General features: G+C 44.6%; 1 protein-coding gene and 1 pseudogene across 2 annotated transcripts; one reads left to right on the top strand and one right to left on the bottom strand.

Moving 5' to 3' along the window:
- Nucleotides 1-45,955: 45,955 nt before the first annotated feature.
- Nucleotides 45,956-47,700, bottom strand: LOC134350646 (calsyntenin-1-like; annotated as a pseudogene).
- Nucleotides 47,701-51,508: 3,808 nt separating this feature from the next.
- On the top strand, nt 51,509-127,511 carry LOC134350031 (uncharacterized). Of its 2 annotated transcripts, none has more exons than XM_063054939.1 (9): nt 51,509-51,716; nt 90,323-90,670; nt 97,613-97,957; nt 99,720-100,067; nt 106,371-106,715; nt 109,883-110,024; nt 121,402-121,445; nt 123,628-123,671; nt 125,656-127,511. In XM_063054939.1, the coding sequence occupies exons 1-9, from the start codon at nt 51,668-51,670 to the stop codon at nt 125,767-125,769; spliced, it is 1,779 nt and encodes a 592-aa protein (XP_062911009.1). In that variant the 5' UTR covers nt 51,509-51,667; the 3' UTR covers nt 125,770-127,511. The 2 variants fall into 2 exon arrangements, with proteins under 2 accessions (XP_062911009.1, XP_062911008.1); XM_063054938.1 differs by having other exon boundaries at nt 109,880-110,024.
- The last annotated feature ends 16,668 nt before the right edge of the window (nt 127,512-144,179 follow it).

The following is a 144,179-nucleotide window of genomic DNA, read 5'->3' as shown; positions in this document are numbered from 1 at the left end:
CGCCTACGTGCAGGACAGAGGGGTGGACACCTGCCTGGTCAGCTTGGACCAGGAGAAAGACTCCGACAGGATATCGGAACTGTAGGTTATTGACGTACTCTCCAAAATGGGAATCGGGGAGGGAATCAGGAATTGGATCCAACTGCTACACACCGACATCTGTAGTGCAGTCCAAGTCAACGGGTGGGAAACTGATAGCTTCCCAATCAAGTCTGGAGTCAGGCAGGGCTGCCCTCTCTCCCCTGTCTTGTTTGTGTGACAAGCAAACTCCTCAAAGACTCTCAGATGATATGTTGCCTCCAGATGCCAGACATTTCGGATCAGGTCCACAACATTCTAAAGGGGAAGTGTGAACAGACACAAATTGTGCTATATATTAATACCAACATAGTTGTGAAACAGGATCAGTCCAGACAAAGACAAGCTGGACCAGGACCATCAATCTACAGACTATGCCACTCAGGGACTTGGGCTATATTGGACTGTATGTTGTTCTGCTACCATGATTATATGTGCTGTGTGCTGTTGGTACTGTGTTCTGAGCCTTGGCTCCAGAGGAACACTGTTTCATTTGGCTGTTTTCATGTGTGTGAGTGAACGACAATTAAACTTGAACTTGAACTGAACAGCCAATATCGGGAGTTCGGAAGGAAACTGAAAATATTTCTCCATTCCCGGGGCGGTAATGTTATTGGCATTGCTGACAATTATTCTCCAGGGAGTGAGGAAGGAAACTGTAAAGCAGGATCTCAGGGGTAGTAATCTCTGGATTGCTGTCTGTGGGCCGGTGAGGGTAGGTATAGGATGATATGGCAGTTGAACACTGAACATCTACAACCATTTCTGTGACACCAGGGACACGTGGCACATGGCAGAGCATTTAGTTCACAACGGGATATTAGACCACCCTGAATGTCAATGACTGTGATACCTCTCTGACAGTCTGAGCATCATCTATGTATAAACCTTTAATGCACCATGCAATGTGCCGGTGAGAAAGGCAGCCCCCTCTCCCCGAGGAGCAGGCACGGCTAATGTGAGGAAAACCCAAGCAAGGATCAACCCACGCAAACCTGCAGGGTCTGACAACATACCTGTCTGTGTGCCCAGAGACTGTGCAGCTCGATTGTGATTGAGCAGAATACCAAAGTTATGACGCTGCCAGGCAGCGGAGGGTCCCAAGTGAGAACCTCCCTGTACATGGACGACATCACCATCTTCTGCTTTGATCCGAGGTCAGTTCGCTGACTGATTAGCAGTGCCACCAGTCTGAGCCGGCATCAGGAGCCAGGGTCAATCGAGAGAAGCCATGCTCCTCGGCAACTGGCCCGACCGATCCAGTGTCCCCTTCACCATCAGGTCTGATCACGTGAGGGTTTTGGGGATCTGGTTTGGAGGGACTGAGGCGTGCACTAAGAATTGGCTGCAGCGGACTGCCAAAGTAAAACAGGAACTTGGACTGCTCGCTATCGATAACAGGGAAGAACCTGGTCATCAGCTGTGAGGTGCTCTCAGGGCTGCTTGTACTTCGCGCATGAGGGGCTCATCCCCATTCCTCCAGCTAGGTAATCACCCGAGCCGTCTTCAGGTTCATCTGGGGATCGAAGATGGAGCAGGTCAGTGGGGACACCATGCACGAGTCCCTGGGCAATCGGGGCAAAAACATTGCCAATGTCGCCCTCACCCTGATGGCCAGCTTCGTGTGTGGCTGCATCAGGTTATGTGTGGAACCCAGATATGTGGGCACCAAGTACCACTGTGTGCCCAGGTTCTACCTGTCGCCCTGGTACGAAGGATAGGTCTGGCTCCATTCCCGCTCAATGCCCCCGTCAGCTGGACGTTGCCTTACTACCCCTTCCTCAGCCCTATCACTCCGGTCCCCATCCCCCTGCCAAATTACTTTAAACCTTCCCTAACAGCTCTATTAAACCTGCCTGCTGGGATATTGGACCCCTTTGGGTTCAGGTGTAACCCGTCCTTTTTGTACCTCCCCCAGAAGAAGCCCCAGTGATCCAGGAATCTGAAGCCATGCCCACTACACCAGTCTCTCAGCCACACATTAATATGCCTGATCATGCTATTTTTGCACTCGTTAGCACGTGGCACAGGCAGCAATCCCGAGATTACTTCCCTGGAGGTCCTGTTTTTCAGCTTCCTACCCAACTCCCTGAATTTTCTCTTCAGGACCTTCTCCCTTTTTCTACCTATGTCATTGGTACCAATGTGTACCAAACTAATGGTTGGTCACTGTTTCAATTCAGAATATTCTGGACCCGATCTGAGACATCCTGTACCCTGGCACCTGGGAGGCAACACACCATGTAGGTATCTCTATCAGGCTGACAGAACCTCCCGTCTGTTCCACTTACTATGGAATCCCCTATGACTACCACATTCCCCATCTTCCTCTTTCCTTTCTGCACCATGGATCCAGGCTCAGTGCCAGAGACCCGATCGACGTGGTCGTCCTCTGTCAGGTCATCCCCCCTCAACAGCATCCAAAACAAGATAACGATTACTGAGGGGGATGGCCACAGGAGTGCTTTCTACTATCTGAGCTCTTCCCTTCTCTTCCCTGACAGTCACCCACTTATCTAACTCCTGCAGCCCTGAGATGACTAAGTCCCTGTAGCTCCTATCTATCTCTGCTCACTCTTCCTGATAAGCTGTAGGCTGCATCTTGGTGAACCTGGGGCAGATGTGGCCATCTGGGAGACTGCAAGATTCCCAATATTCCCACATTCCCACTAACCCAACCAATATGCTCTCTATTCCTCAAAAAATACAAGGAACAAATGAAGTCCACTTACTCACTTACCTCGCCGAAGCCCACTTTTGCCGAAGCCTGAATGAGCCAAAGCCCTACCTCCCTGACTCAGACCACTCCAACGATAACCACTCTTACGTTTATATGACTTTGCTGATGAATCCCAAACTCCAATTTGCCACTGTCCAAGCTCTGAAAAAATAGCAACAAAGTACTTGTTTTTAAAGCTCCCTCCTCCACCTGGGTGAAGTCACCTTTACTTTTCACCTCAAAATTCCAATTGGCCGCTGTACAAGCTCTGTTTAATAACATCATTACTATAAGATGACCAAAGCTGTGAAAAATACTCTGGTTACATGCCCTACCAAACCTTGCACTCAATGTGTTTGGCGCAGTCTTCACTGTCCTGTCTAACTGTGTCACCAGTTTTAGGGAACTCGGTGCCTGAATACCGAGCTTTGTGGACTCAGGCACTCAATAGATTCAACGCAGACACTGAAATAGTTCTACATATGAAGCTGAAGAAGAGATGTAGGTAAAGTATAATGTGTTCAAACATCAGCCATGATGTTACAGAACGGCAGATTCAGCATGAGGGGCTGAATGGCCTCCAGCTGCTTTTTTTCCTCATGTTCCCCTGCATCTGTAGTACAAAGAGGGACCTGGACAGAAAAGCAGTTCACAGGAGGCCGTGTACAGGACACACGGTGTAGTGAGAGGTTTGGTTTTCTCTGTGGTTGAACATTGCTGTCTCAGGGTTTATCCTTTCACACCAGGTGGGGACAGATCTCACAGCCTCTTTGTCCAACACCTGCTTCCTACAGGACCGTGTGACCATGCCCTGCCTAAATGCTACACGCCCACACTACTCATCCCATTTTTCCTTACCTCCTTTCACAGACACCAACCAGCCCATTGTCTGACCTTCTGCTCAGAATTAATTCCACTTTCATTTCCAAGCAAACTCATCAAAGACTCTCAAATGATATGTTGTCTTCCAGATGCCAACATTTCGGATCAGGTCCACAACATTCTAAAGGGGAACTGTGAACAGACACAAATTGTGCTATATATTGATACCAAAATTATTGTGAGAAAGGATAGGTCCAGTGGAAGACAAGCTGGACCAGGACCATCAATCTACAGACTATGCCACTCAGGGACTTGGGCTATATTGGACTGTATGTTGTCCTGCTACCATGACTATATGTGCTGTGTGCTGTTGGTACTGTGTCCTGCGCCTTGGCCCCAGAGGAACACTGTTTCATTTAGCTGTTTTCATGTGTGTGAGTGAACGACAATTAAACTTGAACTTGAACTGAACAGCCAATATCGGGAGTTCGGAAGGAAACTGAAAAGTATTTCTCCATTCCCGGGGCAGTGATGTCATTGACATTGCTGATAATTATTCTCCAGGGAGTGAGGAAGGAAACTGTAAAGCAGGATCTCAGGGGTAGTAATCTCTGGATTGCTGTCTGTGGGCCGGTGAGGGTAGGTATAGGATGATATGGCAGTTGAACACTGAACATCTACAACCATTTCTGTGACACCAGGGACACGTGGCACATGGCAGAGCATTTAGTTCACAACGGGATATTAGAGCACCCTGAATGTCAATGACTGTGATACCTCTCTGACAGTCTGAGCATCATCTATGTATAAACCTTTAATGCACCATGCAATGTGCCGGCGAGAAAGGCAGGCCCCTCTCCCCGAGGAGCAGGCACGGCTAATGTGAGGAAAACCCAAGCAAGGATCAACCCACGCAAACCTGCAGGGTCTGACAACATACCTGACTGTGTGCCCAGAGACTGTGCAGCTCAATTGTGATTGTGCAGAATACCAAAATTATCTTCTGATACATAAAGTGTAAAAGAGAGGCCAGAGTAAATATCAGACCACTGGAAAATGATGCCGGAGAGGTAGCAATGGGAGACAATGAAATGGTGGACAAATTGAATAAATATTTTGCATCAGTCTTCACTATGGAAGAAACTAGCAGTATGGTGGAAGTTCCAGGTGTCAAGGGTCATGAAATGTGTGAAGTTACCGTAACTAGAGAGAAGGTTCTTGGGAACTGAAACCGCTGAAGCTAAATAAGTCACCCGGACCAGATGGTATACACACCAGAGTTCTGAAAGAGGTGGCTGAAGAGATCGTGGAGGTATTAGTAAAGATCTTTCAAGAATCACTAGATTCAGGGATGGTTCCAGATGACTGGAAAATTGCAAAAGTCAATCCACTCTTAAAGAAGGGAGAGAGGCAGAAGAAAGGAAACTTTTGGCCAGTTAGTCTAACCTCAGTGATTGCAAAGAAGTTGGAGTTGATTATTAAGGATGAGGTCTCAGGGTACTTGGAGGCACGTGATAAAATAGACCGTAGTCAGCATGGTTTCCTCAAAAGAAAATCTTGCCTGACAAATCTGTTGGAATTCTTTGAATAAATAACAAGCAGGATAAAAAAGGAGCGTCAGTTGATGTTGCGTAGTTGGATTTTCAGAAAGCCGTTGACAAGGTGTCATACATGAGGCTGCTTAGCAAGCTATGCCCATGGTACTACAGGAAAGATTCTAGAATGGATAAAACAGTGGCTGATTGGCAGGAGGCAAAGGGTGGGAATAAATATGCCTTTTCTGATTGGCTGCCAGTGATTAGCAGTGATCCATGAGGATCTGTGTTGAGACCAATTCTTTTTACATTATATGTCAATGATTTGGATGATGGAATTGATGGCTTTGTTGCAAAATTTGCAGATAGGTGGAGGGGTGCAGGTAGTTTTGAGGAAGTAGAGAGGCTGCAGGAGGACTTAGACAGATTAGGAAAATGGGAAAATAAAATGGCAAATAGATATTGTGCTGAGAAATGTATGGTCATACACTTTGGTAGAGGAAATGAAAGGGTTGACTATTTTCTAAATGGAAAGAAAATACAAAATACTGAGGTGCAAAGGGACGAGAGTCCTCGTGCAGGATTCCCAAAAAGGTTTATTTGCAAGTTGAGTCTATGGGGAGGAAGGCAAATGCAATATTACCATTCATTTCAAGAGGACTAGAATATGAAAGTAAGGATGTAATGTTGAAATTGTACCTGTACCTGTCCAATCTTCTCAAATGTTGCACTATGTTTACTGGCAGCTCATTCCACACTCTCACAACTCTGAGTGAAGATATTACACCTCATGTTCCTCTATGGGTAACCTTAGGTAATTTCTGAAGTACATGTTCGGCACAGCATTGTAGGCCAAGGGCCTGTATTGTGCAATAGAAAACCATAGAAACCATAGAAACTACAGCACAGAAACAGGCCTTTTGGCCCTTCTTGGCTGTGCCGAACCATTTTCTGCCTAGTCCCACTGACCTGCACACAGACCATATCCCTCCATACACCTCCCATCCATGTATCTGTCCAATTTATTCTTAAATGTTACAAAAGAACCCGCATTTACCACCTCGTCTGGCAGCTCATTCCATACTCCCACCACTCTCTGTGTGAAGAAACCCCCCCTAATGTTCCCTTTAAACTTTTCCCCCCTCACCCTTAACCCATGTCCTCTGGTTTTTTTCTCCCCTTGCCTCAGTGGAAAAAGCCTGCTTGCATTCACTCTATCTATACCCATCATAATTTTATATACCTCTATCAAATCTCCCCTCATTCTTCTACGGTCCAGGGAATAAAGTCCTAACCTATTCAACCTTTCTCTGTAACTGAGTTTCTCAAGTCCCAGCAACATCCTTGTATACCTTCTCTGCACTCTTTCAACCTTATTTATATCCTTCCTGTAATTTGGTAACCAAAACTGAACACAATACTCCAGATTCGGCCTCACCAATGCCTTATACAACCTCATCATAACATTCCAGCTCTTGCACTCAGTACTTTGATTAATAAAGGCCAATGTACCAAAAGCTCTCTTTATGACCCTATCTACCTGTGACGCCACTTTTAGGGAATTTTGTACCTGTATTCCCAGATCCCTCTGTTCTACTGAACTCCTCAATGCCTTATCATTAACCCTGTATGCTCTACCTTGGTTTGTCCTTCCAACGTGCAATACCTCACACTTGTCTGTATTAAACTCCATCTGCCATTTTTCAGCCCATTTTTCCAGCTGGTCCAAGTCCCTCTGCAGGCTCTGAAAACCTTCCTCACTGTTTAGTACACCTCCAATCTTTGTAACATCAGCAAACTTGCTGATCTAATTTACCACATTATCATCCAGATCATTGATATAGATGACAAATAACAATGGACACAGCACTGATCCCTGTGGCACACCACTAGTCACAGGCCTCCACTCGGAGAAGCAATTCTCTACTACCACTCTTTGGCTTCTTCCATTGAGCCAATGTCTAATCCAATCTACCACCTCTCCATGTATACCTGGCAACTGAATTTTCCTAATTAACCTCCCATGCGGACCTTGTCAAAGGCCTTACTGAAGTCCATGTAGACAATATCCACTGCCTTCCCTTCATCCACTTTCCTGGTAACCTCCTTGAAAAACTCCAGTAGATTGGGCAAACATGCCCTACCACGCACAAAGCCATGTTGACTCTCCCTAATAAGTTCCTGTCTATCCAAATGCTTGTAGATTCTGTCTCTTAGTACTCTCTCCAATAACTTACCTACTACCGATGTTAAACTTACCGGCCTATAATTTCCCGGATTACTTTTCGATCCTTTTTTAAACAACGGAAGAACATGAGCCACTCTCCAATCCCCTGGCACCTCACCTGTAGACAGCGACATTTTAAATATTTCTACCAGGGCCCCTGCAATTTCAGCACTAGTCTCCTTCAAGGTCCGAGGGAACACCCTGTCAGGTACCAGGGATTTATCCACTTTAATTTTTCTCAAGACAGCAAGCACCTCCTCTTTTTCAATCTGTACAGTTTCCATGATCTCACTACTTGTTTCCTTTAATTCCATAGACTTCATGCCAGTTTCCTTAGTAAATACAGATGTAAAAAACCTATTTAAGATCTCCCCCATTTCTTTTGGTTCTGCACATAGTTGACCACTCTGATCTTCAAGAGGACCAATTTTATCCCTTACAATCCTTTTGCTCTTAATATACCTGTAAAAGATCTTTGGATTATCCTTCACTTTGACTGCCAAGGCAACCTCATGTCCTCTTTTAGCCCTCCTGATTTCTTCCTTAAGTATTTTCTTGCACTTCTTATACTCCTCAAGCACCTTATTTACTCCCTGCTTCCTATACATGTCATACAACTCCCTCTTCTTCTTTATCAGAGTTGTAATATCCCTTGAGAACCAAGGTTCCTTATTCCTATTCATTTTGCCTTTAATCCTGACAGGAACATACAAATTCTGCACTCTCAAAATTTCTCCTTTGAAGGCTTCCCACCTACTGATCACATCTTTGCCGGAGAACAACCTGTCCCAATCGACGCTTTTTAGACCTTTTCTCATTTCTTCAAAGTTTGCCTTCTTCCTGTTCAGAACTTCAACCCTAGGACCAGATCTATCCTTGTCCATGATCAAGTTGAAACTAATGGTGTTATGATCACTGGAACCAAAGAGCTCCCCTACACACACTTCCGTCACTTGTCCTAACTCGTTTCCTAACAGGAGATCCAATATTGCATCCTCTCTAGTTGGTCCCTCTATATATTGATTTAGAGAACTTTCCTGAACACATTTTAGAAACTCTAAACCATCTAGACCCCTAACAGTATGGGAGTCCCAATCAATATATGGAAAATGAAAATCCCCTACCACCACAACTTTATGTTTCCTGCAGTTGTCTGCTATCTCTCTGCAGATTTGCTCTTCCAATTCTCGTTGACTATTGGGTGGTCTGTAATACAATCCCACTAATGTGGCCATACCTTTCCTGTTTCTCAGCTCCACCCATAAGGACTCAGTAGACAAGCCCTCTAATCTGTCCTGACTGAGCACTGCTGTAATATTTTCCCTAATAAGCAATGCTACTCCCCGACCTTTCATTCCTCTGTCTCGATCACATCTGAAACATCGGAACCCTGAAATATTAAGCTGTCAGTCCTGCCCCTCCTGTAGCCAAGTTTCACTAATTGTTATAACGTCATAATTCCACGTGTCAATCCACGCCCTCAACTCATCCGCCTTCCCCGCAATACTCCTAGCTTTGAAATACATACACCTCAGAAGATTTTTACCACCACTCACAACCTCTCTATTAGCAGATTTGCTTGAACTTTTAACATCATTTATTTTCACCCCAGCCACACTGTCAGCTCTGGCACTCTGGTTCCCATTCCCCTGAAAATCTAGTTTAAAGCCTCCCCAATAGCACTAACAAACCTCCCTGAAAGGATATTGGTCCCCCTGTAGTTCAAGTGTAACCCATCTCTCTTGTACAGGTCCCACCTGCCCCAGAAGAGGTTCCAATGATCCTGAAATCTGAAACCCTGCTCCCTACACCAGTTCCTCAGCCACTTGTTCATCCTCCAGAGCATCCTATTCCTACCCTCACTGGCACCTAGCACAGGTAGCAATCCTGAGATTACCACCCTTGAGGTCCTGCTTTTCAACTTCCTACCAAGCTCTGTATACTCACTCTCCAGAACCTCCTCACTCTTCCTTGCTATGTCGAATGGTGGCCGATTAGGAAAAGGGGAGGTGCAACGAGACCTGGGTGTCATTATACACCAGTCATTGAAAGTGGGCATGCAGGTACAGCAGGCGGTGAAAAAGGCGAACGGTATGCTGGCATTTATAGCGAGAGGATTCGAGTACAGGAGCAGGGAGGTACTACTGCAGTTGTACAAGGCCTTGGTGAGACCACACCTGGAGTATTGTGTGCAGTTTTGGTCCCCTAATCTGAGGAAAGACATCTTTGCCATAGAGGGAGTACAAAGAAGGTTCACCAGATTGATTCCTGGGATGGCAGGTCTTTCATATGAAGAAAGACTGGATGAACTGGGCTTGTACTCGTTGGAATTTAGAAGATTGAGGGGGGATCTGATTGAAACGTATAAGATCCTAAAGGGATTGGACAGGCTAGATGCAGGAAGATTGTTCCCGATGTTGGGGAGGTCTAGAACGAGGGGTCACAGTTTGAGGATAGAGGGGAAGCCTTTTAGGACCGAGGTTAGGAAAAACTTCTTCACACAGAGAGTGGTGAATCTGTGGAATTCTCTGCCACAGCAAACTGTTGAGGCCAGTTCATTAGCTATGTTTAAAAGGAAGTTAGATATGGCCCTTGTGGCTACAGGGGTCAGGGGGTATGGAGGGAAGGCTGGGTTCTGAGTTGGATGATCAGCCATGATCATAATAAATGGCGGTGCAGGCTCGAAGGGCCGAATGGCCTACTCCTGCACCTATTTTCTATGTTTCTATGTTTCTATGTTTCTATGTCATTGGTACCGATGTGCACCACGACATCTGGCTGATCACCCTCCCACTTCAGAATGTCATGCAATCGATCAGAGACATCCTTGACCCTGGCACCCGGGAGGCAACAAACCATCCTGGATTCTCTGTCACGACCACAGAACCTCCTATCTGCATCTCTAACTATCGAGTCCCCTATCACTACCGCTCTCCTCTTTTCTCCCCTCCCTTCTGCACTACAGAACCAGACTCAGTGCCAGAGATCCGGCTACTGCAGCTTGTCCCAGGTAAGTCATCCCCCCCCAACAGTATCCAATGCGGTATACTTGTTGTTGAGGGGAATGGCCACAGGGGAACCCTGCTCTGCCTGCCCTTTCCTCTTCCCTCGCCTGACAGTGACCCAATTTCCTGTCCTCTGCTCCTTTGGCATAACTACCTCCCTGTAGCTACTATCTATAATCTCCTCATTCTCCCGAATGATCTGCAGGTCATCCAGCTCCTGCTCCAGTTCCCTAACGCGGTTTGTTAGGAGCTGCAGCTGGATGCACTTCTTGCAGGTGTCGTTGTCAGGGACACCGGTGTGCTCCCTGACTTCCCACATCCTGCAAGAAGAGCATTCCAACATCCTGCCTGTCATTCTCTCTACTCTCAAAAATCTGAACAAAAAACTTACCGGAACCTACCCTGGCCTCTGCCTGTTCTCGCCGAAGCCCCTTGAGCCAAAGCCGTCCCACTCTGACTCAGTCCACTCCGACATTGGCCGCTGTATATGGTGGTCTGCTTTTAAACCTTGGCGCGCTACGTCACGCGCCTGCGCAGTGCAGACCCTTCTCCCCGAGCAGTGTTTAAAAAGAACAACTTTTTCTACCCGATTTTTGCACTCTCTTCTTCAGCTGCTTGCTTCGACTGAAACAAGAACCGTTGAAAATTTCTCTTTTTAAACCTTGGCGCGCTACGTCAACGCCTGTGCAGTGCAGACCCTTCTCCCCGGGCAGTGTTTTAAAAAAATGACTTTTTCTACCCAATTTCTTCACTTCCTTCTCCTCAGCTGCTTGCTTCGACTGAAATCTTCTCTATGAAGCAGCTCTTCAGACACAGGCAGAGTACTCGATCATTCGACTGAGTTCCAAACTGCACGTCAAGACTCCAGTCATTTCCCCAACACAATCAAGACAAAAAGAACAGACAGAAAGCATAAAAAAGTGAAATAATTAGAAACTGACCATCAGGAAGAGGTGACCCGAGGAACCGTTGCTCACTGTCACCATCCTGACTGGAGTTACCCTCTGCTGACTGGAGTTATCCCCTCTCGAGTTAAATATTCCTTTGAATATCACAGAATATGATATAGGACCTGAAATTCTTGTTCTTCGCAGACATCTGCAAAAACAGAAGAGTGTCCCAAAGAATGAGTGACAGTAGAAATGTTCGAACCCCAAAGCCACCCTGCTCCCCTCTCCCTCACACGAGCAGCAGCGAGGAAACAATCCTCCCCTCCCCCACCAACTTCAGCACCCTCCACCCACCAAGCAAGCAAAAGTCTGCTATGTCACTTTTTCCCCGAGTTCTCCAACTCGAGAATCAGCAACAAACACTTCCCCACCAACGAGAGAGAGAACCTCCATCAGCTGATCCACTGTTCCCAATATTTCACTTTCTCCCACAAAGTTTCAGTCGGAGGCACCGACATTGAATCAGCTCGTTCCCAGAGCCGCAAAGCCTAGGAATCCCAAAGGCATGCTCATCTTCTCATCTATGTCATTGAGATAGCGAAAAGTATTTACAAGGATTAAAAAGCTAACATCAAGCAGAGCCCTTGAGAATGATAAAAAAAAACAAGAGAACAATTCAGGATGGGGATTCGGAGAGCCAGGTGGAACCATGAAAACTATTTGGCAAGGAGGGAGGGCATAGAACATATAAATTTACTGCAGACAGAATCAGGTTTATTATCACTGGCATGTGATGTAAAATTTGTTAACTTAGCAGCAGCAGTTAAATGCAATACATAATGCAGAAGAGAAAAATATTAATAATAAATAAAATAATAATAATAAAAACAAATAAATCAATTACAGTACATACATATTGAATATGTCTTTAAAAATGTGCAAAAACCAGAAATACTGTATATTTAGAAAATGAGGAATCGGATGGCAGAGGGGAAGAAGCTGTTCCTGAATCGCTGAGTGTGTGCCTTCAGGCTTCTGTATCTCCTCCCTGATGGTAACGGTGAGAAAAGGGCATGCCCTGGGTGCTGGAGGTCCTTAATAATGGACGCTGCGAACACCGCTCCCTAAAGATGTCCTGGGTACTTTGTAGGCTAGTACCCAAGATGGAGCTGACTAGATTTACAACCCTCTGTAGCTTCTTTCAGTCCTGTGCAGTAGCCCCTCCATACCAGACAGTGATGCAGCTTGTGAGAATGCTCTCCATGGTACAACTACAGGGAAGTTTTTGAGTGAATTTGTCAACATGCCAAATCTCTTCAAGCTCTTAATTAGATTATGAAGGCACGTAGTCCTCTTTTATCAACACACATCAAAGTTGCTGGTGAACGCAGCAGGCCAGGCAGCAGTCCTCTTTTATTGTCATTTAGTAATGTATGCATTAAGAAATGATACAAAGTATAGCCGCTGCCATGCCTTCTTTATAACTACATCGCTATGTTGGGACCTTAGATCCTCAGAGATCTTGACACCCAGGAACTTGAAACTGCTCACTCTCTCCACTTCTGATCCCTCTGTGAGGATTGGCATGTGTTCTACCCTGACGGTGCATAGGAAACACGTCGATCTGAACCGCGGCATCTGGTGGGGAAGAGGTTAACCACGGTTCCGTGAAGGAAAGGACACACGCGGTCCTAATGTCCCTCTGGTTCTGCGCTCTGGCTCTGAGATCATCGATTTTATTCACCAGACTGCACGTTCGCAAGCAAGTAAGTTGGTATTTGCTGTTTAAAACCCCGTTTCTTTAAATGCACTTGTAACCTCGCTTTACGCCAGCGCTTACTCTAAGGTGGGCACTTCCGATCACAAGCGGTGTTGTTTCCGTCAGTTTTAATAGCAATAGTTCGTTTAAATGCATGAAGACATCTTTGTTGACTATACTGACCTTGGAAGCAGTTGTGCTTTTCAGCTGTATCGGGCTGAAACGGGAATATTTAATCGTATCCATTGAGAGTACTGCTGCTACTTCAGTTGCGCCTCGGCGCCCCAGAAGATATACCAGCACCACATTACAGGCCCTACGGCCCACAATGTTGTGACGACCATGTAACCTACTCTGGAGACTGCCTAGGATTTCCCTGGCGCATAGCCCTCTGCTTTTCTAAGCTCCTTGTACCTATCTAAGAGGCTCTTAAAGGGCCCTATTGTACCCGCTTCCACCACCACCGCCGGCAATATCCAAACGTTACTTAAAATGTTCTGATGCTATTGACTTATATAACTATATAATTACAGGACGGAAACAGGCCATCTCTGCCCTTCTAGTCCGTGTCGAACGCTACTCTCACCTAGTCCCACCGACCTGCACTCAGCCCATAACCCTCCATTCCTTTCCTGTCCATCTACCGATCCAATTTTTCTTTAAATGATAATATTGAACCTGCCTTTATCACTTCTACTGGAAGTTTGTTCAACACTTACTTCAGGCTCCCCTGTCCTCCCCTGATAATTGACTTCTTACTATACTCATGCGAGGAAAATATGTGCTGTGTGTTTAATATTAAATTCGTTAGATAAACCCTGTGAGACAAGGGATGAAGATTGCTGGGACCTTGACCATGATTCACTGGTGAGTAACTAATGTTATTCCATTGGTCAAGAACAGAAAGAAGAATAGTCCTGGAAACTACAAACAGGGGAGTCTCCTGTCACTGGTAAAGAAGCTATTGGAAAGAATAGCATTGGGATAGGATTTATCAGCATTTGGAAAACCATAGACTCCCTGGGGATAATCAGCAATGTTTTGTGTGGGACAAGACAGGTCTTGCTAACTACATAGGTTACAGAACAGTATAGTACAGCACAGGCCCTTCAGCCCAGAATGTTGAGCCAACCTTTTAATGATCAATCTTGTAAATGTCCCTAATGTATCTGCTTGTACCACAACCCATGGCAACACATTTCACCCACTCACCACTGAACCCGAGGGATACCAATATCCTTGCAGGCAGATTTGCTGGAGCTGTTAGGGAGGATTTAAATTAGTTTGTCTGGAGGGCAGGAACCGCAGTGATAGGTCAGATGATGAGGCAGTTGATATACAAGTGTATCCCCACTCCCTACTCTCTACAGCATGTAAATAGCCTGTGAGGAAGCACAGGCAGTTGATAGGGCAAATTGATGCTACTGGACAGAAACTGGGAAGCATAAATTGGGAACGGATGTGCTCAGGGAATGCACAATGAAACTGTGGACGTTGTTTAGGGAGTGTCTGCTGTGGCCTCTGGATAGGTTTGCTCCATTGAGGTATGGAAAGGATGGTAGGGTGAAGGAACCATGGTTGATGAGACAGGTGGAACATCTAGTCAAGAGGAAGAAAGAAGCTTACTTAAGGGTTTAGGGAGCAAGGATCAGACAGGTGTCTCGAGAGCTCGAAGGGAGCATGAGAAGGTCGTAGCAAGTGGGTTTAGGAAAACCCCCAAGTAATTCCACACATAGATGAATAACAGAGAGACAATCAGAGTGGAGATGGAACTGATTTGAGGGATAGTAGTGAAAATGAGCCTGTAGTTGGAGGACATAGGAGACGTTGTTAATGAATGCATTGCTTCAGTATTCATCAGAGAGAAGGAAATGACGTCCATGAGGACAGTGTAAAAAAGACTGATATACTTGAACAGGTCAACATTAAGGAAGAGGATCTGCTGGAACTTTTGAAAAACCTGAGGATTGATGAGTCCCCAGAGCCAGACAGGATATACCCCAGATTACCATAGGAAGTGAGCGAATAGATTGCTGCATCTTTGGTGATGATCTTTGCATCCTCACTGGCCACAAGATTTGTACCAGATGATTGTATGGTGGCAAATGTTATGCCTTTGTTTATGAAAGGGAGCTGGGATAACTCTGGGAATTATTGACCAGTGAATCTTACTTCAGTGGTGGGCAAATTATTGGAGAAGATTCTTAGAAACAGGGTGTCATGGTCCGGTCCATGAAATTCGCATTCCGGTTCATGGTCCGGTCCATGGACACAGGACTCCGGGTCTTCCAGCTGTTCCTTGTTTTGATTGGGTTAATCATAGGCACCTGATTCCCATTTTGGAGCTTGGAATATAAGTGGCCTTGGGGTCAAGTGTGAGCTGCTGGTTTGTCTTGTCAAGATCCCCTGGGAGCAACCTGTTGCTGGAAGGCTAGATTGGCCACTTGCCTTCTTTAGGCCGTGTTGTGGAACCATCCCCTCATGGAGCCTTGCTGTCAGTAGTCGGAGCTGTCTTTGTGGTATGGATTCGGCTGTTTCCTGGGCCAGCTGAGTGGCTGCCAACCACTCCAAGCTAGGTAGGGATCTGGCTGTTTCCATAGCCAGCTGAGGTTGCTGACTGAACTGAGACTCGGAGCAACCCCAATGCAGAGATGGAACTGTCTGTTGTTCTTTGATGTTTGTCTCTTCTTGTCCTGGCCTCTGTGGGGTAAGTATGATGTTGTGGGAATAACAGAGACATGGCTTCAAGTGGACAGGGCCTGGGAAATGAATATTCAAGGATATACGTCCTATCGAAAGGACAGACTGATGGGCAGAGGAGGTGGGGTGGCTCTGTTGGTGAGGAATGATATTCAGTCCCTTGTGACGGGGGGGACACAGAATCAGGAGACGTAGAGTCAGTATGGATAGAACTGAGAGATTCTAAGGGTAGAAAGACCCTAATGGGAGTTATCTACAGGCCCCCAAACAGTAGTGTGGATGTAGGGTGTAAGTTGAATCAAGAGTTAAAATTGGCATGTCGCAAAGGTAATGCTACAGTTGTTATGGGGGAGTTCAACATGCAGATAGACTGGAGGAATCAGGCTGGTACTGGACCCCAAGAAAGGGAGTTTGTGGAATCCCTCTGAGATGGATTCTTAGAGCAGCTTGTACTGAAGCCTACCAGAGAGAACGCAATTCTAGATTTAGTGTTGTTCAATGAACCAGATTCGATCAGGGACCTCGAGGTAAAGGAGCCATTTGGAGGTAGTGACCATAATATGATAAGTTTTAAAAACGCAAACAACAGGAATTCTGCAGATGCTGGAAATTCAAGCAACACACATAAAAGTTGCTGGTGAACGCAGCAGGCCAGGCAGCATCTCTAGGAAGAGGCGCAGTCGACGTTTCAGGCCGAGACCCTTCGTCAGGACTAACTGAAGGAAGAGTGAGTAAGAGATTTGAAAGTTGGAGGGGGAGATGCAAAATGATAGGAGAAGACAGGAGGGGGAGGGATGGAGCCAAGAGCTGGACAGGTGATAGGCAAAAGGGATACAAGAGGATCATGGGACAGGAGGTCCGGGAAGAAAGACAAGGGGGTGGGGACCCAGAGGATGGGCAAGGGGTATATTCAGAGGGACAAAGGGAGAAAAAGGAGAGTGAGAGAAAGAATGTGTGTATAAAAATAAGTAACAGATGAGGTACGAGGGGGAGGTGGGGCATTAGCGGAAGTTAGAGAAGTCGATGTTCATGCCATCAGGTTGGAGGCTACCCAGACGGAATATAAGGTGTTGTTCCTCCAACCTGAGTGTGGCTTCATCTTTACAGTAGAGGAGGCCGTGGATAGACATGTCAGAATGGGAATGGGATGTGGAATTAAAATGTGTGGCCACTGGGAGATCCTGCTCTCTGGCGGACAGAGCGTAGATGTTCAGCAAAGGTGTTCACAAGGTTAATTCTCAGGATGGTGGGACTGTCATATGTCAAAAGATTGGAGCAACTGGGCTTGTACACTCTGGAATTTAGAAGGCTCAGAGGGAATCTTATTGAAACATATAAGATTATTAAGGGATTGGACACGCTGGAGGCAGGACGCATGTTCCCGCTGATGGGTGAGTCCAGAACCAGAGGCCACAGTTTAAGAATTAGGGGTAGGCCATTTAGAACGGAGTTGAAGAAAAACTTTTTCACCCAGAGAGTGGTGGATATATGGAATGCTCTGCCCCAGAAGGCTGTGGAGGCCAAGTCTCTGGATGCTTTCAAGGAAGAGATGGATAGAGCTCTTAAAGATAGCGGAATCAAAGGTTATGGGGATAAGGCAGGAACTGGATACTGATTGGTTGATCAGCCATGATCACAGTGAATGGTGGTGCTGGCTCAAAGGGCCAAATGGCCTACTCCTGCACCTATTGTCTATTGTCTAAGTCAGGCCATTCTGCCGTTGCCCTGCGGGTGGATCTGTCTTGTCTCATCTTTGCCTCTGTTGAGTAAGTCCGGCCGTTCTGCCATTACCCGACGAAGGGACGTGTCCCACCTTGGTATGGAGATGAAGTTGAGTCCCGGCTTGTCCAAGGATAAGTCCCCGCTCTATATTGAAGTACAGTTCCCAGTCTATCTCTGAGCTCCAGCCTCTGAGTTATCAGCCTCCGCATTTCCAGACCCCAGACCCCAGACCCCAGCATCAAGCCTCAAGAGCCAAGACCCCTGCCTGTCTCCAAGCACAGGCCTCTAGACCCCAGCCACGTCCTGTCCTGAAGCCATATCATGTCCTTGCCTGGTTCTGGGGTCCAAGCCCGAGGGAAGACCCAGGTCCTGGGTCCTTGTCCAGTCTTTGGCTCAGAGTCCAAGCCTTGTCTCCTAGTCCATGGTTTCTATTCCTGGTCCCACTCTCCCTAGCCCAGGCTCCTAGTTCTTAGTTCCTTGTCCGGGTTCCCTGTCAAGTCCATGCCCTGGCCCTAGTCTGCGTTCTTGTCCCTGCTCCTTGTCTGTATCCTGTCACGTCCCTACTCTAGTCAAGTCCTGTTCCTTGTACTTCAGTGTCTGTGTCTTGCATTTGGGTCCATTCCCAAAGCCTCCCTTTGTGACACAGGGTTTATGAGCATTTGGAGCATAGTCTAATTTTGGATAGTCAGCATGGCTTTGTTAGGTGCCGATCAATCCTCACAAGCCTGATCGAATTCTTTGAGGATGTTTCAAAGCACATTGATGAAGCTCGATCAGTGGATGCAGTGTAGGTGGATTTTAATAAGATGCTTGATAGAGTTCATCAAGGTTGGTTCATTTAGAAAGTCAGGAGGCATGGCTGTGTGGATACAGAATTGGTTTCCCACAGAAGACAGAGGGTCCTTTATTTCTTCTACACAAAAAAATGACAAAGAACAGGGGTCTTAGAAGAGATCTCTATGGAGCGCTGCTAGTGACCGACCTCTGTAGATGGAGCATATTCTGCCTGGCTGTCGGTGACCAGTAGCGCTCTCTTCCAGGATTCTTGCTCTTTGTGATTTTTATAAAGGACTTGGATGAGGAAGTGGAAAGGTGAGTCAGTAATTGCAGAAGGTTGGTGGATCTGTTGGTAGTGTGGAGGATTGTCGAGTGTTTCAATGGGACACTGACAGGATCCAGAGATCAGCTCAGAAGTGACAGATAAAGTTCAGCCTGGAGAAGTGTGAAGTAAACCACTCAGCATTTTGTATACTTCAATGGGGTCACCTCTCATTTTTATACAGATTACATGCACAGACATTCCTTCAGGTTCTCAAGACCAGAAGAGGAGGCTGTAATGTCGATAAGCTCCCACTACCTATTAAATGCTTCCAATGGTGTGCCTCTCAGATAGACTCTGAAAATCAAGCCCAAGTCCTACTTTTACATGTGGCTTAGTTACTATGCCCAGCAAAACCAATTTGACTGCCAGGAGAAAGGGCAAAGGTACCTTAAAACCAGTCACTGTGGACAATGGGGCTCATCTGTCATTGTTGGCTGGTCATCCAGGAGAAGGAAAATTCTGATTTCAAACCTCCGTGCCTTGCAGCTATACCTACTCATGGGGAAAGCTTTTAAATAAACCCCAATGAAAAATCCAGAGCTGGAGTCAGTCCAAGGGAGTTCAATAATGACTGGCAACTGCTGCGATGCCACTGGTCCCTACTGTTCCTTTAGATTCATCAGCTGCATGGAGAGCTGGAGGCTGCTGCTAGGCCAGAAGCCTGCTCCAAATATTATACTGACCTGGCTTGTGTATCGTTGGCACGACACCAACAGCATAGACAGTTGGGACACAACATCCATGGTCGACCCTGACCAACGAAGGCCTCACGACAATCCCAGAGGGCAGCACGGTAGTGTAGTGGTCGGCTCAATGATTTACAGTGCCGGCTGTGAGATTGGGGTTCAGTTCCCAACACTGTCTGTGAGGAGTTTGTACGTTCTCCCCGTGACCGTGTGGCTTTCCTCCCACATACCGAAGACGTACAGTTAGGGTTAGTGAGCTGTGGGTGTGATATGTTGGTGACGGAAACATGGGACACTTGCCCAGCCCAATCCTCACCGATTTGATTTGATACAAACAATGTATTTCACTGCATGTTTCAATTTACATGTGACAAATAAAGTGAATCATTTTAATCAGAATGTTCAACTCCTCTCCTCACAGAGCCACCGTCCGGGGAACCAGTTCTGTGAAACTTCACTGCACTGTCTCCATAGCAACCATCTCCTTTGTTAGGTCAGGACCCCACAGGTCTGCTGTCACCATGGCTGTGTATCGTGGGAAGGTCTCTCGTACTCAGATTGCTTGCAATAAAGGCCAAAATGCCAACACTTTTAGCCAGAGAATGGTGAATCTGTGGAATTAACTGCCACAGGCGAATGTGGAGGCTAAGTCATGGGGTGTATTTAAGGCAGAGGTTCATAGATTCTTGATCTCAGTGAGAAAGCATTTTGGAGATAATGATCTATCTCCCATCTCCTTTACCATAGCATTGGAGAGGGATAGGATCAGACAAGTTAAAGTGTTTAATTGGAGTGAGGGGAAATATGAAACTCTCAGGCTGGAACTTGGAAGCATAAATTGCGAATAGATGTTCTCAGGGAAATGCACGGCAGAAATGTGGTGAGTGTTCAGGGGATATTTGCGTGATGTTCTTCTTTGGTAGGCTCCAATGAGACTGGGAAAGGATGGTAGGGTACAGTGTTATTTCCTCAACGGTTTGATCGGGGCAAGACTGCGCAAGCACGAGGACATCAGCCAGTGAGAACAGCGAGAAGAGTTTAAAAGGAGACAACTTTAGAGTGGTGACAGAGTAGGAAGACTTTTGACTCAACGGGGCTTAGGCGATAAGGGGTTGAGGCGAGGTATTTTACTGGTGTAGCTTACAAAGTATGTGTGTGAGGCCTGTGCTCTGTCCTCAGTGTCAGATGAGGGAAGTGCAGGAGACTCCCAGCCTCCAAGATGGCCACATCTGCACCAGGTGCGTCGAGCTGCAGCTCCTTGGGGACCGTGTTAGGGAATTGGAGATGCAGCTCGATGACCTTCGTCTGGTCAAGGAGAATGCAGAGGTGATAGATAGGAACGAGAGGCAGGTAATCATACCGGGGCCTCAGAAGACAGATAACTGGGTGACAGTCAGGAGAAGGAAGGGCAAGAGTCAGATACTAGAGAGCACCCCTGTGGCTGTCCCCCTTAACAATAAGTACTCCTGTTTGAGTACTGTTGGGGGAGACGGCCTACCTGAGGGAAGCAACAGTGGCCGTGCCTCTGGCACAGAGTCTGGCCCTGTGGCTCAGAAGGGTAGGGAAAGGAAGAGGATGGCTGCAGTGATAGGGGACTCTATAGTTAGGAGGTCAGACAGGTGATTCTGTGGACGCAGGAAAGAAACGCGGATGGTAGTTTGCCTCCCAGGTGCCAGGGTCTGGGATGTTTCTGATCACGTCCACGACATCCTGAAGTGGGAAGGAGAACAGCCAGAGGTTGTAGCAGATATTGGTACCAACGACATGGGTAGGAAAAGAGAGGACATCATGAAAACAGACTACAGGGAGTTAGGAAGTTGAGAAGCAGGACCTCAAAGGTAGTCATCTTGGGATTACTGCCCGTGCCATGTGGCAGTGACTATAGGAACAGAATGAGGTGAAGGATAAATGCGTGGCTGAGGGATTGGAGCAGAAAGGAGGGATTCAGATTTCTGAATCATTGGGACCTCTTTTGGGGCAGGTGAGACCTGTACAAAAAAGACCTGTACCAAGGGGATCAACATCCTAGTGGGGAGGTTTGCAAAGGCTACTGGGGAGAGTTTAAATTAGAATTGCTTGGGCATGGGAACCGAACTGAAGTGAAAGAGGAAGAGGTGGTTGGCTCACAAATAGAGAAAGCTTGTAGACAGTGTGAGAGGGAGGTGATAGAGAAGGGACGCGCTCAGACCGATGGTTTGAGATGTGTCTATTTTAATGCAAGGAGTGTTATAAGAAAAGCGGATGAGCTTAGAGCATGGATCAGTACTTAGTGCTATGATGTGGTGGCCATTACAGAGACTTGGATAGCTCAGGGGCAGGAATGGTTACTTTCTTGTGCCAGGTTTTAGGTGTTTCAGAAAGGATAGGGAGGGAGGCAAAAGAGGTGGGGGTGTGGCACTGTTGATCAGAGATGGTGACCACCCATCCCACAATCTCTTTGACTCACTACGGTCAGGAAGGAGGGACAGGAGCATCAGGACTGGGACTGTCAGACTGGGTAACAGCTTCTTCCCTCAGGCTGTGAGACTAATGGATACCCTGTCACCACTGAGGTCTCATCACCAGGACAGTGTACTGTTTACTGTTTACCTGTGCTGTGCTCTACATACATACAGAATGATATTTTATTAACATATTGATGGTAATATTTGGTTTTATCTGCTGTGTGAGACATGTTTTGTGGGTGCACCATGGTCCGGGGGAATGTTGTTTCATTTGGTTGTATACATCTACAGTCAGATGACAATAAAATTGAACTAGAATGAGCTGCCACAGGATGTGGTCGGGTCAGCTACAATTACAACATTCATCCATTCTGACAGGTGCTTGGATAGGAAGGGCACTGAGGGATCGGGGCCCAATGCATGGAAATATAATTGGCAAACACGCGGAAATCTGCAGATGCTGGAAATTCAAGCAACACACACAAGATGCTGGTGGAACGCAGCAGGCCAGGCAGCATCTCTAGGAATAGTCGAAGTTTCAAGCCGGGACCCTTCGTCAGGAATAACTGAAAGAGGAGATAGTAAGAGATTTGAATGTGGGGGGGGGGCATGGGGGGATCCGAAATGATAGGAGAAGACAGAAGGGGGAGGGATGTAATTGGTGTAGATTGGCAACATGGTCAGGATGGGAAAGTGGGCTGAATGGCCAGTTCTGTAACCCAGTGTTTTACTGTGAGTCCATAATCACACAGAAGATCATCAATATGTTCCTTACAGTATATCTGTAATGTTCTCTTGCCTTTACTTCTATTTCCCAATTTTACCACAAAGCAATGTGTGGAATCACCATGTTCTTACTTGCTTTCCTCTTCCTTGACCACATTTCTGCATTTACAGTCTCATCAACTCCCTTCTGCTACCTCAATGTGCAATATCTGCACACTTTCAGCAACCACTCCCTTCCTTCCTCACAGTAAGTTCTTGTAATTTACAGCCTGCAGTTCCCCTTAAACCAAAACCCAGAGGCTCTGTTGAATGGAGAGTGGTCAGGGGCCATTGACACTGATGTCAGGGCATCACCATACTCAGTGTCACGGACCAGACTGCTATTATCCACAGCACACGCACCCTGTCCAGTGGACCATGTAGTTATTTGGTCTCACATTCCCACATCTCCTGGAGGATCTCCCTCCACAGTAATTACCCTCATCTCTGTCCTCTGGTGTTGTAAGACTCCTTCAGTCTAATTCTGCACCACTTCCAGCTGCAGTAACATTGTGGTTGTTACTGGACGGGTATCCAGAGAGCTGATCCATTGATCCAGGAACATGGGACTTCCAGCCACTGTCTGTGAGGAGTTTATACATTCTCCCTGTGACCGTGTGAGGCTTCCTCCGGGTGCTCTGCTTTCCTCCCACATTCCAAAGACTGAAAGGCCAGTGAGTTGTGGACATGCTGTGTTGGTGCTGGAAACATGGTGACACTTGTGATCTGCCTCAGCACATCCCCACACTGTGTGGATTGTTGACACAAACAATGTATTTCACTATACTTCTCAACAAAGCCATCAATTCCATCATCTAAATCATTATATGGTAACTATAATGGTAACTTCACCCACTTCATGAACCCTGACATCTAGAACTTCTCTCATCCTGCTAGTGTTTTCCACAGTGAAAGCAGATGCAAAATACTTCCTCAGTTCGTCCACAAGTTCCTTGTCCCCTTCACTACCTCTCCAGCATTGGTTTCCAATGGCCCAATATCCACTCTCACCTCTCTTTACACTTTATGTATCTGAAGAAAATTTTGGTAACCTCTTTAATATTATTGGCTAGCTTACTTTTGTATTCCACCTTTGCCTTCTTAATATTGTTTTTTAAAAGCTCCCCAATCCACAAACTTCCAACTAATTTTTGCTCCTTTATATGCCCTCTGTCTTTGACTTCTCCTGTTAGCATCGGTTGTGTCATCTTTCCTTTGAAATGTTTCTTCCTCTTTGGAACGTATGGTATATATCCTGCATCTTCCAAGTTGCTTTCAGAAATTCCAGACATTGCTGCTCTGCCATCATCCCTGCCAGTGTTCTTTTCCAATCAATTCCAGCCAATTCCTCTCTCATGCCTCTGTAATTTCCTTTACTCCACTGTAATACTGATACATCTGACTTTAACTTCTCCTTCTCAAATTTCAGGATGAATATGATCATCTTATGATCACTTGTCCCTAAGGGTTCTTTTACCTTCAGCTCTCTAATCAATTTTGGTTCATTGTGCAACATCCAATCCAGATTAGCTGGTCCCTTAGATGGTTCAACCATGAGCTGCTCTAAAAAGTCATCTCTTAAACACCCTAGAGTGTCCCCCTCCTCGAATCCAGCACCAACTTGGTTTTCTCAATCTACCTGCATATTGAAGTCTCCCAAGAGTATTGTAACTTTGATCCTTTGGCATGTATTTTCTATCTCACTTTGTAATTTATAGAGCACATCCTCACTACTGTATGGAGGTCTGTATACAACTCCCATCAAGGTCTTTATACACTTGCCATTCCTTAGCTCTATCCACAGTGATTCAACACCTTTCAACTCTTTCTAATAATTTAATTTCATTTTTTTTTAACCAACAGCGCAACACCACCTCCTCTGCCTTCCTGCCTTCCTTTCGATACAATGTGTATCCCTGGACATTAAGCTTCCAGCTAAATTCTTCTTTCAGCCATGATTTCATAATGCCAGCAATCGATTTGGAATGGAAGGCACATGACATGCTTGCCGTTATTAGTCAAGGAACTGAGGTCAAGGGTCAGGAATTTATGTTGCTGCTTTATATAATTCTAGTGAGGCCGTATGTGGAGTACACGTTCTTCATTTCTGTCTCCATCTCTGGAAACAGATCATCTGCTGATATCTTTTATAAACCTACTGACTCTCACAGCTATCTTGACTTCGCGACCACCTACCCTGTCATTTGTAAAAATACAATTCCCTTCTCTCACTTCCTCTGCCTCCACTGATCTGTTCTCGGAATGAGATTTCTCATTGTAGAAAATCTGAGATTTATTCCTTCTTCAAAGAACGATGTTTATCTTCCTCTACCAACAATGCTGCCCTCACCTGGATCTCCTCCATTTCCTGCATATCTGCCCTCACCCCATTCTCCCACTGCCATAACAGGGATAGGGTTCCTCTTGTCCTTATCCACCAGATCACAAACCTCAGTATCTAGCTCATCATTCCCGATAGCTTTTACCATTTACAAAAGGATCCTAGCTAAACACATCTTTCCTTCCAAAACCCCCCACAATCCCCATTTTCAATAGGGATTGCTCTCTATGTGACTCCATTGTCCACTCGACCTTCCCCACCGATCTCTCTCCTGGCACTACTGTAGCTCTGAAAGCAAGACAAGTGCCTCACCTGCTCCTACACCTCCTCCCTTGCCACCATTCAGGGCCCCAAACAGTCCCTCCAGGTGATGTGGTATTTTACCTGTGAGTCTGACAGAGTTATCTACTGTGATCAGTGATCCTGGTGTGGCCAGGAGACCCAACACATATTGGAGGACCACTTTGTTGAGCACCTTTGCTCCATCCATCACAACCGGAGTGATTTCCTGTGGCCACCCTTCAATTCTCCTTCCCAATCTTCTTCCTGTTCTGACAGGTCGATCCATGTCCACTACTACTGTCATGATGTGATCACACTCAGGATGGAGGAGCAACTCTTCATGTTAAGTCTTGCTGTCCTCAAACTTGATAGCATGAACATCGATTTGTCTAGCTTCTGGTAATTTCATCCCCCTCCTCAATTCTCTCCTTTCCATTCCCCATACTGTTCCTTCTCTCATCCCTTACCTTCTCTTCACATGCCCAGCATTTCTCTCTTGTTCTCCACCTTCTCCTTCCCTTTACCTCTTCCACCAATCTTCGCATGAAGCTAACGAGTTTTTTCCCACTTTTCCATCCAGCTAAGGAATGTTTTTCCCACTTTTCCATCCAGCTAATGAGTGTTTATCCCACTTTTCCATCCAGCTAATGAGTGTTTATCCCACTTTTCCATCCAGCTAATGAGTGTTTTTTCCACTTTTCCATCTGGCTAACGAGTCATTTTTTCCACTTTACAGTCCCGGTTTCCTTGGGCTGCATAAGTCTTGGGAATTCACAGTCTGGCCCCACCAAATCTGAGATTGGGATGGCTCTCCCACCCTAAATCCCAGTTTGTGTGGATACTGTGTAATCTTTACCCTATTACAACTCAGTGCCAAGAAATAACAGACATGCACTGCATACGATTGAAGGAATTACATTCATGAACGTTAACTTAACTAAAGGGTTAGTATAGAAAAGAGAGAAACAAACAAAAAGGGCCCATTATAATTAAACAGTCAAATATGCACAAGTTGAAGCTCAACTCTTCCGAAAGCCGTATTCACCAATCCTCAGTAAACCTCCACACCTTGTTCCATCGAATCACGGCTCCCCACCGGGTCGAATCCTATGACCGGTTCTCTCCAGCATCTTCCCTCTTCATCTCCCGCTCAACCAAAACCTCAGGCACACAAAAAAAGCATGCTCACCTGATTGGATGGCTCACATTCCAAAGCACCCATTATCTCTGACCATAACTCAAATACTGCTTCCACAGAAAGATCATTACGTTAGCAGTGAAACCTTTACCAGGGCATTACGCTTCCCACCAATCAAAAGTAGTCATGTCCTTTTGACTTTGAGATAATTTATTACCCTTTCATAGAGAGCACAAAGCCTCACAGAAACTTTCTGCTATCGGGACCTCCAACCTAAGGCGTAAACGGCAGTGACATATCTCACCAAGGCTTTGGTGCCACACTCTGTTTCCCGAGTGCAACAAAGGCCTGTCAGTCTGGCGGTTTCCTGACTGAGACTTCCTTATCCCATCATCTACCTATTCAGCTTCAGACTCGCCCTGGGTTTTTCCCTGTCTACGTGGAGAAGCCCCTCCCTGTCCATTACTCATGCCACCCAATAACTCAGGTCCCCTTGGCACTTTGCTGAGCTTGGCTTCATGCCAGTTACTTCAGAATCCAGCCTCCTGTCGTTTTCTGACTGCAATCGCCTGTCCACTGCTAGTTCTCCCTGATGCCAGATGCCTCCGGTGTCCCTGACAATGACACCTGCAAGAAGTGCATCCAGCTGCAGCTCCTGACAAACCGCGTTAGGGAACTGGAGCAGGAGCTGGATGACCTGCGGATCATTCGGGAGAATGAGGAGATTATAGATAGTAGCTACAGGGAGGTAGTTACACCAAAGGAGCAGAGGACAGGAAATTGGGTCACTGTCAGGCGAGGGAAGAGGAAAGGGCAGGCAGAGCAGGGTTCCCCTGTGGCCATTCCCCTCAACAACAAGTATACCGCATTGGATACTGTTGAGGGGGATGACTTACCTGGGACAAGCTGCAGTAGCCGGATCTCTGGCACTGAGTCTGGCTCTGCAGTGCAGAAGGGAGGGGGGAAAAGAGGAGAGCGGTAGTGATAGGGGACTCGATAGTTAGAGATGCAGATAGGAGGTTCTGTGGTTATGACAGAGAATCCAGGATGGTTTGTTGCCTCCTGGGTGCCAGGGTCAAGGATGTCTCTGATCGATTGCGTGACATTATGAAGTGGGAGGGTGATCAGCCAGATGTTGTGGTGCACATCGGTACCAATGGGATAGCAAGGAAGAGTGAGGAGGTCCTGGACAGTGAGTATAGAGAGTTTGGTAGGAAGTTGAAAAGCAGGACCTCGAGGGTGGTAATCTCAAGGTTGCTACCTATGCTACGTGCCAGTGAGGGGAGGAATAGGATGCTCTGGAGGATGAACAAGTGGCTGAGGAACTGGTGTAGGGAGCAGGGTTTCAGATTTCAGGATCATTGGGACCTCTTCTGGGGCAGGTGGGACCTGTACAAGAGAGACAGGTTACACCTGAACTACAGGGGTTCCAATATCCTTTCAGGGAGGTTTGTTAATGCTATTGGGGAGGCTTTAAACTAGATTTGCAGGGGGATGGGAACCAGAGTGCCAGAGCTGACAGTGTGGCTGGGGTGAAAATAAATGATGTTAAAATTTCAAGCAAATCTACTAATAGAAAGGTTGTGAGTGGTTGTAAAAATCTTCTGAGGTGTATATATTTCAATGCTAGGAGTATTGCGGGGAAGGCGGATGAGTTGAGGGCGTGGATTGACGCGTGAAATTATAGCGTTATAGCAATTAGTGAAACTTGGCTACAGGAGGGGCAGGACTGGCAGCTTAATATTCCAGGGTTCCAATGTTTCAGATGTCATCGAGGCAGAGGAATGAAAGGTGGGGGAGTAGCATTGCTTGTTATGGAAAATATTACAGCAGTGCTCAGGCAGGACAGATTAGAGGGCTTGTCTACTGAGTCCTTGTGGGTGGAGCTGAGAAACAGGAAAGGTATGGCCACATTAGTGGGATTGTATTACAGACCACCCAATAGTCAACGAGAATTGGAAGAGCAAACCTGCAGAGAGATAGCAGGCAACTGCAGGAAACATAAAGTTGTGGTAGTAGGGGATTTTAATTTTCCATATATTCTTTGGGACTCCCATACTGTTAGAGGTTTAGATGGTTCACAGTTTGTAAAATGTGTTCGGGAAAGTTTTCTAAATCAATATATAAAGGGACCAACTAGAAGGGATGCAATATTGGATCTCCTGTTAGGAAACGAGTTAGGACAAGTGACAGAAGTCTGTGTAGGGGAGCACTTTGGTTCCAGTGATCATAACACCGTTAGTTTCAACTTGATCATGGACAAGGATAGATCTGGTCCTAGGGTTGAGGTTCTGAACTGGAAGAAGGCCAAATTTGAAGAAATGAGAAAGGATCTAAAAAGCGTGGATTGGGACAGGTTGTTTTCTGGCAAGGATGTGATCGGTAGGTGGGAAGCCTTCAAAGGAGAAATTTTGAGAGTGCAGAATTTGTATGTTCCTGTTAGGATTAAAGGCAAAGTGAAGAGGAATAAGGAATCTTGGTTCTCAAGGGATATTGCAACTCTGATAAAGAAGAAGAGGGAGTTGTATGACATGTATAGGAAGCAGGGAGTAAATAAGGTGCTTGAGGAGTATAAGAAGTGCAAGAAAATACTTAAGAAAGAAATCAGGAGGGCTAAAAGAAGACATGAGGTTGCCTTGGCAGTCAAAGTGTAGGATAATCCAAAGAGCTTGTACAGGTATATTAAGAGCAAAAGGATTGTAAGGGATGAAATTGGTCCTCTTGAAGATCAAAGTGGTCAGCTATGTACGGAACCAAAGGAAATGGGGGAGATCTTAAATAGGTTTTTTGCGTCTGTATTTAGTAAGGAAACTGGCATGAAGTCTATGGAATTAAGGGAAACAAGTAGTGAGATCATGGAAATTGTACAGATCGAAAAGGAGGAGGTTCTTGCTGTCTTGAGGAAAATTAAAGTGGATAAATCCCCAGGTCCTGACGGGGTATTCCCTCGGACCTTGGAGGAGACTAGTGTTGAAATTGCAGTGGCCCTGGCAGAAATATTTAAAATGTTGCTGTCTACAGGTGAGGTGCCGGAGGATTGGAGAGTGGCTCATGTTGTTCCGTTGTTTAAAAAAGGATCGAAAAGTAATCCGGGAAATTATAGGCCAGTAAGTTTAACGTCGGTAGTAGGTAAATTATTGGAGGGAGTACTAAGAGACAGAATCTACAAGCATTTGGATAGACAGGGGCTTATTAGGGAGAGTCAACATGGCTTTGTGCGTGGTAGGTCATGTTTGACCAATCTATTGGAGTTTTTCGAGGAGGTTACCAGGAAAGTGGATGAAGGGAAGGCAGTGGATATTGTCTACATGGACTTCAGTAAGGCCTTTGATAAGGTCTCGCATGGGAGGTTAGTTAGGAAAATTCAGTTGCTAGGTATACATGGAGAGGTGGTAAATTGGAAGAAGCCAAAGAGTGCTAGTAGGGAATTGCTGCTCCAAGTGGAGGCCTGTGAGTAGTGGTGTGCCACAGGGATCAGTGCTGGGTCCATTGTTATTTGTCATCTATATCAATGATCTGGATGATAATGTGGTAAATTGGATCAGCAAGTTTGCTGATGATACAAAGATTGGAGGTGTAGTAGACAGTGAGGAAGGTTTTCAGAGCCTGCAGAGGGACTTGGACCAGCTGGAAAAATGGGCTGAAAAATAGCAGATGGAGTTTAATACTGACAATGTGAGGTATTGCACGTTGGAAGGACAAACCAAGGTAGAACATACAGGGTTAATGGTAAGGCACTGAGGAGTGCAGTGGAACAGAGGGATCTGGGAATACAGATACAAAATTCCCTAAAACTGTCGTCACCGGTAGATAGGGTCGTAAAGAGAGCTTTTGGTACATTGGCCTTTATTAATTGAAGTATTGAGTATAACAGCTGGAATGTTATGATGAGGTTGTATAACGCATTGGTGAGGCCGAATCTGGAGTATTGTGTTCAGTTTTGGTCACCAAATTACAGGAAGGATATAAATAAGGTTGAAAGAGTGCAGAGAAGGTTTACAAGGATGTTGCCGGGACTTGAGAAACTCAGTTACAGAGAAAGGTTGAATAGGTTGGGACTTTATTCCCTGGAGCGTAGAAGAATGAGGGGAGATTTGATAGAGGTATATAAAATTATGATGGGTATAGATAGAGTGAATGCAAGCAGGCTTTTTCCACTGAGGCAAGGGGAGAAAAAAACCAGAGGACATGGGTTAAGGGTGAGGGGGGAAAAGTTTAAAGGGAACATTAGCGGGGGCTTCTTCACACAGAGAGTGGTGGGAGTATGGAATGAGCTGCCAGACGAGGTGGTAAATGCGGGTTCTTTTTTAACATTTAGGAATAAGTTGGACAGATACATGGATGGGAGGTGTACGGAGGGATATGGTCTGTGTGCAGGTCAGTGGGACTAGGCAGAAAATGGTTCGGCACAGCCAAGAAGGGCCAAAAGGCCTGTTTCTGTGCTGTAGTTTCTATGGTTTCTATGGTTTGAATTCTCTCCCAATTTAAATAATAGTCTGCCTGTTTATTTCTTCTGCCAAAGTGCGTAACCATACACTTTCCAACATTTTATTTCATTTGCCACTTCTTTGCCCATTCTCCCAATCTATCCAAGTCTCTGTTTCCTGCCAATCAGCCAACGCTCTATCCATGTATGTAACTTTCCTGTAATTCCATGGGCTCTTCTCTTGGTAAGCAGCCTCATGTGTGGCACCTTGTCAATGGCTTTCTGAAAATCCACTACAGCTCCATTGTCTAGCCTACTTGTAATTTCCTCAAGAAATTGCAATAGGTTTGTCAGGCAGGATTTTCCTTTAAGGAAACCATGCTGAGTTCTGCCTATCTTGTCATATGCCTCCAGGTACTCCATAACCTCATCCTTGACAATCGACTCTGTTACGTACCCTGTAACTGGGTTGCCAAACCAGCAGAAATGGATCACTCAGTTGGAGTCTGGATTACTAGAACTAAGAAAGTTTTATTAAAGAAACAAGCAACACAGTAATCGAAAGGATAATAAATGCAACAGTTCAGCAATGATAAACACACATGTGCACAGAATTAAGATAACAGGATCAATCAAACTCTATCGTTGTCTAGGGGTAAATGACCAATTTCAAAGTGACGCAAAGTTCAGTCCAATTTAGTTCAGTTCGCAGTAATTGTTGCCGTGGCGATGGACAATGTGGGGGGAAGGAGAGAGTGAACAAGAACGACTGATCATTCAAAACGGCTTCCACACACAGACCTGCGATATTGCTCACAAGCAGCTTTCGGGCGAGTCCTTTGTGATGTCACCTGAGGTCACCGACTGTGACCCCTCCTCCAGATGCGGTCAATCCTCTGCAGTGAACCCGGCACCCAAGCAAGGGTGGACACACACCGGGTTCCCGCTGATCGTACCTTTCCACCCTGTGCGTCTATGGCTTGGTTCCGCAACCAGCCTTCCAAACGACTCCCGCCGACTTGCGGGGGGGGCACCGCTTCCAGGGTCTCATTACCTCGTGGTGTCGTGTGTGTCCTGCCTTAGCGAACCTGTCCCTTTTTATCCCCCTGCTGGGGTATCGCCTGTCCATCACTTCAAACAGTTCAGGGTTCAAAGGGGGAGCCGCTCCAGACAGCTCTATCTCCCGTCCCATCATTACACATCTCCAAATGCTGCTCCATTGTCTTCCTTATCTCTCTCTCTCTCCCGAAGACAGGTGGCAGACCAACTGCTGATCACACAGGACAGCTAACATCTATGTGTATTCTTGTCACACTTCCCCCCCTTTAAGGATTTTTACCGGGGGGTAAAAATTACAAACATGAATACATTATTTGATACACACAAATATACATCTTTATTAACTATTTGGCTAACACAGTGAGTTTGAAGTTGTCAACACCTTGACAGACAGTCAGCAATAACATTTTCCATCCCTTTTATATGTTTTATTAATATCCCTTAGACCAGGCTCCAACTCAGCAAACTTCATAGTGGCCAAAAACACTGATGAATTGCGATCAATGTAACCTCTCATCTGGTTTTGTCCCGGACCACAATAACAAGGGTCGTCCCATTCCGACTTAGTTTTCTCTCACAAGGGCTTAGTAGGAGGGGAAGGGGTAGTGACTGCAGAGTTATTGCAAAACTTCCTACAGTACCCCACCATCTCCAAGAGCCTTCTGAGGGCCCTCTTGTCTGTCGGGGTTGGGAGGTCAGCGATAGCCTGCACTGTAGCTTGCGTCGCTGCCAGCTGCCCCTGTGTCACCACAATTCCCAGGTAAATGACCCTCGTGTGGCCGATTTCATTTTTTTCAAGGTTCACTATCAAGCTGGCTTCAGACAGCCGTATTAAATTGCCAATACACACCTCTGTGTTCGTCAGCCCTTTAGTCACTGAATTACTCATTTTATATGGCTGTTGTTTACTAGGCTACCCTATTGTCACAACAATCACCCAACGTCCGAGTTCTTTGCATTGCCTCGGGACAATCAAACACACGGGTGCGAGTCGTTTAATTACTTCTCCTAAAGAGTTGCTTTGTTCGGGGATTAAGGGAGAGACCTTATCAGCAGACCTGGCCAAAACAATAGCCTTCTCCCAGTTGATCGATACCATACTAATCTTTTCAAAATGGTTTTTTTCTCTTATTAGGGGGCCCCTAGCTTCATTGATTTCCGCGCTAACCCCGACTATGTTTGTTAGCATATCAAAAGCCTGTGACCATCCCAGTTTGCGTCGGCCATAATCAATAACATCCTTCCCCCTGGGCAGCCGGTAAATCTCTTTCATGATTCCACCAACTGTTTCCTCCAGCACTGCAAAATGTCCACCGGGGGGGGTACCTTGTGGGCCAGGTTAAAAACCTCATCCCCATAAATCTTTTGCACCACCCCCCATTCCTCATCTGCGGGTACTGTACTTGATTTCCCTTTCTTCCTTAGCACTTCCACCTCCGCACAATAGCCTACTAGTTCCCTTGGCAAGTCTATGTCAGAGAGAGCTGTCTCTGCCGAAACCCTCAGCCTCTCGTCTCGCTCCCGCGCCTGCACAAATTCTTTCCTGGCTAATGCTACGTCTGTCCCAGCTCCCTCACTACCTCTTGTCTCACTACACTCCTTCTTTTCATTTTCTACCCCCTTCTCGTACAAGACTGGCAGAAACGTCTCAGCTAAATTCACTACCGTGGTCCTGTGATGAACCTGTGAGTCCATGGGCGGGGCCTCAATGCTGGCAGGCTGACCTGTCAATCTCACGACTGGGAACACGATTCCCCCGGCGATGTCATTACCAAGCAAGACTTCCATGCCTTTCATCGGTAATTCGGACCTCACCCCGATCGTGACCAGTCCAGAGACCAGGTTGCTTTGTAAGTGTATCTGGTGCAAAGGGACTGACTCTGTCCATTCCCCAACACCTTTGACCTTTACCTCCCCAGTCTGGGTCTCTGAGCCAAACTCTAATACACTCTTCAGTATTAGTGACTGACACACTCCCGTGTCTCTCCAGATCTGCACTGGAACTGGTTTTAACCCCTCCTTCACTGACACCAATCCGGCCGAGATAAACTTCTCACGCCCTTCCTGAACTTTGGCAGACCTGTCCTTCCCTAGTGGTTCGTGTACCAGCTCGATACAGCCAGTCAAAATTGCCGTTTTTCCTTTTCCCGTCTCCTTTGGGGCAAAGCACCTGGACGCAAAGTGTCCGACTTCCTGCAATTATAGCAGACGATCCCAGGAGACTTCCTACCAGACTGCTCCCGGTCTACCTTATCCTTCTCACTAGTCCCCGGCTTACTTTCTGACTTTTCCGGCGGACTCTCCCCGCCGTCCTGACTACCCTTCTGGTAGCCTTTACTGGGGGCAAACTTCATTTTATGCGTCAACGCATACTCATCCGCTAACTTAGCAGTTGCGGCTAACGTGGCTGCCTCTTTCTCATCTAGGTAGAGTCTCATACCCTCGGAAACACAACCTTTAAACTGCTCAATCAGGATCAGCTGTGGCAGTCTGTCATAATCCCCCTCTACCCCCTTCGAGGCGCACCAACGCTCACAATATGTCTGCATCTCATGGGCAAACTCTAAATACGTGCGGTCCCACTGCTTCCTCACATTCCGGAACCTCTGCCGTTATGCCTCTGGGACCAACTCATAAATCCTGAGGATGGCCTCTTTCACCACCTCATACCTCTGGGCATCTTCCGCGGACAAAGCTGAGTAAGCTTGTTGGGCTTTCCCTTCCAGTACACTCTGAAGTAAAACAGCCCACTTATCCCTCGGCCATTCCTGACTTGTAGCCACTTTTTCGAAATGGAGGAAGTACCGATCCACGTCGGTATCGTCAAATGGGGGAACCAGCCTAACCTCCTGGGTCTCCCGGAACCCTCCACCTCAGTTCGGCACGAGCCCCTGCTCTGCCCTTATCCTTAACTTCTCCAGCTCAAATTCCCTTTCCCTCTGTTTCTCCTCTCGCTGCAACTGTCTCTCCCTCTCTTTCTCTTCTCTCTCCGACTGTCTGTCCCTCTCTTTCTCTTCCCGCTCCAACTGCCGTACCCAGAACTCGTGCTCGAGTCTCAGTTTTTCAAGCTGTACCTGTACCGCGTCTCCAGCAGGTTTTTCAATAGACACCACCTCCAGCTCGCCTTGGGGAAACACACCTTTAGATACATAGTGCTCTACAATAGCTCTGTGTATCTCCTCTCTCCTCATTGTCAACTTCCCCTTAGCAAGATTCAACCGTTTGGCCACAGCTACCAATTCCGATTTCCTAGCATTCTCTAATGCCTCCAAGGTCGGCGCCTTTATAAATTCCTCAGCCTCCATTTCTGCTGTTTGTCTTTTCTTTCTTTCGGGAATTTTGACCCAATCAATTTACTCCATCCCAAATTTAGCGTTCAAAATCGCGGACAAGAACCCCACTTATGTTACGTACCCCGTAACTGGGTTGCCAAACCAGCAGAAATGGATCACTCAGTTGGAGTCTGGATTACTAGAACTAAGAAAGTTTTATTAAAGAAACAAGCAACACAGTAATCGAAAGGATAATAAATGCAACAGTTCAGCAATGATAAACACACATGTGCACAGAATTAAGATAACAGGATCAATCAAGCTCTATCGTTGTCTAGGGGTAAATGACCAATTTCAAAGTGACGCAAAGTTCAGTCCAATTTAGTTCAGTTCGCAGTAATCATTGCCGTGGCGATGGACAATGTGGGGGGAAGGAGAGAGTGAACAAGAACGAATGATCATTCAAAACGGCTTCCACACACAAACCTGCGATATTGCTCACAAGCAGCTTTCGGGCAAGTCCTTTGTGATGTCACCTGAGGTCACCGACTGTGACCCCTCCTCCAGATGCGGTCAATCCTCTGCAGTGAACCCGGCACCCAGGCAAGGGTGGACACACATCGGGTTCCCGCTGATCGTACCTTTCCACCCTGTGCATCTATGGCTTGGTTCCGCAACCAGCCTTCCAAACGACTCCCGCCGACTTGCGGGGGGGCACCGCTTCCAAGGTCTCGTTACCTCGTGGTGTCGTGTGTGTCTTGCCTTAGCGAACCTGTCCCTTTTTATCCCCCTGCTGGGGTATCGCCTGTCCATCACTTCAAACAGTTCAGGGTTCAAAGGGGGAGCCGCTCTCGACAGCTCTCTCTCCCGTCCCATCATTACACATCTCCAAATGCTGCTCCATTGTCTTCCTTATCTCTCTCTCTCTTCTGAAGACAGGTGGCAGACTCACTGCTGATCACACAGGACAGCTAACATCTATGTGTATTCTTGTCACAACAACAACTTCCCAACCACCAATGTCAAGCTAACAGGTCTATAATTTCCTTGTTGCTTCCTTGCCCCCTTCTTAAATAGCAGATTGACATTTGTAATCTTCCAGTCCTCTGGAACCATGCCAGAATCTATTGACTTTTGAAAGATCATTGCTAATGCCTCCGCAATCTCCACAGCTACTTCCTTCAGAATACGGGGGTGCATTCCATCAGGTCTGGGAGATTTATCTACCTTTAGACTATTCAGCTTCCTGAGTACTTTCTCTGTCGTAATTGTGACTGTGCACACTTCTCTTCCCTGTCACCCTTGAGTGTCCCGTATACTGCTGATGTCTTCCTCAGTGAAGACTGATGCAAAATACTCATTCAGTTCCTCCACCATCTCCTTATCTCCCATTACAATTTCTCCAGCATCATTTTCTATCGGTCCTATATCTACTCTCACCTGTCTTTTACTCTTTATATACTTGAAAAAGCTTTTAGTATCCTCTTTGGTATTATTTGCTAGCTTCCTTTCATAGTTCATCTTTTCCCTCTTAATGACCTTCTTAGTTTCCTTTTGTAAGCTTTTGAAAACTTCACAATCCTCTGTCTTCCCACTAATTTTTGCTTCCTTGTATGCCCTCTCCTTTGCTTTAACTTTGGCTTTGACTTCTCTTGTCAGCCACGGTTGCACCCTTTTTCCATTCGAAAATTTCTTCTTTTTTGGAATATACCTGTCTTGCACCTTCCTTACTTCTCGCATAAACTCCAGTCACTGCTGCTCTGCCGTCCTTCCCACTAGTGTCCATTTCCAGTCAACTTTGGCCAGTTCCTCTCTCATGCCACTGTAATTTCCTTTACTCCACTGATATACCGACACATCAGATTTCAGCTTCTCTTTCTCAAATTTCACAGTGAACTCAATCATGTTATGATCACTGCCTCCTAGGTGTTCCTTCACATCGATCTCTCTAATCACCTCCGGTTCATTACACAATATCCAATCCAGTACAGCCGATCCCCTAGTGGGCTCAACAACAAGCTGTTCTAAAAAGCCATCTCACAGACATTCTACAAATTCTCTCTCGTGAGATCCAGTGCCGACCTGGTTTTTCCCAATCCACTCGCATGTTAAAATCCCCCACAATTATCATAACACTGCCCTTCTGGCAAACCTTTTCTATTTCCTGTTGTAATTTGTAGTCCACAGCACTGCAGCTATTAGGAGGCCTGTATATAACTGCTATCAGGGTCCTTTTACGGCTGCGATTTCTTAGCTTATCCCATAAAGATTCTGCACCTTCCGATTCTATGTCACCTGTTACTAATGATTTAATATCATTTCTTACCAATAAAGCCACGCCTCCCCCTCTGCCTACCTTCCTATCCTTCTGATACACCGTGTATCCTTGGATGTTCAGTTCCTCCTCAATTTCTCGACTCCAAGCATGCTCAGTAACTAATGTGTGAGCCTACTCTCAAACTCCTGTCCCTGTTCACTATGTATTCATCTGGGAAGGCCATAATAAATGAAATAATTCTCCCATAACATTTTGGCCACCGTGGACGCCCCCTAATCCTTGGTAGGGGAAGCTTGCGCATATCTGGTGTAGTGATCCTTGAAAACCAAGGTATTCGCCATGTTGCTGGCATCTGGCTCTATTGACAGGAAATCCATTCACACCAGGTCAAGTGGCCCCGCACTCTTTAAGTGGGACAACGGAGCGGCCCGCATAGGCAGCGTCTTCCGCCATATGCATCGAATGCACGACTTGCAGTATTCTTCGACCTCCAGCTTCATTCGGGGCCAGTGGAGCAGATCTCTGAGCAATCCATAGGTCTTTTCAACCCCCAGATGTCCAGAATCATCATGAAGTGACTTCAACACAATCCTCCGATACTGCCCAGGCAGAACCAGCTGGGAACACTGAGGCCGGTGTGGAGGAAACGCATCCCGGTATATGATCTGGTTCCTCAACTCCAATCTGGGCCATTCTCTCAGTAGTAGAGACACCACCGAGTGTTTCTTCTTGTCCGCTTGGGCCATGTCCCCTTTCGCAACTGCTGACCAAACAGTACTTGTGCACAGGTCATCTCGCTGAGCGGCGGCCACTTCCCGAGAACTCAATTCCGGCAACTGGTTTGTCTTCAGAGCAGTCAGGTTACAGTAAGCTTGTGGAATAGCACCATCAGAAGCTCCCAATTGATCTACTGCTTGATTCTGCCCTTGCCTTCCCTCTGCCTTCCCCGTGATGGAAAACTGGCACATAGCTTTGAGTCTAGGGGCAGGAATGCTCTCCCATTTTTCGTCCCGTCCAGCCCTTCATGCATATGTCAGGACAGTGCATCAGCATCAATGTTCATGCTTCCCGGCCAGTACTTCAGGCTGAAATAATCGGAGACAGACAATACCGCCAGCCATCGAAGGCCTGTGGCATTCATTTTCGCCAAGGTCAAGATATAAGTTAATGGGTTGTTGTCCGTCTTCACCTTGAACTTGGCACCATACAGATAGTCACTTAGCTTGTCCACCACAGCCCAATTGAATGTCAGGAACACCAATTTGTGTGCATGGTGGTTTTGCTCAGAGGGTGACAGACTCTGGCTGACAAACGCTACAGGTCTCAACCCGGTGCCCTGATCCTGATACAGTACAACCCCTAAGCTCTCTCTTCTGGCATCCGTGTGTAGCACATACAGCAACCGGGGGTCCACAACAGCCAGCACCGGCACCTGGGTCAGCATCTCCTTCAGCGACTGAAAGGCCTGTTCACATTTCACATCCCATCTCACTCCAAAAGGCTCTGAAGGGCTAAGATAATCTTTACCATCCTGTCCTTTCATCCTTGCTTTCTTTCCAAAAGGAGGGTAACGGCAGTAGCTGATTTAAAGAATGACTCACTTTAGAGTCGTCCTTCACAAACCTTCGATCGTACCCACAGAATCCAAGGAATGAGCACAAAGCACTCACAGTCTGGGTTCTTGGCTATGTGGTCACCGCCTCTATCTTAGACGGATCTTTAGCTACTCCAATTCGTGAGACTATGTGCCCAACATAGCTAACAGACGTCTTGCAGAACTGGCACTTGTCCAGGGAAAGTTTTAACTCTTCAGCTTTCAGGTGACCCCAGCAGCTTCAGTAGCCTTGCTGCATGTTTCTCCAAGGTGGACTCGAACACCGTGAGGTCATCCAGGTACACCAATACCACAAGCAAGTTCATGTCCCCTGTCATTTTCTCCATGACATGCTGGAAAGTTGCAGGGACCCCAGTATGCCCTTGGGCATCACTTCAAACTGGAAGAATCCCAATGGACATATAAATGCTATCTTCTCTTTGTCAGCCTTACGGGGATCTGATGGTACCCACTCCACAAGTCCAGCATACTGAATCATTTCGCACCACTCAGATGTCCAGCATGTCTTCGATCTTTGAGGCTGTATACTGATCGGGGACAGTATGCCTGTTCAGAGTCTGATAGTCCATACACATCCTTGCCTTCCCATTCTTCCAGGCCACCACTATTGGAGATGCATAGGGGCTTCTGGACTCGGTGATGATCCCAGCTTCCTTCAACTTCCACAGATGCCACCGAATGTCCTCCATCCCTGCAGGCACCAGTTGCTGTGACCTTTCTCTGAACAGGGTGTCCTCTGTCACCTGGATGGTGTGGCAAGTGCTCTTGGAACAACCCACATCAAACTCGTCAGTAGAAACAACATCTTCTACCTTCAGCATTTTCTCTATCAACGTCTTCTTCCAACCTCCAGGTACCAGGGAGTGCCCAGATTTGAATGACTTGGCAGTCAACTTTCCCTTTTTCAGAGAGAGTTTCTCCCCGGCTTGTCTCACAGGGACACTGATGCCGGAAGGAGGTGTACCATTGGCATACGCCACCTCAGAGTGACCTCCTGCTTCGAAGTGTTCCTGACAATCACTGCCATCCTGTTCACCTGTACAACCGAGGGCTTCTGCAGTTCAGGCCTCACCAGCAGCCCAACAGGTAAGCCTGACTCCCCTTCATGGTCTTCTGGACCATCCACCAAGAGTGCCTTAGCATCAGGCACTCTGGGAAGTTTGGGATCTCCCATCTGTGACGGGGTCCTGAATTACCCCTATGAACTGTGCCAGGAGGGAGATCAGTCTGGAGGGGCGAATGGTCAAGGGAGTCGCACAGTGAGCGATCCCTGTGGGAAGCGCAAAGTGGGAGAGGAGTGGAGGGACAGCTGTGCCTGATTTTGGAATCGCATTGGAGATGGCGGAAGTTACGGAGAATTATGTGCTGAACGTGGAGGCTGATGGCGTGGTAGTGAGGACAACAGGAACTGTACCCCTGGAGGGGAGACGGGAGGATGGGTGAAATGGATGAGATGTGGTTGAGGGCAGTGTTGATGGTGGAGGAAGGAAATCTCCTTTCTTTGAAGAAGGAGGACAACTCATTAGTGATGGAATAAAAAGCCTTATCCTGAGAGCAGCTGTGGCAGAGACTGAGAAACTGAAAGAAGAGTGATTGAGTGGGAGGAGGTACAGTCCAGGTAGCTGTGAGAATCAGTGAGGAAAAAACACAAAATGCTGGAGGAACTCAGCAGGCCTGGTACCATAAGACCATAAGATATGGGAGCAGAATTAGGCCATTTGGCCCATCAAATCTGCTCTGCAATTTCATCATGGCTGATCCAGTTTTCCTCTCAGCCCCAATCTCCTGCCTTCTCCAGGTATCCCTTCCTGCTCTGACCAATCAAGAATCTATCAATCTCTGCCTTAAATATACATAAAGACTTGACCTAAACAGCAAAGAATTGCACAGATTCACCACTCCCTGGCTAAAGAAATTCCTCCTCATCTCCGTTCATCCCTCTATTCTGAGCCTGTGTCTCCTAGTCTTAGACTCTCCTACCATAGGAAACATCCTCTCCACATCTACTCTCTCTTTTTTGTAATTTATTTTTTATTGAAGTTCATCATCAAACAAACATTTCCATAGGATGTATTTCAGATACTGTACATATACATCATATAATCATATTTGTCACAAATCTCCACATAATATTTATCTGAGGTATACACTTATAGAAAGGAGAGGAAAGAAAGAACAATCGATAGAAGAAAACTATGTACAAAGTAGGAAGTGATCTTGTTTTTTACAACATATGGATGGAAATTACAATGGACATTTACAAAATGAAGATCACAACTACTCTCTCAAAACCTTTCATTGTTCAATAAGCTTTTGGTCAGGGGACCACTTGTCATTGGCAGCCTCATGAACCCCTGGGCTGTAAACGATATGGCTCAGAAGACTTATTCACCCTCAAACCTTTCAGTTTCCCAAGAACTTTCTCTCCAGTTATGGTAATTTCACACTCTTCATGCTCCCTGACACCAGGAACTTTCATCATACTGCTCGTGTCTTCCACAGTGAAGACTGATGTGAGATATTTATTCAGTTCGTCCACTACTTTGTTGTTCCCCATGTGACAGGGTCCTGAATTACCCCTGTGAACTGTTCTTTTTGAAAAGAGAGAGAGAGTTATTCAACACAAACATCTTGTTTTTAAGAGAGAGAGGTGAAGTCTGCTCACAGTATGGTTACATTTCTACAAGGACGCTGCCTGCTTGGAAATTCTTACAGACAGAAGGGAGGAGCTGTTTGAGTGACAGTTGGTATTCAGCACGGGGAGATAAATAGAAGGTCAGATGATAAACGGACAGACACATGGTTTTGGACACTGAATGAGCTTTGTTGTGCCCACAGGAAAAAGTGGGTTTTGGAGGATCGATCAGGCGGATCGATCAGTGGTTCTCGCAGTGTGAACAGGGCGTGACTGATGGGGAGTTATTTGTTTTGTCCAACCCTCGCCTGGGTTGATAGCTCCACCACAGAAGAATGGTCCCCTTTGTTGTGGTCACAGTCGGTGACTTCTAAAGGATCTTGGAGGACAACGGGAAGATCAATGGCGTCATCTCACCTGAAGACTCAAATCTCTCCCTCTCTCTCCCCATCACTACTCAACTCAATACCATGAACTGAACTTTACTCATCTATTTACCCCTAAACTTGAAGAAGCTTGATTTTCACTTATTTCCACACATATATAAACGTGCCCACATAACCTGTTTTATATATCTGCATTTATATTACTGTATTGCGTAGTTACTAATAAATATTATTAGTTAATAGCCATACTGGACTCCAAAGTGTTTTCCATCTCTGCTGGTTCTTTAACCCGTCACGGGGTACGTGACAAAATTGGGGCCTGCGTCTGTGATATGAACAAATAGGTTGGTGGGGGCTGGTTTGAATTGAATGGGGAAAATCCCTTTTGATTTGCTTGTGTGGAATGTCAGCAGAAATGGAGTTTGAGATTCGTAAGTTTGTGGCGGAACCAGCCCCTGAGGTGTTGGATGATGCTAAAAGGGATGTGCAGTTGGCAATTGCTCATAAGTTGAAAGTTAATGTGACCACCGGAATGAGGAAGGTGTTAATACAGGCGTTAATAGCACAGCATTATATATCCAAAGGAACGTTTGAAGAGGATGTGTGGGAAGGAAACCTACTGAGGTTGAGGTTCAGTTGCAATTGAAATTGAAATTAAAACAGCTCGAGGCTGATGAAGTAGAAAAGCAGAGGGTTCATGAGGCTCGAGAGGCAGACAAACAGAGAAAAGAGGCAGAAAGACACAGTTCGAGAGGGGGATGTGACAGCTGAGAGGTCCAGTGTTGGCAACACTCACAACACGCTGGAGGAACCCTTCGTCAGGACTGAAGCGGGAAGGGGCAGAGGCCCTATAAAGAAGGTGGGAGGAGGGTGGGAAGGAGAAGGCTGGTAGGTTCCAGGTGAAAAACCAGTAAGGGGAAAGATAAAGGGGTGGGGGAGGGGAAACAGGGAGGGGATAGGCAGGAAAGGTGAAGGAGGAATAGGGGAAAACACAATGGGTAGTAGGAGGCGGAACCAAGAGGGAGGTGATAGGCAGCTGGGGGAGGGGCAGAGTGAAATAGGGATAGGGGAAGGGGAGGGAATTACCGGAAGTTGGAGAATTCTATGTTTATACCAAGGGGCTGGAGACTACGTAGACGGTATATGAGGTGTTGCTTCTCTTCCCTCTTCAGTCCTGACGAAGGGTTCCGGCCCGAAACATTGACTGATCATTTCCACGGTTGCTGCCCGACCTGCTGAGTTCCTCCAGCGTGTTGTGAGTGTTGCTTTGACCCCAGCATCTGCATAGTATTTTGTGTTTAAGGTCCGGTGTTGGACCCTGATGACTTTTACAGCTCAAAAGGGCTTGTGTTGTTTGATGAATTTAAAAGTTGTGTCCCCTATGATGTAAGGGCATACCTAGAGGAGAAGGATGCCGCCACCCTGCAGGGGTCTGCTAAGAAAACAGATGAAGTTGTTATAAACTACGAGGTTGATTACCTGAAGTGCTTGAAGTACCTGTGGAGTCACGGGGTACTGAACCTTGTGTTGAAACTCAGTTAAGGTCTGAGGTGTCTGACTTGGTTGGAAAGGAATGCAGTTCTTTTGTGTCAGCTGGTTTTGGTTCAGTGAATAAGGGGTTAACCTTGGTACCAGTGGAAATTGAGAATTCTCAGTCACTTGTATTAGACAGTGTTCTAAAAGTTAGTGATGAGATAAAAATTGAGAGGTAAGTGATACTGAAAATATTGAGAAAAGGGTTGTTTCTGGACTTTTGAATAAAGTATTTGTGAAGGTTGGATTGGTTTTGCGACCTTTGACCCTACTTGCAGGACAAGGTCCTGCTGAGGAAGTATGTCCCCCTCTGTTGAATTTTGTTTTGACATTTGGAGGTAAACACCTTCTAGGTTATGATAAGTTACTTCCAGTGCCTTAAAGTGACAGTCCAACAGTTAGTCTTCATCTCTCTCTCTCTCTCTCTTACAAACAAGTTGTTGGTATTAAATAACACACTCTCTCTCTTTTCAAAAGCACAGTTAATAGGGGTAAATGAGCACAGTTCATAGGGGTAATTCAGGATCCCGTCACACTCCTCACAGGAAGAGTATTTGTTCCCACAATAATTGAAGCTTCACGCTTCTTGACTGGTCCAAACAAACCAGCACGAATGTATGAAGGACCTCAGCTACTTCCATATCTGCTTCTGAAAACTCCTGCTTCAATGACAAGTAACCATCGTACAGATAGTCATCTGTACCAAGACCCCAGATCTCTAGCACATTGAGTGGCGTCAATGGTAAATGCATCAAATACTAGTTATAAAATGAACGATACAGCAGAGTAACCTGAGAGCCTATGTCAAGCAAGGCTCCAGCATAAATACCCTCGATCTGTAATGATTCACTGGAGCTTGGCCCAACTAAGCCTTCAGGAATAGGGTTCTTAGCTTTCGTGTGTTCCTTGATATATTGATTGGAAAGTGTTCCCCCCGAGACACTGGGCTGTTCCCTCAACTGGGACTTTTCCAAGTTTCCTGAAGTCTCTCTCTGCTTAGGTACCCGGGGGCTCACTCTCCGAAGGCTTTCACACTCCTGCCTGAAGTGTCCCTCTTCCCCACACTTTTAACAGACAATATCGGTCGATCCCATCCCACGGAACCCGGTTCACTAGCAGCCCTCTGCTTAGCCCCTTGCCTCAGTGGGTCCCACTTCCCCTCGGCTTAGTCATGCCTGGAGGCTGCACCCACCGATAACAAGCGGGACATCTCAGTTCTAAACTCTGCCACGAGCTCCTTTACCACCCCCCGGGTGTAGGCTATCAGGGTCACTTCAGCAACAGGGCCTACTGCTGAGGACGGTACCCTGCTGATAGAGGCCTCCATTGCATTCTCCTCCCTTACTTCACTGATCAGCTCGACAAATGAAGGAGGGGGGGTTCATGTCTTACGAGACATTTGGAGACCCCAAGCGATCATATCTTGTGAATGAGCATCTTTCACCACTTGGTCCATTCTTAACTGATTCACGTCAGCCGTTGGCATGGCCCCTCTACACTGCCAGCAACTCGGCTGTTTCTCTAGCTGAAAAATGTAGTCAGAAAGTTTCTCCAACTACTGAAACATGTTCCGAAACCCTGTCATAAGTTCTACTGGGTTTCCCGTTGCAACAAAAACATTTTCTAGTACTTGCATGTAGCCTGCGGAAGTAGCCAAAGGGTTCTGTGCCTTTAAGGATCTCACTACATCAGCGGCCAGACATCTCAGACTTTCTACCAGTCGCTGTCTTTTCACTTTATCAGAGCACTGCCACTCATCCAACAACTGAGGGGTCTGCTCCGCCCAAGTCTCAAACTCCTCTTCCCCTTTGGGGGTGGGTGTTATCCCTGAGAACATTCCGAGCCTACGATAAATAGGACTTTCGACCTGGGCACTTGGCCATTTATTCGCCAAGGAAGTAAGGACCAATACCAACTCAGAATGCTCACCTGTTGCAAGAGGACTCATTAAACCTTCCAAATCAGATCTCTCCTTCCCCTCATTCCGCAGAAACAAGAGCAACTTGTCTATAAAGTCTCCGCTCCCAGATACAGGAAGCTTGGTTTCCAATTCAGCACCCTCGCCTACACTCCCCTCCTCTTGGAAAGTATGGGCCGCCCATGGCCCCCCTCTCCCAGGGCCCCAGTAGTACCAAACAGTTCCACTGCTGTTACGTCAGCACCAGTCTGAACGAAAACAAAGTCTCTGCCCGTGAGTGACGGCCAATTCAGCTCGCTGCTCCGTGAGATTTGCTCATCTCTGCGCTGAACTGAGATTGTGTCCTGCAAGTAACGGGCTCCTGGATCGGCTGCAGTGGTGGCTGGCTTCGAGCCGCGGACTCCCTTCCGTCAACTTCAGTTGTGTGCTTGCTTTTGTTGTTTGTACAATTCGGTTCTTTTTCTGCACATTGAATGTTAGAGGGACTTTTATTTAATGGGTTCTATTGGATTTGTTTTGTGACTGTAAGGAGACAAATCTCAAGCTTGTATACATACTTTGATAGTAACTTTCTATCTCACATTTCTTCCCACAACCATATGCAGCCACTGCAAGCTTTCAGTTCACCTTCTCTGTGCTCTTAATAAACACATCTTTATCAATAGTGAATGGCACATTCAGAGTAACGATTTCATAACTGCAAATTTTGACAATATTAGGGTGAATAACATTGTCCCACACTCTCTGCACTTGTAGCGATGTGCTACACACAGAGCTAGAAATAACGACATGCAGTCTGTAAGTCGCACTTGAGACTCGTTTATTCAAACTTCGCGGCACTGGCTTTTAAAGCAGTTCCCTTCCAGCGCTCTCCGGGTGGAAATGGCGTCAGAGGTGCATTACAAAAGTCTCTCCCCACATGCGGGCTATTTTGTGAGCTGGTTAGCTTGTGTAGAAAGTGGGTCGCCACACACTGACGTTTAGGGTCTCTTCATCTCATGTTCTTGATAATGATTGCTTATTCGTTTATTATTATTTTTTTTTCTTTTTCTCTTTGCACATTTTGTAGTCTTTTGTACACTGGTTGAACGCCCCAGTTGGTGAGTCTTTCATTGATTCTATTATGGTTATTATTCTATTATGGAATTATTGAGTATGCCTGCAAAAAAATGAGTCTCAGGGTTGTATACGGTGACTTTGATAATAAATTTACTTTGAACTTTGAACTCTCCATACATGCTGCCTGACTTGCTAAGTTCCTCCAACATTTTGAGTGTTTTGCTCAAGATTTCAATGGTTCAATTTAGTATCAGAGGATGTATACAGGATACATCCTGAAATTCCTACTGTCCACAAGACAGGAAAAATCCCCAAAAAACGAATGACAGAAAAGTGTTAGCCCCTTCCCCCTCACCTACAAGCAGCAGCAAAAGTATCAATTTTCCCCGACACCCACCGTGCAAACAATTGCAAACCCCAGGAAGACCATGGTCCAGAGTCCATCAAAAACTACTGGCCATTGACACAGCCTGGTCTGCTGAGTTCCTCCAACATTCTGAGTGTGTTTCTCAAGGTTTCAACAGAATCCCAGAATACTGAGCTTCCTGTCCCAGCCCTCTTGCAACCAAGCCTCACTAATGGCTACAATAACATAATTCCATGTGTTGATCCATGCCCTAAGCTCATCTGAACTTTTAACTTCCACTCTCAAAATGTTGTCATATTTCTTTCCTTCAAAGCCTTGTAGGATTTATCCTTGAACACTGGGGGGTGCTCATTTACATGGGATTTTTTCATATTTTCTCCATCTGGACCCTCCCCACAGTCATAAGCCTGGATGGTAGATGCAAGCTCTTTCTGCAGCTCATAATCCATCACTTCCTTAGAACACAAGATAGCTTCACCAGTGGTTTTATCAACTATAATATGTTCAAAAGGAACGTTCTGCCCATGAATTCTAAATCCACTGATCTCACCTGCATAATGGATAGAAAGATAGAAACACAGAAAGCCTACAGCACGATACAGGCCCTTTGGCCCACAATGTTGTGCTGAGCATGTACTTACTTTAGGAATTACCTAGGATTACCCACAGGCTGCTATTTTTCTAAGCTCCGTGTGCCTATCCAATGCAGAGGTGCACCTGTATCCAAGGCAACCAATGGAGGGTCCAGAAGGACTGTGACATCATTCTCTGTTACAACACCATCAGTGGCTTGTGCTTGGTTACTTTACCAGACGAGGCCCCTACCGAAAAGCTCAGCAACAAGCGGGACAGCAAGGCGACGAGCTTACACCCGGTCACATCCATGTCCACGCTCCCACCATCCTTGCCGCTCCTTGCCCAGGTGTTGAGATAACATGGCAGCTGGCTGCCCGCCCACTGGACTACCAACGTCAGCTTTTCATGTATTGCGTTGTACTATGGCCACAAAAAATTAAATTTCACAACATACGTCAGCAATACCAAACTGTAAAACAGCAGAATGGTGCACAGTGCGTTCTGAAGTTCATTCCTTCGTCCATCATGCAACGATGAGAACTACTCTAGTCGCCCATGATTTCCAGTGCCTGGACTGGTCTGTGGCTACGAAGATGGCTGGAGAGACCAGTCCAAGCTCAAAAAGGTCTTTGGCAGTGTGGACAAAAGCAGCCAGCCATGTTGGGTTGGTGGTCGCAGGCCCGGGCTTCCCTGGCCAGCCTACGTCTCTCTGCTGTCTTTGTCCTTTCTGCCTTAGGTGTCACTGCACCCTCGTGGAGTGAGGAGTGCCACTCACCCCGAATCTGGGCGATATGTTCCTGTCTCCGGGTTAATGCCAAAGGCTTTTAGTGATGTTTTCAGGGTGTCTTTACAGTGTTTCCTTTGGCCTCCAGAGGAACACTTTCCTTTCTGTAATTCGTCATAAAGCAGTCTCTTTGGCAGTTGATGGTCTGGCATACGAGCTACATGGCCTGCCCAGTGTAATGGGAACTGCACCAGGATGGTGTAGGTACAGGGCAGGCCCACCTTGGTAAGTACCTCAGGGTCAGGGTTTCTGTCTTACCACTTCACGTTGAGGAGCTTTCTGAGGCAGACTGTGTAGAAATGATTCAGTTTCTCAACATGCCATTGGGACGCTGTCCATGTTTCACAGATGTAAAGCAGAGTGGGAAGTACTATGCCCTATACACTTTCAGCTTTCTCTGTAGACCTATGCCTCTCTGTTCCAGACGTTGGTATAAAGTCTGCCGAAGGCTTCACTTGCTTTGGTGATCCGGGCGATTACTTTAACGTCAATGACGATGTTCTGGGACAGTGTGCTGCCAAGATACGTGAGCCTGTTCACTGGGTTGAGTCTTTGACCATTGATTGTGATGTTTGGCTCGGTGTATGATTTCACTGGAAATGGCTGATGATTTACTTCAGTCTTCTTGGTAAGTCAAAGTTGGTAGACGCATCGGAAAACTTGTTAACACATCACTGCAAATCATCTATTGAACCAGCATTGAGGGCACAGTCATCAGCAGAAAGGAAGTTGCTGATGATATCTATTGTAACCTTAGTTTTTGCTTGGAGGTTGAACCGTATCCCATTAGTATGGATTCTGATGCTGACGTGTACATCACCGTTTCTGAATGGATCAGTCAGTATAGAACATAGAACATAGAAACTTATAGCACATTACAGAACCTACTCTAGAAACTGCCAAGAATTTCCCTAATGCATAGCCCTGTATTTTTCTAAGCTCCATGTACCTATCCAGGAGTCTCTTAAAAGACCTTATTGTATCCGCTTCCACCACTGCCGCAGGCAGTGCATTCCACACACCCACCACTGTCTGTGTGGAAAAACCTACCGCGACATCCCCTCAGTACCTATTTACCTTAAAACTATGCCCCCTGATGTTAGCCAATTCACCCCCAGGAAAAAGCCTCTGACTATCCACACGATCAATGTCCCTCATCATCTTGTATACCTCTGTCAGTTTGCCTCTCATCCTCTGGTTGCTCCAAGGAGAGAAGGCCAGTTTTACTCAGCCTATTCTCATAAGGTATGCCATCCAATCCTTGTTGATCTCCTCTGCACTCTCTCTGTAGCATCCACATCCTCCCTGTAGTGAGGTGACCAGAACTGAACACAGTGCTCCAAGTGGGGTCTGACCAAGGGCTTACAGTGCCATGAAAAAGTTTGGGCACCCCTGGTCAAAATTTCTGTTACTGTGAATAGTTAAGTGAGTAGAAGATGAACTGATCTCCAAAAGTCATAAAGTTAAAGATTCTTTTCATCATTTTAAGCAAGATTAGTGTATTATTTTTGTTTTGTACAACTTTAGAGTGAAGAAAAGGAAAGGAGCTCCATGCAAACGTTTGGGCACCCCAAGAGATTTGAGCTCTCAGATAACTTTTACCAAGGTCTCAGACCTTAATTAGCTTGTTAGGGCTATGGCTTGTTCACAATCATCGTTAGGAAAGGCCAGGTGATGCAAATTTCAAAGCTTTATAAGTACCCTGACTCCTCAAACCTTGTCCCAACAATCAGCAGCTCCTCTAGGCAGCTGCCTAGCACTCTTAAAATTAAAATAAATGATGCACACAAAGCAAGAGAAGGCTATAAGAAGACAGCAAAGCATTTTCAGGTAGCCGTTTCCTCAGTTCATAATGTAATCAAGAAATGGCAGTTAACAGGAACGGTGGAGGTCAAGTTGAGGTCTGGAAGACCAAGAAAACTTTCTGAGAGAACTGCTCATAGGATTGCTAGAAAGGCAAATCTAAACCCCCGTTTGACTGCAAAAGACCTTCAGGAGATTTAGCAGACTCTGGAGTGGTGGTGCGCTGTTCTACTGTGCAGCAACACCTGCACAAATATGACCTTCATGGAAGAGTCATCAGAAGAAAACCTTTCCTCCATCCTCACCACAAAATTCAGCATCATAAATTTGCAAAGCAACATCTAAACAAGCCTGATGCATTTTGGAAACAAGTCCTGTGGACTGATGAAGTTAAAATAGAACTTTTTGGCCACAATGAGCAAAGGTATGTTTGGAGAAAAAAAGGGTGCAGAATTTCATGAAAAGAACACCTCTCCAACTGTTAAGCACTGATCATGCTTTGGGCTTGTGTTGAACCAATGGCACGGGGAACATTTCACTGGTAGAGGGATGAATAAATTCAGTTAAATACTATCAAATTCTGGAAGCAAACTTCACACTGTCTGTAAAAAAGCTGAAGATGAAAAGAGGATGGCTTCTACAACAGGATAATGATCCTAAACACACCCGAAATTCCACAATGGACTACCTCAAGAGGCACAAGCTGAAGGTTTTGCCATGGCCCTCACAGTCCCCCAACCTAAACATCATCGACAATCTGTGGATAAACCTCAAGAGAGCAGTGCATGCAAGATGGCCCAAGAATCTCACAGAACTAGAAGCCTTCTGCAAGGAGGAATGGGTGAAAATCCCCCAAACATGAATTGAAAGACTCATAGCTGGCTACAGGAAGCGTTTACAAGCTGTGACACTTGCCAAAGGGGGTATTACTAAGTACTGCCATGCAGGGTGCCCAAACTTTTGCTTCAGGCCCTTTTCCTTTTTTGTTATTTTGAAACTGTAAAAGATGGAAATTAAAAAGTAATACTCACCACACGCTGGAGGAACTCAGCAGGTCAGGCAGCATCAGTGGAAAAGATCGGTCAACGTTTCGGGCCAGAACCATTCGTCAGGACCAAAGATCAATTAAAAAGTAATTTTGCTTAAAATATTAAAGGAATGTGTCATCTTTAACTTCATGCCTTTTGCAAATTAGGTGATCTTTTACTCGCTTGGCTATTCACAGTAACAAAAATTTTGACCGGGGGAGCCCAAACTTTTGCATGCCACTGTATATACATATGAGAGAGAGAGAGATATACACTTTGATAATAAATTTACTTTGAACTTTACAGTAAGTGTCATACTGTCATACAGATAAACGTCTGTTTTGCCTGGTGTTAGGCCAGTGTTTGTAGCCTTACCATGAGGAGCCTACTGTCAGGGAGGGGAAACTGTGTACTTGGCTTGTTTCTCACATTTCAATCTGATAATGGTACGTGGACATAAGGGATGAGTTTCTGTGACAGACATGTAAATGTAGATGAAACATTCAGCTACTCTGCAGTTTGTTACTATTTCTTCAGCAGTTTCCACAGGGCTGCCCACTCTCCCCCATCACTTCCTCTTCACACCCCATGCCTTTGTGCTGAAATAAGCATGTGGGGAAGTCAAAGGGGAATCACTCACTTGTGAAATACCAACGCGGAACATCGCATCCAAATGAGCAGAAATTCAGTTTTTGAAAAACAAGTGAGAAGAAATGTTTGCAGCGATAATCACAATCTTGACTCTGTCCGTCTGTACAGTGGGTAAGTAAATTCCCAGAGTGGGGTCACCCAGTCTGAGACTTGTTTCATCTGCCTTTGAGTTTATTTGACCAGTTGTGGGCCGTGGTACTGTGTACAGTTTTGGTCATCCTGTTATAGGAAGGCAGTTATTAAACTAGAAAGAGTGCAGAAACGATCCACCAGGATGTTGTCTGGTCCTAGGGGTCTGTGTTACAAGGACAGATTGTGTTACACTAGGACTTCATTCCCTGGAATTGAGGAGACTGGGGGGAGAAAGACCTGACAGAGGGGTATTAGATCATGAGGGGCATGGACAGGATGAAAGCACAGAGTCTATTCCCCAGGAAGAGGTTGACAAAAACAAGAGGACAGGTTAAAGATCAGAGTCGAAAGATTGAAATGGGACATTGGGGCAGCTTCTTCACACAAAGGGTGGTGCGTGTTTGGAATGAGCTGCTGGAAGTAGTGGTGTGGTTTAACATTAGCAACATGTAAAAGCTATAGAAACCATAGAAACGACAGCACAGAAACAGGCCTTTTGGCCCTTCTTGGCTGTGCCGAACCATTTTCTGCCTAGTCCCACTGACCTGCACACGGACCATATCCCTCCATACACCTCCCATCCATGTATCTGTCCAATTTATTCTTAAATGTTAAAAAAGAACCCGCATTTACCACCTCGTCTGGCAGCTCATTCCATACTCCCACCACTCTCTGTGTGAAGAAGCCCCCACTAATGTTCCTTTTAAACTTTTCCCCCCTCACCCTTAACCCATGTCCTCTGGTTTTTTTCTCCCCTTGCCTCAGTGGAAAAAGCCTGCTTGCATTCACTCTATCAATACCCATCATAATTTTATATACTCTATCAAATCTCCCGTCATTCTTCTACACTCCGGGGAATAAAATCCTAACCTATTCAACCTTTCTCTGTAACTGAGTTTCTCAAGTCCTGGCAACATCCTTGTAAACCTTCTCTGCACTCTTTCAACCTTATTTATATCCTTCCTGTAATTTGGTGACCAAAACTGAACACAATACTCCAGATTCGGCCTCACCAATGCCTTATACAACCTCATCTAGAGAAGTACGTGGATAGGAGAGGGGGTGAGCGGTCTGTGGGCCAAATGCATGCTGGGAAACACAGTCTGTGTGAACAAGTTGAGCCAAAGGTCTTGTTTCTGTGCTGAACGATATTTTGAATCATGTGAATCTGAGTTTGCGGTTTAAACATTGAGAGATGTTGGGTTTTTTTTGGTTCACACTGAGCTGAGACACTGAAGTATAATCTTCTACAGTTCCTATTCAGCATGAAAACCAGAAGTTTTACTCTTTGCCGAACTAGATTCAGAAGTGATTTGAGACATGCTGTGCCAGTTAATTGGGTGAACTTTCTGAAAATAGGAAGCACCTGGGCAATCACAACACAAATCTAAAAGAAGTGACTGATACAAATGCACAAACAGTTACTGATTAAGACAGGCAGAAGCAATGGAGGGGAAGAAAAGAAATGAGGTGAAAGAAATTTAAAAATTAGTGTGAGGAGAGCTAACACTAATGACCAAAGAATTTACAGAAAGAAAATGGATCCGGGCAATGTGGGCAGAGTGAAGAAACAGAGACAAAGTACCAGAGAGGCAGAAAGGAAAAGAACCCAAAATCTGGAAATTCTGAACAAGTCAGAGCACCGTGTGGAGAGAGAAGCAGCGTTTCAGGCTGATGAACTTTCATCACCGATCAGCAAGGCGAATTGCAGTGAAGATTATAAAATATCTTCAGGAAATGACAGATCACAGGTGAAAAATCTGCATTCTCAGACCATAAGAGCATAAAGCATAGGAGCAGAATTAGGCCATTCAGCCCATCAAGTCTGCTGTACCACTCAATCATGGCTGATTTATTTTCCCTCTCAACCCCATTCTCCTGCCTTCTTTCCATAACCTTTGGCACCCTGACTAATCGAGAACTTATTGACCTCCACTTTAATGACTTGGCTTCCACAGCCATCTGTGGCAATGAATTCCACAGATTCACCACCCTTGGTTAAAGAAATTCCTGCACATCCCTGTTCTAACTGGTTGTCCCGCTATTCTGAGGCTGTGCCCTCTGGTCCTGGACTCACTCACGACAAGAAACACCCTCTCTATATCCATTATTGTTCTTAATAACTTACCGAATTTAACATATGTAAATTAATGCAATAGAAAAACTTTGTGACTCCCATAATTAACCAAAACAGGATCTTTCAAATCCAGGATAATAACAGAGAAAAAGTGAGCAAACTGTCGATGCAGTTTATTTTTTTCAGCCTTCTCTGCTTTCAGAGATTATACTTGTGGGTTGGAAAACAAAAATGGGCAGGTACAATTGTTGCAAGACATCCTTGCTCCTGAACTTGAAACCTTTTGCAATGGGACCAGCAATGTATTTGCTTCCTTAACCGGTCACTGCACCTGTGTGCTTGCTTTCAGTAATTGGGGAATAGATACAGTGAATTCTGGTTCACTGGGACACATTGGGACCAACACATTTTGGCCCAATTAAACAGCTGTCCCAATCAGCTGAAGTTTCATGGAAATATTTACAAATCTATAAAAAAGGCAAACTAACATTCAACTGAGTAACAAATTCGGTATTTTGAAAATTTGATATAGAATGGTGCACTATTTCCAACTATTTAAGTACTCCCGAATGATGATTATCAGGGCCCAGGGGATTTGTCAGGTTTCAAGCTGAGTAATTTATCCAGAACTGTTCTTTCTGCGAATAATAACGAGTCACAGCATTTCTGGGGCAAGCTGTGTGTCCTCCTCAGAGATCAACAATTTCCTATCTGTTTTTTACACTTACAATCCTCATTCACGTCCCTCACCTATTTTATTCTCTGCTTTTCTTCTCTTTTTTTGGTGAATTTTGAGTTGCTCTCTATCCTCAGTTCTGACAACCTATGTGACTTCCCTGTTCCTAACTTCCCTTACCTGTTTTTGTCTGGGAAGGGATGTCGAACTGTATGTTCGGGTGTTCTACCCATTGTCATATTTTCCAATCTGTCAGAGTCAATTCATGCCTCATACCTTCACAATACCTTTGGCTAAATTTGGGGCCTGTGTTGTTGATTGAATAATCACATTTTCAATCTTAATGAAGAATTTTATCTTGTTCTGTGAAGGACACCCCAGTACCCACTGCTTTTAGTTGTGAATTATGAGGCAGCACAGTAGAGTAGTGGTTAGCACAATGCTTCACAGTTCCAGCGACCCAGGTTCAACTCCCGCAACTGCCTGTAAGGAATTTGGACATTCTCCCCATGATCTCTGGGTGCTCCATTTTCTCCCACAGTCCAAAGATATCCCGATTGGTAGATTAATTGCTCTTTGTAAACTGTCCCATGACTATGCTGGGATGAGATCAGTGGTTACTGTGCAGCACGGCCCAAAGGATCGGAAAGGCCTCTTCCACACTGTGTGTCAATGAGCAAATAAATAAACAAATATCCAAAGCAGGCTAAGCACTTTGGAGTCAACTGTTCACTGCTGGTCTATAAAACCATCTGATACTCACTCAGAAAATCATTTTCCACAGCGGAATTGATCATGTGTTTTGAACAGTCTGTATGTAGATTAAAGTCACCCATTATCACTGTAGTACCCTTTCACATTCTGTAGTTTCCTGTAGTTGCTCTCCCTGACTGTATCTCTATTGATTGGAGGCCTAAAGACGACGCCCACCAACATTCCCAGGAATTTTCAATGTTCACATCCTCCCTCTGTTTCCTCATTCTACACTTTGATCTAACAAACCGATATCCTTTCCCATAACTTCTGTGAGGAGCTGTCTTCAGCAATGTGACCATAGGACACAGAACACTACAGCACAGTACAGGCCCTTCGGCCCACAGCTGTAGATCTTTGCCAAAGAGGTGGAAGCTGGGGACCAGGGAAGCCCTATCCTTGTTGTGGGTAGAAGGAGAGGGGATGAGAGGGGATCTTCAGGGCAGATGTGATAGAGAGACTGGGAGAAGGGAATTGTGTCCCCACAAGAAGCAGAATGGGATGAGGAGTGGTCAGGTTAGCTGTGGGAGTCTTGTAGAACTGCTGACCCTCTCCTTGAAATGTGTGCAGGGGAATTGAGGAAGTGATTTACGTGTCGGAAATGGAGCAAGTGAACTTACGAGCAGGATTGAAATTGACAGTAAAGGTGATGAAATCTTTGCTGATATTGCCAGGAACCTGCAGGAAAGATTTCACCAGGTTCCACAGATGTGAACACATGAAATCTGAGGTAACTTTGAATGATGGGTAAAGAGAGAGAGAGAGAGAGAGTGTGTGTGTGTGTGTGTCTGATAGTGGCATTATGTGTCAGGAGCCTCAACCCTGGGGCCTCAACTTCTTTCATGTATTTTAGTGACCAGATGCAGGAATGAGGAATTGCATATAAAAGTAAAATACTGCAGCTGCTGCAAACCTGAAAGAAAAGCCAAAATGCGCCAAGCATTCAGCAGGTCAGAGAGCAACAGAGCAGAGAGAAACCGGGTTCATGGTTCACACAGAAAACCTGATGATGCTCACGCCGGTTTGCAAATACTACTGAGTAAGGAGGGAGCATTGGCAGTGCAGGTTACAATGATCAATCAAGTGGCCAAAACTGTGAAAAATGGAATTTATTGAAGAAAACTGTCTAAATATCCAATGAAGTCAAATCACTATTTCATTAATGTGGATGGTAAACAACAATAGACCCACGTCAATCACCGCAGCACACCATTAATCACAGGCCTCCAGTCTGAGAGACAGCCATCTATTACCACTCTCTGGCCTCTCCTGCTGAACGCCAAGCCACATTACCTTCTGGACCAGCCTTCCATGCAGGACTTTGTGGAAAACTTTGCTGAAGTTCATGTGCACAATATCCACCACCTGTCCTTCATACAATTCCCTGGCTAATTTATAGAGCATTTCTTGAACAATCTTTGGCATTCCTCAGGCCTCCAACAGTTCACCTATGGCTAAATATCTCTGCCAGGGCCCTTGCAGTTGCTGCGCTAGTCTACCACAAGGTCCAAGAGGCAGGATCTCTCAGGCGCCACCTATTTCAATACAACTCCCCATAATGACATGTCGGTCCATTCCCTCCTCTGCCATCAAAATGAGGCCAAACATTGGCATGAACAAGAGAAAATCTGGACATGCTGGAAATCAAAACAATACACACAAAATGCTGGAGGAACTCAGCAGACCAGGCAACATCTATGGAAAAGAGTCGAGTCAACATTTCAGGTCAAGAAACTTAATCAGGACTGAGAAAAGTGATGAGAAGGCAGAGTAAGAAGATGGGGGAGGAGAGGAAGACTTACAAAGTAGGAGGTCAGAGGTGAAATTGGGGGAGGACGACGGGTGAGCTGGGAAGTCAATTGGTCAAAGAGATAAAGGGCTGGAGAAGGGAAAATCTAATAAGAAACCATGGAAGGAAGGGAAGGGAGAGGAGCACCAGAGAGAGGTGATAGGTGAGGTGAGAGAGCGAAGTGGGAATCGAGAATGGTGAAGGAGAGAGAGGATGAAATTATCAGAAGTTCGAGAAATTGATGTTCATGCCAGCAGGTTGGAGGCTACCCAGACGGAATATAAGGTGTTGCTCCTTCTACCTGAATATGGCCTCATCGTGACATTAGAAGAAGCCATGTCAGAATGGGAATGGGAAGTAAAATTGAAATGGGTGGCCACCGGGAGATCCTGCTTTTTCTGGGAGACGGGTCATAGGTGGCCAGTGAAGCAGTCTCCCAATCTACGTCGGGTCTCACCGATATACAGGAGGCCACACTGGGAGCACCGGGTACAATAGATGACCCCAACAGACTCATAGGTGAAGTGCCAACTCACCTGGAAGGACTGTTTCAGGATCTGAGCAGTATTGAGAGAGGAGGTGTAGGGGCATGAACGTTGATTTCTCCAACATCTGGTAATTTCTTATCCCAGCTCCTTCTCATTCTTTCCATTCTACTCCTTCATCCATCCTAATCTCCTCGCCTGCCCATCACTTCCCACTGATGCCCCTCCTCCTTCCCTTTCTCTCACGGTCCCCTGTCTTTTCCTACCAGATCTGGTCCTATCCAACACTTTATTGTTACTACCTATCCCTTCCCAGCCTCTTACCTCATCCCCTTGAAACCCCTTTTTACTGAGCTCTTCTGAGAACGTGACTCATTTGCCCCTCACTTCGTGGAGAAGAACCCCCCCCCCCGCCGCCCTCTCTCAGGCTCTGTCATCCAGGGTGTATACAACTTTGATCCTGCCAAATCCGTGAGGTTGGGATGTCTCGCCCAAGTAAACCCAGGTTTGTGTGAATGTTGTGTGATTTCCTGCCCCCGGCAATAGTCCGTCAGTGAGAAATAACAGATCACACACTGCATACAATTTATAAAAGCGTATATTTATGAACGCTAACTTAACCAAAGTGTTATTAATGAAAAGAAAGAAAAAACAAAAAGGGGTCAATGTAATTAAATATTCAAATGTGCACGTAAGCTGGAGCTCATCTTGAAATTGTCTGTAACTCATGCGCTGGACCCACGGTCTGTGTGAAAGCACACACCACCTTCCGAATGTCACTTCAAATCCATTTTGAACAAATGGACTCTCCCACAGGAGTTTTGGGACTTCCTCCTTGAAGCCATTCATCTGCACAAACCTATAGCACAATACAGGCCCTTCGGCCCACAAAGTTGTGCCGAACATGTCACTACCTTAGAAATTACTCGGCTTACCCATAGCCCTCTATTTTTCTAAGCTCCATGTACCTATCAAAAAGTCTCTTAAAAGACCCTATTGTATCCGCCTCCACCACCGTTGCCGGCAGCCCATTCCACACACTCACCACTCTCTGAGTAAAAAACTTACCCCTGACATCTCCTCTGTACCTTCTCCCCAGCACCTTAAACCTGTGTCCTCTTGTGGTAACCATTTCAGCCCTGGGAAAAAGCCTCTGACTATCCACACAATCAATGCCTCTCATCATCTTGTACACCTCTATCAGGTCACCTCTCATCCTCCATCGCTCCAAGGAAAAAAGGCCGAGTTCACTCAACCTATTCTCATAAGGCATGCTCCCCAATCCAGGCAAAATCCTCGTAAATCTCCTCTGCAACCTTTCTGTGGCTTCCACATCCTTCCTGTAGTGAGGCGACCAGAACTGAGCACAGTACTCCAAGTGGGGTCTGACCAGGGTCCTATATAGCTGCAACATTACCTCTCGGTTCCTAAACTCAATCCCACGATTGATGAAGGCCAATAAACCGTACGCCTTCTTAACCACAGAGTCAACCTGCGCAGCAGCTTTGAGTGTCCTATGGACTCAGACCCCAAGATCACTCTGATCCTCCACACTGCCAAGAGTCTTACCATTAATACTATATTCTGCCATCATATTTGACCTACCAAAATGAACCACTTCACACTTATCTGGGTTGAACTCCGTCTGCCTCGTCTCAGCCCAATTTTGCATCCTATCAATGTCCCACTGTAACCTCTGACAGCCCTCCACACTATCCACAACACCTCCAACCTTTGTGTCATCAGCAAACTTACTAACCCATCCCTCCACTTCCTCATTCAGGTCATTTATAAAAATCACGAAGAGAAAGGGTCCCAGGACAGATCCCTGAGGCACTCCACTGGTGACAAATCTCCATGCAGAATATGAGCCATCTGCGACCACTCTTTGCCTTCTGTGGGCAAGCCATTTCTGGATCCACAAAGTAATGACCCCTTGGATCCCATGCCTACTTACTTTCTCAATAAGCCTTGCATGGAGTACCTTATCAAATGCCTTGCTGAAATCCATATACACTACATCTACTGCTCTACCTTCATCAATGTGTTTAGTCACATCCTCAAAAAATATAATCAGGCTCATAAGGCACGACCTGCCCTTGACAAAGCCATGCTGACTACTCCTAATCATAAATGTTCATAAATCCTGCCTCTCAGGATCTTCTCCATTAACTTACCAACCACTGAAGTAAGACTCACTGGTCTATAATTTCCTGGGCTATCTTTACTCACTTTCTTGAATAAAGAAACAATATCCACAACCCTCCAATTCTCTGGAACCTCTCCCACCCCATTGATGATTCAAAGATCATCGCCAGAGGCTCAGCAATCTCCTCTCTCGCCTCCCACAGTAGCTCGGGGTACATCTCACCTGGTCCCGGCGACTTATCCAGCTTGTTGCTTTCCAAAAGCTCCAGCACATCCTCTTCCTTAATATCTACATGCTCAAGCTTTTCAGTCTGCTGCAAGTCAACACTACAATCACCAAGATCCTTTTCCATAGTGAATACTGAAGAAAAGTATTCATTAAGTACCCCTGCTATTTCCTCCGGTTCCATACACACTTTCCCACTGTCACACTTGATAGGTCCTATTCTTTCACGTCTTATCCTCTTGCTCTTCACATACTTGTAGAATGCCTTGGGGTTTTCCTTAATCCTGCTCGCCAAGGCCTTCTCATGGCCCCTTCTGGCTCTCCTAATTTCCTTTTTAAGCTCCTTCCTGTTAGCCTTATAATCTTCTAGATCTCTAACATTACCTAGCTCTCTGAACCTTTTGTAAACTTTTCTTCTTGACTAGATTTATTATAGCCTTTGTACACCACTGTTTCTGTACCCTACCATAACTTCCTTGTCTCATTAGAACGTACCTATGCAGAACTCCACACAAATATCCCCTGAACATTTGCCACATTTCTTCTGTACTTTTCCCTGAGAACATCTGTTCCCAATTTCAGCTTCCAATTTCCTGCCTGATAGCCTCATAATTCCTCTTACTCCAATTAAATGCTTTTCTAAATTGTCTGTTCCTATTTCTCTCCAATGATATTATAAAGGAGATAGAATTAGAGTCATAGTCATAGTCATACTTTATTGATTCCGGGGGAAATTGGTTTTCATTACAGTTGCATCATAAATAATTAAATAGTAATAAAACCATAAATAGTTAAATAGTAATATGTAGATTATGCCAGGAAATAAGTCCAGGATCAGCCTATTGGCTCAGGGTGTCTGACCCTCCAGGGGAGGAGTTGTAAAGTTTGATGGCCACAGGCAGGAATGACTTCCTATGACACTCTGTGTTGCATCTCAGTGGAATGAGTCTCTGGCTGAATGTACTCCTGTGCCCTATCTCCATTATGATTATGATCACCATCTCCAAAATGCTTTCCCACTGAGAGATCTGACACCTGACCAGGTTCATTTCCCAATACCAAATCAAGTACAGTCTCTCCTTTTGTAGGCTTATCTACATATTGTGTCAAGAAACCTTCCTGAACACACCTAACAAACTCCATCCCATCTAAACCCCTCGTTCTAGGGAGATGCCAATCGGTATTTGGGAAATTAATATCTCCCATCACGACAACTCTGTTATTATTACACCTTTCCAGGATCTGTTTCCCTATCTGCTCCTTTGTATCCCTGTTACTATTGGGCAGCCTATAAAAAACACCCAGTAAAGTTATTGACCCCTCCCTGTTCCTAACCTCCACCCACAGAGACTCCGTGGACAATCCCTCCATGGTGTCCACCTTTTCTGCAGCCGTGACACTATCTCTGATCAACAGTGCCACGCCCCCACCTGTTTTGCCTCCCTCCCTGTCCTTTCAAAACATCTAAAACCCAGTAACAACAAAGTCTCTTATCTCAGCACAAACCCAGACAGGCTGAAAGCAGAACAGATTGTTCTTACAGAGCTGCTGAATGAATTACCTGCAGCATAGCAGTAAACATGTGAACCAGGGTGTTACACCCTTTCTCAGTCACCTACCTTCCCCCTTCACCTGGTCACACCCATCACCTGCCAGCTCATGCTCCTTCTTCCCTCCCCACCTTTTTATTCCAGTCCTGTTGAAAGGTGTATGCCTGAAATATTAACTGTTTATTTCCCTCCATAGATGCTGCCTGACTTGCTGAATTCCTCCAGCATTTAGTGTGTCATGGCCAATATTCTACCAATATTTCTTCTAAGTCTCTCCAACAACACAGAAAAGTACATTGCCCCAGTTGCCCAAATACAGAAAGTTCCCTTTTAACATCTATATTTCCTTAATGTAAAGGGGAAAAGCTCCCGCTGCTATTAAATGCTCCCAATGGCGTGTACCTCAAAGAACGTTTGACAACCATGTCTAGCTCCTGTCTTTCATGTGTGGTTTCGCGACTCAGCCTGGAGGATCTGTTTCTTGTGAGAGGAGAAGGGGGAAGATGGGTTATCAGTGCCTTAAAACCATCGCTTCGGGCAAATGGGGCTCGTCAGCCATGGTTGGCAGCTCATCTAGGAGAAGGAAAACTCTGATCTCAAACCTCCGCTGCCTTGCAGTTATACCTAGTCATGAGGAAGGCTTTAGGAGTAAACTCCAAAGAAAAATCCGGAGCTGGAGTATCTAAGGCAGGCCTACATTGACTTCAGTGCTGACTGGTGTCAAACTGTAGCAACCTCTGCCATTCCTTTGAGTTCATCAGATGCATGGAGAGGGGGAGCCTGCTGCCTGGGCAACAGCTTGCTCTCCATATTGTACTGCCCTGACCTGTGTATCCAGACAGCTACAACACAGTATCCATGGTCATCCCTGACAACGAGGACCTCTTTCTCTCATTTTCAAACCGGTTTAAAATGGTGTTCCTGACGGCTTGAATAAACCGTCAGTAATGGATGAGTATGAGTAACAGGTCCGAGAGAGCCTTGTTGGCAGGTGTAATGAGAACGGCCTTGTTCTGCCGAGACCAAATTGTGTTACTTTTACAACTCCATTTATACCCAATGAGTCTCCTTTCGGTGGGAAGAGGTGAATTAGGATAAATGTAGATGAAACCTTTTCCTGTTACTCAGTAGTAAATGTGAGCTGATAAATTGGAGCTGCCTAAATCTGTCAGCAGTTAGCAAGTATTGAATTGATATATTGGGAACTGCTGACACGATTGTCATTAGAGCAGCAAATGCCTGTATTTTATCAACAATCTGCTGGAGAAAGTCCATAAGACAACCTTTGACACCCTGACTAATCAAGAACCTATCACCCTCAGCTTTTAATGTACAATTGACCAATGACATGAGGACCATAAGACAAAGGAGCTGATTAGGCCATTCGGTCCAGTGAGTCGGCTCTGTCATTCCATTCTGGCTGATTTATTATCCCTCTCAACCCCATTCTCCTGCCTTCTCCCCGTATCCTTTGATGCCCTTATCAAAGAGCCTTTGAACCTCTGCTTTGATCTCTACAGCCATCTGTGGCAATGAATTTGACAGATTCACCACCCTCTGGCCAAAGAAATCCCTCCTCATGTCTGTTCTAAATTCACGTCTGACTCTTCTGAGGCTGTGCCCTCTGGTCCGAGACTTCCCCACTGTCGGATTCATTAGGAAAGGACAGACACCAGGTGCTGGTAATCTGCAGTGACAGAACAACTTTCTGGAGGAACTCAGTGATCAAGCAGCATCCGTGGGGAAATTGTCTACATTTCAGGTTGAAACCCTGCATCCGGACTCAGTTCTGTTGACTCTGGGGTAAATTCATCATCTACGTTTCCGATTGGTAAACTGCATCTAGACTGAGCTCCGTCGACATCTAGGAGCAGAGGGTGCAGCCTCAGAATAGAGGGATGTCCCTTTAGAACAGAGATGAGAAGAAACTTCTTCACCCAGAGGGTAGTGAATCTATGCGGAATAAGATTTTGGCGTGGGCTAGATGGGCTGAAAGGCCTGTTTCTGTGCTGTAGTTCTCTATGACCCTCAACATGGAACAGCTTCTCAATTTGGATGATCAGCCCTGACCTTTCTAAATGGCAGAGGAGACTCAACAGATTGAATGGCCCCCTGCAGTTCCTGGCTTTCATGCATTGTTACAGAGACAATAGACAATAGACAATAGGTGCAGGAGTAGGCCATTCAGCCCTTTGAGCCAGCACCACCATTCACTGTGATCATGGCTGATCATCCACAATCAGCACCCTTCTCCTGCCTTCTCCCCATATCCCTTTCACTCTGCTATCTTTAAGAGCTCTATCTAACTCTTTCTTGAAAGAATCCAAAGAATTGGCCCCTACTGCCTTCTGAGGCAGAGCATTCCACAGAACCACAACCCTCTGTGTGAAAAAGTTTTTCCTCAACCCCATTCTAAATTGTCTACCCCTTATTCTTAAACTGTGGCCTCTGGTTCTGGACTCCCCCAACATCGGGAACATGTTTCCTGCCTCTAGCATGTCCAATCCTTTAATAATCTTATATGTTTCAATCCGATCCCCTCTGATCCTTCTAAATTTCAGTGTATACAACCCCAGTCGCTCCAATCTTTCAACATAAGACAGTCCGTCCATCCTGGGAATTAACCTCGTGAACCTACGCTGCACTCTCTCAATAGCTAGAATGTCCTTCCTCAAATTTGGAGACCAAAACTGTACACAATATTCCAGGTGTGGTCTCACCAGGGCCCTGTACAACTGCAGAAGGATTTCTTTGCTCCTATACTCAATTCCCCTTCTTATGAAGGCCAGCATGCCATTAGCTTTCTTCACAGCCTGAGAGGTATTTTACCATCAGATTCTGACATGCCATAAGGAAGGTACAGAAAATGCACAGATACCTCTGTGACACCAGGGACATGTGGCGTATGTGACTCTGCTGACTCACGACTGCACTGCCAAATCCAGCTTAAGCCACATCATCAAGTTCAGTGATGATACTAAAGTGGTTGCCCTCATTAGCAACGATGATAAGTCGGCATACCAAGAAGAGCTAGAGAGACTTGTCAAATGGCGTGAGAACAACAACTTGAGTCTCAACGTGAACAAGACAAAAGAGAATACTGTGGACTTCAGGAAGGCACAGGGAGACCACTCTCCATTGCACATCAATGGCTTTATTGTTGAGAAGATGAAGAGCGGAGAGTTTCTTAATGCACACATGATGGACAATCTAACCTGGACCCACAGCACCTCCTCAATCGGTAAGAAGGCACAACGGTGTCTACACCTTCTAAGGGGATTGAGGCAGATAATTAGATGTGCTGATGGGTCCATTCAGACACCTTTAACTAAGCAACACATGCAAAATGCTGGAGGAACTCGGCAGGTCAGGCAGCATCTATAAAAATGAAGGTGATAAGTGAAGTTAAGTGGGTGAGAAAGGCATAGGGCTGGAGAAGAAGAAATCTAATATGAGAGGAGAGAGGACCACAGGAGAGAGGGAAGGAGGAGGGGACCCAGGGAGAAGTGATAGGCAGGTGAGAAGATGTAAGTGGCCAGAGTGGGGAATACAGGAAGAGGGGAGAGGGAGGGGAAAAAATTATCAGAAGGAGAAATCGATGTCCATACCATCAGGTTGGAGGCTACCCAGACAGAATATAGGGTGTGTCTCCTTCACCCTGAGGGTGGCCTCATCTTGGCAAAAGAGGAGGCCATGAACTGATATTGGAATGGGAATGGGAATCAGCATTAAAATGGGAAGTTCCACTATTGGTGGATGGAGCAGAAGTGTTTGACGAAGCGGTCCCCCAGTTGACGATGGGTCTCACCAATGTAGAGGAGGCAGCTTCGAGACACAACAGATATTTCCAGCAGATTTGTTTTACCTGGAGGAACTGATTGGGGTACGAAATGGAGATGAGGGAGCAGGTGAATGGGGAGGTGTGACATTTGGTCCTCTTGCAGGGATATCATCTTCCGACCTGCCTCTGTCACTGTTAAGGTGGTGGGAAGATGGGGTGAGCATGGATGAGGGCAGCATCGATGATGGAGGGAGGAAAATGCAGTTCTTTGAAGAAGGAGGACATCTCTAATGTCCTGAAACAGAAAACCACATCTTGGGAAAAGGGAACAGCATTTTGACGGGAGATAGTGCATTCAAGATAACCATAGAAATCGGTGGGTTTATCTCCAGAGATGTGGCAGAGAGATTGAGAAAGGGAGGGGAGGTGAACCAAGTGACTTTAAGGGCAAGATGGAAGTTAGAGGCAAAATTGATTTTTTAAAAATCGAATGGCTCGGCATGGGTGCATGAAGCAGCACCAATACATTTGTCACTGGAGTGTATTACCAGGGAGCGATCAGAATACGCACTGTTTTGTGGAACCAAAGAAGGCATACCTGAGGCCCATCCAGGTGCCCATTGATACCCTTCGAGTTTGGAGAAAGTGGGAGGAGCCGAAGGAAAAATTATTGAGGGTCAGAAACAGTTCTGCCAGATGGAGGAGGGTGGTTGTGGAGGGAAATTGATTGATTCATTTGTCAAGAAAGAAGCATAGAATTTGAGGCCTTCATGGTTAGGGATAGTAGTGTATAGGGACTGAACGTCCATGGTGAAAATGAGGCTGTCAAGGCCAGGGAATTGGAGGATGCTGATGATATCACAGGCATGACAAGTATTGCGGATGTAGACCATAAGACCGTAAGACATTGGAGCAGATTTAAGCCATTTCGCCCATTGAGTCTGCTCCGCTATTCAATCATGGCTGATCATTTTTTCCACCTCTTTATCCCCACTCCCCAGCCTTCTCCCTGTAACCTTTGATGCCATGGCCAATCAAAAACCTATCAATCTCTGCCTTAAATACACCCAACAACCTGGCCTCCACAGCTGCCTGTGGTAACAAATTTCACAAATACAACACTCTCTGACTGAGGAGGTGCTGGAGAGTGAGTATAGAGAGCTTGGTAGGAAATTGAAAAGCAGGACCTCGAGGGTGGTAATCTCAGGATTGCTACCTGTGCTACATGCCAGTGAGGGTAGGAATAGGATGCTCTGGAGGATGAACAAGAGGCTGAGGAACTGGTGTAGGGAGCAGGGTTTCAGATTTCAGGATCATTGGGACCTCTTCTGGGGCAGGTGGGACCTGTACAAGAGAGACAGGTTACACTTGAACTACAGGGGGACCAATATCCTTTCAGGGAGGTTTGTTAGTGCTATTGGGGGGGCTTTAAACTAGATTTGCAGGGGAATGGGAACCAGAGTGCCAGAGCTGACAGTGTGGCTGGGGTGAAAATAAATGATGTTAAAAGTTCAAGCAAATCCGCTAATAGAAAGGTTGTGAGTGGTGGTAAAAATCTTCTGAGGTGTATAAATTTCAATGCTGGGAGTATTGTGGGGAAGGTGGATGAGTTGAGGGCGTGGATTGACACATGGAATTATGACGTTGTAGCAATTAGTGAAACTTGGCTACAGGAGGGGCAGGACTGGCAGCTTAATATTCCGGGGTTCCGATGTTTCAGATGTGATCGAGGCAGAGGAATGAAAGGTGGGGGAGTAGCATTGCTTGTTAGGAAAAATATTACAGCAGTGCTCAGGCAGGACAGATTAGAGGGCTTGTCTACTGAGTCCTTATGGGTGGAGCTGAGAAACAGGAAAGGTATGGCCACATTAGTGGGATTGTATTACAGACCACCCAATAGTCAACGAGAATTGGAAGAGCAAATCTGCAGAGAGACAGCAGGCAACTGCAGGAAACATAAAGTTGTGGTAGTAGGGGATTTTAATTTTCCATATATTGATTGGGTCTCCCATACTGTTAGGGGTCTAGATGGTTTAGAGTTTGTAAAATATGTTCAGGAAGTTTTCTAAATCAATATATAGAGGGACCAACTAGAGGGGATGCAATATTGGATCTCCTGTTAGGAAACGAGTTAGGACAAGTGACAGAAGTCTGTGTAGGGGAGCACTTTGGTTCCAGTGATCATAACACCATTAGTTTCAACTTGATCATGGACAAGGATAGATCTGGTCCTGGGGTTGAGGTTCTGAACTGGAAGAAGGCCAAATTTGAAGAAATGAGAAAGGATCTAAAAAGCGTGGATTGGGACAGGTTGTTCTCTGGCAAGGATGTGATCGGTAGGTGGGAAGCCTTCAAAGGAGAAATTTTGAGAGTGCAGAATTTGTATGTTCCTGTCAGGATTAAAGGCAAAGTGAATAGGAATAAGGAACCTTGGTTCTCAAGGGATATTGCAACTCTGATAAAGAAGAAGAGGGAGTTGTATGACATGTATAGGAAGCAGGGAGTAAATAAGGTGCTTGAGGAGTATAAGAAGTGCAAGAAAATACTTAAGAAAGAAATCAGGAGGGCTAAAAGAAGACATGAGGTTGCCTTGGCAGTCAAAGTGAAGGATAATCCAAAGAGTTTTTACAGGTATATTAAGAGCAAAAAGATTGTAAGGGATAAAATTGGTCCTCTTGAAGATCAGAGTGCCTTAAATAAATAAGGCCATTCTACTCTATCAAAAGCTTTCTAGGCGTCTAAAGAAATAACACACTCAGGAACATTTTGTGAGGGAGTATAAACGATATTTAACAATGTACGAATATTATAAAAAGAGTAACGACCTTTAATAAAACCCGTTTGGTCTTCCGAAATAATAGAAGGAAGTACTTTTTCTAGTCTATTTGCTAATAACTTAGAAAAAACTTTAGAATCAACATTTAATAGAGATATTGGTCTATAAGATGCACATTGAGCAGGGTCTTTATCCTTCTTTAATATTAAAGAAATTGACGCTCTATTAAAAGATTCAGGAAGTTTACCAAGTTTCAGAGAAGCCTCAAAAACCCTACAGAGCCAAGGGATCAATAAAGAAGCAAAACATTTATAAAATTTAACAGTAAACCCATCCGGGCCAGGAGCTTTCCCCAAATTCATAGAAAGAATAACATTCTTAATCTCATCCATAGTAATGGAAGTATCTAATATAGAAGACATATCCTGTGAAATCTGAGGGAAGTCTAAATTATCTAAAAAATCATTCATATATTTAGAATCTCGAGGGGACTCTGATTGATATAAAGAAGAATAAAAATCACAAAAGGTTTGATTAATCCCCACATGATCCAGTATCAATCGATCATTTTGGTTATAAATCTGATTGATTTGAGATTTAACATAATTAGACTTCAATTGATTAGCCAGCAGCTTACCAATTTTATCACTGTGAACATAAAATTCACTTCTTGTTTTCTTTAATTGGTTTACAATCGAGGACGAGAGTAGTAAACTGTGTTCCATTTGAAGTCCAGTTCTTTGTTTGTATAACTCCTCAGAAGGAACCATAACATATTTCTTATCAATTTCTTTAATCTTGTCCACAATTACCATCTCCTCCTGCTTCTGCTTCTTCCTCAAAGCAGCAGAATACGAAATAATCTGACCACGAATATAGGCTTTAAAAGTGTCCCAAAGAGTGTTAACCGAAATATCCTCTGTATGATTAATTGTAAAAAAAAGCTCAATCTGTTCATTCATAAAGTTAACAAAGTCCAAGTCCTGAAGCAACAGCGAATTAAAACGCCATTGTCTATTATTTTGTATATTGGCCATAATTTTAATAGAAAGCTTAAGTGGAGCATGATCCGAAATGGTTATAGAATCATAATCACATTTAATCACTGAAGGAATAAGACGAGAATCAATAAAAAAAATAATCAATTCTTGAATAGGAATGATGAACATGTGAAAAGAAAGAAAAATCTTTTTCCTGAGGTTGCAGAAAACGCCAAATGTCCGTCGACCCAGAATCAGAAAGGAAAGAGTTAATCAAAGTTGCAGATTTATTAGGTAAGGTCCGTAAAGGAGCCGAACAGTCCAAAGCTGGAGACAAACAGGTATTAAGATCTCCGCCCCAGATCAATGTTTAATTTTAGCTTGAAATTTATATCCTGGATTAAACTGTTATATCATTCCCCTGTAGCCTCGGTCTGTACTAACTCTTTAAACTCACCTTTTTTTCCTCTTTTTCGAGGTACTCGACAAGGTTGTCCTCTTAGTCCCCTAGTATTTGATATTGCATTAGAACCTCTTGCAATTGCTATTCGAGACTCTTCAAATATTACTGGGATAACTCGGGGATTAAAGTCCCATAAATTATCACTCGATACTGATGATTTACTTTTATATATTTCTAATCCTGAGAAATCCATTCCTGCTGTTTTAGAGTTATTAGCACAATTTGGTTTTTTTTCAGGTTATAAATTAAATCTTAGTAAGAGTGAACTCTTTGAAGATCAGAGTGGTGGGCTATGTGCGGAACCAAAGGAAATGGGGGAGATCTTAAATAGGTTTTTTGTGTCTGTATTTACTAAGGAAACTGGCATGAAGTCTATGGAATTAAGGGAAACAAGTAGTGAGATCATGGAAACTGTACAGATCGAAAAGGAGGAGGTCCTTGCTGTCTTGAGGAAAATTAAAGTGGATATATCCCTGGGACCTGACAGAGTGTTCCCTCGGACCTTGAAGGAGACTAGTGTTCAAATTGCAGGGGCCCTGGCTGAAATATTTAAAATGCCGCTGTCTACAGGTGAGGTGCCGGAGGATTGGAGAGTGGCTCATGTTGTTCCATTGTTTAAAAAAGGATCGAAAAGTAATCCGGGAAATTATAGGCCAGTAAGTTTAACGTCGGTAGTAGGTAAGTTATTGGAGGGAGTACTAAGAGACAGAATCTACAAGCATTTGGATAGACAGGGACTTATTAGGGAGAGTCAACATGGCTTTGTGCGTGGTAGGTCATGTTTGACCAATCTATTGGAGTTTTTCGAGGAGGTTACCAGGAAAGTGGATGAAGGGAAGGCAGTGGATATTGTCTACATGGACTTCAATAAGGCCTTTGACAAGGTCCCTCATGGGAGGTTAGTTAGGAAAATTCAGTCGCTAGGTATACATGGAGAGGTGGTAAATTGGATTGGACATTGGCTCAATGGAAGAAGCCAAAGACTGGTAATAGAGAATTGCTTCTCCGAGTGGAGGCCTGTGACTAGTGGTGTGCCACAGGGATCAGTGCTGGGTCCATTGTTATTTGTCATCTATATCAATGATCTGGATGATAATGTGGTAAATTGGATCAGCAAATTTGCTGATGTTACAAAGACTGGAGGTGTAGTAGACAGTGAGGAAGGTTTTCAGAGCCTGCAGAGGGACTTGGACCAGCTGGAAAAATGGGCTGAAAAATGGCAGATGGAGTTTAATACAGACAAGTGTAAGGTATTGCACGTTGGAAGGACAAACCAAGGTAGAACATACAGGGTTAATGGTAAGGCACTGAGGAGTGCAGTAGAACAGAGGGATCTGGGAATACAGATACAAAATTCCCTAAAAGTAGCATCACAGGTAAATAGGGTTGTAAAGAGAGCTTTTGGTACATTGGCCTTTATTAATCAAAGTATTGAGTATAAAAGCTGGATGTTATGATGAGGTTGTATAAGGCATTGGTGAGGCCGAATCTGGAGTATTATGTTCAGTTTTGGTCACCAAATTACAGGAAGGATATAAATAAGGTTGAAAGAGTGCAGAGAAGGTTTACAAGGATGTTGCTGGGACTTGAGAAACTCAGTTACAGGGAAAGGTTGAATAGGTTAGGACTTTATTCCCTGGAGCGTAGAAGAATGAGGGGAGATTTGATAGAGGTATATAAAATTATGATGGGTATTGATAGAGTGAATGCAAGCAGGCTTTTTCCACTGAGACAAGGGGAGAAAAAAACCAGAGGACATGGGTTAAGGGTGAGGGGGGAAAAGTTTAAAGGGAACATTAGTGGGGGCTTCTTCACACAGAGAGTGGTGGGAGTATGGAATGAGCTGCCAGACGAGGTGGTAAATGCGGGTTCTTTTTTAACATTTAAGAATAAATTGGAGAGATACATGGATGGAATGTGTATGGAGGGATATGGTCCGTGTGCAGGTCAGTGGGACTAGGCAGAAAATGGTTCAGCACAGCCAAGAAGGGCCAAAAGGCCTGTTTCTGTGCTGTAGTTTCTATGGTTCTATGGTTCTATGGTATGGCTAAAGAAATTTCTCCGCATCTCTGTTTTAAATGGATGCCCCTCTATCCGGAGGCTGAGTCCTCTTCTCCTAGGCTCCCCCACCATGGGAAACATCCTTTGCACATCTACTCTGTCTAGGCCTTTCAACATTCAAAAGATTTCAATTAGATCCCCCCCCCATCCTTCTAAATTCCAATGAATACAGACCCAGAGCCATCAAATGTTACTCGTCTGATAACACTTTCATTTCCAGAATAACCCTTGTGAATCTCCTCTGAACCTTTTCTCAGATGAGGATCCCGAAACTGTTCACAATACTCAAGGTGAGGCCTCACCGGTGTCTTATAAAGCATCAGCATCACAACCCTGCCTTTGTATTCTAGACCTCTTGAAACGATTGCTCACATTCCATTCGCCTTCTTCACCGCTGACTCAACCTGCAAGTTAACCTTTAGGGTGTTCTGCGCAAGTCCCTTTGCATCTCAGTTTTCTGGATTTTCTTCCTGTTTTGAAAATAGTCCACATTTATTTATTCTACCAAAGTGCATTACCATATGTCTTCCTTTTTTTCTTTTTCAATATTTTTATTAATTACTTGCATAGACAAATACAAAATACATTATGATATTATGGAAACAGAAACAAGGTTGAAATGCCCCATAACTATGTATAGTAAATTAACCATAATATTGAAAAGGTATATTTTATTCTAATCTAAAGCAAAATCAAAACCCCCATAACAAAACAAAAAAAAAGAGGAAAAAAACAGCTGTTTGGTTAAAAGAAAAGAAAAAAATATCTTGGACATATAGTCATAACTTCAAACATATAATAGCATCCTCACTGCTGAACAAGTCGAAGATTGTGAAAGTAGTTCCCAAAAGGTCCCCATAATGTGAGAAAATCTTGTCTAGGTATAGAAATGGAACACCTAATCTTCTCTAGATCTAAACATGACATAACATCAATCAACCAATGGGCATGAGTAGGCGGAGCAGCATCTTTCCATTTAAGCAACAAAACTCTTCTGGCTAAAAGAGAAATAAAAGCCAAAATACGCAAATTATTCGGCTTAAGAGTAAAATCATTTCCTCCAACAATGCCAAACAAGGCAGTCAGACGGTTGGGTTTAAAGTTTACTTTAAAAAGCTCCGAGAAAGTTTGAAATACTTCTTTCCAAAATTTATCAAGCCGCGGGCAAGACCAGAACATGAATTAGTGAGGCCTCTTCGACATTACACCTATTACAGCATGGAGAAAAATCTGAGTAAAAACGAGAGAGCTTATCTTTAGTCATATAGGCTCTATGAACCACTTTAAATTGTAAAAGAGAGTGACGCGGACATAATGAAGAGGTGTGAACAAGTTTAAAATTTTCATTCCAAACATTCTCATCAATCGAAATCTGTAGGTCTTGTTCCCAGAGGTTTTAATTTTCTCTAACATTTCCCTTTGCCAACAACATACTATAAATATTAGAAATAGATCCATTATGAAATAGTTTCAGAGTAAAAATTGTATCAATTAAATTCTTATCTGGACATTTATGAAATGTATGAAGTTGAGAACGCAAGAAGTCTCTAATTTGTAAATATCTAAAAAAGTGAGCTTTAAGAAGATTATATTTAATAGATAATTGATAAAATGAGGAAAGACTATCTCCAACAAACAGATCCTGAAAACATTTACAGTAATACAATGGGACAAGAGAGTGAAAAACCAAATAACTCAAAGAATTTTCTAAATTGTAACCAACTCCTCAAAAAATGTTTAACTACATAGTCATCAGTTAAATTACTTAAGGATAGAGGAATTGAAGAACCAAGAAGAGAAATAATAGAAAATTGATTAACAGAATTAACTTCTGAAGAAACCCAAACCGGACAGTCTTCACGATTAATATTGTATAAGCAAAACATAAGGTAGCATATGTTGACTGCCCATTAGTAAAACCTAAAATTGGGTAGGGCTAATCCCCCATTTTTTCCAGTTTTCTGAAGATGAAATTGGTTTAATCAGGGGGTTTTATTCTTCCATAAGTAAGAAGGTATAATCGGTGGGAAAGTTGCTGGAGTCGATTATAAAAGATGAAATTACGACACATCTGGATAGTAGTAACAGAATTGGTCCGAGTCAGCATGGATTTACAAAGGGGAAATCGTGCTTGACTAATCTTCTGGAATGTTTTGAGGATGTAACTATGAAAATGGACAAGGGAGAGCCTGTAGATGTAGTGTACCTGGACTTTCAGAAAGCCTTTGATAAAGTCCCACATAGGAGATTAGTGGGCAAAATTAGGGCACTTGGTATTGGGGGCAGAGTACTGACATGGATTGAAAATTGGCTGGCTGACAGAAAACAAAGAGTAGCGATTAACGGGTCCCTTTCAGAATGGCAGGTGGTGACCAGTGGGGTACCACAGGGTTCAGTGCTGGGACCGCAGCTGTTTACAATATATATTAATGATTTAGTTGAGGGAATTAAAAGTAACATTAGCAAACTTGCCGATGACACAAAGCTGTGTTAAATGTGAGGAGGATGTTATCAGAATGCAGGGTGACTTGGACAGGGTGGGTGAGTGGGCAGATGCAACTTAATGTGGATAAATGTGAGGTTATCCACTTTGGTGGTAAGAAGAATGGGGAGGCAGATTATTATCTAAATGGAGTCAAGTTAGGAAAAGGGGAAGCACAACGAGATCTAGGTGTTCTTGTACATCAGTCACTGAAAGCAAGCATGCAAGTACAGCAGGCAGTGAAGAAAGCTAATGGCATGCTGGCCTTCATAACAAGGGGAATTGAGTATAAGAGCAAAGAGGTCCTTCTGCAGCTGTACAGGGCCCTGGTGAGACCACACCTGGAGTACCGTGTGCAGTTTTGGTCTCCAAATTTGAGGAAGGACATTCTTGCTATTGAGAGAGTGCAGCATAGGTTCACAAGGTTAATTCCCGGGATGGCGGGACTGTCATATGTCAAAAGATTGGAGTGACTGGGCTTGTATACTCTGGAATTTAGAAGGCTGAGAGGGGATCTTATTGAAACATAAAAGATTATTAAGGGATTGGGCACGCTGGAGGCAGGAAGCATTTTCCCGCCGATGGGTGAGTCCAGAAACAGAGGCCACAGTTTAAGAATAAGGGGTAGGCCATTTAGAACGAAGTTGAGGAAAAACTTTTTCACCCAGAGAGTGGTGGATATATGGAATGCTCTGCCCCAGAAGGCTGTGGAAGCCAAGTCTCTGGATGCTTTCAAGAAAGAGATGGATAGAGCTCTTAAAGATAGCGGAATCAAAAGTTATGGGGATAAGGCAGGAACTGGATACTGATAGTGGATGATCAGCCATGATCACAGTGAATGGCGGTGCTGGCTCGAAGGGCCGAACGGCCTACTCCTGCACCTATTGTTTATTGTCTATTGTCCATTGAGTCTAAAGAGTCAAAAAAGGATTTAGGAATAAAAACAGGTAGGGCTTGAAATAAATATAAAAACTTAGGCAAAATACTTATTTTAATAGAATTGTGTTACGTACCCTGTAACTGGGTTGCCAAACCAGCAGAAATGGATCACTCAGTTGGAGTCTGGATTACTAGAACTAAGAAAGTTTTATTAAAGAAACAAGCAACACAGTAATCGAAAGGATAATAAATGCAACAGTTCAGCAATGATAAACACACATGTGCACAGAATTAAGATAACAGCATCAATCAAGCTCTATCGTTGTCTAGGGATAAATGACCAATTTCAAAGTGACACAAAGTTCAGTCCAATTTAGTTCAGTTCGCAGTAATAGTTGTCATGGCGATGGACAACGTGGGGGGAGAGAGAGAGAGAGAGAGAGAGAACAGGAACGACTGATTAGTCAGAAACGGCATCCACTCACAGACTGGCCATATTGCTCACAAGCAACTTTTGGGCAGGTCCTTGGTGATGTCACCTGAGGTCACCGACTGTGACCCCTCCTCCAGATGCGGTCGATCCTCTGCAGTGAACCCGGCACCCAGGCAAGGGCGGACACACACCAGGTTCCCGCTGATCGTACCTTTCCACCCTGGCCGTTGTCTGGTACTTCCCACCGACTCGTGAGAAGCGTACCGCTTCCAGGGTCTCGTTACCTCGGGTGGCGTGTGTGTGTCCTGCCTTAGCGAACCTGCCCCTTTTTATCCCCCTGCTGGGGTATCGCCTGTCCATCACTTCAAACAGTTCAGGGTTCAAAGGGGGAGCCGCTCCAGACAGCTCTCTCTCCCGTCCCTTCATTACACATCTCCAGATGCTGTTTCATTGTGTTCCTTATCTCTCTCTTGAAGACAGGTGGCAGACCAACTGCTGATCACACAGGACAGCTAACATCTTACCTATGTGTATTCTCGTCACAATTGATACATCCAATCAGCGATAAAGAAAGGGGAGACCAATTTGATAGTACCTTCTTAACATACTCCAAAAGAGTGATAAAGCTTTCTTCAAAAAGAAATTTATAATTCCCAGTAATTGTTATACTTAAATAAGTAAACTGATTTCTTACAATTTTAAAAGGAAGGTCAGAGTTGACTGATACCAAATTATTTATTCAAAGGAAAAAGTTCACTCTTATGAAGATTAGGTTTATACCCTGAGAACTGACTAAATTCAGAAAGTAAAGAGAGTTTTGAGGGTAGAGAGGACTCCACATTAGAGATGTAGAGCAAAAGGTCATCAGCATAAAGCGACAGCTTATGAGTGATACCCCTTCTTAAAATACCCGAGATGTCAACAGATTCACGAAACATGATGGCTAAAGGCTCTAAAGCCAAATCAGAAAGCAAAGGACTCAGAGGACATCCTTGTCTGGTTCCACATTGGAGATTAAATGGTTTGGAACTCTGAGAGTTAGTAAGAACCTGTGCAGTGGGAGATGAATAAAGTAATTTAATCCATCGAATAAAATTGGAGCCAAAGTTAAATGTTTCTAATATTTTAAATAAATAATTCCATTCAACCTGGTCAAAAGCTTTCTCAGCACCTGAAGAAATCACGCATTCTGAAGTTTCTTTAGAGGGAGAATAAATAACATTCAGTAAACGACGAATGTTAAAATGAGAATAACAATTTTTAATAAATCTGGTCTGGTCACCAGAGATAATAGAAGGCAAAATGTTTTCCATCCTATGAGCCAAAAGTTTAAATAAAATTTTAGCGTCAACATTAAGTAAAGAAAGAGGTCTGTAGGAAGAGCAATCAGTTGGATCTTTATTCTTTTTGAGAATAAGTGAAATAGAGGCGTCATAAAAAGTTTGTGGCAACCTGCCTAATTTAAAAGAGTCAGAAAGGACAGAAGGTAAGTGAGGAATAAGCAAAGGAGCAAAATCCTTATAGAACTCTCCAGAAAATCCATCAGGACCGGGAGCCTTCCCCGAACTCAGAGAATAGACAACCCGGGCAATTTCCTCAGAAAAAAATGTTGATCTAACCATTTTTGGTTAACCTCAGAAAGTGAGGGAATGTTTAAATGATCTAGAATATTATTCATAGCAAATTTGGCTTTAGGGGAATCGGAGATATACAGTTTAGAGTAAAAGTATCATTTATTTCTAATTGATCAGAGGTTATATCACAATTCGCTTTGGAGATTTCCTTAATTTGACGTTTAACTATTAAAGTTTTAAGTTGATTAGCCAAAAATTTGCCTGTTTTATCACCACGAACATAAAATTGACTTTTATCTTTTAAAAGTTGAGTGTCAGCAGAGTAAGTTAAGAACAGATCATATATAGTTTTAACTTCCACACATCTTTTATATAAGACGGAATCCAGATCAGAAGCATATTTTTGATCTGAATGTTTCAGCTGATTGGCTAAATCAGTTCTCTCCTTATTAGCTTTTTTCTTAATACTTGCTGTATAGGAAATAATTTGGCCTCTAATGTAAGCCTTGAAAGCATCCCAAATAATAAGGCTAGAAGTGCCATCTAGCGTATTCTCTTCAAAGAAAAATGTAATTTGACTCTCTAAAAATTTTTTAAAAGCCTTATCTGATAGTAAAATTGGATTAAAACACCAAAATCTGTTTGATCGAGAGACACCCGGAAGATTTAAAAATAAAAAACAGGGGCATGATCTGAAACAGCAATTTCTTTCTAATCACAGGATCGAACAGAGGGTATCAAATGACTATCGACAAAAAAATAATCAATCCTGGAATAGTTATGATGAAGGTGAGAAAAAAAGGAATGGTAAAACTGGTAAAAAAAAGAAAAAAAAACATTCAAAAAAGCCGGGATCATCTATATTCAGGGCAGAGCGATTAGCAAAAACCATTAGTTTGTTATCTAGTTCCCCTGAGACTATAACAAACCACCCATTGGGGTCAGGCATTACATCATGTTGAACAAAAGCAACTGAATTGTCAATCAACATCAATGTACCCCTGGCCTTGGCTTGAAAGGAAGAATGAAAAGCTGGACCATTCCAACGTTTGAACAAATGCCTACAGTCAGATCTGCAAACATGTATCTCTTGTAAAAAAAAATTGAGGCATTCAATTTCTTAATATAGCTAAAAATCTTATTGCGTTTCACAGGGTGGTTTAAACCTTTCACATTTAAACTAAGAAAATTAATACTGTATACCATTTAAATATGTTTAAAACAGAGGTTAAACATATAAACCACTCTAATATACCAAAAATCCAAACCTTAACATTCAAAATACTTCACCAAGCAATAGATGAGGCGGGGATAACCAAACAGCTGATAAGAAGGAAAAAGAGAAAAAACGGTCCTCACCCGCCCACGCCCTCCCAAAGGAAAAAAATCACCCAAGAGAGGGCGAAAGCTAATCTACTGATGATCCCACCCCCGACATCCGACTGGCAGAGCTCCAAGAAAAGAAAAGATTAGCACAGAATGAATTCCAACCTGGACTAAATTACCTTCAAAAGAACTAAAAAAAAATTCAAACCATAATGTTTGCAAAAAATAATCACAAAGAAAACTTACTGTAGTTAAGTCTATTAATTTTCTAAACAGAAAAAATAAAAAAGAGGAGAAAAAGAAGGATTATTTATGAAAATATATCAAAAAAAGGAATTGTTCAAAGGAAAAAGTGATAAACAAGTAAACTGCACAATTGCAACGAATTGATCGGTCAAACTGAGGGGACAAGGTTATATGATGTAGAAATAAACATTTAAACTTCTGGAGTTGATAGACTAAATCTTAATCAAAAGAGCTAAAGAAGAGTTCAAAACATCATGCTGAAAAAACTTAACTCAGCAAAGAAAATATGATAAGAACAGAAACTAATTATAAGAGTATACAAGAATAGAAGACAAAATAGTTCAAAGGAAAGTCGTACTAAACCATTAAATTGCAAGCTTCCAACAACAAAGAATCAGCCAAGCTAAGGAAGTGTAGTTTATATGATACAATACTAAACAATTAGTCTTCTAGACTTGATTTGGCCTGAAGAAAATCGTGCACTTCCTCGATCGAAAGAAACCACTTAGAAGATCCATTTTCTAAAATGATCCTGAGGCAAGCGGGGTAATTTAGTGAAGGTTTAAAGTCTTTGTTATATAACTCCGCCATGATCTTTTTATACTTAAAACATTCATTTAATACCTCAGGTGAATAATCTTCGACCAGCCTTATCTTATAATCTTCGAAGTTAATCATACCTAACCGACGAGATTGGCAAATTATAGTTTGGAAGTCATGAAAAGCAAATATCACAGGTCGAGGTTTTTGTTGAGAAGAGGGTCTAAACACTGGAACTTGGTGTGCCCGGTCTATTCTTGGTGGAGTATCCAAAACATCAGAAATCAAATGAGCCAACAGCTTTGCAAAAAATTCTGAAGGTCGATTGCCTTCAACCAACTCAGGAAGACCCAAAATTCATATATTGTTCCTTCTTGATCTATTCTCCAAGGTGACAGTCTTTTGTCTTAAAGATTCAATGATTTTTGATTGTTTATCTCCGAACTTTTCCAACTCATCCGTCTTAGTATGCAATCTCGTTAAAGCATCTTCATGTTCTTGAATCTGAGTAGTATGTTCCTGTAAAGTTTTTTGAATAGTCTGCAGCAGAATCTCCATTCGTTTAATCTCTGTGGTAACTTTTAAATACACATCCGAAAGTTGTTCAGACGTTTTGCCCTGAGCTTTCCGAATTAGCTCCTCAATAGCTTCCATATTCACAGCAGAATCCTCTTCTTTTTTAGAAGTTTTAGCATGAGACATCATAATACTGCAAGAGTAAGTTTTTGAAGCAGATTGGATTCAGTAATTTAAAAAGAACGGAGCCATTCGAGAAACACGTCTGCTCCATGCAATGCCAGTAGGAGGAGTCTGCACTTTCCAACATTGTATTTCATTTGCCACTCTCTTGCCCATTTTTCTAATCTGTCTAAATCTTTATGCAGCCTTCCTGTTTCTCCCACACTTCCTGCCCCTCCACAAATCTTTGTATCGTCTGCAAATGTGGCAACAGAGTTATCTGTTCCATGCTCTAAACCATTTATATACAGCATAAAAGGAAGTGGTCCCAAAACCAATCCCTGCGGAATACCACTAGTCACTGGCAGCCAACCGAAAAGGATCCTTTTATTCCCACTCACTGCCTCCTACCAATCAGCCAATGCTCTAACCATGTTAGTAACTTTCCTGTATACCATGGGCTCTTAACTTGGTAAGCAGCCTCATGTGTGGCACCTTGTCAAAGGCCTTCTGGTAGTCCAAATATACAACATCCACTACATCCCCTTTATCTATCCTACTTGTAATCTCCTCAAAGAATTCCAACAGGTTTGTCAAGCAAGATTTTCCCTGAAGGAATCCAAGCTGACTTTGTCCTATCTTTTCCTGTGTCACCAAGTACTCCATCACCTCATCCTTAACAATTGACTCCCAACCACTGAGGTCAGGCTAACTGGTCTGTAATTTCCTTTCTGCTGTCTCTCTCCTTTTGTAAAGAGAGGAGTGACATTTGCAATTTTCCAGTCCTCCAGAACTCTGCCAGAGTCCAATGATTCTTGTAAGATCATTACTAATAGCTCCACAATCTCTACTGCTTCCTCTTTCAGAACCCTAGGGTGCAGTTCATCTGGTTCTGGTGACTTATGAACCTTTAGGTCTTTCAGCTTTTTGAGCACCTTCTCCCTTGTAATAGTAACTGCATTCAATTCTTTTCTCTCACACCCTTCAACATCTGGCATATTTCTAGAGTCTTCCACAGTGAAGACTGATGCAAAATACTCATTTAGTTCATCTGTCATCTCCTTATACCCCATTATTATTTCTCCTGCCTCATTTTCTAGTTGTCCTATATCCACTCTCATTTCTCTTTTATTTTTAACAAACTTAAAAAAACTTTTACTATCCACTCTGATATTATTTACCAGCTTGTTTTCATATTTCATATTTTCCCTTCTAATAATTTTTCGTTGCTCTCTGTCCTTCCTAACAGTCTGATTGCAATATCTTTGCATTTTTTTTGTAATTTATTTTTTATTAAAGTTCATCATCAAACAAACATTTCCATAAGATGTATTTCAGATACTGCACATATATATCATATAATCATATTTGTCACAAATCTCCACATAATATTTATCTGAGGTATACACTTATAGAAAGGAGAGGAAAGAAAGAACAATCATAAGACGAAAACTATGTATAAAGTAGGGAGTGATCTTTTTTTTTGCAACATATTCATTGACTTGTGAGAATAAAATCAGGCCTATAAGGCGTTATGTAAAAATGTAGTTGAACCATTTTTCCCAGTATGAATCACATTGTTCCAACTTCTGATTAACAGATACTGTTATCTTCTCCATTTTGTAAATGTTCATTGTAATTTCCATCCATGCATTTAAAGTTGTGCTCTCCTGCGATAATCATTTTCTGGTAAGGGTCTTTTTACCAGCCACCAGCAGTATATTTTTCTCTTTTCAACCATTCTTGAGGTATATACCCAAAATATATGGTCTTACTCTCGAAGGGTATTTCACATTTAAAGATGTCTTGTAGGACATTATGTATCCCACTCCAATAGTGTTTGATAACGGGGCATTCCTAGAAAATATGATAATAGTTTGCATTTTGATTTCCACAATTTCTCCAGCAAACAGGGGGGTTACTATCACAGAGTGCATCCTAGAGTGCTTAAGGAAGTAGCCCAAGAAATAATGGATGCATTAGTGATAATTTTTCAAAACTCATTAGATTCTGGACTAGTTCCTGAGGATTGGAGGGTGGCTAATGTAACCCCACTTTTTAAAAAAGGAGGGAGAGAGAAACCGGGGAATTATAGACCGGTTAGCCTAACGTCGGTGGTGGGGAAACTGCTGGAGTCAGTTATCAAGGATGTGATAACAGCACATTTGGAAAGCGGTGAAATGATCGGACAAAGTCAGCATGGATTTGTGAAAGGAAAATCATGTCTGACGAATCTCATAGAATTTTTTGAGGATGTAACTAGTAGAGTGGATAGGGGAGAACCAGTGGATGTGGTATATTTGGATTTTCAAAAGGCTTTTGACAAGGTCCCACACAGGAGATTAGTGTGCAAACTTAAAGCACACTGTATTGGGGGTAAGGTATTGGTGTGGGTGGAGAATTGGTTAGCAGACAGGAAGCAAAGAGTGGGAATAAACGGGACCTTTTCAGAATGGCAGGCGGTGACTAGTGGGGTACCGCAAGGCTCAGTGCTAGGACCCCAGTTGTTTACAATATGTATTAATGACTTGGATGAGGGAATTGAATGCAGCATCTCCAAATTTGCGGATGACACGAAGCTGGGTGGCAGTGTTAGCTGTGAGGAGGATGCTAAGAGGATGCAGGGTGACTTGGATAGGTTGGGTGAGTGGGCAAGCTCATGGCAGATGCAATTTAATGTGGATAAATGTGAAGTTATCCACTTTGGTGGCAAAAATAGGAAAACAGATTATTATCTGAATGGTGGCTGATTAGGAAAAGGGGAGGTGCAACGAGACCTGGGTGTCATTATACAGCAGTCATTGAAAGTGGCCATGCAGGTACAGCAGGCGGTGAAAAAGGCGAATGGTATGCTGGCATTTATAGCGAGAGGATTCAAGTACAGGAGCAGGGAGGTACTACTGCAGTTGTACAAGGCCTTGGTGAGACCACACCTGGAGTATTGTGTGCAGTTTTGGTCCCCTAATCTGAGGAAAGACATCCTTGCCATAGAGGGAGTACAAAGAAGGTTCACCAGATTGATTCCTGGGATGGCGGGACTTTCATATGAAGAAAGACTGGATGAATTGGGCTTGTACTCGTTGGAATTTAGAAGATTGAGGGGGGATCTGATTGAAACGTATAAAATCCTAAAGGGATTGGACAGGCTAGATGCAGGAAGATTGTTCCCGATGTTGGGGAAGTCCAGAACGAGGGGTCACAGTTTGAGGATAGAGGGGAAGCCTTTTAGGACCGAGATTAGGAAAAACTTCTTCACACAGAGAGTGGTGAATCTGTGGAATTCTCTGCCACAGGAAACAGTTGAGGCCAGTTCATTGGCTATATTTAAGAGGGAGTTAGATATGGCCCTTGTGGCTACGGGGGTCAGAGGGTATGGAGGGAAGGCTGGGGCGGGGTTCTGAGTTGGATGATCAGCCATGATCATAATAAATGGCGGTGCAGGCTCGAAGGGCCGAATGGCCTACTCCTGCACCTATTTTCTATGTTTCTATGTTTCTAATAGGATTTCTGAGAGGGTGTAATAAAATATCTTATCAAGTTTTTCCACCGGAACTCCCTCCATTTCTGTGAACTGGTACACTTCCATTGATACCTCCATATTATTGTCCAGTCTTCCTCAGATATTATTATCCCTCCTTCCTTCTCCCATTTGTTTTAACGTATGAAGTCGAATGTGTTTTAAGATTTGACAAACCCTTATACACGCTTGAAATTGTTCTACTACCGTTGCCTGAGTTATATGCTTTTCTAATTAGCTCTATCAGACATGTTCTTGCCTTGGTTACATATTTAACCATCCTATTAACATACTGTCACATCTGTAAATACCGATAAAAGTCTTGTTTTTCTAATAAGTGTTTCTCTTTGAGCATTTCAAAACTGAACACTGTTCCTTCTTTCATTATATTGCAAATAACTGTTATTCCTTTAGCTGTCCAGTCCTTAAATCCAGCACCCAGTTTATTTGGCGTAAAATCCAAGTCATATGCACACCATTTAAGAATTACAATGTCTCTCTCTAGTCTTTTATAATAGTTTTCCATATTTTAAGAGTCCATTTCACCCACAGGTTATCAATAGTATTTATGTAACTTTGTAGGTTGTTATCAGCCAAAATTGCCTGTATGGGGATGGAAAGTATCCTCTCCTCAATGTTTTTGCATTGAGCGTCATATGATGGGATGCACCAACATATCACAGCTCTCATCTGTGCTGCAAAATAATAATCCCTAAGAGAAGGTCGCCCTTTCCCTTGGCTAATTGCAAAGTTTTGAGATGAACCCTGGGTCTTTTACCTTGCCATATATATCTTGATAGCATCTTGTTCCATTCATTGAATCGATTTTGGTTAATCTCCTCTATTGGTAGGATCTGAAAAAGATATAGTAGTCTGGGTAGTATATTCATTTTAATGGATTCAATCCTTGAACTGAGAACCATCTCGTTATATCTTCCTTAATTTTTTAATATATCGGCTGATAATTGCATTCTGATAATTTTGCCAAATCTTTTGGCATAATGATGCCCAAATATTTGACAGACTGTTTGCCATGCCCAAGGATATCTACTTTCAATTTCTCTTGGTGGGCTATATTTATATGAAAGTAGTTGGATTTTATCTACATTGATCTTGTATCCTGATAATTGGCCATATTGTTCAAAGGATTGCATCAATTTAGGTAAAGAGTATGTTGGTTGCCCTGGATAGATCAAAATGTCATCCACATAACAGGCCAATTTATGTCATAGTCATCCTCATAGTCATAGTCATACTTTATTGATCCTGGGGGAAATTGGTTTTCGTTACAGTTGCACCATAAATAATAAATAGTAATAGAACCATAAATATTTAAATAGTAATATGTAAATTATGCCAGGAACTAAGTCCAGGACCAGCCTAGTGGCTCAGGGTGTCTGACCCTCCAAGGGAGGAGTTGTAAAGTTTGATGGCCACAGGCAGGAATGACTTCCTATGACGCTCTGTGTTGCATCTCAGTGGAATGAGTCTCTGGCTCAATGTACTCCTGTGCCCAACCAGTACATTATGTAGTGGATGGGAGACATTGTCTAAGATGGCATGCAACCTGGATAGCATCCTCTTTTCAGACACCACCGTCAGAGAGTCCAGTTCCATCCCCACAACGTCACTGGCCTTACGAATGAGTTTGTTGATTCTGTTGGTGTCTGCTACCCTCAGCCTGCTGCCCCAGCACACAACAGCAAACATGATAGCACTGGTCACCACAGACTCGTGGAACATCCTCAGCATCGTCCGGCAGATGTTAAAGGACCTCAGTCTCCTCAGGAAATAGAGACAGCTCTGACCCTTCTTGTAGACAGCCTCAGTGTTCTTTGACCAGTCCAGTTTATTGTCAATTCGTATCCCCAGGTATTTGTAATCCTCCACCATGTCCACACTGACCCCCTGGATGGAAACAGGGGTCACCGGTACCTTAGCTCTCCTCAGGTCTACCACCAGCTCCTTAGTCTTTTTCACATTAAACTGCAGATAATTCTGCTCGCACCATGTGATAAAGTTTCCTACCATACCCCTGTACTCAGTCTCATCTCCCTTGCTGATGCATCCAACTATGGCAGAGTCATCCGAAAACTTCTGAAGATGACAAGACTCTATGCAGTAGTTGAAGTCCGAGGTGTAAATGGTGAAGAGAAAGGGAGACAAGACAGTCCCCTGTGGAGCCCCAGTGCTGCTAATCCCTTTATGCTCTGTCCCTTTAATAGTAATTCCCCTGATATCTTCATTTTGTCTGATGTATTGAGCTAATGGTTCCAGATATAATGCGAAGAGTAATGGTGACCATGTACAACCCTGTCTTGTGCCCCTTTCTTGGGTAAAACTATTAGATAAGTATCCACTGATTTTAATCTATATGATTGTCATATAGTGCCTGTATGGTTTTAATAATTGTGTCACGTAGACCAAATCTATGTAAAACTCTGTAAAGAAAATTCCAATTAACCGAATCAGATGCCTTTTCAGCATCTATGCTTATCACTATTGTTTCAATTTAATTTTTTTATATGATCCATAATGTGAAGTGTCCTTCGTATATTGTCTTGTGTTTGGCGTTGTTGTATAAAACCTGTCTGATCATTATGTATCAGTGTGGGTAGAAACTCTTCTAATAGTTTGGCCATGATGGAGGTAAATATTCTATAATCCACATTAAGAACAGATATTGGTCTAGATGACCCACATTCCATTTTATCCTTGCCTTCTTTCGGTATAGCTGAGATTATCGCCTCCTTCCAGCTGGGTGACATTTGCACCTTTCTTAGAGCCCAGTTCAGTGTGGGGAGTAAAACAGGAATTAATTCATTTCTAAATTCTTTATACCACTCTGCCGTATATCCATCTGATCCTGGTGACTTGCTTAATTTAAGCCGACTAATTGCATGTTCTGAGTTCAGCTTGTTATGTTAGCAGTCATCGTTTTGTTTTGTTCTTTGCTTAAAGTGGGTAACTCTAAAGAATTCAGGAAGGTGTCAATCTGGGCTATGCTTCCCCCTGGAACTTCGGAATACAGAGTTTTGTAAAACATTTCAAAAGCCACACTCAGGTTGGAGGAACAACACCTTATATTCTGTCTGGGTAGCCTCCAACCTGATGGCATGAACATTGACTTCTCTAACTTCCGCTAATGCCCCACCTCCCCCTCGTACCCCATCTGTTACTTATTTTTATACACACATTCTTTCTCTCACTCTCCTTTTTCTCCCACTGTCCCTCTGAATATACCCCTTGCCCATCCTCTGGGTCCCCCCCCACTATCGTTCTTCCCGGACCTCCCGTCCCATGATCCTCTCGTATCCCCTTTTGCCAATCACCTGTCCAGCTCTCGGCTCTATCCCTCCCCCTCCTGTCTTCTCCTATTATTTTGGATCTCCCCCTCCCCCTCCAACTTTCAAATCCCTTACTCACTCTTCCTTCAGTTAGTCCTGACGAAGGGTCTCGGCCTGAAACGTCGACTGCACCTCTTCCTATAGATGCTGCTTGGCCTGCTGCGTTCACCAGCAACTTTGATGTATGTTGCTTGAATTTTCAGCATCTGCAGAATTCCTGTTGTTTGCGATTTCAAAAGCTTCTTGAATTTCACTTAGCTTATTTTTTATCACTTTTCTTCTTGGGTCCCTAATTCTATGAATTGTATTTTCTGCTCTCTTTTTTTTTCAGTTTCCACACCAGTATTTTTATAGATTTAGATCCACTTTCATAGTCTCTCTGTTTCAGAAACATTAAATTTTTTCTAATTTCTTGTGTGGCCAAACTACTAATTTCATTCCTAATTTTTTTTTAATTTCCTCTAGTGTGCCAAATTCAGTTTGTGTTTTTTCTAGTTCCTTCAGCTTATTTTGTAATTCCTCTAATGTTTTATTCCTTACTTTTTTCTTATATGAAGATATCGCTATAATTTTCCCCCTTAAGACAGCCTTCAGAGTATCCCATAGAATAGGAGGTGAAACCTCTCCATTATCATTGAATTCTAAGTAAAGACCAATTTCTTTTTTAATTTGTTCCTTAAAATAGGGATCATTGAGTAGATTTGAATTTAGTTTCAAATAGTATTCTTTGGTTGTAGGTGAAAATCAACAGATAAATATATAGGTGCATGGTCACTTACATCTATTGTCCTAATTCCACAGGTGATTATTTTGTCTCTATCTTTTCCAAATGTTATGAAATAGTCTATTCTTGTATATAAGGAATGGGGGGGGGCAGAATAATGAGTGTAATCCCTTCTGTCAGGGAAAAGGTCCCTCCATATATCAATTAGACCAATATCCTCAAAAAGAGTGTTAACTTTCTTATGTAAGGACTTCGTTTCATAAGTTTTTCTATTGGAAGAGTCTAACTTTGGTTGTAATTGTAAATTTAAGTCTCCCCCACATATCAAGAGACCTTCTGTTTCCGTTACCATAATATTAGTAATTTTCTGGAAGAAACTAATATCACTTCTTGGGCGTGTGTATGTATTCAATAAAGGAACTGGATTTCCGTCTATATTCCCCCTTACCAGAATATATCTGCCCTCCTTATCTCCCATTTCCAAAATTTAGCTTGCTTGAGTTGAGAATAGCAACTCCTCTTCTATGTTCCGATTTATATGAGGAGAAAAACAAATTAGTGAAGCCCATTCTCTTTAATTTTCCATGCTCATTATCACTTGTGAGTTTTCTGTAAATATACTACATGGGCTTGTTCTTTTTTTTCATTTTTGATAGAATTTCACTGCATTTCATTGGATTTAACAGCCCATCGACATTAAAAGAAATGAATTTTACATTGTCCTTAGCCATGTGTATTTATCTGTTAATATATCATTGAAATTTGCAGAATATAACTTAAACAATCTACTCCCTGAACAATTAAGAGCCAAGAAACGCGAATAATTTTAAGAAAGGTAACGAAGGCTGGGGACTCTAGATCAGTGGTCTCCAACCACCGGGCCACAAAGCATGTGCTGCCGGGTGGTGAGGAAACGATATGATTTGGCGATATGAGTCAGCTGTACCTTTCCTCATTCCCTGTCACACCCACTGTTGAGCATGAACACACGTGAAGTCATTACCCGCGCATCATCCATGTCAGCGCGGAAAGGAGAGCAACCCTTTTGAGAGAGTGGTTGGTGCGTAGAATGCACTGCCTGAATCAGTGGTGGAGGCAGGTACACTAGTGAAGTTTAAGAGACGACTGGACAGGTATATGGAGGAATTTAAGGTGGGGGTTATATGGGAGGCAGGGTTTGAGGGTTAGCACAACATTGTGGGCCAAAGGGCCTGTACTGTGCTGTACTATTCTATGTTCTATGTTCCTCGAGCTTGCAAATGGCAGTGGGCTGAAAAGTATGTTTGACATAACATCTCTGCCGGCATTCTGGATCAAAGTCAAGGCTGAATATCCTGAGATAGTCAGGAAACACTAAAACGTTGCTTCCATTACCAGCGTATCTCTGCAATGAATGCAACAAAAACTAAACTGCGGAATAGATTGGACATAAGGAACCCCCTTCGGGTATCGCTGTCTCCCATCACCCCTCGATGGCACCGTCTTGTTGAAGGAAAACAATCCCAGGGCTCCCACTGATTCAGCGATATTGGTGTGTTGCAATGATTTTATATGTTCATACGGGGAAAATACACTTAAAATGTTATGATGCTATTGACTTATATAACCATATAACAATTACAGCACGGAAACAGGCCATCTCTGCCCTTCTAGTCCGTGCCGAACGCTTCTCTCACCTAGTCCCGCTGACCTGCACTCAGCCCATAACCCTCCATTCCTTTCCTGTCCATATATCTGTCCAATTTTTCTTTAAATGATAATATCGAACCTGCCTCTACCACTTCTACTGGAAGTTCGTTCAACACTTCAAGCTCCCCTGTCCTCCCCGATAATTGATTTATCACTATAGTCGTGCGAGGACCATATGCGCTGTGTGTTTAATATTAAAATCGTTAGATAAACCCTTTTAGAAACAAAATTGAGTGTATTAGCCACTTATCACCTATATTCCGGTCGTGATTAACAACACCCCCCCCCCCCCCGGCAGAATCGCCAAAAACAATTCGCAGAAAAATATCGACATGTACACACATGCGCACTGGTGCCCGCGCAAGGCTTCGTGGTCATTGTAGTCTTTCTCGGAGTAAACACAACGTATTTGACTGCTACTCTTGGCCGTTGGCAACACTACCCCCGTCCCCTCCCCCCCGGGTTGGCCGGTCCGCAAGAATATTGTCAATATGAAACCGGTCCGCAGTGCCAAAAAGGTTGGGGACCCCTGCACTAGATGACCCTGGGTTGAGCTAGAAGAAACATAGCCCCTCCTACCAGTGAGTTGAGGGGCCCCGCTGCAGTACCTATAAAAGTAAGTTTTAAAAAATCTATGTCCATTACACAGAAATGATTTCCCTGTGTATTCCTCCCATGTATATATTCTCATTTAGGTGGGGAAAAGGGAGTGAATGAATGAATTTAAAAAATTGATTAATATAAAATCCACATTATAATACGTATTTCTTGAGATAGGAATATCACTGTCTATTTTCGCTTCCGTTTAGTTTATCAGCACTTTTAAAGTTAGCCAAACCTTATGGCTCTTCTGGAGGAGGTGAGGGCTGCCCTCGGAGATAGTCTTTTCCTAATATCCTTCTCTCGTCCTCCTCCCGTCCCCTGCTTTCTCGGTTCTCTTACTATTTCCCAAGCAGATCGGGATAACTGCTCAGCCAGGCTTTCCCTCGGTCTGATCACACTAACGGGCAACCCTCTGTTGTTCGTGTCTGTAGTCGCCTCTTCCACCGTCTGATATAGCTGTATCCCTCCTTCGTAAAGCACCTTCAGTTTAGCAGGGTACAGGGGTTGGGAATTTAATCTTTTTTTGCTTTAATATTCGTTTCGCTTCGGAATATTCCTTCTGTTTCTGTAGGACCGCCGGGGGGGGTAATCTTTCTACTTTTGTGCTGTTGGTTGTTTCAGAACAAAGTGAAAGAACTGAGCTCAGGATGGAAAGAATCAGACTGCAAATTGATATTCAATGTGCAAAATATTCATTAATATGGTGCCTTTGGTTTCAAATTATTATGATGATTTTTGTGGTTCTTCATCTGCCCTGACCTTCAGTTGTTTACTACCCACAGGTGTAAATGCAGAGACAGTCCTGATCCAATCACCAGGAGTTGTGAAGGTGCCTGAAGGTGGAACAGTGCGGATACAGTGTGACCTGGAGAGTGACAATGTGGAATACACTGTGGATAAATATGATGTACACTGGTACAACTCACCCAATGAAATTGTACTTAGTCTTTACACTGATGGCCGAGTTTACAGGTCACGGGGCTTCTCCGATCGATTTCAGCTTTCCAGGAATGTCACCACTAACAGCTACTCACTGACCATCAGCGATGTGATGGTCACCGACCCTAAACTTTACATCTGTGGCATTTGGGGGACGGTCTTTGGAAATGGAACCCAGCTGAATGTGACCAGTGAGTACTTCATGTTGGTTGTATTTCTAGTCACGTCTCTGTATCAATGTCTCCGTACAAATAACGATGACACCATGTCCTCAGTTTTATAAAAACACCTGTTAGTTTCTGCTGCAGAATAACGAGTGGGACAAACTGATTTTTTTAACTGATCAAAGTGGATGATTATTCTCTGGCTCCTGAGTTCAGGGTTAATCAGGGAAAGAGGATAAATGCTGGTATTGCCAGTGATGTCCGTGTCTGTGAATAGATGAGGGACAAGGTGAGGGACGACCATTGCACGGACTCAGGTGCTAAAAAACAAAAGCATCCAGAGGAAGAGCAGATGCCATCTGAATAAAACAGGACATCGACTGGACTGCAGGCATGATTAAAATAATGTATTATGAGGAGATTTTGGCTCCTTATCGAAGAAAAAAATATGCTGACATTGGAGAGAGTCGAGAGGAGGTTGACAAGAATGATTCCGGAAACAAAAGGGTTAATGTATGAGCAGCATTTGATGGCTGAGGGACTGTACCCCCTGGAATTCAGAAGAGGGAAGATCTTAATGAAACCTATCAAATATTAAAAGGTTTGGATAAAGTGGATGTGGAGAGGATGTTTTCTATAGTGGGGGAGTCTAGGACTAGAGGGCACAGCCTCAGAATAGACAGATGCCCATTGAGGACAGAGATGAGGAGGGATTTCTTCAGGCAGAGGGAGTGAATCTGTGGAATTCATTGTCATGAGGGGCTGAGGAGGTTAAGTCACTGAGTATATTTAAAGCAGAGGTTGATACAGAGGTAGGTGGAGGAGCAGGTAGTGTGGAGGAAACAGAGAGCCTGCAGAGAGATTTAGATAGTTTAGGGGAATGGGTAAAGAAGTGGTAAATGAAATACAATGTTGGAAAGTGTATGGTCATGCACTTTGGTGGAAGAAACAAACGGGCAGACTATTATTTAGATGGAGAGAGAATTCAAAATGCAGAGATGCAAAGGAACTTGGGAGTCCTTGTGCAGGATCTCCTAAAGGTTAACCTCCAGGTTGACTTGGTGGTGAAGAAGGCAAATGAAATGTTGGCATTCATTTCTAGAGGTATAGGATATAAAAGCAGGAATGTGATGTTGAGACTCTATAAGGCACTCATGAGACCACTCTTGGAGTATTGTGGGCAGTTTTGGGCTCCTTATTTTAGAAAGGATATACTGACATTGGAGAGGATTCAGAGAAGATTCACGAGAATGATTCCAGAAATGAAAGGGTTACAATATAAGGAACATCTGGCAGCTTTTGGGCTGTATTCCCTGGAGTTCAGGAGAATGAAGGGGGGGTCTCATAGAAACATTCCAAATGTTATAAGTCCTAAACAGATTGGATATAGCAAAGTTATTTCCCATATAGGGGATTCTAGGACAAGAGGGCACGAGTTCAGGATTGAAGGATGTCCATTTAGAACTGAGATGTGCAGAAATCCCATGGACCCACGGACTTGGCCTCCACCACAGTCTGTGACAGAGCATTCCATAGATTCAATACCCTCTGGCTAAAGAAATTTCTCTTTACCTGTGTTCTAGAAGGTGCCCCTCAAAGCTTGTGCCTTCTAGTTCTGGATACCCCCACCATAGGAAACATCCTCTCCACATCCACCTTGTCTAGTCCTTTCAACATTCAATACGTATCAATGAGATCCCGCCGCATTCTTCTAAATTCCAGTGAGTACAGGACCTAATCTGCCAAACGCTCCTCGTATGTGAAATCCTTCAATCCTGGAATCATCTTCATGAACCTCCTCTGGACTCTCTCCAACGACAACACACCCTTTCTGAGATATGGGGCCCAAAACTGTTGACAATACTCCAAGTGTAGCCTGACTAGTGTCTTATATCATTATCTCCTTGCTTTTATATTCTATTCCCCTTGAAATACATGCCAACATTGCAGTTGCCTTCTTTACCACAGACTCAACTTGTAAATTAACCTTTTGGGAGTCTTGCATGAGGACTCCTAAGTCCCCCTGCACTTCTGATGTTTGAACCTTCTCCCCATTTAGATAATAGTCTGCACTATTGTTGCTTTTACCAAAATGCATTATCATACATTTCCCAACACTATATTCCATCTGCCACTTTTTTGCCCATTCTTCCAATTTGTCAAACTCCAGCTCGAATCGCATTGCTTCCTCAGTACTACCTACCCCTCCACCTATGTTCATATCACCCGCAAACTTTGCCACAAAACCATCAATTCCATTATCCAAATCATTGACAAGCAATGTGAAAAGTAGCGGTCCCAATACTGACCCCTGAGGAACACCACTGGTCACCAACAGCCAACCAGAAAAGGCCCCTTTTATTCCCACTCACTGCCTCCTGCCCGTCAGCTATTCTGCTATCCATGCCAGTATCTTTCCTATAATGCCATGGGATTTTATCTTGTTAAGGAGCCTCATGTGTGGCACCTTATCAAATGCCTTCTGAAAATCCAAGTAAGTGACATCCACTGCCTCTCCTTTGTTCACCCTGCTTGTTACTTCCTCGAAGAACTCTAAGAGATTTGTCAGGCAAGATTTCCCTTTAAAAAAGCCATGCTGACTTTGACCTATTTCATCATTAGTCTCAAGTACCCTGAAACCTTATCCTTCATAATAGACTCCAACATTTTCCCAGCCACTGAGATTAGGTTAACTGGCCTATAATTTCCTTTCTTGTGCCTTCCTCCCTTCTTAAAGAGTGGAATGACATTTACAATCTTCCAGTCCTCAGGGACAATGCCAGGATCAAGTGATTCTTGAAAGATTATGACCAAATCATCCGTTATCTCTTCAGCAACCTCTCTCAGGACTCTGGGATGTAGTCCATCTGGTCCAGGTAACTTATCCACCTTGAGATTTGAATTTGAAGGGCAATTTTTCCTTTCTAATAGCAATGGCACTCACTCTGCTCCCTGACACTCAGTGACCTCTGGCACACTGCTAGTGTCTTCCACAGTGAAGACTGATGTAAAGTACCCATTACGTTCACCTGCCATTTCTTTGTCCCCCATTACTACCTCACCAGCGTCATTTTCCAGCGGTCCAATATCAATTTTCACCTCCTTTTACTCTTTATACAACTGAAAAACAAAACTTTTGGTATCCTGCTTTATATTATTGGCTAGTCTGCCTTCATATTTCATCTTTTTCCTTCCTATAGCCTTTTTAGTTGCTGTTGCTGGATTTCAAAAGCTTCCCAATCATCCAACTTCCCAGTCACTTTTGCTAGCTTTTATGCCTTTTCCTTGGCTTTTATGCAGTCCTTAACTTTCCTTGTCAGCCACAGTTGCCTACCCCTGCCATTTGAGAAATTCTTCCTCTGTGGGATATATCTATCCTGCGCCTTGTGAACAATTCCCAAACATTCAGCCATCTCTGCTCTGCCATCATACCCCCCAGTATCCTCCTCCAATCCACATAGGCAAGCTGTTCTCTCAGGCCTGTGTAATTCCCTTTATTCCATTGTGATACTGATACATGTGACTTCCAGTATGAATTCAATCATATTATGATCACTGCCTCCTCAGGGTTACTTTACATTAAGCTCCTTAATTTGATCTGAGTTATGACACAACACCCAAACTAAGATAGCCTTTCCCCAAGTAGGCACAAGCACAATCTGCTCTAAAAAGCCATCTCATAGGCGGTCAAAAAACGTTCTCTCTTGCAATCCGACATCAAAATGATTTTTCCAATCTTCTTGCATATTGAACTCCCCCATTACAATTGTGACATTACTCTTGTTAGATGCCCTTTCCAGCTCCCTTTGCAATCTCATAATGTTCTTTTTTACCCATTTTAGCTTCACCCACAAAGATTCAACTTTCTCTGACCCCCTGTCACCTCTTTCTAAAGATGTAATTCCATCTCTTGCCAACAGTCACACCACTGCCTATGCCGTCCTGCCTGTCCTTCCAACATAAAGTATATCCTTTGATGTTAAGCTCCCAACTATGGCCTTCTTTCAGCCACGACTCAGTGTTGCCCACAATGTCATACTGACCATCCCTAATTGCGCCACGAGTCCATCCACTTTATTCCGAATGCTACGTGCATTTAAATACAGCACCTTCAAGTCCTGCATTCTTTTCCCTTTTGAATTTTGGTACAATATAGCTCACTGCTCTATCTGCATTGGTACCCAGTCATTGGCTTGTCCTCTGTTACATTCATGTTACATCATTAACTTGTCAACATGCTGGCTCATCCCCAGCTCTATCATAACATCAACATAACTAGTCGATGCTGAAACCATTTAAACCGCCCACTCCCATTACCCCCACTGGCACAATAGCCCTCCAGACCACTACGGTCCATGAACCTATCCAAACTTTTCTTAAGAGTTGAAATCGAGCTCGCATGCTCCACTTGTGCTGGCAGCTCATTCCACACTCTCACAGCCCTCTGGGTGAAGAAGTTTTCCCTCATGTTCCCCTTAAACTTTTCACCTTTCACCCTTACCCCATGACTTCTGTTCGTGGTCCCATCCAGCCTCTGTGGAAAGGATTTACTCCCCTCATAATTTTGAATACCTCTATCGAACCTCCTCTCAACCTTTTACATTCCAAGGAGTAAAGTCCTAACCTATTCAAAAGAAAGTGGTGAATCTATGGAATTCTTTGTCACAGTCAGCTGTGGAGGCCAAGTCTTTGTGTATGTTTAAGGCAGAGGTAATAAGATTCTTGATTGGTCAATGTATGAAGGTATATGGGGAGAAGGCAGGAGATTATGGACCTGTGTTCCCAGATCCCTTTGTTCTACCACACTCCTCAGTGCCCGACCATCGGTTGGTTCTACCAAAGTGCGACACCTCACACTTGTCTACATTAAATTCCATTTGCCATTGTACAGCCCATTTTCATCAGCTGATGTAAATCCCTCTGCAAGCCATGATAGCCTAACTCACTATCCACTACACCCCCAATCTTGGTGTCATCTGCAAATTTGTTGATCCAGTTAACCACATTATCATCCAGATAGTTGATATAGATGACAAATAACAATGGACCCAGCACCGATCCCTGGGATATACCACAGGTCACAGGCCACCAGTCAGAGAGGCAAACATCTGCTACCACTCTTTGGCTTCTTCCACAAAGCCACTGTCTAATACAATTGACTACCTCACCTTGAATGAACATAAGATAGAAAATAGGAGCAGGAGTAGGCCATCTGACCCATCGAGCCTGCTCTGTCATTCAATAAGATCATGGCTGATCTGACAGTGGACTCATCTCCACCCACCTGCCCTTTCTCCATAACCCTTAATTCCCCTATTATGCAAAAATCTATCCAATCTCATCTTAAATATATTTACTGAGGTAATCTCCACTGCTTCATTGGGTACAGAATTCCACAGATTGACCACTGTCTGGGAAAAGCAGTTCCTCCTCATCTCCATCCTAAATCTACTCCCCTGAATCTTGAGGCTATGTCCCCTAGTTCTAGTCTCACCAACCAGTGGAAACAACTTTCCTGCTTCTATCTTATCTATGCCTTTCATAATGTTATATGTTTCTTTAAGATCTCCTCTCATTCCTCTGAATTCCAGCAAATACAGTCTCGGGCAACTGAATCTCTCTTCATAATCTAACCCCTCATCTCTGGAATCAACCTGGTAAACTTCCTCTACACTTCTCCAATGTGGAGCTACTGAACCGTCTTGACCAGCCTGCCATGTGTGACCCTGTAAAATACCTTGCTAAAGTCCATATAGACAACATCCACTGCCTTGCCTTCATCCACTTCCCAGGACGTAATGATGAGTCTTTATAAAGCACTGGTGAGACCTCACTTAGAGTATTGTGAGCAGTTTTGGGCCCCATATCTTAGAAAGGATGTGCTGAAACTGGAGAGGGTTCAAAGGAGTTTCACGAAAATGATTGCAGGATTGAATGGCTTGTCATATGAAGAGTGTTTGATGGCTCTGGGCCTGTATTTACTAGGGTTCAGAATACTGAAGGATGATTTGAATGCAAACTATCAAATGGTGAAAGGTCTTGATAGAGTGGTTGTGGAGAGGATGTTTCCTATGGTGGGATACTCTAAGACCAGAGGACACAGCCTCAGAACAGAGAGGCATCCTTTTAGAATAGAGATGAGCACGAATTTCTTTAGCAAGAGAGTGGTGAATCTGTGGAATTCTTTGCCACGGGCAGTTGTGGAGGCCAAGTCTTTATGTATATATAAGGCAGAGGTTGATAGATTCTGGATTGGTCAGGGCATGAAGGGATTCAGGGAGAAGGCAGGAGTTTGGGGCTGAGAGGAAATTGGATCAGCCATGATGAAATGACGGAGCAGACTCAATGGGCGAAATTGCCTAATTATTATGGTCTCATGGTTATGTTAACGGCCTTACAAGCACACATGACTGACACTCATTAGAAACTGTTCAGCAACAACCTCCTGTCCCAAATAAACAAAGTGAATCCTGCCTATTTTCTCAATTAGTTTTTGTTATTTAAGAGATGTCCCAAATAAGCCACTTCCTGATTAACTGATGTCCCAATGAACCAGAATCTACTGTATCTGCCTGGAACAGGTTACTGGGTAGTAGTGAAGCAGGAAGTGTGTTTGACTTTAAGAGGATTTTAGATGGACACGTGAATACAAAGGGAATGGAGGGATATGAGTGATACATAGGAGGAGGATATTTAACATAAATGACCATCAAGGTCGACACAACATCAAGGCCAGATGTCCTGTCCTGTTCTGTACTGTTCCACGTTCAACTTAAAGTGGGTGGTGATTACCTGAAGCACATATTTATCACCCATCATTGGTCTCGTCTGAACTCTGTAAACTCTGGAACAGCTGCAACATAATATTAATATCAGAAGCAATAAAGTGTTTGTACTTTCACAAGAGGTCATGTAACAAAAGATGTCTGCTTCAAGCTGGGGTTGAAGTGACGATATTCTCCCTTACAGGTGCAGACGTTCCTGTCCTTATCCAGTCCCCGAGCGTACAGCGTGTCACTGAGGGTCACACGGCGTGGTTATGGTGTACCATGAGCAAAGCCAGGCTGGAAGACACCGACGTCCACTGGTATCGGAAACTACCTGGGCAGGACATGGAGTGGGTTTTAACACACAGGGCAGGAGGCAGCACAGAGAGGGGACAGGGTTTCACTGAGAGGTTCCAGTCCTACAGAGACACGTCCAACAGCAGCTTCACCCTGACAGTCACAGACGTGGTGCACAGTGATTCTGCCGTCTATTACTGCAGAGTGTGGGGAGACATCGATGGGAACGGCACCCAGCTCATCGTAACCAGTGAGTACAAGTTCTATTTATTCAGCAGTGTGTTCCTGCATTGGGAGTTATTCCACCACCACTCACTTCCCGTGGCTGGGCACATTGTACTGAAGAACACACAGTGTAATACTGGAGCCCCATCACTGGGACACGATCCAGAGCACTGTGGCCCCTAACTCATGGGTGGGGAGCACCAACATGGTGACTGACCGTCTGCTCTGTGTATCCAGTTGGATATTTGAAAATAAATGTCAATGTGGAGTGTGTTATCACAGGAGAGAAAAGGAGAAGCTGTTCAGTGTTCAGAGTCATAGATCAGGCTCTCTTAAATCTAAAACACCTCCCTCAAAAGCACCAAAACTGTGGAATTCAAAACCTAAAACTATAAGAGATGCAGACTCAGAAGATACTTTTAAATGCCATCTCTTTTAACTAACAAGTTTTCAAAAGTAATTGTAATATTAAAATACATATCTGTCACCAAAAACATCTCTGAGATTCTTTTTCTTACTGGCATACTCAATAAGTCCATAATAGAATAATAACCATTATAGGATCAATGAAAGACAATACCAACCTGGTCTTAGATGCAAGATGTCACCAGTCCATATGAAAAGTACACTATAAATAAGTTATTATGATTTTTTTTTCTCAGCTCCAGCTGGAAAATCGGAGGTACAGGCATAGCCAAGCACACTCATTTCTAAATTTCTAGGAGCTATTGGATTACTCAAGTGGTGTTTAATATTGTGGCTTCCTGAAGATTTACATAAGCATTGCTGTGTAGCCCTAATTGTTTAATGCTATTGCGTCGTGCCTTTGCGATGATACCAATTGTAGATATTAGCACTGGGACAATGTATACCCTGTTCATGTTCCATAGTCTTTCAATTTCCACTTTTAATTCAGCACATTTCTGGTATTTTTCACTTACTGACTTCTGTAAGTTTTGTGTGTTTGGAATGGCTATATCTACTAAGTAAGTTGTTATTGCTTGTTTATCCTGTATTTTTTAATATCCGGGCAGTTATTATGGAGTGTCCAATTTGTAATGTTATTATTACAGATGGACACTGCAAAGGTGCCTAACTAAAAGCCTGGAAAGAAGAGAATTCTGGCTGGTGATGGATTTAAATGAACCAACTCTCCCCCCTCATTCAAACCATGAATATTGATAATTCTACCACTCACTGAACAGAAATATGGAGGTTGTTTAGGGACAACTTCCATGGGGTTCTGGATAGCTTTGTTTCATTGAGTCAGGGAAAGGATGTGAGGGTGAAGGAACCATGGTTGACAAGAGAAGTGGAACATCTGGTCAAGAGGAAGAAGGAAGTACACATAAGGTTTAGGAAGTAAAAAATCAGATGGAGCTCTTGAGAGTTATAAGGTCACCAGGAAGGATCTTTAGTTGGGATTTGAGAGAGCTGAAATGAGTCTTGGTGAGCAGGAATAAGGAAAATCCAAGGCACGCTACATTCTAGATGAGGAACTGGAGAACAGCTAGAGTGAGGGTAGAACTAATCAGGAATAAAGGGGAAATATTATCAACCGATGCAACATGGTCCTCAGAATTCTCTCCAAACTATAACAGACCCCCTGATCGCAGGGCTGCTGAACCATCAGAACCAGCCAGATATAATTGAGCAGTAAGGATCTGTAAATTATTCTTGTTGCAAACATTTATTTAAATTTTAGGAATTGTTAAATGCTGGGGAAATATACTGCCTTTTATTGAACTCCATAAATATACATTAATGTCTACATATCCAACACACAGATCCCGCGGATGATCCCGTCCTTGTGCAGGATCCACCAATCAGCAAGGTGCCGGAGGGTGTAACTGTCCAGCTCCACTGTGCCTTGTATAATGCCAGTGTGACTGTCACCGATGTCCAGTGGTACCACCAGCGGCCGGGGAACAAGAGCGAGTGGGCGTTGAGTCACTTTGTGAATGACTCTGTGAGCAGGTCTGGGTGTATCTCTGACCGTTTTCAGTCTTACAGGAATGTCGTGAGTAACAGTTACATTCTGACCATCAGTAACACATCTATTAGTGACACTGCAGTGTACAACTGCAGTGTGTGGAGTTACATCTACGGAGGAGGAACACAGCTCAATGTAACTGGTAAGTCAACGTCAGTTCACACCGACAATAACAGCATCTCAGTATTCAACCTTCACACGATGACTGTCAGACACAGGGGGTTCTGTAATGTCCCCAGTAGAACAGAGAGTCGGATGGTTTTCCCTGGAGTGTAAGCATAGAAACATAGAAAACCTACAGCACAATACAGGCCCTTCAGCCCACAAAGTTGTGTTGAACAGATCCCTACTTTAGAAATTACAAGGCTTACCTATTTTTCTAACGTCCATGTACCTATTCAAAAGTCTCTTAAAAGACCCTATCGTATCCGCCTCCACCACCGTCGCCGGCAGCCCATTCCACGCACTCACCACTCTCTGTGTAAAAAACTTACCCCTGACATCTCCTCTGTACCTGCTTCCCAGCACCTTAAACCTGTGTCCTCTTATGGCAACCATTTCAGCCATGGGAAAAAGCCTCTGACTATCCACACGATCAATGCCTCTCATCATCTTATACACCTCTATCGGGTCACCTCTCATCCTCCGTTGCTCCAGGGAGAAAAGGCCGAGTTCACTCAACCTATTCTCATAAGGCATGCTCCCCAATCCAGGCAACATCCTTGTAAATCTCCTCTGCACCCTTTCTATGGCTTCCACATCCTTCCTGTAGTGAGGCAACCAGAACTGAGCACAGTACTCCAAATGGGGTCTGACCAGGGTCCTATATAGCTGCAACATTACCTCTCGGCTCCTAAATTCAGTTCCATGATTGATGAAGGCCAATGCCTTCTTAACCACAGAGTCAACCTACGCAGCTGCTTTGAGCATCCTATGGACTCTGACCCCAAGATCCCTCTGATCTTCCACACTGCCAAGAGTCTTACCATTAGTACTATATTCTGCCATCATATTTGACCTACCAAAATGAACCACTTCACACTTATCTGGGTTGAACTCCATCTGCCACTTCTCAGCCCAGTTTTGCATCCTATCAATGTCGCACTGTAACCTCTGACAGCCCTCCACACTATCCACAACACCCCTAACCTTTGTGTCATCAGCAAATTTACTAACCCATCCCTCCACTTCCTCATCCAGGTCATTTATAAAAATCACGAAGAGTAGGGATCCCAGAACAGATCCCTGAGGCACACCACCGGTCACCGACCTCCATGCAGAATATGACTTGTCTACAACCACTCTATGCCTTCTGTGGGCAAGCCAGTTCTGGATCCACAAAGCAATGTCCCCTTGAATCCCATGCCTCCTTACTTTCTCAATAAGCCTTGCATGGGGTAACTTGCTGAAATCCATATACACTACATCTACTGCTCTTCCTTCATCAATGTGTTTATCACATCCTCAAGAAATTCAATCAGGCTCGTAAAGCACAACCTGCCCTTGACAAAGCCATGCTGACTATTCCTAATCATATTATACCCATCGAAATGTTCATAATCCTGCCTCCCAGGATCTTCTCCATCAATTTACCAACCACTGAGGTAAGACTCACCGGTCTGTAATTTCCTGGGCTATCTCTACTCCCTTTCTTGAATAAAGAAACAACATCTGCAACCTTCCAATCATCCGGAATCTCTCCCATCCCCGTTGATGATGCAAAGATCATCGCCAGAGGCTCAGCAATCTCCTCCCTCGCCTCCCACAGTAGCCTGGGGTATATCTCATCCAGTCCCGGCGACTTATTCAACTTGATGCTTTCCAAAAGCTCCAGCACATCCTCTTTCTTAATATCTACATGCTCATGCTTTTCAGTCTGCTGCAAGTCATCACTACAATCACCAAGATCCTTTTCCATAGTGAATACTGAAGTAAAGTATTCATTAAGTACCTCTGCTATTTCCTCTGGTTCCATGCACACTTTCCCACTGTCACACTTAATAGGTCCTATTCTTTCACGTCTTATCCTCTTGCTCTTCACATACTTGTGGAATGCCTTGGGGTTTTCCTTAATCCTGCCTGCCAAGGCCTTCTTATGGCCCCTTCTGGCTCTCCTTCTTAAGCTCCTTTCTATTAGCCTTATAATCTTCTAGATTTCTAACATTACCTAGCTCTCTGAAGCTTTTGTAAGCTTTTCTTTTCTTCTTGACTAGATCTGTTACAGCCTTTGTACACCATGGTTCCTGTACCCTACCATAACTTCCCTGTCTCATTGGAACGTTCCTGTGCAGAACTCCACACAAATATCCCCTGAACATTTGCCACATTTCTTCCGTACTTTTCCCTGAGAACATCTGTTTCCAATTTAAGCTTCCAATTTCCGGCCTGATAGCCTCATAATTCCCCTTACTCCAATTAAATGCTTTTCTAACTTGTCTCTTCCTATCTCTCTCCAATGCTATTGTAAAGGAGATAGAATTATGATCACTATCTCCAAAATGCTCTCCCACTGAGAGATCTGACACCTGATCAGGTTCATTTCCCAATATCAGATCAAGTACAGCCTCTCCTCTTGTAGGCTTATCTACATATTGTGTCAAGAAACCTTCCTGAATGCACCTAACAAACTCCACCCCATCTAAACCCCTTGTTCTAGGGAGATGCCAATCAATATTTGGAAAATTAAAATCTCCCAACATGACAACCCTGTTATTATTACTCCTTTCCAGGATCTGTCTCCCTATCTGCTCCTCGATGTCCCTGTTACTATTGGGTGGCCTATAAAAGACACACCAGTAAAGTTATTGACCCCTTCCTGTTCCTAACCTCCACCCACAGAGACTCCGTAGACAACCGCTCCATGGCATCCACCTTTTCTGCAGCCGTGACACTATCTCTGATCAACAGTGCCACGCCCCCACCTCTTTTGCCTCCCTCCCTGTCCTTTCTGAAACATCTAAAGCTTGGCACTCGAAGTAACCATTCCTGTCCCTGAGCCATCCAAGTCTCTGTAATGGCCACCACCTCATATCTCCAAGTACTGATCCACGCTCTAAGCTCATTCGCTTTGTTCACAACACTCCTTGCGTTAAAATAGACACATCACAAACCGTCAGTCTGAGCGTGTCCCTTCTCTTTCATCTGCCTATCTTCCCTCTTGCACTGTCTACAAGCTTTCTCTATTTGTTAGCCAACCTCCTCTTCCCCAGTCTCTTCAGTTCGGTTCCCACCCCCCAACAATTCTAGGTTAAACTCTCCCCAGTAGCCTTGGCAAACCTCCCTGCCAGGATATTGGTTCCCCTGGGATTCAAGTGCAACCCGTCCTTTTTGTACAGGTCACACCTGCCCCAAAGGAGGTCCCAATCATCCAGAAATCTGAATCCCTGTTCCCTGCTCCAATCCCTCAGCCACGCATTTACCCTCCACCTCATTCTATTCCTATTCTCACAGTCGCGTGGCACAGGCAGTAATCCCGAGATGACTACCTTTGAGGTCCTGCTTCTCTGTCTGTCTGAAATCTCTCCACATTCTCTTCATAGCCACACTGCCAATCAGTAACCTTATCCATTGCACAGTCCCCTCACCGACATCACCGATCAATTCACTGTGATACCCCAAGACTCAGAGTCACACAATCCTAAAATGGCCATTTCTGTTTCAGAAACTGGTTCTGAACAGACTGTTTTCTGTTCATAACCAATCCACAGTCCACATTAGCATCGCAAACACGAAGAAATCTGCAGATGCTGGAAATTCAAGCAACACACACAAAATGCTGGTGAACGCAGCAGGCCAGACAGCATCCATAGGAAGAAACACAGTCGACGTTTCGGGCCAAGACCCTTCGTCAGGACTAATTGAAGGAAGAGATAGTTAGAGATTTGAAAGTGGGAGGGGAGGGGAGATTCAAAATGATTGGAGAAGACAGGAGGGGGAGGGATAGAGCCAAGAGCTGGAAAGTTGATTGGCAAAAGGGATATGAGAGGATCATGGGACGGGAGGCCTGGGGAGAAAGAAAGGGGGAGGGGAGCACCAGAGGAATATGGAGAGCAGGCAAGGAGTTATTGTGAGAGGAACAGAGAGAGAAAAAAGAGAGAGAAAGAGAGAAAAAAGCGAAAAACCTTATATTCCGTCTCGGTAGCCTCTAAACTGATGGCATGAACATTGACTTCTCTAACTTTCATTAATGCCCCTCCTCCCCTTCTTACCCCATCCCTTATTTATTTATTTATTATTCCCCCCCCCCCCTTTTTCCCCTCTCTCTCTCTTTTTTCTCTCTCTGTCCCTCTCACAATAACTCCTTGCCTGCTCCCCATCTTCGTCTGGTGCTCCCCTCCCCCTTTTCCTTCTCCTGTCCCATGATCCTCTCGTATCCCTTTTGCCAATCACCTGTCCAGCTCTTGGCTCCATCCCTCCCCCCTCCTGTCTTCTCCTATCATTTTGGATCTCCCTCTCCCCCTCCCACTTTCAAATCTCTAACTATCTCTTCTTTCAGTTAGTCCTGACGAAGGGTTTTGGCCCAAAACGTCGACTGTACTTCTTCCTATTGATGCTGCCTGGCCTGCTGCGTTCCACCAGCATTGTGTGTGTGTTGTCCACATTAGTATATTACCTCTCATACTGTGCACTGTAGTTTATTTAACAATCTGTGCCCGAATCCTCACAGGAATCTCCTTTTGACCCTCTCCAATGGCACGACATTCTTTATTGGATAAGTGGCTCTTTAAGAAGGCAGGGAAGCAAAAGAAAGGAAATTATAGGCCAATGAGCCTGACAAGGTGGCCATGAGGCTGCGTAACAAAATAAGAGCCCATGGTAAGATACTTGCATGGATTGAGCATTGACTGATTGGAAGGTTGCAAAGAATGGGAATAATGGAGTAACATACAACTTACGGTCATCTAGAACCATTCCAAAATCTCGTGAAACTTGAAAGTCCAGTACTAATGCCTCCACAAACTCTTCAGCTTCCACTCTCAGAATCCTGGGGTGAACACACCTGGTCCAGGTGACTTATCTACTTTCAAACCTTTCAGCTTCCCAAACACCTTTGCCTGATAATAGTTCAAGTTTAGTCATCTGACTGTACACATCTACGACTAAAACGGAGCAACATTCCTCCAGACCATGGTTCACCCACAAAACGTACGTCACGCACAGCACATAAAACAAAATATTACCATCAATACATTAATAAAATATCATTCAAAATGCATGTAGAACACAGCACAGGTAAACAATAAACAGCTCACTGTGCTAGTGAGGAGATCTCGGAGGTGACAGGGTATTCATTAGTCTCACAGCCTGAGGGAAGAAGCTGTTACCCAGTCTGACAGTCCCAGTCCTGATGCTCCTGTCCCTCCTTCCTGACCGTAGTGGGTCAAAGAGATTACAGAATTCATCCTTGTAAAGAAAGAGTCAAATGCTATGGAAATGGCAAAAGTGCTGCCCGATGCCACAAGGGGCGAACAGGAACAACAAACAACATGAGTTCAATACTTCAATGTCTCCTCTTGATACTGGAATGAAATTTGATATGTTCTTTGCCAAACTTTCCAAATACCTCAGAAAATATTATTGTGAGTCCAATTGCTAATTGCTGATGGGTGGTGGGAACCCTCAACAATGCTTCAAGCTCTTCGTTAGCAATGGTCCTGGTAAATGTCACAAATAGAGGGGAGGATGGTGTGGCTGATTCTTGGCAGTTTTCACTATCGTCTGTAGGGTCTTGCGGTCTGATGCCTTGCAGCTTCCGTACCACACAATGATACAACCAGACAGCTAATTGAAGCCAGTATTGAGCTTCCATCAATTCCCACCAGTCTTCCTTGAACAGGAACACGTTGATCCTCACGTCCCAGCATCTCACTTTTAAATGCCTCTCCCACCAAATGTTGTTTTTTCCTTCAGTCAGCTGATCCCAATCTACTTTCTCAATGTTACCATCAGGCAGGAGCCTGAAGCCTGAAGTCTCACACCACCACATTCAAGAACAACTATTTCCCTTCAGCCATTGAATTCCTAAACCAAGCAGCACAACCCGACTCACTACAGTTTAACAAGACAATGGTCATTTTGATCACCGTGTACTAAAACGAGCTGTGTTTTATTTTAGTTCAAATTATGTTCTTTATTGTAAAATTTGTGTATAATTGGTGTTTTCTTGTGAATGCTGCCTATTTGATGCTCTGTGCCTGATCTGCAAGTGTTTCATTGCATCTGTCCTGGTATGTACTTGTGCAGAGGACAATAAATACAACGCTAATGCTTTTAAATACGATAAGAGCCATTTCTGTACAATTAATAACTCTCAGCAAAGTGCTTTCATTTGCATCATACAGTGCAGCTGAAACAATTCTATAAATTTAATATTTCAATCTGTTTACTCTCTTAGACATCGTTACGCAGAAAGATTTTTAAGGTAATTGATATTTTCCCTTTACAGTTGCCAATCCTCCAGTCCTTATCCAGTCCCCAAGCCAGGAGAACATCACCGAGGGGCAATCGGCACGGTTATGGTGCACCATGAAGAATGCCAGAGTGGGAAACATTGATGTCCACTGGTATCGGAGGCTACCCGGGCAGGACATGGAGTGGGTCTTAACACACGAGGCAGGAGGGAGCGTACGAAGGAGACCAGGTTTCACTGAGAGGTTCCAGCCCTCCAGGAACTCCTCCAGGAGCAGTTTCATCCTCATCGTCACAAAGGTCGAGGTCAATGACTCTGCCGACTATTACTGCAGAGTGTGGGGAGACATCAGTGGGAATGGATCCCGGCTCATTGTTATTAGTAAGTTCAGTTTACACAATGTGAACTGATTTCTAGTACTGGAGATAATGAGCATGTATGGGCCAGGACAACAACTTTGTAAATTAATTTCATTAATCTATGATGTGATTATTTCTAAATATCTTAAAGATATTAAATAATTTAGTTTTCATTAATACATCTGACAACAATTTTGTGGAATATTGCTCCTCAATCTGGGATTTCAAATTAGATTTTTCCAGTTTTGGATAACTCCTTACCTGTCTGCTTTTCATACTCATACTGTCTCTCACTCCACCCAGACCCTTTACCCAGTTCCATTCCCGTCACCCATCTGCCTGTCTCACGCAAACTTAACCTTCTGGGTGCCCTACCCCCTTGCCCTAACCAGTGTAGTGGTTAGCACAGAGTGTTACAGTGTCGATGACCCAGATTCAATTCGTGCACTGCTGTAAGGAGTTTGTACGTTCTACCCGTGACTGCATGGCTATTCTCCAGGTGCTCTGGTTTCCGCCCACAGAACGAAGACATATTGGTTGGGAGGTTAATTGGTCCTTGTAAACTGTCCCCTCATTTGGCTCAGATTAAATATGGGGATTAGGCTCAGATTAAATCAAGAATCACTTGATTGCAAATGTCATTCCATTCTGTAAGAAGGAAGGAAGGCAAAAGATAGGAAATTATAGGCCAGTTAGCCTAACCTCAGTGGTTGGGAAAATGTTGGTGTCTATTATTAACGATGAGGTTTCGAGGTGCTTGGAGACTAATGATAAAATAAGTCAAAGTCAGCATGGTTTCTGTCAAGGGAAATCTTGCTTGACAAATCTGTTAGAGTTCTTTGAGGAAGTAACAAGCAGGGTGGATAATGGAGAGCAGTTGATGTCACTTTCTTGGATTTTCAGAAGGTGTTTGATACCGTGCCACACATGAGGCTGCTTAACAAGATAAAATCCTATGGTGTTACAGGGAAGATACTGGCATGGATAGCGGAATGGCTGACAGGCGGGAGGCAGTGAGTGGGAATAAAGGGGGCCTTCTTTGGCTGATTGCCAGTGACTAGTGGTGTTCCTCAGGGGTCAGTATTGGGACCGCTACTTTTCACATTCTTTGTCAATGATTTGGATAATGGAATTGATGCTTTGTGGCAAAGTTTGCGGATGATACGAAGACAGGTGGAGGGGTAGGTAGTGTTGAGGAAGCAATATGATTGAAGCAGGACTTAGACAAATTGGAAGAATGGGCAAAAAAGTGGCAGGAAGCTTTCTACCAAAGGAGGCGTAAGGTGCTCCTTCCCTCTGCTAGCCTGGACAAGGTGGACTTACTCACAGTACCTACTTCCTGCTCATTACACCACTGGCATTTGGGGCAGAATGAAGGACCTCCATCTCTGATGGTCAATGTGTGACACCCGCTTAGCCCCCCACCCCCACCCCCACCCCAATCAGGGTCACGAGCAGCCGGGGGAGCAAGTGGTGAATGGTAATACAAGCAGCTGGTGCAAATCACTAGCCCTAGTTATATGACCGCTGATATCGGGCGTACAATCACTGGAGAATATTGATAATGGCTGGGGTCACCTATCTTGTGAAGACAGTGCTCAGAAGGAGACAATGTCAAGCCGCTGCTGTAGAAAACTTTTCCAAGAACAATGATGGTCATAGATCAGTAGACCGTGATCATGCAAATCATACAGACCTGGCACATAATAATGACAGTGATCAGATTCCAGCGTGTGCAGCCTCAATCTATCGTCCCCTCCACCTGAACTTCCTCTCTCTGCTCATCTCTACCTCTCCTTCTCCTCCACCTGCTTCCACCTGCCCATCATTTCTGTTAGATACATGGGTTATGACCAAAGGAAAAATGTCTGGATTTGCTTAGCACTTTTGTGCAAGTGTGTTTATTCGATGTGTCAAAAATCCCACGGACAAGCAGCAGCAAAGACACCATCCCTCCTCCCATTTGCCCCAGCAAATGCATCAGCCTGAAAATATCAACATATCAACCCAGTTCCTCCCTCCACAGACACCACCAGCCCTGCTGAGTATCAACAGCATTTGTCTCGGACTTTCAGCATCTTTGGGATGTTACTTTCCTTCCCACCTGATCACGCCATCTGGCACCCGGGACTGAGTCGGTTGCACCCCCGGTGAATTGGTGACGCTTTCAACTAACGAATAGCCACTGCCCACCGGAGACCAGTGATGCCTTCTGTAGACAATCGCAGCCGGATCACGGTCGGCAGTGTGCACAGTTCGGTCCGCGGGCTTCACTCGGGGTTACCGGCCAGGCCCTCACTACCATCCGCCCCTCCGGCCCGTACACCGCATGCGTGGTCTTCTGTTTTCACCCCACTCGGTACTGGTCAGTGCTGGAGGCCACCAGGGAATTCATCGGTGAGCAAACATTAACATCACTGTCCTTGGAGTTTCACAACCTGCACCTTCGATTAAAATGAGAGCAATAAACTAACATTGCAGATGGAAGTCATTATAGAAACTAGCCCGTGTTATTAATGTTCACACTTCAACTCATTCAGAACACCACTGCTGAGGGAGCATATCACCGCCATGCTAGCTACTCTGCATTGGCTTCCTGGATGTTTAAAAATTGATTTTAAAGTTCTCTTATTTGTTTTTTAAAACCCTTAATAGTCTGGGACCGGAGTACATCACAGAGTCATTTTTGTTTTATAATCCTGATCGAGTTCTCTGGTCTTCTTCTGCCGGCCTCTCAAATGGAAGGATAATTGGCAGATCACCTTTTTTGAATTATGCTCATAAACTGTGGAATTCAAAACCTAAACTGTAAGGGACACAGACTCAGTTGACACTTTTAAACACCAGATCAAAACCCATTTATTTAACCATGCTTCTAATCTATTTTCATGATTATATTTATATTTTAATTTTCATGTTTGTACTTTATCCCAATGTCTACATTGTCTGTATGAAAAGTGCTTTTTAATAAGTTATTATTATTTATAACCTTGATGTTTCTTTCCTTCCCTACAATAACAGCACAGTAAGTCCATCCTTCAGCAAAGCACTCTCTCCCTTACTGACTGTTAATGAGATGTCTCAGGGAGAACTATCGGCCTCCAATGTTCACATATTAAACCTGTCATTCAAAGGACAATTCACATTACCAATATTAAACTAACGTAAATCTTTGCTATTTTTCAGAAGCGGATGAAGGTGGGTCTTCGAAAGTCTTGGCCAGTATTCTCGTCAGTATCCTCGTACTGGTCATCTTATTCTGCATCTTGATAACAGCAATATGCTATATGAAAAAATGGGCATGTTTTCAACAGAGATTGAAGCCAGAAGGGTAAGTAACGTTTTATTTTGTATCTTCTTTCAATAATATTGAATCAAACATGGTTGGTAAAGGAATTGAATCTGAATGAAACAGTGGGAGAAGACAGAAGCTCCACCAGGATGTTGTCTGGGATGAAACAGTTCCGTTATGAGGAGAGACCGGAGAAGCTGGGTCTGGTCTCCATTGGGCAGGGGAGCTCAAGGGGGACGATTGAGGTGTACAAAGTCATGAGGGACATAGATAGGGTTTAGACTGCAGAAAACTCATCCCCATATCAGGGGTAGATAAAATTCAAGAACATGGTCTTAAGGTGAGGGGAAGAGATTCAGAGGGGATGTGCCAGGGCCTCTTCAACCAGAGAGCAGGAATACCAGAACACACTGCCAGAGAGAGTGTCAGAAACTGGGTCTCTGACAGCACTAACAATGAACACATAGGCAGAGAGGGCGATGGACAAGGTGCCAGACGATGGAGTTACTATGGAAGAGTCAATATTGGTCGGCATGCAGTGCAAACACATAAAATTACTGTAAATACAAAATTAAAAGTGTAAAACAATGAATAACAAAACAGTGTCGATAGACCATTCAGAAATCTGATGGCAGACTTTAGAAACCATTTCTGAATCTTCATGTTCATGTGCTCAGCCAGTTCCATCATGGGCACCAACCTCTCCAGTATCCAGGATACCTTCCAGAAGCAATATCTCTGAAATTTGGCATTGACACTAAGGACCCTCATCACCCAGGACTTGCCCGCTTTTCATTGCTACTGTCAAGGGGATGTCACAATGTGCACTGGCAATATCAGACCCCGTGTGTAGAGGAAAGACGGACACTGCTGTAGAAACGGCAACCAGAGTTTATGCATATTAATTCCAAAAGAACATCGGAGCTCGTCTGAGTAACACCGTGAGAAGTAACATTCTCAAAACCAGGACCCAGCAATCAGCACGAATAGAGCACTCGCTTAAATAATACAAGTAAAGCAGAATCCCTGAGCTGATCAAAATAAACTTAACAAGCTTAAACAGACAGCAACAGGAGAATGCATTACTAAGAGTGAGTTGCTCGAGGAAAACACAAGGGACTCTATTAAAGAATCTCGCTAAACAACAATTAAAGCTCAGAGCCCAGCACTCTCCAGCGCCCCACACAGGCCTGATGAACTCATTACAGGATGTGGTACAAGAGCCTGAAGACACACTCAACATTTCAGGATCATCTTCTCCTCCACCATCATATTTCTGAATGGACAATGAACTCATGAACACAAGCTCACTATTTTTTTTGATTTCTTCCTAAAATTTTATACATGCAAGCCTCTCACCAGGGTCATACACCAACTTGGCTCGTTCGCTGACTCCACTAATAGCCATGTGATTCAGCAATGAGATGGCCATCTTTCATAACCAATACGCGTCATGGGTTGGTATGATTTGGGGTTCAACCAAAGAGGAACGTCAAGATATTCTGATTAAATGAACTTTGATTTGAGTGAATGCTGTGTAAATACTGCCCATACACAGTTATCGGTAGCCCAGAAATGACAGATCATACATCAGCATAATATTATAAAGAAAGCATATTTACCAATTTTCAACTTTATCGAACCGTTATCAGAGAAAGAAAGAGAGAGATAAATGGGCCCATTATGGTTAAACCGGTCTAAATGTGCACATAAACGCTGGAGTTCATTTCTGTAGCAGCTTGAAGTAGCTTTAATCACAATGGTGAATTCTCCTCACCAACCACAGGTAGAACTTCCCTTCTTGGAATCCTGTGCCTTGCGAAGCACTTCTTGCAATAGGGTCTCCCCGTAGGATGGGATCCTCCAGGCGTCTTCCCTGGTGCTCTTCTCTCCACACCTGCCGCCAAAGGACACCAAACCGGACAACTGTCCTTCAGAAAACTCTTCCCATCCAGCTCTCAAGAATGCTCCATGCCATCCCACTCCTGATTGGCTGACACAACATTCCTAATTTCGACAACATGGCCCCTTGTTTTAGCCAAAAAGCAAGACACAATGCTTTTACAGAAAGCTGCTGAAATAAAATACCTCACAGCCTGCCGTAGAAATCTTAACTCGGGCATTACACTATATATCATCATCACCATCTGCGATCATTCGTAATCGGGTATGATTACTGGTGGTTGATCTGGTCACTTGTGGGTCTTGAGATGACTGACGAGGCCAATCTGTGATCCTCATGTCCTGTTGCAGTGTTGGCTGGTAAAATCCCTACAAAAATGCCTCCAACATATTCTGAGAGTTAGCTGGAAGAACAGGTGTCCTGGTTATTTTTTAAATTTTTATATATACACACACACCTATACACATATACACACATACTATAAGGGTTTAGATGGGGCAGAGTTTGTTAAGTGTGTCCAGGACGGATTCCTGTCACAGTATGTGGACGGGCCGACTAGGGGGAATGCCATACTAGATCTAGTACTAGGTAATGAACCGGGTCAGGTCACAGATCTCTCAGTGGGTGAGCATCTGGGGGACAGTGACCACCGCTCCCTGGCCTTTATAATTATCATGGAAAGGGATAGAATCAAAGAGGACAGGAAAATTTTTAATTGGGGAAAGGCAAATTATGAGGCTATAAGGCTAGAACTTGCAGGTGTGAATTGGGATGATGTTTTTGCAGGGAAATGTACTATGGACATGTGGTCGATGTTTAGAGATCTCTTGCGGGATGTAAGGGATAAATTTGTCCCAGTGAGGAAGATAAAGAATGGTATGGTGAAGGAACCATGGGTGACAAGTGAGGTGGAAAATCTAGTCAGGAGGAAGAAGGCAGCATACATGAGGTTTAGGAAGCAAGGATCAAATGGGTCTATTGAGGAATATAGGGAAGCAAGAAAGGAGCTTAAGAAGGGGCTGAGAAGAGCAAGAAGGGGGCATGAGAAGGCCTTGGCGAGTGGGGTAAAGGAAAACCCCAAGGCAATCTTCAATTATGTGAAGAAAAAAAAGATGACAGGAGTGAAGGTAGGACCGATTAGAGATAAAGGTGGGAAGATGTGCCTGGAGGCTGTGGAAGTCAGCGAGGTCCTCAATGAATACTTCTCTTCGGTATTCACCAATGAGAGGGAACTTGATGATGGTGAGGACAATATGAGTGAGGTTGATGTTCTGGAGCATGTTGATATTAAGGGAGAGGAGGTGTTGGAGTTGTTAAAATACATTAGGACAGATAAGTCCCCGGGGCCTGACGGAATATTCCCCAGGCTGCTCCACGAGGCGAGAGAAGAGATTGCTGAGCCTTTGGCTAGGATCTTTATGTCCTCGTTGTCCACGGGAATGGTACCAGAGGATTGGAGGGAGGCGAATGTTGTTCCCTTGTTCAAAAAAGGTAGTAGGGATAGTCCGGGTAATTATAGACCAGTGAGCCTTACGTCTGTGGTGGGAAAGCTGTTGGAAAAGATTCTTAGAGATAGGATCTATAGGCATTTAGAGAATCATGGTCTGATCAGGGACAGTCAGCATGGCTTTGTGAAGGGCAGATCATGTCTAACAAGCCTGATAGAGTTCTTTGAGGAGGTGACCAGGCATTTAGATGAGGGTAGTGCAGTGGATGTGATCTATATGGATTTTAGTAAGGCATTTGACAAGGTTCCACACGGTAGGCTTGTTCAGAAAGTTAGAAGGCATGGGATCCAGGGTAGTTTGGCCAGGTGGATTCAGAATTGGCTTGCCTGCAGAAGGAAGAGGATGGTGATGGAGGGAGTACATTCAGATTGGAGGATTGTGACTAGTGGTGTCCCACAAGGATCTGTTCTGGGACCTCTACTTTTCGTGATTTTTATTAACGACCTGGATGTGGGGGTAGAAGGGTGGGTTGGAAAGTTTGCAGATGACACAAAGGTTGGTGGTGTTGTAGATAGTGTAGAGGATTTGTCAAAGGTTGCAGAGAGACATTGATAGGATGCAGAAGTGGGTTGAGAAGTGGCAGATGGAGTTCAACCCGGAGAAGTGTGAGGTGGTACACTTTGGAAGGACAAACTCCAAGGCAGAGTACAAAGTAAATGGCAGGATACTTGGTAGTGTGGAGGAGCAGAGGGATCTCGGGGTACATGTCCACAGATCCCTGAAAGTTGCCTCACAGGTGGATAGGGTAGTTAAGAAAGCTTATGGGGTGTTAGCTTTCATAAGTCGAGGGATAGAGTTTAAGAGTCGCGATGTAATGATGCAGCTCTATAAAACTCTGGTTAGGCCACACTTGGAGTATTGTGTCCAGTTCTGGTCACCTCACTATAGGAAGGATGTGGAAGCATTGGAAAGGGTACAGAGGAGATTTACCAGGATGCTGCCTGGTTTAGAAAGTATGCATTATGATCAGAGATTAAAGGAGCTAGGGCTTTACTCTTTGGAGAGAAGGAGGATGAGAGGAGACATGATAGAGGTGTACAAGATAATAAGAGGAATAGATAGAGTGGATAGCCAGCGCCTCTTCCCCAGGGCACCACTGCTCAATACAAGAGGACATGGCTTTAAGGTAAGGGGTGGGAAGTTCAAGGGGGATATTAGAGGAAGGTTTTTTACTCAGAGAGTGGTTGGTGCGTGGAATGCACTGCCTGAGTCAGTGGTGGAGGCAGATACACTAGTGAAGTTTAAGAGACTACTAGACAGGTATATGGAGGAATCTAAGGTGGGGGCTTATATGGGAGGCAGGGTTTGAGGGTCGGCACAACATTATGGGCCGAAGGGCCTGTACTGTGCTGTACTATTCTATGTTCTATGTTCTATATATGTACACTTCTTATTGTAATTTATAGATTAATTATTATGCATTGTAAAGTACCTTTTCCACAAAACAACAAATTTCATGACATATGCCAGTGATATTAAACCCAATTCTGATTCTCCCTGACGGGAGTAACGAGCAGGGGGATGTCTGGGTGGTGAGGGTCCTGAATGGTGGATGCCGTCTTCTTGAGTCACTGCCTCTGTAATAGTCCTCGATGATGGGGATGGTTCTGATCCCCAGCTGGCTGAGTCTACAACCCTCTTGCAATGTGTGTGTTGGAGCCTCTCTATCAGGCTATTGTACAACGAGTCACAATGCTCTCCACCGTCCATCTGTAGAAATTTGCAAGAGCTTTTGGTGACATACCAAATCTCCTCAAACTCCTATTTTCGTTGAACTGTTGGCATGTCCACTTCATGACAGAATCAATGTGTTGCACCCCGGGTAGACCTTTGCTCATTTAGTTATTGAGAAGCAGCATGGAGTAGGCCTTCTGGCCCTTTGAGGCACACCGCCCAGAACTAGCCTAGTCATGGAATCATTTACAATGATCAATTAACGTCTTTGGACTGTGTGAGGAATCAGGAGCATCCAGAGGAAGCCTACGCCGTCACGGGAAGATCTTATGAACTCCATACAGCCAGCAGCGGGAATTGAACCTGGGTCACTGGTACTGTAACGCGTTGTGCTAACCACTACACTACTGTGCTGCCAGCTTCTGGGATGTTGACATCGAGGAACATAAAGCTACTCACTCTTTCCACTGCTGATCCCTTCATCACTTCCTTTGAAAGCTCTTGTGTAAAGCCCTGACCTCTATCACCCAGAAGGACATCGAGCATGTGGAATGCCAGCAGAATATTTAATTTAGGCATGTCTGATTAAAGGACATTTTTATTAATTTTGTTTATTTAGAGACAAGGTGGAAATGAGTAAAATTCAGTGTGTCCCTGTGAGGATCATCACTCCCTAAAGCCGGTCAGTCAGGCTGTTTTGCTTCTCAGCTTCCTCCTCTTCTCCAATATCCCAACGTGTGTCTCAGTCCCATCATTATCAATGCTGCTTTACCTTTGACATCCTGTGCTGAACAAAAACTGGTGGAACTTGCACTTGACTCAAATTTGGCGGTGTGGAAGTTTAGGAATATTGATCAGCAGGTGGTCTGGGCAGTGCCATGGTAGATGAAATGAATGCTGCATTTCGGAACATCAGGAGAAGGGTGGGGCACACACAATGAATGTGAGGACACTAACAAGTATTGAGGAATGGAGGGACATTGATGTAAAAAGTGCAGAGAAGGTTCACCAGGATATTACCAGCAATGGAGCACCTCAGTTGTGGGGTAAGAATGGAAAGTCTAGATCTGTTTTCCCTTGAGCAGAGAAGGTTGACGAGTAACCTGAGACACAGACAATGATTTGTGTGACAGAAAGAGGGGACACAAAATGCTTCGACGAACTCAGCAGGTCAGGCAGCATCTATGGAGAGGAATAAACAGTTGAGGTTTCCGGCTGAGACAGTTTAGAGGGATATAAAATCAACTCTTCCTCCCAGAGGGTAGCTGGAGACGGGAATGCTCTGCCTGAGAGAGTGGTAGAAGAAGAGACTCTCACAACATTGTATTTATTTATTGAGATACGGAACAGAATAGGCCCTTCTGGCCCTTTGAACTGTGCTGCGCAGTAATCCCCTGATTTAAGTTCCTCCCTAATCATGGGACGATCACCAATTAACCTCCCAACCAGTCTGTCTTTGGACTGTGGGAGGAAACAGGAGCACCTGGAGAACACTCACACAGTCATGGGGAGAACGTATTAAGTCCTTGTGGACGGTGACGGGAATTGAACCGAGGTCACTGGTACTGTAAAGCGTTGTGCAAAGCATAACACTCCCATTGAGAAGTATCTCAATGAGTCTTTGAATTACCAGGACCATCAACAAAGGGCTGGAAATGGAATTGATGGTGGGTCAGTATGTACAGGGTGGGCAGAAGGACTTGTTTCTGTACAGTATGACTCCATGCAATATACCCATATTAACATCAGCCTCTGTGCTGACCAGGTACCTGAGCTGACCTGCTTACACCTCATCTCTACTATCAGGATGAATGTCCGCTCGCAATTGAATGTGAGCCCCTGTTTATGCATTAGCAGATCCAGGATATTTTCACATACAAAAGTGGAACTGGGCATGGAAACCACTTTCTAGTTTGTCCTCCTTCCCCACTCCTCACGTTTTTATTCTGGTGTCTTCCCCATTCCCTTCTAGCCCAAAATGTCAACTGTTTATTCCTCCCCACAGATGCTGCCTGACCTTCTGAATTCCTTTTGTGTGTATTACTTTGGATTTCCAGCATCTGCAGTATCCTGTGTTATTGAAATCAACTAATCCATTCTTACCTTAATCCTGGCAACCCTTTTGAGATTGAAAGTGTCTCAATTCCATCAGGAGTACTAAAATCGACATGAAACAGACAACTGCTGCTTTCACTGAACTTTGTTATGCTGGGAGAAATAGTCTGAGTACTTTAACTGCTCATAAAATTGTTAAGTTGTTAAGACATTAATATTTATCAGATTTATCAGTGGCAAATGGAGTTCAACCCAGATAAGTATGAAGTGGTTCATTTTGGTAGATCAATTTTGAAGACAGAATATAATATAAATGGTAAGACTCTTGGCATTGTGGAGGATCTGAGAGATCGTGGGGTCCGTGTCCATATGGCACTCAAAGCAGCTGTGCAGTTTGACAGTGTTGTTAAGAAGGCGTATGGTGTGCTGGCCTTCATCAACCGTGGGATTGAGTTCAAGAGCCGTGAGGTAATGTTACAGTTATATAAGACCTTGGTCAGACCCCACTTGGAGTACTGTGTTCAGTTCTGGTCGCCTCACTACAGGAAGGATGTGTATACTATAGAGAGAGTGCAGAGGAGATTTACAAGGGTGTTGCCTGGATTGGGGAACATGTCTTATGAGAATATACACGTCTTATGAGAACTTAGCTTTTTCTCCTTGGAGCGACGGAGGATGAGAAGTAACTGATAGAGGTGTATAAGATGATAAGAGGCAATGATCGTGTGGGTAGCCAGAGGCTTTTTGCAGGGCTGAAACGGGGTATAGTTTTAAGGTAAACAACAGGAATTCTGCAGATGCTGGAAATTCAAGCAACATACATCAAAGTTGCTGGTGAACGCAGCAGGCCAAGCAGTATCTATGGGAAGAGACGCAGTCGACGTTTCAGGCCGAGACCCTTCGTCAGGACTAACTGAAGGAAGAGTGAGTAAGGGATTTGAAAGCTGGAGGGGGAGGGGGAGATGCAAAATGATAGGAGAAGACAGGAGGGGGAGGGATGGAGCCAAGAGCTGGACAGGTGATAGGCAAAAGGGGATACGAGAGGATCATGGGACAGGAGGCCTAGGGAGAAAGACGGGGGGGGGTGACCCAGAGGATGGGCAAGAGGTATATTCAGAGGGACAGAGGGAGAAAAAGGAGAGTGAGAGAAAGAATGTGTTTATATAAATAAATAACAGATGGGGTACGAGGGGGAGGTGGGGCCTAGCGGAAGTTAGAGAAGTCAATGTTCATGCCATCAGGTTGGAGGCTACCCAGACGGAATATAAGGTGTTGTTCCTCCAACCTGAGTGTGGCTTCATCTTTACAGTAGAGGAGGCCGTGGATAGACATGTCAGAATGGGAATGGGATGTGGAATTAAAATGTGTGGCCACTGGGAGATCCTGCTTTCTCTGGCGGACAGAGCGTAGATGTTCAGCAAAGCGGTCTCCCAGTCTGCGTCGGGTCTCACCAATATATAAAAGGCCACATCGGGAGCACCGGATGCAGTATATCACCCCAGTCGACTCACAGGTGAAGTGATGCCTCACCTGGAAGGACTGTTTGGGGCCCTGAATGGTGGTAAGGGAGGAAGTGTAAGGGCATGTGTAGCACTTGTTCCGCTTACACGGATAAGTGCCAGGAGGGAGATCAGTGGGGAGGGATGGGGGGGACGAATGGACAAGGGAGTTGTGTAGGGAGCGATCCCTGCGGAATGCAGAGAGAGGGGGGGAGGGAAAGATGTGCTTAGTGGTGGGATCCCGTTGGAGGTGGCGGAAGTTACGGAGAATAATATGTTGGACCCGGAGGCTGGTGGGGTGGTAGGTGAGGACCAGGGGAACCCTATTCCTAGTGGGGTGGTGGGAGGATGGAGTGAGAGCAGATGTACGTGAAATGGAGGAGATGCGTTTAAGAGCAGAGTTGATAGTGGAGGAAGGGAAGCCCCTTTCTTTAAAAAATGAAGACATCTCCCTCGTCCTAGAATGAAAAGCCTCATCCTGAGAGCAGATGCGGCGGAGACGGAGGAATTGCGAGAAGGGGATGGCGTTTTTGCAAGAGACAGGGTGAGAAGAGGAATAGTCCAGATAGCTGTGAGAGTCAGTAGGCTTATAATAGATATCAGTGGATAAGCTGTCTCCAGAGACAGAGACAGAAAGATCTAGAAAGGGGAGGGAGGTGTCGGAAATAGACCAGGTAAACTTGAGGGCAGGGTGAAAGTTGGAGGCAAAGTTAATAAAGTCAACGAGTTCTGCATGCGTGCAGGAAGCAGCGCCAATGCAGTCGTCGATATAGCGAAGGAAAAGTGGGGGACAGATACCAGAATAGGCACGGAACATAGATTGTTCCACAAACCCAACAAAAAAGGCAGGCATAGCTAGGACCCATACGGGTGCCCATAGCTACACCTTTAGTTTGGAGGAAATGGGAGGAGCAAAAGGAGAAATTATTAAGAGTAAGGACTAATTCCGCTAGACGGAGCAGAGTGGTGGTAGAGGGGAACTGATTAGGTCTGGAATCCAAAAAGAAGCGTAGAGCTTTGAGACCTTCCTGATGGGGGATGGAAGTATATAAGGACTGGACATCCATGGTGAAAATAAAGCGGTGGGGGCCAGGGAACTTAAAATCATCGAAAAGTTTAAGAGCGTGAGAAGTGTCACGAACATAGGTCGGAAGGGATTGAACAAGGGGTGATAAAACAGTGTCGAGGTATGCAGAAACGAGTTCGGTGGGGCAGGAGCAAGCTGAGACAATAGGTCGGCCAGGACAGGCAGGTTTGTGGATCTTGGGTAGGAGGTAGAAACGGGAAGTGCGGGGTGTGGGAACTATAAGGTTGGTAGCAGTGGATGGGAGATCCCCTGAGCGGATAAAGTCGTTGATAGTGTGGGAGACAATGGCCTGGTGCTCCTTAGTGGGGTCACGATCGAGGGGTAAATAAGAGGAGGTATCCGCGAGTTGTCGCTGTGCCTCGGCAAGGTAGAGGTCAGTACGCCAGACTACAACAGCACCCCCCTTATCAGCGGGTTTAATAATAAGGTTAGGATTAGTGCGGAGGGAGTGGAGAGCAGAGCGTTCGGAAGGAGTGAGGTTGGAATGGGGACAAGGTGCGGTGAAGTCGAGACGGTTGATGTCCCGTCGGCAGTTGGCAGTAAAGAGATCCAGAGCAGGCAGAAGACCAGAGCGGGGTGTCCATGAAGAAGAGGAGGGTTGAAGATGGGAGAAGGGGTCATCGGTGGGGGTGGAAGAGTCCTTGCCGAAGAAGTAGGCTCGGAGACGGAGACGGCGGAAGAAAAGTTCCGCATCGTGGCGAACACGGAACTCGCTGAGGTGTGGGCGAAGGGGGACAAACGTGAGGCCCTTACTGAGGACAGAGCGTTCTGCCTCCGACAGTTGAAGGTCGGAGGGGATGGTAAAGACCCGGCACAGATGAGAGCTGGGATCAGAGGGGGGAGGGGGGAGGCTGGGGGTGTCAATGGAGAGGGGAGGGTTGGGGTGAGAGGAAGATGGAGCCTCTGAGGGCCCAGGAGCTGACGGTGGGATCTGAGGAAGACGGGGCTGCGGAGTGGTGGTGGGGGAAGGGGAGACGGGAGTCACAACAGCAGCACATAAAGACCCGGCCTGGAGTTCAAGGCTGGAGTCGCAGTTGGTGGTTGTGCGATCGCTTTGAATGTCTCCATGGTCGTTGCTGGAGTCCGGGTTTTGAATATGTCCTGAAGTGTTGGAGCCGCCGAGATCAATGGCCAGGACCGCAATTGAAAGTTCATGCCTGCTAGCGTCAGGGCCGGCAGGCTCTGCAGTCCGTAGATGTAAGATCTTGCGATCTTTGCCTAACATGACAAAGTCAAAAAAACGGCGATGCAGGCGTGGATCCGACGGAGGATGAAATAACGGGTAGGACCATTACAGACGGCGAAGAAAGTGTCCCGAAGGTGTGGAAGGGTCTGGGATAGGGACACCAAGTACCTCCTCATGGCTTTTAGTTTTAAGGTGTTTGGAAATAGGTACAAGGGGGATATCAGAGGTACGTTTTTCACACAGACAGTGGTGGGTGCATGGAATGCTCTGCTAACGATGCTTGTAGAGGCGGATACAATAGGGTCTTTTAAGAGACTCTTAGATAGGGACATGGAGCTTAGAAAAATAGAGGGCTATGTGGTAGGGTAATTCTAGGCAGTTTCTAGCGTAGGTTACATAGTTGGCACAACATTGTGGGCTGAAGGGCCTGTAATGTGCTATAGATTTCTATGTTCTATGTTCCATATAACTAATTCACTAACATTATCTTCACTATTTACCCAGGTGCTCTACTGAAGATTTGAACACAGTGTATGCCACAGTTGCAGGTAAAAAGTTCATTTCAGTGATCATATTGGGAATTACTTCACATGACAGTTATGTTCAACAATGATCCCCAATGCAGGACAAGGGAGTAATCAACTGTTTCATCATCCTCAACGGCAACTCCAGTCCTGCCTTTTCACTTCTCTTCAATATATGCAGACAAATAAACATTCCTCATCCTCTGAAATAGAGAAGGATAAAGATTCACAAGCCACATGAAAGAAAATTCATTATAACTTTATCCTAACTTACTGACAGTCAGATCATAACAAGAGATTGAAATGGAGCAAAAACCTCTACTCTATTAAGGTTTCAATTCCAATCAGATCCTGTATCGAAACAATCAAAATTTAAGCACTCAACATCTGCATCAAATCAGAGGACAGCTGGCTACAGGGCACTGACACTGACTGGCGTATCATCAGTCTTGAGTTGGCTTTAAAAAAGTCTCAATTCATGCACATTCTCTAAGGTTGGTTACTATTAGTGCAAAATTAATAGCAAAATTTTACCAAGACCAATAACATAAGATCATAAGATACAGAAGCAAACATACACTGACGAATCAAGAACCTTTCAATGTCTGCCTTAAATATACATAAAACTTGGCATCCACAGCCGCCCGTGGCAACGGATTCCACAGATTCACCACTCTCTGGCTGTAGAAATATCTCCTCATCTCCGTTCTAAAAGAACGCATGAGCAAGGACTTTCAAATTTTCATCCACTTGACCTTGGTTGAACTCAGACCTGTGATCATGAGTAAACTAAAGAACATACAGTAAGTTCTTTGATTAATCCTTTACTCCCAGTTGAAAAGTTTATGGAATAGCCAGCTGAAAGCAGCTTTGCATTGAAGCATTAGCCTGCAAGGTGTTGCACACGAGCCAAACAAGATGAGAGCCCGTGGTCTTACAGGACAGATACGGACGTGGGTAGAGCATTGGCTGACTGGCTGGAGGCAGAGTGAGGATAAAGGGCTAGTGGTGTTCTACAGTATTGAGGCTGCTTTTTTCACTTATGTCAATGATTTGGATGATGGAATTGGTGCTTTTGTGGCCATCGTTGCAGATGGTACAAGGATAAGTTGAGGGGCAGGTAGCATTGAGGAAGCAGGGACCCTGCAGAAGGACTTCCGTAGATTAGGAGAATGGCAAAGGAGTGGCAGATGGAATTGTAGAAGAAATAAAAGTGGAGACCTTTTCTAAATAGGGAGAAAATTCATAAATCAGAGGTGCAAAGGGACTTGGGAGTCCTCGTGCAGAATTCCCTAAAGGTTAAATTGCAGCTTGAGTCAGTGGTGAGGAAGGCAAATGCAATGTTAGCATTCATGTCAAGGCAACTAGGAGATAAAAGCAAGGATATAATGTTGAGGCTTTATAAGGCATTGGTCTGATCATATTTGGAGCACCGTGAGCAGATCTGTACCCTTTACCTAAAAACGGAGGTGCTGGCATGGGAGAGAGCCCAGAGGAGGTTCACGAGAATGATTCCAGACATGAAAGGGATAACGAATGAGGAGTGTTTGGTAGCTCTGGGCTTGTACTTACTGGAGTTCAGAAGAAGGGAGGATCTCAGTGAAACCTATCAAATATTGAAAGGCCTAGGCAAAATGGATGTTTTCCTAGATTGGGGTGGGGGGAGTCTAGGACCAGAGGGCACACTCTCAAAATAGGGAGACGTCCCTTTAGAACAGACATGAGGAGGAATTTCTTTAGCAAGATGGTGAATAATCTGTGGAATTCGTTGCTACAGATCTCTGTGGAGGCCATCATTGTGTATATTTAAAGCAGAGTTGTGATGTTCTTGATTAGTAAGGGCGTCAAAGGTTACAGGTAGAAGGCAGGAGAATGGGGTTGAGTTGAGATGGATAATAAATCAGCCATGATGGAATGGCAAAGCGAACTTGATGGGCTGAATGGCCTAATTCTGCTCTGATCTCTGAACGCACTTGATAAGGGAGATCAGAAGACTCTGGCCTTTGAGTCACGTGTGAGTCTTGCTTGCCATGCCCCTGTGGAGGCTCCGATGGGAAATGCTTCACATGGGCATGTTCTGCAGTTTGCTGTCCCTGTCTGAATGCACCTGATAAGGGTGAATTGAAGACCATTCATCACAATGTGATTTCAGTTCAATTATCATTCTTGTGTTGCAACTCTCAAACAAATTCTCATTTTATTTCAGCTGAAACCGAGGTGAATACACAGGCAGCCACAAATGTTACTGCGGTAAGTAACCTTCCTCAATATAACATTGAGGAATGTTTTCCATGAACACTTTTACTTCCTAATAAATCAGGTATTGAAAGTCTGTTTGATAAACACCATTACTTCCTCTTTAAATCTTTATTTGGACACTAATTTGAATTAGCAGTAGGAACAGGCCCTTCTACCCCGCTGTTATAAGACTATTTCTACTCTCCTCTACTCGCCTATTTCACCTCTACTTTCTGAGGGGGCTGAAGAGGGCTGGACTTTGCACATCCATACTCACGTCATTCTACAGATGTACAGTAGGGGGCGTCCTACCAAACTGCATCACTGCACGGTACAGAAACTGCTCTGCTGCGGACAGGAACAATCTCCAACAGGCAGTCCAAACTGTCCAACACGTCACCAGCACCAGCTACCCTCCATCAAGGACATAGATACAGAAAGGTGCTGGAACAGGGCCAGTAACATCGTGAAGGATCCCACCCACCCTGCTCATGGACTGTTCCACACCCGTCAGGGAGGAGGCATAGATAGGGCAATTGCAAGCAGGCTTTTTTCACTGATGTTGTGTGGATGACAACCAGAGGTCATTTTCTGTGAATACCCTTAAGTAAATGAATCTCAGGGTTGTATATGGTGACATAAATGTACTTTAGTAATAAATTTACCTTGAACTTTGAACTTTTGACTCACCAACTTTGACCTTTGGCCTCATCAGTACTTCCCAATTATACCAAGCAACTGTGAAGGTCCAACTCAAACACTCACTGTACTGACCAATAAGGCAGGTGTCCCAAAGCCTTCTTCACCACTGTATCTACCTGAGTCACCACCTTCAGGGATCTGTGTACTTGTACCCCTAGGTCTTTCTGTTCTACAACACACCCTGCAATTTACTATGGACATTAGCAAGGCATTTGGAAAGGTCCTGAACGAAAGACTGGACCAGAAAGTGAAGGCAAATGGAATGCAAAGCAAACATCCCAGTTGGATCCAACATTGGCTTGGTGATGGGAGACAGAGGGTTGTGGTGGGAGATGCTTTACTTATTCGAGGTGGCAGGTTGGTCAGTGATGTACCACAGAGACTGGTGCTGGAAGGATTATTGCGATTTTGGATAACATAAAATGTCAGAATCTTTCCTGTCCCATGCTAATGGCTTCAGAAGCAAAAGTGCATGGGTTTAATATGAGAGGAAGGAGCTTTAACTGAGATGTGAGCACTTAGCACACTTAGAAATCTGGTTAATATCTACAAATCTCTGCCTGAGATGGTTTTGGAGTCAGATACAATCAGTAAGTTTTAGAGACATTTAAACACACTCAAATAGATACGGCAGAGAGGGATATGGAACAAATGGGGACAAATGGAATTCAGTCGATGGGAAAAGATCAGCATGGCCGTATTTCCCTGCTGTACGACTCAATGACTGTACGAGATGAAAGAGAGGTGTCGGATTTCAATGTTTTAAAGAATCCCAAAACCTGTTGCTTCGAGATTGTTTTATTAAGCCCTAATAGAACAAAGAGAATTGGAAGTGAATTGCATCATAATCTGCCCATCACCTACACCTTCTCCCTCCAGTTCCCCAGCCTTTATTCACAGTCTACTGTCCTTTCCTATCAGATTCCTTCTTCTTCAGGCCCTTGCCCCTTCCACCTATCACTTCCCAGCTTCTCACATCATCCCTTAACCCCACCTCCACCTCTCTCACCCTCCCCTCTTACCTGGACTCACCTGTCACCTGTCATCTTGTGATCCTCCATCTCCCTTCTACCCTTTTTATTCTGGCTTCTGCCCTCTTCCTTCCCAGTTTATTCCCCTCTCTAGATGCTGCCTAATCTACTGAATTCCTCCAGGATTGTGTGTGTGTGTTGCTTCAAACTAACTGCATCATCAGTATCTCTGGTGTCAATGTCCTGTGGGGATGGGTCAGATATAAACCAGGAGGTGAGTGGTTTGTTTCAGTACTGTAAACGTCTGTGTTTTTCTGTTCCAGTCAGAGGAATCAGAGATATTTTACGCTGATATTCAGTTCTTCCAGCAGAAGACAGCTCCAAAAATAAAAGTCACCGAGGAAACAACCGAATATGCCGTCATCAAACGTGACTAGTGTCTAAAAGTAATTGTTCTGCAGCCGCAGGTTATTAAATATGTGTGTGCTTCTTGCTGGTAACTATCAGCACACGGGACTCCGGAACGTCACACCTTCTCAACTTCCAGCAGCTACAACGTGATCCTACACTCACCACATCTTCCCCTCCCCACCCATAAGACGTAGGAGCAGAATTAGGCCATCTGGCCCATCGAGTCCATTCCACCGTTCAATTATGGCTGATCCTCTATTTCCTTTCTGCTTTCCACAGGGATCACTCTCTCTACAACTCCTGGTCTGCCCATCTCTCCCCACCCATTTCTTCCCAGCTGCAGGAGATATCATCCCCATCCCAAATCCATAGTCACACAGAATGGAAACAGGCCCTTCAGCCCATCTAGGCCATGTTGACCAAGATTCCCATCTAAGCTAGTCCCACTTGCCCACATTTGGCCCAAATCCACCCAGACTTTTCCAATCCATATACCTGTCCAAGATATTATTAATGTATCTACCTCAACAATTTGCCCTGCAGTTCATTTCATCTACTGACCACTCTCTGGATAGAAACATTTCCCCTCAGGTTCCTACTAAATCTCTCCCCTCTCACCTTAAACCTGTACTTTCTAATTCTGGGAAAGTACTCCACACATTGAGTATCTTTGCCCCTTGTGATTTTATACACCCCTCAGTCTCTTACGCTGCGATGAATAAAGTCCCAACCTGAAGACAAAACTCCAAATATGGCTTCACTTCCACGTCCACCGTCACCACCATCCAGGGCCTGAAACAGCCCTTCCCCTATGAGGTGGGCATTATTGCATCTCCTCCAGCATTAGTGGTTGCACCTGGGCCTCCTCTACATCAGTGAGAACAGGTACAGACGGGGTAATCGCTTTGTTCAACACCAACATTCCTTCCTCCAGAAATGACCCATTTATGTCTGTCTCCACTACCTGACAATCCTTTAAAATTGTGCAGTATCTGTGCTTATTGAATGGCTTCTGAAACTCCAAATACAATGAATAGACAGGATCAGATTTACCCTGCTTCCTACATCTATAAAGAATGGACTGAAACATTTTCTAAGTGTCCTGATCCTTCTCTATGAACTGCCAACTATGGCTGACAAGCCCCATCTTCCCGAAGCGATTGGTTTTAAGGTGGCAGTAAACGTCCTTACCCCTTCTCCTGTCAGTAGAAATGGTTCCACTGGGTCAGTCGCTAAGCCACAGGTGAAGACGAGAAGCTGGACTTGTTGGCCAGAGGCTATTTGGGACACACGACATTTGGAGCATCTTGTGGGAGTTAATCTTCACTACCCCCCTCCTCACCCTCCATCCCAAACCAGCTGTGACAACTTTAAAGGAACCTAGGAAAATAGATATAATGTTCAAACTTTACAGAACATTTTGTTATCTAAATACAGCCAACCCCCATGTTACAGGGCATGGGGGTGGGGAGGGGGTTAACGGGAGGTTGCGTTCATAGGTGACAAGATATTGCAATTTCCTTTAATGTAAAACCTTGTCAATGCGATAAGAAAGTGGGTGAGACTTCTTCAGCTCAGTTAGTGCTGTAATATGAGGCATGTATTCTGCTTTTAGAAAACGAGTTTACTCCCTCAATTTGTATTGTGTAACAAAAATGCGAAGTATTAATTTTGACAAGAAAAGCTGTGTGCAGATTGCTTGCAAATATTGATATTACTGTCAAAGTATCTTAACTTAATAAAATCAAATTCTGTGTGTATTTATTAATTAAACAATGGGATTTTGATACTGGAATGCCAAGTTGTGCACGACCCCAGGGAGTTACAGAGCATTCTGGCCCTTCAGCCCATCTAGTCCATGCTGAGCTGTTATTCTGCCTAGGTGCAGTGACTCTGGAGCACAGCCCTCCATTCCCCTGCTGTTGACTTATCACCAACTGGTCTAAGTCAGGCAATTCACCGTGGAATTCTCAATTAATCGAAGCTCACACTTTTTTGTCTCTGCACGAACAACTATGTTAACCCCAGACCAACAAATTATAACATGCGTTCTACTGTTCTCTTTATGCCAATACTCACTCAGACCACTTCCCCAATTTATAACACCGACACAGGCCAAATGATTGATCCTTCTTCTCCAAACCTCTGACTCCAGGTCTTTTTTGCGATAGGTAGTCTCTGGAGTTACTGCCCTTCATCCTTATACCCGTTCCTCATCAGTTCAAATGTTGTGTTTCAATATCATCTGACAGACCTGTTAGATTCCCATTGGACGTAGCCAAGGGCTACACAACTTTCTGCCTCTGGTGACTTTTTTTCTTTTGTTTGGCTCTGGTTCAAACCAGTCAAACCGGTCACAGAGACACTGGGCCAAGATAACAAGATTACTTCTGCAAACCTGTCATTGCACACCATAACGATTCATCTGACAATGGATTCAAGTTTGGCAGATCATCATCAGAAACTCCTTGTGTCTATGTTCAATTGCTCTGAAGAAGTCCAATTGCTCTGATCCAGAGCAAGAATTTGTTCATCAAACAGTTCAGAGAATGGAAGTTACAGAGTGGCTTCACAAAATGGCGGGCTCCATTTCTTCAAGCACATGGCAAGAGCAAAGACTTCTGCTTTTTCTACTTCCAGTGTCCTTGACCCATTTGAGTTTGATGTTTCATTCAATATTTTAATTTCTTAATGACCAAAACTGCTGTCTATTTATTTATGCAAACTTCCTTTAAATGTTGAAATCGAGCTCATATGCACCACTTCTGCTGGCAGCTATTTCCACTCTCACCACCCTCTGTGTGAAAATGTAACCCTTCATGTTCCCCTTAAACACTTCACTTTTCACCCTTAACCAATGACCCCTAATTCAAGTCCCACGTAAATTCAGTAGAAGAAAAAGCCTGCATGTATTTATCCTATCTATACCCCTCATAATTTTCTATCCCTCTATCAAAACTCCCCTCATTCTCCTACACTCCAAGGAATAAAGTTCTGATCTATTCAACCAATCCCTATCACTCAGGTCCCCGGCCTGGCATCACCTTGTAAATTTTTTCGGCACTCTATCAATCTTATTGACATCTTTCCTGTGGGTAGGTGACCAGAGCGGTACACAACACTCCAAATTAGGCCACACCGATGTCTAATATAACTTCAGCATAACATCCCAACTCCTGTACTCAGTACTTTGATTTATGAAGGTCAATGTGCCATACGCTTTCTTTACAACCCTGCCTAGCTGTGACACCGCCTTCAAGGAATTATGGACCAGTATTCCCATTTCCCATTGTTCTACCGCAATCCCGAGTGGCTGAGCATGCGCATCCTAACCTGGCTTGTCGTCGCAAAGTACAAAACCTTGATGGATCATGGTCCCTGAATGTGGCAAGAGATGTAGGTAGGATGGTGAAGAAAAAGGCAATCACCGTCATTGGTCAGGGATACCACTCCTCAGTGGTAAAACACTGAGATCTGACCACATTTAGGCTTCTGGTGGCGATCACGTTACAGGAAGGAAGTGGAGGTTTGGAAAGGGGGGAGGAGTTGTTCAGTTTGGTATCATGGTGAACAGCATGGCTTGTCCCTGTGCTGTATTCACCTGTGTTCAATTGTCTGTGAAAAGGTGATGGTGACTAGAACTCTTGGGTTTCTGCAGTCATCCTGATGGCTCAGCGATCTACTGGGGTCGAATATAGGAGTAAACTTAAGGGAAACATACTGATAAAAGGTTTTACAGCCAGCTTTTACCTGAAGGAATGGTCAACAAAGTACAATGTAGATCCTATATTGTCAAAAGCAAGAGGATATTATAATTGGGAGCAGAAAAGAGCATGCGAAACAACAAACATAGTTTGGAGGGAGCCGACAAAATATGGGGATAACGGGCTTCACCATGACATTACCAAGTGGCAGATTCAACAAAGATGGGCTGAACGGCCTCCTCTGCCACACTGGTGTCCCTGTTCAGGCCCAGCATGTGCTTCCGATTGACAGGACACCATGACTGCCATTGCCTCCCCCATCAAACCCATATCTATGTATTCTGCTCCCCCTCTCTAAGTCACCCGGCACCATTGGCACAGAGCCCATGGGAGGGGATTTAAGATGAATCACTGCTCCAAGCACCCAAATGTTGGCCCCACCCATAGCAACGGGTGACCAATCACCGGCTTCACCCCGGCGCCATCAAACGTCAGCAAAGCAGGGATTACACAAGATGTCCTCCTGTAGCTTTCTCCGTAAGGCTTTTTCAGAATAACTTTAGCTAATGTTACACATTTTAATAAGATTTAAGGATTCTGATATAAGATCATCAGATATAGGAGCAGAATTACGCCATTTGGTCCATCAATTCTGATCTGCTGCTGAACCATGGCTAATCCATTTCCCTCTCAACACCAGTCTAATGCCTTCTCCCTGTATCCCTTCATGCCCCGACCAGTCAAGAATCTATCAACCTCTGCCTTAAAGATACAAAAAGATATTCTCCAGAGCTGCTTGTGGCAAAGAATTCCACAGATTCACCCTAACCCTGCAAATCAGCTACTGCTTTATCCATGCTAGGATCTTTCCTGTAATACCATGAGCTCGTAGCTTGTTAAGCAGCCTCATGTGTGGCATCTTGTCAAAGGCCTTCTGAAATTCCCACCACACCCTGGTCCAGTTGGTAGCAGTACTGCTCCTTTCTGCCATAGAACCATAGAAACTACAGCACAGAAACAGGCCTTTTGGCCCTTCTTGGCTGTGCCGAACCATTTTCTGCCTAGTCCCACTGACCTGCCCACGGACCATATCCCTCCATACACCTCCCATCCATGTATCTGTCCAATTTATTCTTAAATGTTAAAAAAGAACCCGCATTTACCACCTCGTCTGGCAGCTCATTCCATACTCCCAGCACTCTCTGTGTGAAGAAGCCCCCACTAATGTTCCCTTTAAACTTTTCCCCCCCTCACCCTTAACCCATGTCCTCTGGTTTTTTTCTCCCCTTGCCTCAGTGGAAAAAGCCTGCTTGCATTCACTCTATCTATACCCATCATAATTTTATATACCTCTATCAAATCTCCCCTCATTCTTCTACGCTCCAGGGAATAAAGTCCCAACCTATTCAACCTTTCTCTGTAACTGAGTTTCTCAAGTCCCGGCAACATCCTTGTAAACCTTCTCTGCACTCTTTCAACCTTATTTATATCCTTCCTGTAATTTGGTGACCAAAACTGAACACAATACTCCAGATTCGGCCTCACCAATGCCTTATACAACCTCATCATAACATTCCAGCTCTTATACTCAATACTTTGATTAATAAAGGCCAATGTACCAAAAGCTCTCTTTACGACCCTATCTACCTGTGACGCCACTTTTAGGGAATTTTGTATCTGTATTCCCAGATCCCTCTGTTCCACTGCACTCCTCAGTGCCTTACCATTAACCCTGTATGTTCTACGTTGGTTTGTCCTTCCAACGTGAAAGGATTTAAAAGTGAATGCCTTTAAAAGTGAAAGGAAGAAGAATTTTTGGAAAGCATCAAGTTGGATAAGTCGCCAGGATCGGATGAGATGTACCCCAATGTTGTCATTTAAAGTTAAATTGGATAGATATATGGACAGGAAAGGAATGGAGGGTTATGGCCTGAGTGCAGGTCAGTGGGACTAGGTGAGAGTAAGAGTTCAGCATGGTCTAGAAGGGCCGAGATGGCCTGTTTCCGTGCTGTAATTGTTATGTGGTTATATGGTTATAAACCCAATAGAACCCATTCAGAAAAAAGTCCGTCAAACACCCAATGTGCATGAAGAAACAAATTACACAAACAATAAAAATAAGCAGATAGCACTCTGAACTGAAGACCACAGACACGAAGCCAGTCAGCAGGAGCCCGGAAGTTGCAGGCCACAGCCTCAGTTCAGCGCGGAGTCGAGTAAACCTCACTGAGTAGTGGGCTGAACTGGCCTGTCCCTCGTCTCGGGACCCAGCATCCTGACCTTTTCAAACTCAAAGTTCAAAGTTACTATGTTTTCAGAGCACATGCATGTCACCACATATAACCCTGATTATTTTTCCTGTGGGCATACTCTGCAAACCTACAGAATAGAAACTATAACTGTGACCAGTGGCAATCATGAAACCGGAAGTTTTGAGAGGAGGGGACTTCAATCAGATCCACTGCCCAAAGATAAAAGACAGCAGTGGGTCAGTAGAGTGAAGAAAAAGGTTTGATCAGTGACCATTTGGTTTTTGGGATTGATTAGTAAGAGTAAATGAAAAGAAGGCAGGGGCAAGCACAACGACCGTGGTGACCCTGAAGCTTTAGCGTTTTGAGGCTTCAGTCAGAGAAAGCAAAGGAAAGAAAAGCTCAAGGTTTTTCCTTCTCTTCTTTACATCTACTCAGCTAGGACAGTCGCGACATCAGGCATGATGGTGGAATGCTCCTCCTACGGGATGTGGGGGGCAGGGAGACCTCCAGTCTCCCTGACAGCCACAACTGCGAGAAGTGCATCCAACTGCAGCTTCAAACAAACTGTATTGAGAATATGGAGCTGGAACTGGATGAATTCCGGATCATTCAGGAGGCTGAGGGGTGATAGATAGGACATATAGGGAGCTAGTTACGTCCAAGGTGCAGGACACAGGAAACTGGGTGCTAGTCTGGAAAGGGAAGGGGGTTAAGGAGCCAGTGCAGAGTTCCCCTATGACTATTCCACTCAACAACAGCTATATCACTTTGGATTCTGTCGAGAGGGATGACCTAACAGAAGAAAGTCGCAGTGGTCACGTCTCTGCCCCTGTGTCTCAGAAGGGAAGTGGGGAGAAGAGTCATGCTGTAGAGATAGGAGATTTATTAGTGAAGGGGCAGTATTGCTCTGTTGGTGAAAAATTAAATCAAATCATTAGAGAGAGATTACATGGAGTCGGAAGGTGTTGAATCATTGTTGATGGAGCTAAGGAACTGCAAGGTTAGAAACTCCCTAATGTAAGTTCTATACAGACCCCAAACAGTAGTAAGGATGTGGCCTACATATTACAATGGGAGATAGAAAAAGCAGGCCAAAGGGTTATGTTGCAATCGTTATGAGGGATTTCAATATGCAGGTAGATTGGGAAAATCAGGTTGGTACTGGATTCCAGGAGGGGAATTTCGAAAGTCCCTACGGTTTGGCTTTTCAGAGCAGCTCATAGTTGAGCCCTCTAGGGGATCAGCTATTCTGGAATGGGGATTGTGCAATGAATCAGAATAGATTAGAGAGCTTAACGTAAAAGATTGCTTAGAGGCAAGTGATCATAATAGAATCGCATTCACCCTGAAATTTGAGAAGGAGAAGGTGAAGTCAGATGTATCAGTATTACAGTGGAGTAAAGGGAATTACAGAGTCTTGAGAGAGGAGTTAACCAGAATTGATTGGAAAAGAATACTGGCAGGGATGACAGCAGAGTGGTAATGGCTGGAATTTCCGGAAGCAATTCAGAAGGTGCAGGATATATACATCTCAAAGAGGAAGAAGTATTCTAAAGGAAAGATGAAACAACCATGGCTACCTAGAGAAGTCAAAGCCAACATAAAAGCCAAAGAGAAGGCATATAGAAGAAGAAGAAGAAGAAGAAGAAGAAAGCCCTTAACTCCAAGTGGAGTCATCGGGAGGCTGTCATGATGGTGTTTTTCAGCAGGTTTTCCTGTTTTTACGAGGTTGAGTTGCTTGCCCGACGCTCAACCCAGCACGAATGGAATGTGTGCAAGGGAGCCGGCTGGATTCGAACTCGGGAGTCTTTCGCTCCGAAGTCCGGCGCTGATGCCACTACGCCACCAGCCGGCAAAAAGAAGGCATATAATATAGCAAAAATTAAGGGAAGTTAGAGGATTGGAAAGTTTTTAAAAACCAACAGAAGGTAACTAAAAAGGAGGTAAAGATGGAATACAAAAGTGAGGTGGCCAATAATGTTAAAGATGACATGAAAATTTTCTTCAGATACATAAAGTGCAAAGGAGAGTCAAGAGTGGCTATCAGATCACTGGAAAACAATGCTGGAGTGGTAGTAATAGAGGACAAGGAAATGGCAGAAGAACTGAATAAGTATTTTGCATCAGTCTTCACTGTGGAAGTACATGTCAGGGGACATGAAGTGTGTGAAGTTACCATTACTGGAGAGAAAGTTCTTGGGAAAATGAAAGGTCTGAAGGTAGACAAGTCTTCTGGACCAGTTGCTGTACACCCCAGGTTTCTGAAAGAGGTGGCTGAAGAGATTGTGGAGGCATTAATAATGATCTTTCAAGAATCACTAGATTCTGGAATGAAGACTGGAAGATAGCATATGTCACTTCTCTCTTCCAGAAAGGAGAGAGGCAGAAGAAAAGAAACTATTGGCCAGTTAACCTGACCTCTGTGATTGGGAAGATGCTGGAATTGAATATTAAGGATGAGGTTGCAGGGCACTTGAATGCCATAGGCAGCATAGTTTCCTCAATAAAAATCTTGCCTGACAAATCTGTTGGAATTCTTTGAAGAAATAACAAGCAGGATAGACAAAGGAGAATTGTTTGATGTTGTGTACTTGGATTTTCAGGAGGCCTTTGACAAGATGCCGCACATGAGGCTGCTTAACAAGTTCGAACCCATGGTATTGCCCGAAAGATTCTAGCATGGATAAAGCAGTGGCTGAACGGCAGGAGGCAAAAAGTGGAGATAGACAGAGCCTTTTCTGGCTAGCTGCTAATGACTTGTGGAGTTACGCAGGGCTCTGTGTTGGGACCGATTCAATGATTTGGATGATAGAATTGATGGTTTTGTCACAAAGTTTGCAGATGATATTCACTTGGAGTACAGTGTGCAGTTTTCATCTCCGTATTTTAGAAAAGATATACTGACATTGGAGAGGGCTCAGAGAACATTCACGAGAATGATTCCAGGAATGAAGGGTTACCATATGAGAAACGTCTTGGCAACTCTTGGGCTGTGTTCCCTGGAGTTCAGGAGATTGATGGGAATCTCATAGAAACATTCTGAATGTTAAAAGGCCTGAACAGATTAGGTATGGCAAAGTTATTCCCCATGGCAGGGGAGTCTAGGACAAAGGGCATGATTTCAGGGTTGAAGGATGTCCATTTAGAACAGAGATGCAGAGAATTACTTTAGTCAGAGGGTGGTAAATCTGTGGAATTCGTTGCTACAAGTGGCTGTGGAGGCCAAGTCATTGGATGCAATTAAGGCAGAGATAGATGGGTTCTTGATTAGCCAGGGCATCAAACGGTATGGGAAGAAGGCAGGGGAGTGGGGATGACTGGAAGAATTGGATCAGCCGATGATTGAATGGTAGAGCAGACTCAATGGGCCGAATGGCCTACTTCTGCTCCTACATCTTATGGTCTCATGGTCTTAGGATATATAGATAGATGGAGAGGCAGGTAGTTTGGAGAAAGTAGAGAGGATGTAAAAGGACTTAGGGAGACTTGGAGAATGGGAAAAGAAATGGTAGATGAAATACAATGTTGAGAAGTGACTTTGGTCGAAGAAATTAAAGGATTGATTATTTTCTAAATGGAGAGAAAATACATAAAATACTGAGGTGCAAAGGGACTTAAGAATCCTCGTATAGGATTCCCTAAAGGTTAATTTGGTTGTTGAGTCTGTGGTGAAGAAGGGAAATGCAATGTTAGCATTCATTTCAAGAGGACTAGAATATAAAAGCAAGGATGTAATTCTGAGACTCCATAAAGCACTGGTAAGGCCTCTCTTGTGAGCTGTTTTGGGCCCCTTAACTTAAGAAGAGTTTTGAATGGTTTGTCAATATGAAGAGCATTTGCTCGCTCTGAGTTGTATTCACTGGAATTCAGAAAAATGAGGGGTGCCCTCATTGGAACTTATTAAATGGTGAAAGGCCTTGAAAGAGTGGATGTGGAGAGGATGTTTCCTATAGTGAGTGAGTCTAAGACCAGAGGACACAACCTCAGAGTAGAAGGATGTCCAGTTAGTACAGGGATGAGGAGGACAGCCTCGGAATACAGAGGCATCATATAAGAATGAAGATGAGGAGGAATTTCTTTAGCTAGAGAATGGTGAATCTATGGAATTCTTTGCCTCAGGCAGCTGTGGAGGCCAAGTCCTTCTGTATACTTAAGGCAGAGGTTGACAGATTCTTGATCGGTTAGGTCATGAAGGGATATAGGGAGATTGGAGGTGAGAGGAAAATTGGATCAGCCATGATGAAATGGCAGAGCAGACTTGATGGGCCAAATGGCTTAATTCTGCTCCTTTATCTTATGGTCTTATAGCCTTATAACAGGATCAATGAAAGAGCTTGTAGAGCATGGAATACAACAAAATGTGCAAATGTTCACATCCTATATGTGCTTACTGTCTTATTCTTGTTATCCTATATGTTCTTGTAATCCTATAAGTATGCTGGTTATCCTATATGCGCTGGCTATCCTATATATTCTTGTTATCCTATATGTGCTTGTTATCCTATATGTACTGCCTATCCTATATGTGCTTTCTATCTTATATGTGCTGGCTATCCTATATGTGCTTGTTATCCTATGTGTGCTGGTTATCCTATATGTGCTTGCCATTGTATATGTGCTTGCTATTTTATATGTGTTTGCTATCTTATGTGTGCCTTGTGATGTGTATGACTGTTGGTATTGTGTTTTGTATCTTGGCTCTGGAATAACACTGTTTTGTCTGGCTGCATGCATGGGTATTCATGTATGGTGGAATGACAAATAAACTTGAACTTGAACAATAACAGCAAAACAAGCCCCTCTCCTCTCACGTACCCATACCCAGATACAGGTCTCTGGCCCCAGGACAGGCTGCCTCCGTGCTTCCAGTCCTTGGCCCCAGATTGTCAGACTCACTGTTGTCAGGCCCCTGACTCCCGAACAATGCTCTCCACATGTCCATTCAACCCACCATGTCTCTGCAGTTGAAACTAATCCATTCTGCCTGTACAGGGTCCATCTCTCTCCATTCCCCACCTGTGTTCATTTCTGTATCGAACAGCCTCTTAAACACTGCTGTCACATCTTCCTCCACCAGCTTTCCTGGTGGCATATTCCAGGCCCCCACCAAATAACTCACTGTGCACCTCTCCTTTCACCTGCCCACCTCTCACCTTGAACGCACGCCTTCTACTGTCTGACCTTTCCACCCTAATGCAAGGAAAAAGATTCTGTCCAGCCTCGCACTGCCTTCAGACATGCATTAAAAGTGTGGTGGGAGGGGGGAGTTTAAAGAAGATATTTGGAGAAAGTTTATTTTTTTACAGAGAGTGGTGGGTGTTGGGGCAATACTGGAAGCAGATATGACAGCAATGATTATTTATTTAGAGATACACCGCGGAACAGGTGTAACGCTCAGCTATATCGGCTCGTATTTATCCAGGGGAAACCCCGTCTGCCGCCCGACCGTGTCTCCCGGTTGTGTCAGTTGCTGTGCAATGCCACCTGGTACAACCTCAAACATCAATCATCAGCCAGCACACAATGTACACTTTACAGATTACACTTCATAAATCTTACTAGGACTATGAGATTAATAGAGATACAATATAAAAGGAAAAGAAAAAGGCACCAGACTTACCAAAGTTCAGCTTCTTCGTGCACACACAGTTGGAGTTCAAATACCCGGGGTCTTCTCTCTTCACTCTGCGATCCACTCCGACCCCCTCGACTCGCCGCTCAGGAATACCCAAGGTGATCGAGCAGAGCGCTCCCAGCACGTCCATCTTACTCCCGGTCTCTCCTCCAAAAGCCCGCCAAAAACCCCCGTTTCCCAGCCGCATGAGACAGAATATCACCCCGACAAAGAATAACATGGACACCCATTTGTTCATTTGCTCTCTTATCGATGATATAACCCAAACAAGCTGCAGCGAGAGAACTTTCTCAGCATTTAACATAACAAAGAAGCCATTTTGATGAACATACGCTGTAACATAAAAGAAGAAACCCCTTACACAGGCCGAGACAGCAATGATTATTTATTTAGAGATACGGCACGGGACAGGCCCATCTGGTTCAATGAGCCTGCACTTCCCAGCAACCAATCTGGGGAGGAAAGGGGTTCAGCGTGGGGACTGGGGTCATGGGGAGAGCGTGATATAGAAACAGAATGGGTCTGTCTTCTTTGTACTAACAATAGATCATGTCATCAATGAGGAATCGATTGTATCGGCGATAGTGGTCTGAGGGACAACGTGATTAGCAGCTTGTTTGGTACAATGACCAATGAGGAGCCGAAAGATCGGGTAAGTTTCTTACGCAGAGACTGGTGAGTGCGTGGAATGGGCTGCCGGCAACGGTGGTGTAGGTGGATACCATTGGGTCTTTTAAGATACTCCTGGAGTACATAGAATAGTACAGCACAGTACAGGCCCTTCTGCCCACAATGTTGGGCTGACCCTCAAACCCTGCCTCCCATATAACCCCCCACCTTAAATTCCTCCATATACCTATCTGGTAGTCTCTTAAACTTCACTAGTGTATCTGCCTCCACCACTGACTCAGGCAGTGCATTCCACGCACCAACCACTCTCTGAATAAAAAACCTTCCTCTAATATCCCCCTTGAACTTCCCACCCCTTATCTTAAAGCCATGTCCTCTTGTAATGAGCAGTGGTGCCCTGGGGAAGAGGCGCTGGCTATCCACTCTATCTATTCCTCTTAATATCTTGTATACCTCTATCATGTCTCCTCTCATCCTCCTTCTCTCCAAAGAGTAAAGCCCTAGCTCCCTTAACCTCTGATCATAATGCATACTCTCTAAACCAGGCAGCATCCTGGTAAATCTCCTCTGTACCCTTTCCAATGTTTCCACATCCTTCCTATAGTGAGGCGACCAGAACTGGACACAGTATTCCAATTGTGGCCGAACCAGAGTTTTATAGAGCTGCATCATTACATCGCGACTCTTAAACTCTATCCCTCGACTTATGAAAGCTAACACCACATAAGCTTTCTTAACTACCCTATCCACCTGTGAGGCAACTTTCAGGAATCTGTGGACATGTACCCCGAGATCCCTCTGCTCCTCCACACTACCAAGTATCCTGCCATTTACTTTGTACTCTGCCTTGGAATTTGTCCTTCCAAAGTGTACCACCTCACACTTCTCTGGGTTGAACACCATCTGCCATTTCTCAGCCCACTTCTGCATCCTATCAATGTCTCTCTGCAATCCTTGACAATCCTCTATACTATCTACAAAACCACCAACCTTTGTGTCGTCTGCAAACTTGCCAACCCACCCTTCTACCCCCACATCCAGGTCGTTAATAAAAATCACGAAAAGTAGAGGTCCCAGAACCGATCCTTGTGGGACACCACTAGTCACAACCCTCCAATCCGAATGTACTCCCTCCACCACGACCCTCTGCCTTCTGCAGGAAAGACAATCCTGAATCCACCTGGCCAAATTTCCCTGGATCCCATACCTTCTGACTTTCTGAATAAGCCTACCGTGTGGAACCTTGTCAAATGCCTTACTAAGATCCATATAGATCACATCCACTACACTACCCTCATCTATATGCCTGGTCACCTCCTCAAAGAACTCTATCAGGCTTGTTAGACACAATCTGTCCTCACAAAGCCATGCTGACTGTCCCTGATCAGACCATGATTCTCTAAATGCCCATAGATCCTATCTCTAAGAACCTTTTCCAACAGCTTTCCCACCACAGACATAAGGCTCACTGGTCTATAATTACCCAGACTATCCCTACTACCTTTTCTGAACAAGGGGACAACATTCGCCTCCCTCCAATCCTCCGGTATGTTATAGTCCGGTCTGTGTAGTCCGTATTCCGGTTCACGGTCCGGTCCATTGACCCTTGCTCCAGGTTTTCCTATCTACCCTGTCTCTATTCTTGTTGAGCTAATTGAGGCAGCTGATGCTCGTTGGGGCTGGCTGCATAAATACCTTCAGAGACCAGGGCGTGGCTGCTGGATTGTTCTTGTCCTTACTCCTTGTATCCCTTCCCCTGCCTTCTGTTTCCTCGCCTGAAGCCCTGCCTTGTCCTGCCGGTAACTCTCGCCTCGCCTGAAGTTCTCGTCTCGTCTCGCCTTGCCTTGCCAGAAACCTCGCCTTGTCTTGCTGGTAATTCTCGCCTGCAGTCTCGTCCTGGAGCCGCCCTGTACCTAGCTCTCTTCCTGTCCCTTGCCTCTGCCCAGGTAAGCCAGGCTGTCTTGCTGTTACCTGTGGTTGGTTCTGTCCCTTCCTGTCCCTTGCCTCTGTCGGGTGGTGAACCGCGCCTGCCCGGGAGGAGCCAAGCCTCGCCTCAAGTCTCCTGCCTCCAGCCTCGCCTCGCCTCCAGCCTCCAGCCTGAAGACCCCCCGCCTCCAGCCTGAAGACCCCCCGCCTCCAGCCTGAAGACCCCCCGCCTCCAGCCTGAAGACCCCCGCCTCCAGCCTCCAGCCTCCAGCCTGAAGACCCCTGCCTCCAGCCTCCAGCCTCCAGCCTGAAGACCCCTGCCTCCAGCCTCCAGCCTGAAGACCCCTGCCTCCAGCCTCCAGCCTCCAGCCTGAAGACCCCTGCCTCCAGCCTCCAGCCTCCAGCCTGAAGACCCCCGCCTCCAGCCTCCAGCCTGAAGACCCCCGCCTCCTGCCTCCAGCCTCCAGCCTGAAGACCCCCGCCTCCTGCCTCCAGCCTCCAGCCTGAAGACCCCCGCCTCCTGCCTCCAGCCTGAAGACCCCCGCCTCCTGCCTCCAGCCTCCAGCCTGAAGACCCCCGCCTCCAGCCTCCAGCCTGAAGACCCCCGCCTCCAGCCTGAAGACCCCCACCTCCAGCCTGAAGACCCCCACCTCCAGCCTCCAGCCTGAAGACCCCAGCATCCTGCCTAGCCTCAAGCCTCTTGCCAAGCCAAGCCAAGTCTCTAGCCTTTAGCTTCAAGCCTGAAGTCTCCAGCCTCCTGCCTCCTGCCAAGCCTTGCCTCTTATCTCTAGCCTCAAGCCTGAAGGCTCTAGCCTCGTCCTTGCCTAGTTCTGGGGTCCGAGCCAGAGGCAAGATGCAGGTACTGGGTCCTTGTCCAGTCTCTGGCTCGGATTCCAACCCCAGGCTCCTAGCTCTCTTGTCCAGTCCTGTTCCAGGTTCCTGGTTTTCCTGTCCATGTCCTTGCCATCGCCCTGTATCCTAGTCCTGTCCCTAGTACTTCATTGTCTGTGTCTTGTACTTGGCTCCATTCCCAGCCACCGCCTTATGACACGGTACCATTCCCGTGGATAACTAGGACATAAAGATCCTAGCCAGAGGCTCAGCAATCTCTTCTCTTGCCTCATGGAGCAGCTTGGGAAATATTCCGTCAGGCCCCGGGGACTTATCCATCCTAATGTATTTTAATAACTCCAACACCTCCTCTCCCTTAATATCAGCATGCTCCAGAACATCAACCTCACTCATATTGTCCTCACCATCATCAAGTTCCCTCTCATTGGTGAATACCGAAGAGAAGTATTCACTGAGGACCTCGTTCACTTCCACAGCCTCCAGGCACATCTTCCCACCTTTATCTCTAATCGGTCCTACCTTCACTCTTGTCATCCTTTTGCGGTGACTAGTGGGGTACCGCAAGGCTCAGTGCTGGGACCCCAGTTGTTTACAATATATATTAATGACTTGGATGAGGGAATTAAATGCAGCATCTCCAAGTTTGCGGATGACACAAAGCTGGGTGGCAGTGTTAGCAGTGAGGAGGATGCTAAGAGGATGCAGGGTGACTTGGATAGGTTGGGTGAGTGGGCAAACTCATGGCAGATGCAATTTAATGTGGATAAATGTGAAGTTATCCACTTTGGTGGCAAAAATAGGAAAACAGATTATTATCTGAATGGTGGCCGATTAGGAAAAGGGGAGGTGCAACGAGACCTGGGTGTCATTATACACCAGTCATTGAAAGTGGGCATGCAGGTACAGCAGGCGGTGAAAAAGGCGAACGGTATGCTGGCATTTATAGCGAGAGGATTCGAGTACAGCAGCAGGGAGGTACTACTGCAGTTGTACAAGGCCTTGGTGAGACCACACCTGGAGTATTGTGTGCAGTTTTGGTCCCCTAATCTGAGGAAAGACATCTTTGCCATAGAGGGAGTACAAAGAAGGTTCACCAGATTGATTCCTGGGATGGCAGGTCTTTCATATGAAGAAAGACTGGATGAACTGGGCTTGTACTCGTTGGAATTTAGAAGATTGAGGGGGGATCTGATTGAAACGTATAAGATCCTAAAGGGATTGGACAGGCTAGATGCGGGAAGATTGTTCCCGATGTTGGGGAGGTCTAGAACGAGGGGTCACGGTTTGAGGATAGAGGGGAAGCCTTTTAGGACTGAGGTTAGGAAAAACTTCTTCACACAGAGAGTGGTGAATCTGTGGAATTCTCTGCCACAGCAAACTGTTGAGGCCAGTTCATTAGCTATGTTTAAAAGGAAGTTAGATATGGCCCTTGTGGCTACAGGGGTCAGGGGGTATGGAGGGAAGGCTGGGTTCTGAGTTGGATGATCAGCCATGATCATAATAAATGGCGGTGCAGGCTCGAAGGGCCGAATGGCCTACTCCTGCACCTATTTTCTATGTTTCTATGTTTCTATAATTGAAGAATGCCTTGGGGTTTTCCTTTACCCTACTTGCCAAGGCCTTCTCATGCCCCTTTCTTGCTCTTCTCAGCCCCGTCTAAACCTTTCTTGCTTCCCTATATTCCTCAATAGACCCATCTGATCCTTGCTTCCTAAACCTCATGTATGCTGCCTTCTTCTATCTGACTAGATTCTCCACCTCACTTTTCACCCATGGTTCCTTCACCCTACCATTCTTTATCTTCCTCACCGGGACAAATTTATCCCTAACATCCTGCAAGAGATCTCTAAACATTGACCACATGTCCATAGTACATTTCCCTGCAAAAACATCATCCCAATTCACACCTGCAAGTTCTAGCCTTATAGCCTCATAATTTGCCCTTCCCCAATTAAAAATGTTCCTGTCCTCTCTGATTTTATACTTTTCCATGATGATGTTAAAGGCCAGGGAGCAGTGGTCATTGTTGCCCAGATGCTCACCCACTGAAAGATTGTGACCTGACCTGGTTCATTACTTAATACTGCTTTCTGCTGAGTGTGAGCTATTCAAATCTTGATTGACTTGATTGCACAGTCCAACTGCCAAAACTGCCAGAATCTCTCGAGTCAAAGCCTCAAAGCTCCACTCCTTCACTGGTCCACTCACTCACTGGCTGCTTTCTACAGTACATGGAGCTTAGAAAAATAGAGGGCCTAGGTGATTTCTAAGGTAAGGACATGTTCAGTACAGCTTTGTGGGCTGAAGGGCCTGTATTGTGCTGTAGGTTTTCTGTGTTTCTATGTATCATCGATAGTGGTCTGAGTAACAACGTGATTGATGGTTTGTTTGGTACAATGATCAATGATGAACCTGTTGTATTGGTGCCAGTCCTGCCGAAGGGTCTCGTCCCGAAACATCAACTGTACTTTTTTCCATAGATGCTGCCTGGCCACTGAGTTCCTCCAGCTTTTTGTGTGTGTGTTGCTTGGATTTCTGGCATCTGCAGATCCTGTCTTGTTTGTGTATAGCTGCTAACGTTATATAAATTGCAGAAACAGTGTCTGGAGACTGGTTGGACTTGTGTGGATAGATCCACTGTATAAATTGGAATTGTAACCTTGCGTTGGCAGAGACGTGTGGAATGGCTCCCATGAATTCACGAAATAAAGGCGGTAACTAGCTTCGAGGTCTTTGCCTACTTTGTGTTTGATCAGTGCTAAATTCTCTAACAGAATCTGGCGATGAGGATGTGATTCCTATTACATAGGATCCCAACGAACCCATCCGAGAAACCTGCTTATCATCAAGATCGGACCAGGGTAGCCACCCGTGAGACTTGCTTGACAGACAGGAGTCAAGACCAGGGTAGGGAGCGGAGCTGCCCTATACAGGCCAGTGACCACCCTGAGTTCGGACTCAGTACAAGACAGTGTTTGGAAGAGTCCGAAGACCTCGAGATTAGAACCTGCTCCATTCGCCAGTGGAAAAGGCTAAGGTGATTAATATAGAGTAAGTGTTTATGTCCTTCTTGGAGAACAATTAACAGGTGGGTGAAATGTGTAACAGGAACACTAATCCCCAGAAATAACACTGCATGCTAGGACTTGGCCTACTGATCCCATAACGACAGCACCCACAACAACAACACCTGAACAAAGATAGAAAAACATAGGAAGATGAATCAGCTCTTAGGAGACCCGTTGGTTGTCCCGGGTTGAGTTGAAAATGGGAGATAGCAGACAGACTGTAACTTTTTCTCGTGATCTCTATGGGAGGATTGGTGTGGACTGGTGGGGACTAGCCTTGGGGTAGATCCTTTGGTCTAAAAGATTCAGTATAGGCAAAATGAAACAAAAGCTGGGGACGGAGATCCTAGGTGGCTAACCGACACTGGC

The sequence above is a fragment of the Mobula hypostoma genome, chromosome 8 (genome assembly GCF_963921235.1).
Source record: "Mobula hypostoma chromosome 8, sMobHyp1.1, whole genome shotgun sequence".
NCBI classification, from domain to species: domain Eukaryota; kingdom Metazoa; phylum Chordata; class Chondrichthyes; order Myliobatiformes; family Myliobatidae; genus Mobula; species Mobula hypostoma.
The sequence above is the reverse complement of the archived record's forward strand: the minus strand, read 5'-3'. Positions and strand labels throughout refer to the sequence as shown.

Bases quoted from the DNA above. Each gene is read 5' to 3' on its own strand.
- LOC134350031 (XM_063054938.1), top strand. From the start codon at position 51,668: ATGTTTGCAGCGATAATCACAATCTTGACTCTGTCCGTCTGTACAGTG. The intron at 90,671-97,612 runs GTGAGTACTTCA...TCTCCCTTACAG, and splicing joins AACCCAGCTGAATGTGACCA to GTGCAGACGTTCCTGTCCTT. The intron at 100,068-106,370 runs GTAAGTCAACGT...TTCCCTTTACAG, and splicing joins AACACAGCTCAATGTAACTG to TTGCCAATCCTCCAGTCCTT.